The sequence below is a fragment of the Hypanus sabinus genome, chromosome 3 (genome assembly GCF_030144855.1).
Source record: "Hypanus sabinus isolate sHypSab1 chromosome 3, sHypSab1.hap1, whole genome shotgun sequence".
NCBI lineage: Eukaryota > Metazoa > Chordata > Chondrichthyes > Myliobatiformes > Dasyatidae > Hypanus > Hypanus sabinus.
The window spans coordinates 93,205,853-93,350,031 of record NC_082708.1 but is presented as its reverse complement, the minus strand read 5'-3'; positions in this window follow the sequence as shown (position 1 = coordinate 93,350,031).

Genomic DNA, 144,179 nt, shown 5'->3' with positions numbered 1-144,179 from the left:
TCAGAGCGAACTGCAAATGATTAGGCACACAATGAACACTACTCACTCCAATGGAATACATAAAATAAACTTGATTTGAAGAACCTACTGATTTGCACTTACATTATAACTGCCTTTAGCATTGTATTGCATTGCAACACTGAAGTTCTCTGTAATCAGAGATATTCCTTAGAGTAACTTGCTCAACCTCAGTAGTACACACATAAAACTGGTGGCAGACCGATCTGAATCATATCGAAAGTTAATTACAATGGTTGACGTGAAGTTTGCAGGTAGAAATTTTGAGGAAAATTTAATAGTACACACTTTTTAGCTGAACGCATTATTTGCAATTGTGCAAGTTGTGTTATATAGATGTGGATATGTATTCAGAGTGAACTGTAACTGAATAGACACAGAATGAATACAATTCACAGCAATAGAGTACATAAAGAAAAGTTAAATTCAAGAACCTACAACATTGCATTTACAGCAGAACTGTCTATAGGTTGTTACTGCAATGGAACTCTGAAGTACCTTTATGACAACTGGCGACATTGCTTTGAGTAACAAACAACTTCTGTTGGAGATACATGAAAACAGTTGCCCACTACTCTAAATTATATGGAAAGTTAAATACAAAGTTTACCTGAAGACTGCAGATGGAAATTTTGAGGAAAAGTTAATAGTACACTCTCTTTAGCTGGTATAAAATGCGATTTTGTGTATGTTGTGTTATATACATGTGTATCACTATTCAGTGTGAACTGTATCTCAATAGAAACACATTGAATACTACTCACAGCAATGGAATACACAAAGTAAAGTTGAATTCAAGTACCTACTACATAGCATTTACTGCAGAACTGTCTTTAGCGTTGTACTGCTTTGGAACACAGAAGTACCATTAATAGAACTGGTCACATTGCTTTCAGTAACTTCACCAACTTCTGTTGGAGATGCATAAAAACAGTTGCCCACTACTTTAAGTTATATGGAAAGTTAATAACAAAGGTTTACATGAAGTTTGCAGATGGGAATTTTGAGTAATCCTTAATAGAACATTTTATTTAACTGAACGAATTACATACTATTCTCAGTATTTTATTTTATGTAAATGTGCATAACTAGTCACAGCGAACTGTAAATGAATGGGCACACAATGAATTCCACTTACTCCAATAGAATACATAAAGAAAACTTGATTTGAAGAACCAACTGCTTTGCACTTACATTATGACTGCCTTTAGCATATTATTGCTTTGCAACAGTGAAGTTCTGTTCTGCAATCAGAGATAGAGTAACTTGCTCAACTTTAGTAGCACACACATAAAACTGCTTGCCGACCGATCTAAATCATATGGAAAGTTAATTACAAAGGTTTACATGAAGTTTGCAGATAGAAATTTTGAGGAAAAATTAATAGTGCACTCTTTTTATCTGAAGGCATTACTTGCAATTCTGTGTAAGTTGTGTTATATACAACCCCATAACTACTCAGTGTGAAGTGTAACAATAGAAACACAATGAATTCAATGCGCAGCAATGGAATACAAAAAGTAAAGTTGAATTCAAAAACCTGCTACATCGCATATACAGCAGAACTGTCTTAAGCATTGTACTGCTTTGGAACACTGAAGTAACATTAATAGAACTGGTTACATCACTTTGAGTAACAAAGAACTTCTGTTGGAGTTACATAAAAACAGTTGGTGACTTCCCTAAAGCATCTGAAAAGTTTATCACAAAGATTTATATGATGTTTACATTTAGAAATTTTGAGGAAAATTTAATATTACACTTATTAGCTGAACGCTTTACATGCTATTCTGTGTATCTTGTGTTATATACATGTGTATAACTATTCTATGTTAAATGTAACTCAATAGAAACACCATGAATTCAATTCACAGCAATGGAATACGAAAAGTAAAGTAGGATTCAAGAACATACTACATTGCATTTACAGCTGAACTGTCTGTAGCTTGATATGCATTGGAACACTGAAGTACCATTATGACAAATGGTGACATTGCTTTGAATAACTTCCAACTTCTGTCGGAGATACATAAAAACAGTTGCCCACTTCTCTAAATTATAAGGAAAGTTAAATACAAAGGTTTACATGAAGTTTGGAGATAGAAAGTTTGAGTAAACGTTAATAGTACACTATGCAGCTGAACATATTTTATACAGTTCTCAGTATTTTACGTTATCTAAATGTGCATAACTATTCAGAGCGAACTGTAAATGAATAGGCACGCAATGAATACTACTCACTCCAATGGAATACATAAAGTAAACTTGATTTGAGGAACCTACTGCTTTGCACTTACATTATAACTGCCTTTAGCATTGTATTGCATTGCAACGCTGACGTTGTCTGTAATCCGAGATATTCCTTAGAGTAACTTGCTCAACTTCAGTAGTACCCACATAATACTGGTTGCAGACTGATCTGAATCATATGGAAAGTTAATTACAATAGTTTACATGAAGATTGCAGATAGAAAGTTTGAGTAATCCTTAATAGTACACTCTATTTAGCTGAACGCATTACAAGCTATTCTCTGTTGTCTTATATACTTGACTGCTCAGTGTGAAGTGTAACAATAGAAACACAATGAATTCAATGCACAGCAATGGAATTCATAAAGTAAATTTGAATTCAAGAACTTACTACATAGCATATACAGCAGAACTGGCTTTAGCTTCCTCCAGTTTTGGAACTGAAGTACCGTTATGACATTGCTTTGAGTAACATAACCAACTTCTTTAGGAGATACATAAAAATAGTTGCAGACTGCTTTAATTAAATGGAAAGTTAATTAGAAAGGTTTACATGAATTTTGCAGATAGAAATTTTGTACATTTTAATAGTACACTCTATTTATCTGAACGCATTACATGCTATTCTCTGTATGTTGTGTTATATACATGTACATAACTCTTCAGAGTGAACGGTAAATGAATAGACACACAATGAATACAATTCACAGCAATAGAGTACATACAGTAAAGTTGAATTCAAGAAGCTACAACATTGCATTTACAGCAGAACTGTCTGTAGCTTGGTACTGTATTGGAACTCTGAGGTACCAGTACGACAACTGGTGACATTGCTTTGAGTAACAAACAACTTCTGTTGGAGATACGTAAAAACAGTTGCCCACTATAAGTTATATGGAAAGTTAATAGCAAAGGTTTACATGAAGATAGAAATTTTGAGGAAAGGTTAATAGTACACTCTTTTTAGCTGAACGTATAAAATGCGATTTTGTGTATCTTGTGTTATATACATGTGTATCACTATTCAGTGAAATGTATCTCAATAGAAACACAATGAATACTATTCACAGTAATGGAATTCATAATGTAAAGTTGAATTCAAGTACCTACTACAGCATTTATTGCAGAACTGTCTTAAGCATTGTACTGCTTTGGAACACTGAAGTAACATTAATAGAACTGGTTACATCACTTTGAGTACAAAGAACTTCTGTTGGAGTTACATAAAAGCAGTTGGTGACTTCCCTAAAGCATCTGGAAAGTTTAACACAAAGATTTATATGGTTTACATTTAGAAATTCTGAGGAAAATGTAATATTACACTCTTATTAGCTGAACGCATTACATGCTATTCTGTGTATCTTGTGTTATATACATGTCCTACTACATTGCATTTACAACTGAACTGTCTGTAGCTTGGTATGCATTGGAACACTGAAGTACCATTACGACAACTGGTGACATTGCTTTGAGTAACAAATACATAAAAACAGTTGTCCACTACTCTAAATTATATGCAAAGTTAAATACAAAGGTTTACATGAAGATAGAAATTTTGAGGAAAAGTTAATAGTACACTCTTTTTAGCTGAACGTATAAAATGCGATTTTGTGTATGTTGTGTCACATACATGTGTATCACTATTCAGTGAACTGTATCTCAATAGAAACACAATGAATACTATTCACAGCAATGGAATACACAAAGTAAAGTTGAATTCAAGTACCTACTACATAGTATTTACTGCAGAACTGTCTTTAGCGTTGTACTGCTTTGGAACACAGAAGTACCATTAATAGAACTGGTCACATTGCTTTGAGTAACTTCACCAACTTCTGTTGGAGATACATAAAAACAGTTGCCCACTACTTTAAGTTATATGGAAAGTTAATAGCAAAGGTTTACATGAAGATAGAAATTTTGAGGAAAAGTTAATAGTACACTCTTTTTAGCTGAACGTATAAAATGCGATTTTGTGTATCTTGTGTTATATACATGTGTATCACTATTCAGTGAAATGTATCTCAATAGAAACACAATGAATACTATTCACAGCAATGGAATACACAAATTAAAGTTGAATTCAAGTACCTACTACATAGTATTTACTGCAGAACTGTCTTTAGCGTTGTACTGCTTTGGAACACAGAAGTACCATTAATAGAACTGGTCACATTGCTTTGAGTAACTTCACCAACTTCTGTTGGAGATACCACTATGTTATATGGAAAGTTAATAGCAAAGGTTTACATGAAGATAGAAATTTTGAGGAAAAATTAATAGTACACTCTTTTTAGCTGAAGGCATTACTTGCAATTCTGTGTATGTTGTGTTATATACATGAGCATAACTAAGTGTGAAGTGTAACAATTCAATGCGCAGCAATGGAATACGTAAAATAAAGTTGAATTCAAGAACCTACTACATCGCATATACAGAAGAACTGTCTTTATCTTTCTCCAGATTTGGAACTCTGAGGTACCATTGTGACAACTGGTGACATTGCTTTGAGTAACTTAACCAGATTCTTTAGGAGATACATAAAAATAGTTGCAGACTACTTTAATTCAATGGAAAATTATTAGAAAGGTTTACATGAATTATGTAGATAGAAATTATGAGAACATTTAAATAGTACACTCTAGCTGAACGTATTACATACTGTTCTCAGTATTTTATGTTATGTAAATGTTCTTAACTATTCAGAGCGAACTTTAAATGATTAGGCACACAATGAACACTACTCACTCCAATGGAATACATAAAATAAACTTGATTTGAAGAACCTACTGATTTGCACTTGCATTATAACCGCCTTTAGCATTGTATTGCTTTGCAACAGTGAAGTTCTCTGTAATCAGAGATATTCAGAGTAACTTGCTCAACTTCAGTAGTACCCACATAATACTGGTTGCAGACTGATCTGAATCATATGGAAAGTTAATTACAATAGTTTACATGAAGATTGCAGATAGAAAGTTTGAGTAATCCTTAATAGTACACTCTATTTAGATGAACGCATTACATGCTATTCTGTGTATCTTGTGTTATATACATGTCCTACTACATTGCATTTACAACTGAACTGTCTGTAGCTTGGTATGCATTGGAACACTGAAGTACCATTACGACAACTGGTGACATTGCTTTGAGTAACAAATACATAAAAACAGTTGTCCACTACTCTAAATTATATGGAAAGTTAAATACAAAGGTTTACATGAAGATAGAAATTTTGAGGAAAAGTTAATAGTACACTCTTTTTAGCTGAACGTATAAAATGCGATTTTGTGTATGTTGTGTCATATACATGTGTATCACTATTCAGTGAACTGTATCTCAATAGAAACACAATGAATACAATTCACAGCAATGGAATACACAAAGTAAAGTTGAATTCAAGTACCTACTACATAGTATTTACTGCAGAACTGTCTTTAGCGTTGTACTGCTTTGGAACACAGAAGTACCATAAATAGAACTGGTCACATTGCTTTGAGTAACTTCACCAACTTCTGTTGGAGATACATAAAAACAGTTGCCCACTACTTTAAGTTATATGGAAAGTTAATAGCAAAGGTTTACATGAAGATAGAAATTTTGAGGAAAAGTTAATAGTACACTCTTTTTAGCTGAACGTATAAAATGCGATTTTGTGTATCTTGTGTTATATACATGTGTATCACTATTCAGTGAACTGTATCTCAATAGAAACACAATGAATACTATTCACAGTAATGGAATACATAATGTAAAGTTGAATTCAAGTACCTACTACAGCATTTACTGCAGAACTGTCTTAAGCATTGTACTGCTTTGGAACACTGAGGTAACATTAATAGAACTGGTTACATCACTTTGAGTACAAAGAACTTCTGTTGGAGTTACATAAAAGCAGTTGGTGACTTCCCTAAAGCATCTGGAAAGTTTATCACAAAGATTTATATGGTTTACATTTAGAAATTCTGAGGAAAATTTAATATTACACTCTTATTAGCTGAACGCATTACATGCTATTCTGTGTATCTTGTGTTATATACATGTCCTACTACATTGCATTTACAACTGAACTGTCTGTAGCTTGGTATGCATTGGAACACTGAAGTACCATTACGACAACTGGTGACATTGCTTTGAGTAACAAATACATAAAAACAGTTGTCCACTACTCTAAATTATATGGAAAGTTAAATACAAAGGTTTACATGAAGATAGAAATTTTGAGGAAAAGTTAATAGTACACTCTTTTTAGCTGAACGTATAAAATGCGATTTTGTGTATGTTGTGTCATATACATGTGTATCACTATTCAGTGAACTGTATCTCAATAGAAACACAATGAATACTATTCACAGCAATGGAATACACAAAGTAAAGTTGAATTCAAGTACCTACTACATAGTATTTACTGCAGAACTGTCTTTAGCGTTGTACTGCTTTGGAACACAGAAGTACCATTAATAGAACTGGTCACATTGCTTTGAGTAACTTCACCAACTTCTGTTGGAGATACATAAAAACAGTTGCCCACTACTTTAAGTTATATGGAAAGTTAATAGCAAAGGTTTACATGAAGATAGAAATTTTGAGGAAAAGTTAATAGTACACTCTTTTTAGCTGAACGTATAAAATGCGATTTTGTGTATCTTGTGTTATATACATGTGTATCACTATTCAGTGAAATGTATCAATAGAAACACAATGAATACTATTCACAGAAATGGAATACCCAAAGTAAAGTTGAATTCAAGTACCTACTACATAGTATTTACTGCAGAACTGTCTTTAGCGTTGTACTGCTTTGGAACACAGAAGTACCATTAATAGAACTGGTCACATTGCTTTGAGTAACTTCACCAACTTCTGTTGGAGATACCACTATGTTATATGGAAAGTTAATAGCAAAGGTTTACATGAAGATAGAAATTTTGAGGAAAAATTAATAGTACACTCTTTTTAGCTGAAGGCATTACTTGCAATTCTGTGTATGTTGTGGTGTATACATGAGCATAACTAAGTGTGAAGTGTAACAATTCAATGCGCAGCAATGGAATACGTAAAATAAAGTTGAATTCAAGAACCTACTACATCGCATATACAGAAGAACTTTCTTTATCTTTCTCCAGATTTGGAACTCTGAGGTACCATTGTGACAACTGGTGACATTGCTTTGAGTAACAAAGAACTTCTGTTGGAGTTACATAAAAACAGTTGGTGACTTCCCTAAAGCATCTGGAAAGTTTATTACAAAGATTTATATGATGTTTACATTTAGAAATTTTGAGGAAAATTTAATATTACATTGATTAGCTGAACGCTTTACATGCTATTCTGTGTATCTTGTGTTATATACATGTGTATAACTATTCTATGTTAACTGTAACTCAATAGAAACACCATGAATTCAATTCACAGCAATGGAATACGAAAAGTAAAGTAGGATTCAAGAACCTACTACATTGCATTTACAGCTGAACTGTCTGTAGCTTGGTATGCATTGGAATACTGAAGTACCATTATGACAACTGGTGACATTGTTTTGAATAACTTCCAACTTCTGTCGGAGATACATAAAAAGTTGCCCACTTCTCTAAATTATAAGGAAAGTTAAATACAAAGGTTTACATGAAGTTTGGAGATAGAAAGTTTGAGTAAACGTTAATAGTACACTATGCAGCTGAACGTATTACATACAGTTCTCAGTATTTTATGTTATCTAAATGTGCATAACTATTCAGAGCGAACTGTAAATGAATAGGCACGCAATGAATACTACCCACTCCAATGGAATACATAAAGTAAACTTGATTTGAGGAACCTACTGCTTTGCACTTACATTATAACTGCCTTTAGCGTTGTATTGCATTGCAACGCTGACGTTGTCTGTAATCCGAGATATTCCTTAGAGTAACTTGCTCAACTTCAGTAGTACCCACATAATACTGGTTGCAGACTGATCTGAATCATATGGAAAGTTAATTACAATAGTTTACATGAAGATTGCAGATAGAAAGTTTGAGTAATCCTTAATAGTACACTCTATTTAGCTGAACGCATTACAAGCTATTCTCTGTATGTTGTCTTATATACATGACTGCTCAGTGTGAAGTGTAACAATAGAAACACAATGAATTCAATGCACAGCAATGGAATTCATAAAGTAAATTTGAATTCAAGAACTTACTACATAGCATATACAGCAGAACTGGCTTTAGCTTCCTCCAGTTTTGGAACTGAAGTACCGTTATGACATTGCTTTGAGTAACATAACCAACTTCTTTAGGAGATACATAAAAATAGTTGCAGACTACTTTAATTAAATGGAAAGTTAATTAGAAAGGTTTACATGAATTTTGCAGATAGAAATTTTGTACATTTTAATAGTACACTCTATTTATCTGAACGCATTACATGCTATTCTCTGTATGTTGTGTTATATACATGTACATAACTCTTCAGAGTGAACGGTAAATGAATAGACACACAATGAATACAATTCACAACAATAGAGTACATACAGTAAAGTTGAATTCAAGAAGCTACAACATTGCATTTACAGCAGAACTGTCTGTAGCTTGGTACTGTATTGGAACTCTGAGGTACCAGTACGACAACTGGTGACATTGCTTTGAGTAACAAACAACTTCTGTTGGAGATACGTAAAAACAGTTGCCCACTATAAGTTATATGGAAAGTTAATAGCAAAGGTTTACATGAAGATAGAAATTTTGAGGAAAGGTTAATAGTACACTCTTTTTAGCTGAACGTATAAAATGCGATTTTGTGTATCTTGTGTTATATACATGTGTATCACTATTCAGTGAATTGTATCTCAATAGAAACACAATGAATACTATTCACAGCAATGGAATACACAAAGTAAAGTTGAATTCAAGTACCTACTACATAGTATTTACTGCAGAACTGTCTTTAGCGTTGTACTGCTTTGGAACACAGAAGTACCATAAATAGAACTGGTCACATTGCTTTGAGTAACTTCACCAACTTCTGTTGGAGATACATAAAAACAGTTGCCCACTACTTTAAGTTATATGGAAAGTTAATAGCAAAGGTTTACATGAAGATAGAAATTTTGAGGAAAAGTTAATAGTACACTCTTTTTAGCTGAACGTATAAAATGCGATTTTGTGTATCTTGTGTTATATACATGTGTATCACTATTCAGTGAACTGTATCTCAATAGAAACACAATGAATACTATTCACAGTAATGGAATACATAATGTAAAGTTGAATTCAAGTACCTACTACAGCATTTACTGCAGAACTGTCTTAAGCATTGTACTGCTTTGGAACACTGAGGTAACATTAATAGAACTGGTTACATCACTTTGAGTACAAAGAACTTCTGTTGGAGTTACATAAAAGCAGTTGGTGACTTCCCTAAAGCATCTGGAAAGTTTATCACAAAGATTTATATGGTTTACATTTAGAAATTCTGAGGAAAATTTAATATTACACTCTTATTAGCTAAACGCATTACATGCTATTCTGTGTATCTTGTGTTATATACATGTCCTACTACATTGCATTTACAACTGAACTGTCTGTAGCTTGGTATGCATTGGAACACTGAAGTACCATTACGACAACTGGTGACATTGCTTTGAGTAACAAATACATAAAAACAGTTGTCCACTACTCTAAATTATATGGAAAGTTAAATACAAAGGTTTACATGAAGATAGAAATTTTGAGGAAAAGTTAATAGTACACTCTTTTTAGCTGAACGTATAAAATGCGATTTTGTGTATGTTGTGTCATATACATGTGTATCACTATTCAGTGAACTGTATCTCAATAGAAACACAATGAATACTATTCACAGCAATGGAATACACAAAGTAAAGTTGAATTCAAGTACCTACTACATAGTATTTACTGCAGAACTGTCTTTAGCGTTGTACTGCTTTGGAACACAGAAGTACCATTAATAGAACTGGTCACATTGCTTTGAGTAACTTCACCAACTTCTGTTGGAGATACATAAAAACAGTTGCCCACTACTTTAAGTTATATGGAAAGTTAATAGCAAAGGTTTACATGAAGATAGAAATTTTGAGGAAAAGTTAATAGTACACTCTTTTTAGCTGAACGTATAAAATGCGATTTTGTGTATCTTGTGTTATATACATGTGTATCACTATTCAGTGAAATGTATCAATAGAAACACAATGAATACTATTCACAGAAATGGAATACCCAAAGTAAAGTTGAATTCAAGTACCTACTACATAGTATTTACTGCAGAACTGTCTTTAGCGTTGTACTGCTTTGGAACACAGAAGTACCATTAATAGAACTGGTCACATTGCTTTGAGTAACTTCACCAACTTCTGTTGGAGATACCACTATGTTATATGGAAAGTTAATAGCAAAGGTTTACATGAAGATAGAAATTTTGAGGAAAAATTAATAGTACACTCTTTTTAGCTGAAGGCATTACTTGCAATTCTGTGTATGTTGTGGTGTATACATGAGCATAACTAAGTGTGAAGTGTAACAATTCAATGCGCAGCAATGGAATACGTAAAATAAAGTTGAATTCAAGAACCTACTACATCGCATATACAGAAGAACTTTCTTTATCTTTCTCCAGATTTGGAACTCTGAGGTACCATTGTGACAACTGGTGACATTGCTTTGAGTAACAAAGAACTTCTGTTGGAGTTACATAAAAACAGTTGGTGACTTCCCTAAAGCATCTGGAAAGTTTATTACAAAGATTTATATGATGTTTACATTTAGAAATTTTGAGGAAAATTTAATATTACATTGATTAGCTGAACGCTTTACATGCTATTCTGTGTATCTTGTGTTATATACATGTGTATAACTATTCTATGTTAACTGTAACTCAATAGAAACACCATGAATTCAATTCACAGCAATGGAATACGAAAAGTAAAGTAGGATTCAAGAACCTACGACATTGCATTTACAGCTGAACTGTCTGTAGCTTGGTATGCATTGGAATACTGAAGTACCATTATGACAACTGGTGACATTGTTTTGAATAACTTCCAACTTCTGTCGGAGATACATAAAAAGTTGCCCACTTCTCTAAATTATAAGGAAAGTTAAATACAAAGGTTTACATGAAGTTTGGAGATAGAAAGTTTGAGTAAACGTTAATAGTACACTATGCAGCTGAACGTATTACATACAGTTCTCAGTATTTTATGTTATCTAAATGTGCATAACTATTCAGAGCGAACTGTAAATGAATAGGCACGCAATGAATACTACCCACTCCAATGGAATACATAAAGTAAACTTGATTTGAGGAACCTACTGCTTTGCACTTACATTATAACTGCCTTTAGCGTTGTATTGCATTGCAACGCTGACGTTGTCTGTAATCCGAGATATTCCTTAGAGTAACTTGCTCAACTTCAGTAGTACCCACATAATACTGGTTGCAGACTGATCTGAATCATATGGAAAGTTAATTACAATAGTTTACATGAAGATTGCAGATAGAAAGTTTGAGTAATCCTTAAAAGTACACTCTATTTAGCTGAACGCATTACAAGCTATTCTCTGTATGTTGTCTTATATACATGACTGCTCAGTGTGAAGTGTAACAATAGAAACACAATGAATTCAATGCACAGCAATGGAATTCATAAAGTAAATTTGAATTCAAGAACTTACTACATAGCATATACAGCAGAACTGGCTTTAGCTTCCTCCAGTTTTGGAACTGAAGTACCGTTATGACATTGCTTTGAGTAACATAACCAACTTCTTTAGGAGATACATAAAAATAGTTGCAGACTACTTTAATTAAATGGAAAGTTAATTAGAAAGGTTTACATGAATTTTGCAGATAGAAATTTTGTACATTTTAATAGTACACTCTATTTATCTGAACGCATTACATGCTATTCTCTGTATGTTGTGTTATATACATGTACATAACTCTTCAGAGTGAACGGTAAATGAATAGACACACAATGAATACAATTCACAACAATAGAGTACATACAGTAAAGTTGAATTCAAGAAGCTACAACATTGCATTTACAGCAGAACTGTCTGTAGCTTGGTACTGTATTGGAACTCTGAGGTACCAGTACGACAACTGTAGACATTGCTTTGAGTAACAAACAACTTCTGTTGGAGATACGTAAAAACAGTTGCCCACTATAAGTTATATGGAAAGTTAATAGCAAAAGTTTACATGAAGATAGAAATTTTGAGGAAAGGTTAATAGTACACTCTTTTTAGCTGAACGTATAAAATGCGATTTTGTGTATCTTGTGTTATATACATGTGTATCACTATTCAGTGAACTGTATCTCAATAGAAACACAATGAATACTATTCACAGCAATGGAATACACAAAGTAAAGTTGAATTCAAGTACCTACTACATAGTATTTACTGCAGAACTGTCTTTAGCGTTGTACTGCTTTGGAACACAGAAGTACCATAAATAGAACTGGTCACATTGCTTTGAGTAACTTCACCAACTTCTGTTGGAGATACATAAAAACAGTTGCCCACTACTTTAAGTTATATGGAAAGTTAATAGCAAAGGTTTACATGAAGATAGAAATTTTGAGGAAAAGTTAATAGTACACTCTTTTTAGCTGAACGTATAAAATGCGATTTTGTGTATCTTGTGTTATATACATGTGTATCACTATTCAGTGAAATGTATCAATAGAAACACAATGAATACAATTCACAGAAATGGAATACCCAAAGTAAAGTTGAATTCAAGTACCTACTACATAGTATTTACTGCAGAACTGTCTTTAGCGTTGTACTGCTTTGGAACACAGAAGTACCATTAATAGAACTGGTCACATTGCTTTGAGTAACTTCACCAACTTCTGTTGGAGATACCACTATGTTATATGGAAAGTTAATAGCAAAGGTTTACATGAAGATAGAAATTTTGAGGAAAAATTAATAGTACACTCTTTTTAGCTGAAGGCATTACTTGCAATTCTGTGTATGTTGTGGTGTATACATGAGCATAACTAAGTGTGAAGTGTAACAATTCAATGCGCAGCAATGGAATACGTAAAATAAAGTTGAATTCAAGAACCTACTACATCGCATATACAGAAGAACTGTCTTTATCTTTCTCCAGATTTGGAACTCTGAGGTACCATTGTGACAACTGGTGACATTGCTTTGAGTAACAAAGAACTTCTGTTGGAGTTACATAAAAACAGTTGGTGACTTCCCTAAAGCATCTGGAAAGTTTATTACAAAGATTTATATGATGTTTACATTTAGAAATTTTGAGGAAAATTTAATATTACATTGATTAGCTGAACGCTTTACATGCTATTCTGTGTATCTTGTGTTATATACATGTGTATAACTATTCTATGTTAACTGTAACTCAATAGAAACACCATGAATTCAATTCACAGCAATGGAATACGAAACGTAAAGTAGGATTCAAGAACCTACTACATTGCATTTACAGCTGAACTGTCTGTAGCTTGGTATGCATTGGAATACTGAAGTACCATTATGACAACTGGTGACATTGTTTTGAATAACTTCCAACTTCTGTCGGAGATACATAAAAAGTTGCCCACTTCTCTAAATTATAAGGAAAGTTAAATACAAAGGTTTACATGAAGTTTGGAGATAGAAAGTTTGAGTAAACGTTAATAGTACACTATGCAGCTGAACGTATTACATACAGTTCTCAGTATTTTATGTTATCTAAATGTGCATAACTATTCAGAGCGAACTGTAAATGAATAGGCACGCAATGAATACTACTCACTCCAATGGAATACATAAAGTAAACTTGATTTGAGAAACCTACTGCTTTGCACTTACATTATAACTGCCTTTAGCATTGTATTGCATTGCAACGCTGACGTTGTCTGTAATCCGAGATATTCCTTAGAGTAACTTGCTCAACTTCAGTAGTACCCACATAATACTGGTTGCAGACTGATCTGAAACATATGGAAAGTTAATTACAATAGTTTACATGAAGATTGCAGATAGAAAGTTTGAGTAATCCTTAATAGTACACTCTATTTAGCTGAACGCATTACAAGCTATTCTCTGTATGTTGTCTTATATACATGACTGCTCAGTGTGAAGTGTAACAATAGAAACACAATGAATTCAATGCACAGCAATGGAATTCATAATGTAAATTTGAATTCAAGAACTTACTACATAGCATATACAGCAGAACTGGCTTTAGCTTCCTCCAGTTTTGGAACTGAAGTACCGTTATGACATTGCTTTGAGTAACATAACCAACTTCTTTAGGAGATACATAAAAATAGTTGCAGACTACTTTAATTAAATGGAAAGTTAATTAGAAAGGTTTACATGAATTTTGCAGATAGAAATTTTGTACATTTTAATAGTACACTCTATTTATCTGAACGCATTACATGCTATTCTCTGTATGTTGTGTTATATACATGTACATAACTCTTCAGAGTGAACGGTAAATGAATAGACACACAATGAATACAATTCACAACAATAGAGTACATACAGTAAAGTTGAATTCAAGAAGCTACAACATTGCATTTACAGCAGAACTGTCTGTAGCTTGGTACTGTATTGGAACTCTGAGGTACCAGTACGACAACTGGTGACATTGCTTTGAGTAACAAACAACTTCTGTTGGAGATACGTAAAAACAGTTGCCCACTATAAGTTATATGGAAAGTTAATAGCAAAGGTTTACATGAAGATAGAAATTTTGAGGAAAGGTTAATAGTACACTCTTTTTAGCTGAACGTATAAAATGCGATTTTGTGTATCTTGTGTTATATACATGTGTATCACTATTCAGTGAACTGTATCTCAATAGAAACACAATGAATACTATTCACAGTAATGGAATACATAATGTAAAGTTGAATTCAAGTACCTACTACAGCATTTACTGCAGAACTGTCTTAAGCATTGTACTGCTTTGGAACACTGAAGTAACATTAATAGAACCGGTTACATCACTTTGAGTACAAAGAACTTCTGTTGGAGTTACATAAAAGCAGTTGGTGACTTCCCTAAAGCATCTGGAAAGTTTATCACAAAGATTTATATGGTTTACATTTAGAAATTCTGAGGAAAATTTAATATGACACTCTTATTAGCTGAACGCATTACATGCTATTCTGTGTATCTTGTGTTATATACATGTCCTACTACATTGCATTTACAACTGAACTGTCTGTAGCTTGGTATGCATTGGAACACTGAAGTACCATTACGACAACTGGTGACATTGCTTTGAGTAACAAATACATAAAAACAGTTGTCCACTACTCTAAATTATATGGAAAGTTAAATACAAAGGTTTACATGAAGATAGAAATTTTGAGGAAAAGTTAATAGTACACTCTTTTTAGCTGAACGTATAAAATGCGATTTTGTGTATGTTGTGTCATATACATGTGTATCACTATTCAGTGAACTGTATCTCAATAGAAACACAATGAATACTATTCACAGCAATGGAATACACAATGTAAAGTTGAATTCAAGTACCTACTACATAGTATTTACTGCAGAACTGTCTTTAGCGTTGTACTGCTTTGGAACACAGAAGTACCATAAATAGAACTGGTCACATTGCTTTGAGTAACTTCACCAACTTCTGTTGGAGATACATAAAAACAGTTGCCCACTACTTTAAGTTATATGGAAAGTTAATAGCAAAGGTTTACATGAAGATAGAAATTTTGAGGAAAAGTTAATAGTACACTCTTTTTAGCTGAACGTATAAAATGCGATTTTGTGTATCTTGTGTTATATACATGTGTATCACTATTCAGTGAACTGTATCTCAATAGAAACACAATGAATACTATTCACAGTAATGGAATACATAATGTAAAGTTGAATTCAAGTACCTACTACAGCATTTACTGCAGAACTGTCTTAAGCATTGTACTGCTTTGGAACACTGAGGTAACATTAATAGAACTGGTTACATCACTTTGAGTACAAAGAACTTCTGTTGGAGTTACATAAAAGCAGTTGGTGACTTCCCTAAAGCATCTGGAAAGTTTATCACAAAGATTTATATGCTTTACATTTAGAAATTCTGAGGAAAATTTAATATTACACTCTTATTAGCTGAACGCATTACATGCTATTCTGTGTATCTTGTGTTATAAACATGTCCTACTACATTGCATTTACAACTGAACTGTCTGTAGCTTGGTATGCATTGGAACACTGAAGTACCATTACGACAACTGGTGACATTGCTTTGAGTAACAAATACATAAAAACAGTTGTCCACTACTCTAAATTATATGGAAAGTTAAATACAAAGGTTTACATGAAGATAGAAATTTTGAGGAAAAGTTAATAGTACACTCTTTTTAGCTGAACGTATAAAATGCGATTTTGTGTATCTTGTGTTATATACATGTGTATCACTATTCAGTGAAATGTATCTCAATAGAAACACAATGAATACTATTCACAGCAATGGAATACACAAAGTAAAGTTGAATTCAAGTACCTACTACATAGTATTTACTGCAGAACTGTCTTTAGCGTTGTACTGCTTTGGAACACAGAAGTACCATTAATAGAACTGGTCACATTGCTTTGAGTAACTTCACCAACTTCTGTTGGAGATACCACTATGTTATATGGAAAGTTAATAGCAAAGGTTTACATGAAGATAGAAATTTTGAGGAAAAATTAATAGTACACTCTTTTTAGCTGAAGGCATTACTTGCAATTCTGTGTATGTTGTGGTGTATACATGAGCATAACTAAGTGTGAAGTGTAACAATTCAATGCGCAGCAATGGAATACGTAAAATAAAGTTGAATTCAAGAACCTACTACATCGCATATACAGAAGAACTGTCTTTATCTTTCTCCAGATTTGGAACTCTGAGGTACCATTGTGACAACTGGTGACATTGCTTTGAGTAACAAAGAACTTCTGTTGGAGTTACATAAAAACAGTTGGTGACTTCCCTAAAGCATCTGGAAAGTTTATTACAAAGATTTATATGATGTTTACATTTAGAAATTTTGAGGAAAATTTAATATTACATTGATTAGCTGAACGCTTTACATGCTATTCTGTGTATCTTGTGTTATATACATGTGTATAACTATTCTATGTTAACTGTAACTCAATAGAAACACCATGAATTCAATTCACAGCAATGGAATACGAAACGTAAAGTAGGATTCAAGAACCTACTACATTGCATTTACAGCTGAACTGTCTGTAGCTTGGTATGCATTGGAATACTGAAGTACCATTATGACAACTGGTGACATTGCTTTGAATAACTTCCAACTTCTGTCGGAGATACATAAAAAGTTGCCCACTTCTCTAACTTATAAGGAAAGTTAAATACAAAGGTTTACATGAAGTTTGGAGATAGAAAGTTTGAGTAAACGTTAATAGTACACTATGCAGCTGAACGTATTACATACAGTTCTCAGTATTTTATGTTATCTAAATGTGCATAACTATTCAGAGCGAACTGTAAATGAATAGGCACGCAATGAATACTACTCACTCCAATGGAATACATAAAGTAAACTTGATTTGAGGAACCTACTGCTTTGCACTTACATTATAACTGCCTTTAGCATTGTATTGCATTGCAACGCTGACGTTGTCTGTAATCCGAGATATTCCTTAGAGTAACTTGCTCAACTTCAGTAGTACCCACATAATACTGGTTGCAGACTGATCTGAATCATATGGAAAGTTAATTACAATAGTTTACATGAAGATTGCAGATAGAAAGTTTGAGTAATCCTTAATAGTACACTCTATTTAGCTGAACGCATTACAAGCTATTCTCTGTATGTTGTCTTATATACATGACTGCTCAGTGTGAAGTGTAACAATAGAAACACAATGAATTCAATGCACAGCAATGGAATTCATAAAGTAAATTTGAATTCAAGAACTTACTACATAGCATATACAGCAGAACTGGCTTTAGCTTCCTCCAGTTTTGGAACTGAAGTACCGTTATGACATTGCTTTGAGTAACATAACCAACTTCTTTAGGAGATACATAAAAATAGTTGCAGACTACTTTAATTAAATGGAAAGTTAATTAGAAAGGTTTACATGAATTTTGCAGATAGAAATTTTGTACATTTTAATAGTACACTCTATTTATCTGAACGCATTACATGCTATTCTCTGTATGTTGTGTTATATACATGTACATAACTCTTCAGAGTGAACGGTAAATGAATAGACACACAATGAATACAATTCACAACAATAGAGTACATACAGTAAAGTTGAATTCAAGAAGCTACAACATTGCATTTACAGCAGAACTGTCTGTAGCTTGGTACTGTATTGGAACTCTGAGGTACCAGTACGACAACTGGTGACATTGCTTTGAGTAACAAACAACTTCTGTTGCCCACTATAAGTTATATGGAAAGTTAATAGCAAAGGTTTACATGAAGATAGAAATTTTGAGGAAAGGTTAATAGTACACTCTTTTTAGCTGAACGTATAAAATGCGATTTTGTGTATCTTGTGTTATATACATGTGTATCACTATTCAGTGAACTGTATCTCAATAGAAACACAATGAATACTATTCACAGCAATGGAATACACAAAGTAAAGTTGAATTCAAGTACCTACTACATAGTATTTACTGCAGAACTGTCTTTAGCGTTGTACTGCTTTGGAACACAGAAGTACCATAAATAGAACTGGTCACATTGCTTTGAGTAACTTCACCAACTTCTGTTGGAGATACATAAAAACAGTTGCCCACTACTTTAAGTTATATGGAAAGTTAATAGCAAAGGTTTACATGAAGATAGAAATTTTGAGGAAAAGTTAATAGTACACTCTTTTTAGCTGAACGTATAAAATGCGATTTTGTGTATCTTGTGTCATATACATGTGTATCACTATTCAGTGAACTGTATCTCAATAGAAACACAATGAATACTATTCACAGTAATGGAATACATAATGTAAAGTTGAATTCAAGTACCTACTACAGCATTTACTGCAGAACTGTCTTAAGCATTGTACTGCTTTGGAACACTGAAGTAACATTAATAGAACTGGTTACATCACTTTGAGTACAAAGAACTTCTGTTGGAGTTACATCAAAGCAGTTGGTGACTTCCCTAAAGCATCTGGAAAGTTTATCACAAAGATTTATATGGTTTACATTTAGAAATTCTGAGGAAAATTTAATATTACACTCTTATTAGCTGAACGCATTACATGCTATTCTGTGTATCTTGTGTTATATACATGTCCTACTACATTGCATTTACAACTGAACTGTCTGTAGCTTGGTATGCATTGGAACACTGAAGTACCATTACGACAACTGGTGACATTGCTTTGAGTAACAAATACATAAAAACAGTTGTCCACTACTCTAAATTATATGGAAAGTTAAATACAAAGGTTTACATGAAGATAGAAATTTTGAGGAAAAGTTAATAGTACACTCTTTTTAGCTGAACGTATAAAATGCGATTTTGTGTATGTTGTGTCATATACATGTGTATCACTATTCAGTGAACTGTATCTCAATAGAAACACAATGAATACTATTCACAGCAATGGAATACACAAAGTAAAGTTGAATTCAAGTACCTACTACATAGTATTTACTGCAGAACTGTCTTTAGCGTTGTACTGCTTTGGAACACAGAAGTACCATAAATAGAACTGGTCACATTGCTTTGAGTAACTTCACCAACTTCTGTTGGAGATACATAAAAACAGTTGCCCACTACTTTAAGTTATATGGAAAGTTAATAGCAAAGGTTTACATGAAGATAGAAATTTTGAGGAAAAGTTAATAGTACACTCTTTTTAGCTGAACGTATAAAATGCGATTTTGTGTATCTTGTGTTATATACATGTGTATCACTATTCAGTGAAATGTATCTCAATAGAAACACAATGAATACTATTCACAGCAATGGAATACACAAAGTAAAGTTGAATTCAAGTACCTACTACATAGTATTTACTGCAGAACTGTCTTTAGCGTTGTACTGCTTTGGAACACAGAAGTACCATTAATAGAACTGGTCACATTGCTTTGAGTAACTTCACCAACTTCTGTTGGAGATACCACTATGTTATATGGAAAGTTAATAGCAAAGGTTTACATGAAGATAGAAATTTTGAGGAAAAATTAATAGTACACTCTTTTTAGCTGAAGGCATTACTTGCAATTCTGTGTATGTTGTGGTGTATACATGAGCATAACTAAGTGTGAAGTGTAACAATTCAATGCGCAGCAATGGAATACGTAAAATAAAGTTGAATTCAAGAACCTACTACATCGCATATACAGAAGAACTGTCTTTATCTTTCTCCAGATTTGGAACTCTGAGGTACCATTGTGACAACTGGTGACATTGCTTTGAGTAACAAAGAACTTCTGTTGGAGTTACATAAAAACAGTTGGTGACTTCCCTAAAGCATCTGGAAAGTTTATTACAAAGATTTATATGATGTTTACATTTAGAAATTTTGAGGAAAATTTAATATTACATTGATTAGCTGAACGCTTTACATGCTATTCTGTGTATCTTATGTTATATACATGTGTATAACTATTCTATGTTAACTGTAACTCAATAGAAACACCATGAATTCAATTCACAGCAATGGAATACGAAAAGTAAAGTAGGATTCAAGTACCTACTACATAGTATTTACTGCAGAACTGTCTTTAGCGTTGTACTGCTTTGGAACACAGAAGTACCATAAATAGAACTGGTCACATTGCTTTGAGTAACTTCACCAACTTCTGTTGGAGATACATAAAAACAGTTGCCCACTACTTTAAGTTATATGGAAAGTTAATAGCAAAGGTTTACATGAAGATAGAAATTTTGAGGAAAAGTTAATAGTACACTCTTTTTAGCTGAACGTATAAAATGCGATTTTGTGTATCTTGTGTCATATACATGTGTATCACTATTCAGTGAACTGTATCTCAATAGAAACACAATGAATACTATTCACAGTAATGGAATACATAATGTAAAGTTGAATTCAAGTACCTACTACAGCATTTACTGCAGAACTGTCTTAAGCATTGTACTGCTTTGGAACACTGAAGTAACATTAATAGAACTGGTTACATCACTTTGAGTACAAAGAACTTCTGTTGGAGTTACATCAAAGCAGTTGGTGACTTCCCTAAAGCATCTGGAAAGTTTATCACAAAGATTTATATGGTTTACATTTAGAAATTCTGAGGAAAATTTAATATTACACTCTTATTAGCTGAACGCATTACATGCTATTCTGTGTATCTTGTGTTATATACATGTCCTACTACATTGCATTTACAACTGAACTGTCTGTAGCTTGGTATGCATTGGAACACTGAAGTACCATTACGACAACTGGTGACATTGCTTTGAGTAACAAATACATAAAAACAGTTGTCCACTACTCTAAATTATATGGAAAGTTAAATACAAAGGTTTACATGAAGATAGAAATTTTGAGGAAAAGTTAATAGTACACTCTTTTTAGCTGAACGTATAAAATGCGATTTTGTGTATGTTGTGTCATATACATGTGTATCACTATTCAGTGAACTGTATCTCAATAGAAACACAATGAATACTATTCACAGCAATGGAATACACAAAGTAAAGTTGAATTCAAGTACCTACTACATAGTATTTACTGCAGAACTGTCTTTAGCGTTGTACTGCTTTGGAACACAGAAGTACCATAAATAGAACTGGTCACATTGCTTTGAGTAACTTCACCAACTTCTGTTGGAGATACATAAAAACAGTTGCCCACTACTTTAAGTTATATGGAAAGTTAATAGCAAAGGTTTACATGAAGATAGAAATTTTGAGGAAAAGTTAATAGTACACTCTTTTTAGCTGAACGTATAAAATGCGATTTTGTGTATCTTGTGTCATATACATGTGTATCACTATTCAGTGAACTGTATCTCAATAGAAACACAATGAATACTATTCACAGTAATGGAATACATAATGTAAAGTTGAATTCAAGTACCTACTACAGCATTTACTGCAGAACTGTCTTAAGCATTGTACTGCTTTGGAACACTGAAGTAACATTAATAGAACTGGTTACATCACTTTGAGTACAAAGAACTTCTGTTGGAGTTACATCAAAGCAGTTGGTGACTTCCCTAAAGCATCTGGAAAGTTTATCACAAAGATTTATATGGTTTACATTTAGAAATTCTGAGGAAAATTTAATATTACACTCTTATTAGCTGAACGCATTACATGCTATTCTGTGTATCTTGTGTTATATACATGTCCTACTACATTGCATTTACAACTGAACTGTCTGTAGCTTGGTATGCATTGGAACACTGAAGTACCATTACGACAACTGGTGACATTGCTTTGAGTAACAAATACATAAAAACAGTTGTCCACTACTCTAAATTATATGGAAAGTTAAATACAAAGGTTTACATGAAGATAGAAATTTTGAGGAAAAGTTAATAGTACACTCTTTTTAGCTGAACGTATAAAATGCGATTTTGTGTATGTTGTGTCATATACATGTGTATCACTATTCAGTGAACTGTATCTCAATAGAAACACAATGAATACTATTCACAGCAATGGAATACACAAAGTAAAGTTGAATTCAAGTACCTACTACATAGTATTTACTGCAGAACTGTCTTTAGCGTTGTACTGCTTTGGAACACAGAAGTACCATAAATAGAACTGGTCACATTGCTTTGAGTAACTTCACCAACTTCTGTTGGAGATACATAAAAACAGTTGCCCACTACTTTAAGTTATATGGAAAGTTAATAGCAAAGGTTTACATGAAGATAGAAATTTTGAGGAAAAGTTAATAGTACACTCTTTTTAGCTGAACGTATAAAATGCGATTTTGTGTATCTTGTGTTATATACATGTGTATCACTATTCAGTGAAATGTATCTCAATAGAAACACAATGAATACTATTCACAGCAATGGAATACACAAAGTAAAGTTGAATTCAAGTACCTACTACATAGTATTTACTGCAGAACTGTCTTTAGCGTTGTACTGCTTTGGAACACAGAAGTACCATTAATAGAACTGGTCACATTGCTTTGAGTAACTTCACCAACTTCTGTTGGAGATACCACTATGTTATATGGAAAGTTAATAGCAAAGGTTTACATGAAGATAGAAATTTTGAGGAAAAATTAATAGTACACTCTTTTTAGCTGAAGGCATTACTTGCAATTCTGTGTATGTTGTGGTGTATACATGAGCATAACTAAGTGTGAAGTGTAACAATTCAATGCGCAGCAATGGAATACGTAAAATAAAGTTGAATTCAAGAACCTACTACATCGCATATACAGAAGAACTGTCTTTATCTTTCTCCAGATTTGGAACTCTGAGGTACCATTGTGACAACTGGTGACATTGCTTTGAGTAACAAAGAACTTCTGTTGGAGTTACATAAAAACAGTTGGTGACTTCCCTAAAGCATCTGGAAAGTTTATTACAAAGATTTATATGATGTTTACATTTAGAAATTTTGAGGAAAATTTAATATTACATTGATTAGCTGAACGCTTTACATGCTATTCTGTGTATCTTGTGTTATATACATGTGTATAACTATTCTATGTTAACTGTAACTCAATAGAAACACCATGAATTCAATTCACAGCAATGGAATACGAAAAGTAAAGTAGGATTCAAGTACCTACTACATAGTATTTACTGCAGAACTGTCTTTAGCGTTGTACTGCTTTGGAACACAGAAGTACCATAAATAGAACTGGTCACATTGCTTTGAGTAACTTCACCAACTTCTGTTGGAGATACATAAAAACAGTTGCCCACTACTTTAAGTTATATGGAAAGTTAATAGCAAAGGTTTACATGAAGATAGAAATTTTGAGGAAAAGTTAATAGTACACTCTTTTTAGCTGAACGTATAAAATGCGATTTTGTGTATCTTGTGTCATATACATGTGTATCACTATTCAGTGAACTGTATCTCAATAGAAACACAATGAATACTATTCACAGTAATGGAATACATAATGTAAAGTTGAATTCAAGTACCTACTACAGCATTTACTGCAGAACTGTCTTAAGCATTGTACTGCTTTGGAACACTGAAGTAACATTAATAGAACTGGTTACATCACTTTGAGTACAAAGAACTTCTGTTGGAGTTACATCAAAGCAGTTGGTGACTTCCCTAAAGCATCTGGAAAGTTTATCACAAAGATTTATATGGTTTACATTTAGAAATTCTGAGGAAAATTTAATATTACACTCTTATTAGCTGAACGCATTACATGCTATTCTGTGTATCTTGTGTTATATACATGTCCTACTACATTGCATTTACAACTGAACTGTCTGTAGCTTGGTATGCATTGGAACACTGAAGTACCATTACGACAACTGGTGACATTGCTTTGAGTAACAAATACATAAAAACAGTTGTCCACTACTCTAAATTATATGGAAAGTTAAATACAAAGGTTTACATGAAGATAGAAATTTTGAGGAAAAGTTAATAGTACACTCTTTTTAGCTGAACGTATAAAATGCAATTTTGTGTATGTTGTGTCATATACATGTGTATCACTATTCAGTGAACTGTATCTCAATAGAAACACAATGAATACTATTCACAGCAATGGAATACACAAAGTAAAGTTGAATTCAAGTACCTACTACATAGTATTTACTGCAGAACTGTCTTTAGCGTTGTACTGCTTTGGAACACAGAAGTACCATAAATAGAACTGGTCACATTGCTTTGAGTAACTTCACCAACTTCTGTTGGAGATACATAAAAACAGTTGCCCACTACTTTAAGTTATATGGAAAGTTAATAGCAAAGGTTTACATGAAGATAGAAATTTTGAGGAAAAGTTAATAGTACACTCTTTTTAGCTGAACGTATAAAATGCGATTTTGTGTATCTTGTGTTATATACATGTGTATCACTATTCAGTGAAATGTATCTCAATAGAAACACAATGAATACTATTCACAGCAATGGAATACACAAAGTAAAGTTGAATTCAAGTACCTACTACATAGTATTTACTGCAGAACTGTCTTTAGCGTTGTACTGCTTTGGAACACAGAAGTACCATTAATAGAACTGGTCACATTGCTTTGAGTAACTTCACCAACTTCTGTTGGAGATACCACTATGTTATATGGAAAGTTAATAGCAAAGGTTTACATGAAGATAGAAATTTTGAGGAAAAATTAATAGTACACTCTTTTTAGCTGAAGGCATTACTTGCAATTCTGTGTATGTTGTGGTGTATACATGAGCATAACTAAGTGTGAAGTGTAACAATTCAATGCGCAGCAATGGAATACGTAAAATAAAGTTGAATTCAAGAACCTACTACATCGCATATACAGAAGAACTGTCTTTATCTTTCTCCAGATTTGGAACTCTGAGGTACCATTGTGACAACTGGTGACATTGCTTTGAGTAACAAAGAACTTCTGTTGGAGTTACATAAAAACAGTTGGTGACTTCCCTAAAGCATCTGGAAAGTTTATTACAAAGATTTATATGATGTTTACATTTAGAAATTTTGAGGAAAATTTAATATTACATTGATTAGCTGAACGCTTTACATGCTATTCTGTGTATCTTGTGTTATATACATGTGTATAACTATTCTATGTTAACTGTAACTCAATAGAAACACCATGAATTCAATTCACAGCAATGGAATACGAAAAGTAAAGTAGGATTCAAGTACCTACTACATAGTATTTACTGCAGAACTGTCTTTAGCGTTGTACTGCTTTGGAACACAGAAGTACCATAAATAGAACTGGTCACATTGCTTTGAGTAACTTCACCAACTTCTGTTGGAGATACATAAAAACAGTTGCCCACTACTTTAAGTTATATGGAAAGTTAATAGCAAAGGTTTACATGAAGATAGAAATTTTGAGGAAAAGTTAATAGTACACTCTTTTTAGCTGAACGTGTAAAATGCGATTTTGTGTATCTTGTGTCATATACATGTGTATCACTATTCAGTGAACTGTATCTCAATAGAAACACAATGAATACTATTCACAGTAATGGAATACATAATGTAAAGTTGAATTCAAGTACCTACTACAGCATTTACTGCAGAACTGTCTTAAGCATTGTACTGCTTTGGAACACTGAAGTAACATTAATAGAACTGGTTACATCACTTTGAGTACAAAGAACTTCTGTTGGAGTTACATAAAAGCAGTTGGTGACTTCCCTAAAGCATCTGGAAAGTTTATCACAAAGATTTATATGGTTTACATTTAGAAATTCTGAGGAAAATTTAATATTACACTCTTATTAGCTGAACGCATTACATGCTATTCTGTGTATCTTGTGTTATATACATGTCCTACTACATTGCATTTACAACTGAACTGTCTGTAGCTTGGTATGCATTGGAACACTGAAGCACCATTACGACAACTGGTGACATTGCTTTGAGTAACAAATACATAAAAACAGTTGTCCACTACTCTAAATTATATGGAAAGTTAAATACAAAGGTTTACATGAAGATAGAAATTTTGAGGAAAAGTTAATAGTACACTCTTTTTAGCTGAACGTATAAAATGCGATTTTGTGTATGTTGTGTCATATACATGTGTATCACTATTCAGTGAACTGTATCTCAATAGAAACACAATGAATACTATTCACAGCAATGGAATACACAAAGTAAAGTTGAATTCAAGTACCTACTACATAGTATTTACTGCAGAACTGTCTTTAGCGTTGTACTGCTTTGGAACACAGAAGTACCATAAATAGAACTGGTCACATTGCTTTGAGTAACTTCACCAACTTCTGTTGGAGATACATAAAAACAGTTGCCCACTACTTTAAGTTATATGGAAAGTTAATAGCAAAGGTTTACATGAAGATAGAAATTTTGAGGAAAAGTTAATAGTACACTCTTTTTAGCTGAACGTATAAAATGCGATTTTGTGTATCTTGTGTTATATACATGTGTATCACTATTCAGTGAAATGTATCTCAATAGAAACACAATGAATACTATTCACAGAAATGGAATACACAAAGTAAAGTTGAATTCAAGTACCTACTACATAGTATTTACTGCAGAACTGTCTTTAGCGTTGTACTGCTTTGGAACACAGAAGTACCATTAATAGAACTGGTCACATTGCTTTGAGTAACTTCACCAACTTCTGTTGGAGATACCACTATGTTATATGGAAAGTTAATAGCAAAGGTTTACATGAAGATAGAAATTTTGAGGAAAAATTAATAGTACACTCTTTTTAGCTGAAGGCATTACTTGCAATTCTGTGTATGTTGTGGTGTATACATGAGCATAACTAAGTGTGAAGTGTAACAATTCAATGCGCAGCAATGGAATACGTAAAATAAAGTTGAATTCAAGAACCTACTACATCGCATATACAGAAGAACTGTCTTTATCTTTCTCCAGATTTGGAACTCTGAGGTACCATTGTGACAACTGGTGACATTGCTTTGAGTAACAAAGAACTTCTGTTGGAGTTACATAAAAACAGTTGGTGACTTCCCTAAAGCATCTGGAAAGTTTATTACAAAGATTTATATGATGTTTACATTTAGAAATTTTGAGGAAAATTTAATATTACATTGATTAGCTGAACGCTTTACATGCTATTCTGTGTATCTTGTGTTATATACATGTGTATAACTATTCTATGTTAACTGTAACTCAATAGAAACACCATGAATTCAATTCACAGCAATGGAATACGAAAAGTAAAGTAGGATTCAAGTACCTACTACATAGTATTTACTGCAGAACTGTCTTTAGCGTTGTACTGCTTTGGAACACAGAAGTACCATAAATAGAACTGGTCACATTGCTTTGAGTAACTTCACCAACTTCTGTTGGAGATACATAAAAACAGTTGCCCACTACTTTAAGTTATATGGAAAGTTAATAGCAAAGGTTTACATGAAGATAGAAATTTTGAGGAAAAGTTAATAGTACACTCTTTTTAGCTGAACGTGTAAAATGCGATTTTGTGTATCTTGTGTCATATACATGTGTATCACTATTCAGTGAACTGTATCTCAATAGAAACACAATGAATACTATTCACAGTAATGGAATACATAATGTAAAGTTGAATTCAAGTACCTACTACAGCATTTACTGCAGAACTGTCTTAAGCATTGTACTGCTTTGGAACACTGAAGTAACATTAATAGAACTGGTTACATCACTTTGAGTACAAAGAACTTCTGTTGGAGTTACATAAAAGCAGTTGGTGACTTCCCTAAAGCATCTGGAAAGTTTATCACAAAGATTTATATGGTTTACATTTAGAAATTCTGAGGAAAATTTAATATTACACTCTTATTAGCTGAACGCATTACATGCTATTCTGTGTATCTTGTGTTATATACATGTCCTACTACATTGCATTTACAACTGAACTGTCTGTAGCTTGGTATGCATTGGAACACTGAAGCACCATTACGACAACTGGTGACATTGCTTTGAGTAACAAATACATAAAAACAGTTGTCCACTACTCTAAATTATATGGAAAGTTAAATACAAAGGTTTACATGAAGATAGAAATTTTGAGGAAAAGTTAATAGTACACTCTTTTTAGCTGAACGTATAAAATGCGATTTTGTGTATGTTGTGTCATATACATGTGTATCACTATTCAGTGAACTGTATCTCAATAGAAACACAATGAATACTATTCACAGCAATGGAATACACAAAGTAAAGTTGAATTCAAGTACCTACTACATAGTATTTACTGCAGAACTGTCTTTAGCGTTGTACTGCTTTGGAACACAGAAGTACCATAAATAGAACTGGTCACATTGCTTTGAGTAACTTCACCAACTTCTGTTGGAGATACATAAAAACAGTTGCCCACTACTTTAAGTTATATGGAAAGTTAATAGCAAAGGTTTACATGAAGATAGAAATTTTGAGGAAAAGTTAATAGTACACTCTTTTTAGCTGAACGTATAAAATGCGATTTTGTGTATCTTGTGTTATATACATGTGTATCACTATTCAGTGAAATGTATCTCAATAGAAACACAATGAATACTATTCACAGAAATGGAATACACAAAGTAAAGTTGAATTCAAGTACCTACTACATAGTATTTACTGCAGAACTGTCTTTAGCGTTGTACTGCTTTGGAACACAGAAGTACCATTAATAGAACTGGTCACATTGCTTTGAGTAACTTCACCAACTTCTGTTGGAGATACCACTATGTTATATGGAAAGTTAATAGCAAAGGTTTACATGAAGATAGAAATTTTGAGGAAAAATTAATAGTACACTCTTTTTAGCTGAAGGCATTACTTGCAATTCTGTGTATGTTGTGGTGTATACATGAGCATAACTAAGTGTGAAGTGTAACAATTCAATGCGCAGCAATGGAATACGTAAAATAAAGTTGAATTCAAGAACCTACTACATCGCATATACAGAAGAACTGTCTTTATCTTTCTCCAGATTTGGAACTCTGAGGTACCATTGTGACAACTGGTGACATTGCTTTGAGTAACAAAGAACTTCTGTTGGAGTTACATAAAAACAGTTGGTGACTTCCCTAAAGCATCTGGAAAGTTTATTACAAAGATTTATATGATGTTTACATTTAGAAATTTTGAGGAAAATTTAATATTACATTGATTAGCTGAACGCTTTACATGCTATTCTGTGTATCTTGTGTTATATACATGTGTATAACTATTCTATGTTAACTGTAACTCAATAGAAACACCATGAATTCAATTCACAGCAATGGAATACGAAAAGTAAAGTAGGATTCAAGTACCTACTACATAGTATTTACTGCAGAACTGTCTTTAGCGTTGTACTGCTTTGGAACACAGAAGTACCATAAATAGAACTGGTCACATTGCTTTGAGTAACTTCACCAACTTCTGTTGGAGATACATAAAAACAGTTGCCCACTACTTTAAGTTATATGGAAAGTTAATAGCAAAGGTTTACATGAAGATAGAAATTTTGAGGAAAAGTTAATAGTACACTCTTTTTAGCTGAACGTATAAAATGCGATTTTGTGTATCTTGTGTTATATACATGTGTATCACTATTCAGTGAACTGTATCTCAATAGAAACACAATGAATACTATTCACAGTAATGGAATACATAATGTAAAGTTGAATTCAAGTACCTACTACAGCATTTACTGCAGAACTGTCTTAAGCATTGTACTGCTTTGGAACACTGAAGTAACATTAATAGAACTGGTCACATTGCTTTGAGTAACTTCACCAACTTCTGTTGGAGATACCACTATGTTATATGGAAAGTTAATAGCAAAGGTTTACATGAAGATAGAAATTTTGAGGAAAAATTAATAGTACACTCTTTTTAGCTGAAGGCATTACTTGCAATTCTGTGTATGTTGTGGTGTATACATGAGCATAACTAAGTGTGAAGTGTAACAATTCAATGCGCAGCAATGGAATACGTAAAATAAAGTTGAATTCAAGAACCTACTACATCGCATATACAGAAGAACTGTCTTTATCTTTCTCCAGATTTGGAACTCTGAGGTACCATTGTGACAACTGGTGACATTGCTTTGAGTAACAAAGAACTTCTGTTGGAGTTACATAAAAACAGTTGGTGACTTCCCTAAAGCATCTGGAAAGTTTATTACAAAGATTTATATGATGCTTACATTTAGAAATTTTGAGGAAAATTTAATATTACATTGATTAGCTGAACGCTTTACATGCTATTCTGTGTATCTTGTGTTATATACATGTGTATAACTATTCTATGTTAACTGTAACTCAATAGAAACACCATGAATTCAATTCACAGCAATGGAATACGAAAAGTAAAGTAGGATTCAAGTACCTACTACATAGTATTTACTGCAGAACTGTCTTTAGCGTTGTACTGCTTTGGAACACAGAAGTACCATAAATAGAACTGGTCACATTGCTTTGAGTAACTTCACCAACTTCTGTTGGAGATACATAAAAACAGTTGCCCACTACTTTAAGTTATATGGAAAGTTAATAGCAAAGGTTTACATGAAGATAGAAATTTTGAGGAAAAGTTAATAGTACACTCTTTTTAGCTGAACGTATAAAATGCGATTTTGTGTATCTTGTGTCATATACATGTGTATCACTATTCAGTGAACTGTATCTCAATAGAAACACAATGAATACTATTCACAGTAATGGAATACATAATGTAAAGTTGAATTCAAGTACCTACTACAGCATTTACTGCAGAACTGTCTTAAGCATTGTACTGCTTTGGAACACTGAGGTAACATTAATAGAACTGGTTACATCACTTTGAGTACAAAGAACTTCTGTTGGAGTTACATAAAAGCAGTTGGTGACTTCCCTAAAGCATCTGGAAAGTTTATCACAAAGATTTATATGGTTTACATTTAGAAATTCTGAGGAAAATTTAATATTACACTCTTATTAGCTGAACGCATTACATGCTATTCTGTGTATCTTGTGTTATATACATGTCCTACTACATTGCATTTACAACTGAACTGTCTGTAGCTTGGTATGCATTGGAACACTGAAGTACCATTACGACAACTGGTGACATTGCTTTGAGTAACAAATACATAAAAACAGTTGTCCACTACTCTAAATTATATGGAAAGTTAAATACAAAGGTTTACATGAAGATAGAAATTTTGAGGAAAAGTTAATAGTACACTCTTTTTAGCTGAACGTATAAAATGCGATTTTGTGTATGTTGTGTCATATACATGTGTATCACTATTCAGTGAACTGTATCTCAATAGAAACACAATGAATACTATTCTCAGCAATGGAATACACAAAGTAAAGTTGAATTCAAGTACCTACTACATAGTATTTACTGCAGAACTGTCTTTAGCGTTGTACTGCTTTGGAACACAGAAGTACCATAAATAGAACTGGTCACATTGCTTTGAGTAACTTCACCAACTTCTGTTGGAGATACATAAAAACAGTTGCCCACTACTTTAAGTTATATGGAAAGTTAATAGCAAAGGTTTACATGAAGATAGAAATTTTGAGGAAAAGTTAATAGTACACTCTTTTTAGCTGAACGTATAAAATGCGATTTTGTGTATCTTGTGTTATATACATGTGTATCACTATTCAGTGAAATGTATCTCAATAGAAACACAATGAATACTATTCACAGAAATGGAATACACAAAGTAACGTTGAATTCAAGTACCTACTACATAGTATTTACTGCAGAACTGTCTTTAGCGTTGTACTGCTTTGGAACACAGAAGTACCATTAATAGAACTGGTCACATTGCTTTGAGTAACTTCACCAACTTCTGTTGGAGATACCACTATGTTATATGGAAAGTTAATAGCAAAGGTTTACATGAAGATAGAAATTTTGAGGAAAAATTAATAGTACACTCTTTTTAGCTGAAGGCATTACTTGCAATTCTGTGTATGTTGTGGTGTATACATGAGCATAACTAAGTGTGAAGTGTAACAATTCAATGCGCAGCAATGGAATACGTAAAATAAAGTTGAATTCAAGAACCTACTACATCGCATATACAGAAGAACTGTCTTTATCTTTCTCCAGATTTGGAACTCTGAGGTACCATTGTGACAACTGGTGACATTGCTTTGAGTAACAAAGAACTTCTGTTGGAGTTACATAAAAACAGTTGGTGACTTCCCTAAAGCATCTGGAAAGATTATTACAAAGATTTATATGATGTTTACATTTAGAAATTTTGAGGAAAATTTAATATTACATTGATTAGCTGAACGCTTTACATGCTATTCTGTGTATCTTGTGTTATATACATGTGTATAACTATTCTATGTTAACTGTAACTCAATAGAAACACCATGAATTCAATTCACAGCAATGGAATACGAAAAGTAAAGTAGGATTCAAGTACCTACTACATAGTATTTACTGCAGAACTGTCTTTAGCGTTGTACTGCTTTGGAACACAGAAGTACCATAAATAGAACTGGTCACATTGCTTTGAGTAACTTCACCAACTTCTGTTGGAGATACATAAAAACAGTTGCCCACTACTTTAAGTTATATGGAAAGTTAATAGCAAAGGTTTACATGAAGATAGAAATTTTGAGGAAAAGTTAATAGTACACTCTTTTTAGCTGAACGTATAAAATGCGATTTTGTGTATCTTGTGTTATATACATGTGTATCACTATTCAGTGAACTGTATCTCAATAGAAACACAATGAATACTATTCACAGTAATGGAATACATAATGTAAAGTTGAATTCAAGTACCTACTACAGCATTTACTGCAGAACTGTCTTAAGCATTGTACTGCTTTGGAACACTGAAGTAACATTAATAGAACTGGTTACATCACTTTGAGTACAAAGAACTTCTGTTGGAGTTACATAAAAGCAGTTGGTGACTTCCCTAAAGCATCTGGAAAGTTTATCACAAAGATTTATATGGTTTACATTTAGAAATTCTGAGGAAAATTTAATATTACACTCTTATTAGCTGAACGCATTACATGCTATTCTGTGTATCTTGTGTTATATACATGTCCTACTACATTGCATTTACAACTGAACTGTCTGTAGCTTGGTATGCATTGGAACACTGAAGTACCATTACGACAACTGGTGACATTGCTTTGAGTAACAAATACATAAAAACAGTTGTCCACTACTCTAAATTATATGGAAAGTTAAATACAAAGGTTTACATGAAGATAGAAATTTTGAGGAAAAGTTAATAGTACACTCTTTTTAGCTGAACGTATAAAATGCGATTTTGTGTATGTTGTGTCATATACATGTGTATCACTATTCAGTGAACTGTATCTCAATAGAAACACAATGAATACTATTCACAGCAATGGAATACACAAAGTAAAGTTGAATTCAAGTACCTACTACATAGTATTTACTGCAGAACTGTCTTTAGCGTTGTACTGCTTTGGAACACAGAAGTACCATAAATAGAACTGGTCACATTGCTTTGAGTAACTTCACCAACTTCTGTTGGAGATACATAAAAACAGTTGCCCACTACTTTAAGTTATATGGAAAGTTAATAGCAAAGGTTTACATGAAGATAGAAATTTTGAGGAAAAGTTAATAGTACACTCTTTTTAGCTGAACGTATAAAATGCGATTTTGTGTATCTTGTGTTATATACATGTGTATCACTATTCAGTGAAATGTATCTCAATAGAAACATAATGAATACTATTCACAGCAATGGAATACACAAAGTAAAGTTGAATTCAAGTACCTACTACATAGTATTTACTGCAGAACTGTCTTTAGCGTTGTACTGCTTTGGAACACAGAAGTACCATTAATAGAACTGGTCACATTGCTTTGAGTAACTTCACCAACTTCTGTTGGAGATACCACTATGTTATATGGAAAGTTAATAGCAAAGGTTTACATGAAGATAGAAATTTTGAGGAAAAATTAATAGTACACTCTTTTTAGCTGAAGGCATTACTTGCAATTTTGTGTATGTTGTGGTGTATACATGAGCATAACTAAGTGTGAAGTGTAACAATTCAATGCGCAGCAATGGAATACGTAAAATAAAGCTGAATTCAAGAACCTACTACATCGCATATACAGAAGAACTGTCTTTATCTTTCTCCAGATTTGGAACTCTGAGGTACCATTGTGACAACTGGTGACATTGCTTTGAGTAACAAAGAACTTCTGTTGGAGTTACATAAAAACAGTTGGTGACTTCCCTAAAGCATCTGGAAAGTTTATTACAAAGATTTATATGATGTTTACATTTAGAAATTTTGAGGAAAATTTAATATTACATTGATTAGCTGAACGCTTTACATGCTATTCTGTGTATCTTGTGTTATATACATGTGTATAACTATTCTATGTTAACTGTAACTCAATAGAAACACCATGAATTCAATTCACAGCAATGGAATACGAAAAGTAAAGTAGGATTCAAGAACCTACTACATTGCATTTACAGCTGAACTGTCTGTAGCTTGGTATGCATTGGAATACTGAAGTACCATTATGACAACTGGTGACATTGCTTTGAATAACTTCCAACTTCTGTCGGAGATACATAAAAAGTTGCCCACTTCTCTAAATTATAAGGAAAGTTAAATACAAAGGTTTACATGAAGTTTGGAGATAGAAAGTTTGAGTAAACGTTAATAGTACACTATGCAGCTGAACGTATTACATACAGTTCTCAGTATTTTATGTTATCTAAATGTGCATAACTATTCAGAGCGAACTGTAAATGAATAGGCACGCAATGAATACTACTCACTCCAATGGAATACATAAAGTAAACTTGATTTGAGGAACCTACTGCTTTGCACTTACATTATAACTGCCTTTAGCATTGTATTGCATTGCAACGCTGACGTTGTCTGTAATCCGAGATATTCCTTAGAGTAACTTGCTCAACTTCAGTAGTACCCACATAATACTGGTTGCAGACTGATCTGAATCATATGGAAAGTTAATTACAATAGTTTACATGAAGATTGCAGATAGAAAGTTTGAGTAATCCTTAATAGTACACTCTATTTAGCTGAACGCATTACAAGCTATTCTCTGTATGTTGTCTTATATACATGACTGCTCAGTGTGAAGTGTAACAATAGAAACACAATGAATTCAATGCACAGCAATGGAATTCATAAAGTAAATTTGAATTCAAGAACTTACTACATAGCATATACAGCAGAACTGGCTTTAGCTTCCTCCAGTTTTGGAACTGAAGTACCGTTATGACATTGCTTTGAGTAACATAACCAACTTCTTTAGGAGATACATAAAAATAGTTGCAGACTACTTTAATTAAATGGAAAGTTAATTAGAAAGGTTTACATGAATTTTGCAGATAGAAATTTTGTACATTTTAATAGTACACTCTATTTATCTGAACGCATTACATGCTATTCTCTGTATGTTGTGTTATATACATGTACATAACTCTTCAGAGTGAACGGTAAATGAATAGACACACAATGAATACAATTCACAACAATAGAGTACATACAGTAAAGTTGAATTCAAGAAGCTACAACATTGCATTTACAGCAGAACTGTCTGTAGCTTGGTACTGTATTGGAACTCTGAGGTACCAGTACGACAACTGGTGACATTGCTTTGAGTAACAAACAACTTCTGTTGGAGATACGTAAAAACAGTTGCCCACTATAAGTTATATGGAAAGTTAATAGCAAAGGTTTACATGAAGATAGAAACTTTGAGGAAAGGTTAATAGTACACTCTTTTTAGCTGAACGTATAAAATGCGATTTTGTGTATCTTGTGTTATATACATGTGTATCACTATTCAGTGAACTGTATCTCAATAGAAACACAATGAATACTATTCACAGTAATGGAATACATAATGTAAAGTTGAATTCAAGTACCTACTACAGCATTTACTGCAGAACTGTCTTAAGCATTGTACTGCTTTGGAACACTGAAGTAACATTAATAGAACTGGTTACATCACTTTGAGTACAAAGAACTTCTGTTGGAGTTACATAAAAGCAGTTGGTGACTTCCCTAAAGCATCTGGAAAGTTTATCACAAAGATTTATATGGTTTACATTTAGAAATTCTGAGGAAAATTTAATATTACACTCTTATTAGCTGAACGCATTACATGCTATTCTGTGTATCTTGTGTTATATACATGTCCTACTACATTGCATTTACAACTGAACTGTCTGTAGCTTGGTATGCATTGGAACACTGAAGTACCATTACGACAACTGGTGACATTGCTTTGAGTAACAAATACATAAAAACAGTTGTCCACTACTCTAAATTATATGGAAAGTTAAATACAAAGGTTTACATGAAGATAGAAATTTTGAGGAAAAGTTAATAGTACACTCTTTTTAGCTGAACGTATAAAATGCGATTTTGTGTATGTTGTGTCATATACATGTGTATCACTATTCAGTGAACTGTATCTCAATAGAAACACAATGAATACTATTCACAGCAATGGAATACACAAAGTAAAGTTGAATTCAAGTACCTACTACATAGTATTTACTGCAGAACTGTCTTTAGCGTTGTACTGCTTTGGAACACAGAAGTACCATAAATAGAACTGGTCACATTGCTTTGAGTAACTTCACCAACTTCTGTTGGAGATACATAAAAACAGTTGCCCACTACTTTAAGTTATATGGAAAGTTAATAGCAAAGGTTTACATGAAGATAGAAATTTTGAGGAAAAGTTAATAGTACACTCTTTTTAGCTGAACGTATAAAATGCGATTTTGTGTATCTTGTGTTATATACATGTGTATCACTATTCAGTGAACTGTATCTCAATAGAAACACAATGAATACTATTCACAGTAATGGAATACATAATGTAAAGTTGAATTCAAGTACCTACTACAGCATTTACTGCAGAACTGTCTTAAGCATTGTACTGCTTTGGAACACTGAAGTAACATTGATAGAACTGGTTACATCACTTTGAGTACAAAGAACTTCTGTTGGAGTTACATCAAAGCAGTTGGTGACTTCCCTAAAGCATCTGGAAAGTTTATCACAAAGATTTATATGGTTTACATTTAGAAATTCTGAGGAAAATTTAATATTACACTCTTATTAGCTGAACGCATTACATGCTATTCTGTGTATCTTGTGTTATATACATGTCCTACTACATTGCATTTACAACTGAACTGTCTGTAGCTTGGTATGCATTGGAACACTGAAGTACCATTACGACAACTGGTGACATTGCTTTGAGTAACAAATACATAAAAACAGTTGTCCACTACTCTAAATTATATGGAAAGTTAAATACAAAGGTTTACATGAAGATAGAAATTTTGAGGAAAAGTTAATAGTACACTCTTTTTAGCTGAACGTATAAAATGCGATTTTGTGTATGTTGTGTCATATACATGTGTATCACTATTCAGTGAACTGTATCTCAATAGAAACACAATGAATACTATTCACAGCAATGGAGTACACAAAGTAAAGTTGAATTCAAGTACCTACTACATAGTATTTACTGCAGAACTGTCTTTAGCGTTGTACTGCTTTGGAACACAGAAGTACCATAAATAGAACTGGTCACATTGCTTTGAGTAACTTCACCAACTTCTGTTGGAGATACATAAAAACAGTTGCCCACTACTTTAAGTTATATGGAAAGTTAATAGCAAAGGTTTACATGAAGATAGAAATTTTGAGGAAAAGTTAATAGTACACTCTTTTTAGCTGAACGTATAAAATGCGATTTTGTGTATCTTGTGTTATATACATGTGTATCACTATTCAGTGAAATGTATCTCAATAGAAACACAATGAATACTATTCACAGCAATGGAATACACAAAGTAAAGTTGAATTCAAGTACCTACTACATAGTATTTACTGCAGAACTGTCTTTAGCGTTGTACTGCTTTGGAACACAGAAGTACCATTAATAGAACTGGTCACATTGCTTTGAGTAACTTCACCAACTTCTGTTGGAGATACCACTATGTTATATGGAAAGTTAATAGCAAAGGTTTACATGAAGATAGAAATTTTGAGGAAAAATTAATAGTACACTCTTTTTAGCTGAAGGCATTACTTGCAATTCTGTGTATGTTGTGGTGTATACATGAGCATAACTAAGTGTGAAGTGTAACAATTCAATGCGCAGCAATGGAATACGTAAAATAAAGTTGAATTCAAGAACCTACTACATCGCATATACAGAAGAACTGTCTTTATCTTTCTCCAGATTTGGAACTCTGAGGTACCATTGTGACAACTGGTGACATTGCTTTGAGTAACAAAGAACTTCTGTTGGAGTTACATAAAAACAGTTGGTGACTTCCCTAAAGCATCTGGAAAGTTTATTACAAAGATTTATATGATGTTTACATTTAGAAATTTTGAGGAAAATTTAATATTACATTGATTAGCTGAACGCTTTACATGCTATTCTGTGTATCTTGTGTTATATACATGTGTATAACTATTCTATGTTAACTGTAACTCAATAGAAACACCATGAATTCAATTCACAGCAATGGAATACGAAAAGTAAAGTAGGATTCAAGTACCTACTACATAGTATTTACTGCAGAACTGTCTTTAGCGTTGTACTGCTTTGGAACACAGAAGTACCATAAATAGAACTGGTCACATTGCTTTGAGTAACTTCACCAACTTCTGTTGGAGATACATAAAAACAGTTGCCCACTACTTTAAGTTATATGGAAAGTTAATAGCAAAGGTTTACATGAAGATAGAAATTTTGAGGAAAAGTTAATAGTACACTCTTTTTAGCTGAACGTATAAAATGCGATTTTGTGTATGTTGTGTCATATACATGTGTATCACTATTCAGTGAACTGTATCTCAATAGAAACACAATGAATACTATTCACAGCAATGGAATACACAAAGTAAAGTTGAATTCAAGTACCTACTACATAGTATTTACTGCAGAACTGTCTTTAGCGTTGTACTGCTTTGGAACACAGAAGTACCATAAATAGAACTGGTCACATTGCTTTGAGTAACTTCACCAACTTCTGTTGGAGATACATAAAAACAGTTGCCCACTACTTTAAGTTATATGGAAAGTTAATAGCAAAGGTTTACATGAAGATAGAAATTTTGAGGAAAAGTTAATAGTACACTCTTTTTAGCTGAACGTATAAAATGCGATTTTGTGTATCTTGTGTTATATACATGTGTATCACTATTCAGTGAACTGTATCTCAATAGAAACACAATGAATACTATTCACAGTAATGGAATACATAATGTAAAGTTGAATTCAAGTACCTACTACAGCATTTACTGCAGAACTGTCTTAAGCATTGTACTGCTTTGGAACACTGAAGTAACATTAATAGAACTGGTCACATTGCTTTGAGTAACTTCACCAACTTCTGTTGGAGATACCACTATGTTATATGGAAAGTTAATAGCAAAGGTTTACATGAAGATAGAAATTTTGAGGAAAAATTAATAGTACACTCTTTTTAGCTGAAGGCATTACTTGCAATTCTGTGTATGTTGTGGTGTATACATGAGCATAACTAAGTGTGAAGTGTAACAATTCAATTCACAGCAATGGAATACGAAAAGTAAAGTAGGATTCAAGAACCTACTACATTGCATTTACAGCTGAACTGTCTGTAGCTTGGTATGCATTGGAATACTGAAGTACCATTATGACAACTGGTGACATTGCTTTGAATAACTTCCAACTTCTGTCGGAGATACATAAAAAGTTGCCCACTTCTCTAAATTATAAGGAAAGTTAAATACAAAGGTTTACATGAAGTTTGGAGATAGAAAGTTTGAGTAAACGTTAATAGTACACTATGCAGCTGAACGTATTACATACAGTTCTCAGTATTTTATGTTATCTAAATGTGCATAACTATTCAGAGCGAACTGTAAATGAATAGGCACGCAATGAATACTACTCACTCCAATGGAATACATAAAGTAAACTTGATTTGAGGAACCTACTGCTTTGCACTTACATTATAACTGCCTTTAGCATTGTATTGCATTGCAACGCTGACGTTGTCTGTAATCCGAGATATTCCTTAGAGTAACTTGCTCAACTTCAGTAGTACCCACATAATACTGGTTGCAGACTGATCTGAATCATATGGAAAGTTAATTACAATAGTTTACATGAAGATTGCAGATAGAAAGTTTGAGTAATCCTTAATAGTACACTCTATTTAGCTGAACGCATTACAAGCTATTCTCTGTATGTTGTCTTATATACATGACTGCTCAGTGTGAAGTGTAACAATAGAAACACAATGAATTCAATGCACAGCAATGGAATTCATAAAGTAAATTTGAATTCAAGAACTTACTACATAGCATATACAGCAGAACTGGCTTTAGCTTCCTCCAGTTTTGGAACTGAAGTACCGTTATGACATTGCTTTGAGTAACATAACCAACTTCTTTAGGAGATACATAAAAATAGTTGCAGACTACTTTAATTAAATGGAAAGTTAATTAGAAAGGTTTACATGAATTTTGCAGATAGAAATTTTGTACATTTTAATAGTACACTCTATTTATCTGAACGCATTACATGCTATTCTCTGTATGTTGTGTTATATACATGTACATAACTCTTCAGAGTGAACGGTAAATGAATAGACACACAATGAATACAATTCACAACAATAGAGTACATACAGTAAAGTTGAATTCAAGAAGCTACAACATTGCATTTACAGCAGAACTGTCTGTAGCTTGGTACTGTATTGGAACTCTGAGGTACCAGTACGACAACTGGTGACATTGCTTTGAGTAACAAACAACTTCTGTTGGAGATACGTAAAAACAGTTGCCCACTATAAGTTATATGGAAAGTTAATAGCAAAGGTTTACATGAAGATAGAAACTTTGAGGAAAGGTTAATAGTACACTCTTTTTAGCTGAACGTATAAAATGCGATTTTGTGTATCTTGTGTTATATACATGTGTATCACTATTCAGTGAACTGTATCTCAATAGAAACACAATGAATACTATTCACAGTAATGGAATACATAATGTAAAGTTGAATTCAAGTACCTACTACAGCATTTACTGCAGAACTGTCTTAAGCATTGTACTGCTTTGGAACACTGAAGTAACATTAATAGAACTGGTTACATCACTTTGAGTACAAAGAACTTCTGTTGGAGTTACATAAAAGCAGTTGGTGACTTCCCTAAAGCATCTGGAAAGTTTATCACAAAGATTTATATGGTTTACATTTAGAAATTCTGAGGAAAATTTAATATTACACTCTTATTAGCTGAACGCATTACATGCTATTCTGTGTATCTTGTGTTATATACATGTCCTACTACATTGCATTTACAACTGAACTGTCTGTAGCTTGGTATGCATTGGAACACTGAAGTACCATTACGACAACTGGTGACATTGCTTTGAGTAACAAATACATAAAAACAGTTGTCCACTACTCTAAATTATATGGAAAGTTAAATACAAAGGTTTACATGAAGATAGAAATTTTGAGGAAAAGTTAATAGTACACTCTTTTTAGCTGAACGTATAAAATGCGATTTTGTGTATGTTGTGTCATATACATGTGTATCACTATTCAGTGAACTGTATCTCAATAGAAACACAATGAATACTATTCACAGCAATGGAATACACAAAGTAAAGTTGAATTCAAGTACCTACTACATAGTATTTACTGCAGAACTGTCTTTAGCGTTGTACTGCTTTGGAACACAGAAGTACCATAAATAGAACTGGTCACATTGCTTTGAGTAACTTCACCAACTTCTGTTGGAGATACATAAAAACACTTGCCCACTACTTTAAGTTATATGGAAAGTTAATAGCAAAGGTTTACATGAAGATAGAAATTTTGAGGAAAAGTTAATAGTACACTCTTTTTAGCTGAACGTATAAAATGCGATTTTGTGTATCTTGTGTTATATACATGTGTATCACTATTCAGTGAAATGTATCTCAATAGAAACACAATGAATACTATTCACAGCAATGGAATACACAAAGTAAAGTTGAATTCAAGTACCTACTACATAGTATTTACTGCAGAACTGTCTTTAGCGTTGTACTGCTTTGGAACACAGAAGTACCATTAATAGAACTGGTCACATTGCTTTGAGTAACTTCACCAACTTCTGTTGGAGATACCACTATGTTATATGGAAAGTTAATAGCAAAGGTTTACATGAAGATAGAAATTTTGAGGAAAAATTAATAGTACACTCTTTTTAGCTGAAGGCATTACTTGCAATTCTGTGTATGTTGTGGTGTATACATGAGCATAACTAAGTGTGAAGTGTAACAATTCAATGCGCAGCAATGGAATACGTAAAATAAAGTTGAATTCAAGAACCTACTACATCGCATATACAGAAGAACTGTCTTTATCTTTCTCCAGATTTGGAACTCTGAGGTACCATTGTGACAACTGGTGACATTGCTTTGAGTAACAAAGAACTTCTGTTGGAGTTACATAAAAACAGTTGGTGACTTCCCTAAAGCATCTGGAAAGTTTATTACAAAGATTTATATGATGTTTACATTTAGAAATTTTGAGGAAAATTTAATATTACATTGATTAGCTGAACGCTTTACATGCTATTCTGTGTATCTTGTGTTATATACATGTGTATAACTATTCTATGTTAACTGTAACTCAATAGAAACACCATGAATTCAATTCACAGCAATGGAATACGAAAAGTAAAGTAGGATTCAAGTACCTACTACATAGTATTTACTGCAGAACTGTCTTTAGCGTTGTACTGCTTTGGAACACAGAAGTACCATAAATAGAACTGGTCACATTGCTTTGAGTAACTTCACCAACTTCTGTTGGAGATACATAAAAACAGTTGCCCACTACTTTAAGTTATATGGAAAGTTAATAGCAAAGGTTTACATGAAGATAGAAATTTTGAGGAAAAGTTAATAGTACACTCTTTTTAGCTGAACGTATAAAATGCGATTTTGTGTATGTTGTGTCATATACATGTGTATCACTATTCAGTGAACTGTATCTCAATAGAAACACAATGAATACTATTCACAGCAATGGAATACACAAAGTAAAGTTGAATTCAAGTACCTACTACATAGTATTTACTGCAGAACTGTCTTTAGCGTTGTACTGCTTTGGAACACAGAAGTACCATAAATAGAACTGGTCACATTGCTTTGAGTAACTTCACCAACTTCTGTTGGAGATACATAAAAACAGTTGCCCACTACTTTAAGTTATATGGAAAGTTAATAGCAAAGGTTTACATGAAGATAGAAATTTTGAGGAAAAGTTAATAGTACACTCTTTTTAGCTGAACGTATAAAATGCGATTTTGTGTATCTTGTGTTATATACATGTGTATCACTATTCAGTGAACTGTATCTCAATAGAAACACAATGAATACTATTCACAGTAATGGAATACATAATGTAAAGTTGAATTCAAGTACCTACTACAGCATTTACTGCAGAACTGTCTTAAGCATTGTACTGCTTTGGAACACTGAAGTAACATTAATAGAACTGGTCACATTGCTTTGAGTAACTTCACCAACTTCTGTTGGAGATACCACTATGTTATATGGAAAGTTAATAGCAAAGGTTTACATGAAGATAGAAATTTTGAGGAAAAATTAATAGTACACTCTTTTTAGCTGAAGGCATTACTTGCAATTCTGTGTATGTTGTGGTGTATACATGAGCATAACTAAGTGTGAAGTGTAACAATTCAATTCACAGCAATGGAATACGAAAAGTAAAGTAGGATTCAAGAACCTACTACATTGCATTTACAGCTGAACTGTCTGTAGCTTGGTATGCATTGGAATACTGAAGTACCATTATGACAACTGGTGACATTGCTTTGAATAACTTCCAACTTCTGTCGGAGATACATAAAAAGTTGCCCACTTCTCTAAATTATAAGGAAAGTTAAATACAAAGGTTTACATGAAGTTTGGAGATAGAAAGTTTGAGTAAACGTTAATAGTACACTATGCAGCTGAACGTATTACATACAGTTCTCAGTATTTTATGTTATCTAAATGTGCATAACTATTCAGAGCGAACTGTAAATGAATAGGCACGCAATGAATACTACTCACTCCAATGGAATACATAAAGTAAACTTGATTTGAGGAACCTACTGCTTTGCACTTACATTATAACTGCCTTTAGCATTGTATTGCATTGCAACGCTGACGTTGTCTGTAATCCGAGATATTCCTTAGAGTAACTTGCTCAACTTCAGTAGTACCCACATAATACTGGTTGCAGACTGATCTGAATCATATGGAAAGTTAATTACAATAGTTTACATGAAGATTGCAGATAGAAAGTTTGAGTAATCCTTAATAGTACACTCTATTTAGCTGAACGCATTACAAGCTATTCTCTGTATGTTGTCTTATATACATGACTGCTCAGTGTGAAGTGTAACAATAGAAACACAATGAATTCAATGCACAGCAATGGAATTCATAAAGTAAATTTGAATTCAAGAACTTACTACATAGCATATACAGCAGAACTGGCTTTAGCTTCCTCCAGTTTTGGAACTGAAGTACCGTTATGACATTGCTTTGAGTAACATAACCAACTTCTTTAGGAGATACATAAAAATAGTTGCAGACTACTTTAATTAAATGGAAAGTTAATTAGAAAGGTTTACATGAATTTTGCAGATAGAAATTTTGTACATTTTAATAGTACACTCTATTTATCTGAACGCATTACATGCTATTCTCTGTATGTTGTGTTATATACATGTACATAACTCTTCAGAGTGAACGGTAAATGAATAGACACACAATGAATACAATTCACAACAATAGAGTACATACAGTAAAGTTGAATTCAAGAAGCTACAACATTGCATTTACAGCAGAACTGTCTGTAGCTTGGTACTGTATTGGAACTCTGAGGTACCAGTACGACAACTGGTGACATTGCTTTGAGTAACAAACAACTTCTGTTGGAGATACGTAAAAACAGTTGCCCACTATAAGTTATATGGAAAGTTAATAGCAAAGGTTTACATGAAGATAGAAACTTTGAGGAAAGGTTAATAGTACACTCTTTTTAGCTGAACGTATAAAATGCGATTTTGTGTATCTTGTGTTATATACATGTGTATCACTATTCAGTGAACTGTATCTCAATAGAAACACAATGAATACTATTCACAGTAATGGAATACATAATGTAAAGTTGAATTCAAGTACCTACTACAGCATTTACTGCAGAACTGTCTTAAGCATTGTACTGCTTTGGAACACTGAAGTAACATTAATAGAACTGGTTACATCACTTTGAGTACAAAGAACTTCTGTTGGAGTTACATAAAAGCAGTTGGTGACTTCCCTAAAGCATCTGGAAAGTTTATCACAAAGATTTATATGGTTTACATTTAGAAATTCTGAGGAAAATTTAATATTACACTCTTATTAGCTGAACGCATTACATGCTATTCTGTGTATCTTGTGTTATATACATGTCCTACTACATTGCATTTACAACTGAACTGTCTGTAGCTTGGTATGCATTGGAACACTGAAGTACCATTACGACAACTGGTGACATTGCTTTGAGTAACAAATACATAAAAACAGTTGTCCACTACTCTAAATTATATGGAAAGTTAAATACAAAGGTTTACATGAAGATAGAAATTTTGAGGAAAAGTTAATAGTACACTCTTTTTAGCTGAACGTATAAAATGCGATTTTGTGTATGTTGTGTCATATACATGTGTATCACTATTCAGTGAACTGTATCTCAATAGAAACACAATGAATACTATTCACAGCAATGGAATACACAAAGTAAAGTTGAATTCAAGTACCTACTACATAGTATTTACTGCAGAACTGTCTTTAGCGTTGTACTGCTTTGGAACACAGAAGTACCATAAATAGAACTGGTCACATTGCTTTGAGTAACTTCACCAACTTCTGTTGGAGATACATAAAAACACTTGCCCACTACTTTAAGTTATATGGAAAGTTAATAGCAAAGGTTTACATGAAGATAGAAATTTTGAGGAAAAGTTAATAGTACACTCTTTTTAGCTGAACGTATAAAATGCGATTTTGTGTATCTTGTGTTATATACATGTGTATCACTATTCAGTGAAATGTATCTCAATAGAAACACAATGAATACTATTCACAGCAATGGAATACACAAAGTAAAGTTGAATTCAAGTACCTACTACATAGTATTTACTGCAGAACTGTCTTTAGCGTTGTACTGCTTTGGAACACAGAAGTACCATTAATAGAACTGGTCACATTGCTTTGAGTAACTTCACCAACTTCTGTTGGAGATACCACTATGTTATATGGAAAGTTAATAGCAAAGGTTTACATGAAGATAGAAATTTTGAGGAAAAATTAATAGTACACTCTTTTTAGCTGAAGGCATTACTTGCAATTCTGTGTATGTTGTGGTGTATACATGAGCATAACTAAGTGTGAAGTGTAACAATTCAATGCGCAGCAATGGAATACGTAAAATAAAGTTGAATTCAAGAACCTACTACATCGCATATACAGAAGAACTGTCTTTATCTTTCTCCAGATTTGGAACTCTGAGGTACCATTGTGACAACTGGTGACATTGCTTTGAGTAACAAAGAACTTCTGTTGGAGTTACATAAAAACAGTTGGTGACTTCCCTAAAGCATCTGGAAAGTTTATTACAAAGATTTATATGATGTTTACATTTAGAAATTTTGAGGAAAATTTAATATTACATTGATTAGCTGAACGCTTTACATGCTATTCTGTGTATCTTGTGTTATATACATGTGTATAACTATTCTATGTTAACTGTAACTCAATAGAAACACCATGAATTCAATTCACAGCAATGGAATACGAAAAGTAAAGTAGGATTCAAGAACCTACTACATTGCATTTACAGCTGAACTGTCTGTAGCTTGGTATGCATTGGAATACTGAAGTACCATTATGACAACTGGTGACATTGCTTTGAATAACTTCCAACTTCTGTCGGAGATACATAAAAAGTTGCCCACTTCTCTAAATTATAAGGAAAGTTAAATACAAAGGTTTACATGAAGTTTGGAGATAGAAAGTTTGAGTAAACGTTAATAGTACACTATGCAGCTGAACGTATTACATACAGTTCTCAGTATTTTATGTTATCTAAATGTGCATAACTATTCAGAGCGAACTGTAAATGAATAGGCACGCAATGAATACTACTCACTCCAATGGAATACATAAAGTAAACTTGATTTGAGGAACCTACTGCTTTGCACTTACATTATAACTGCCTTTAGCATTGTATTGCATTGCAACGCTGACGTTGTCTGTAATCCGAGATATTCCTTAGAGTAACTTGCTCAACTTCAGTAGTACCCACATAATACTGGTTGCAGACTGATCTGAATCATATGGAAAGTTAATTACAATAGTTTACATGAAGATTGCAGATAGAAAGTTTGAGTAATCCTTAATAGTACACTCTATTTAGCTGAACGCATTACAAGCTATTCTCTGTATGTTGTCTTATATACATGACTGCTCAGTGTGAAGTGTAACAATAGAAACACAATGAATTCAATGCACAGCAATGGAATTCATAAAGTAAATTTGAATTCAAGAACTTACTACATAGCATATACAGCAGAACTGGCTTTAGCTTCCTCCAGTTTTGGAACTGAAGTACCGTTATGACATTGCTTTGAGTAACATAACCAACTTCTTTAGGAGATACATAAAAATAGTTGCAGACTACTTTAATTAAATGGAAAGTTAATTAGAAAGGTTTACATGAATTTTGCAGATAGAAATTTTGTACATTTTAATAGTACACTCTATTTATCTGAACGCATTACATGCTATTCTCTGTATGTTGTGTTATATACATGTACATAACTCTTCAGAGTGAACGGTAAATGAATAGACACACAATGAATACAATTCACAACAATAGAGTACATACAGTAAAGTTGAATTCAAGAAGCTACAACATTGCATTTACAGCAGAACTGTCTGTAGCTTGGTACTGTATTGGAACTCTGAGGTACCAGTACGACAACTGGTGACATTGCTTTGAGTAACAAACAACTTCTGTTGGAGATACGTAAAAACAGTTGCCCACTATAAGTTATATGGAAAGTTAATAGCAAAGGTTTACATGAAGATAGAAACTTTGAGGAAAGGTTAATAGTACACTCTTTTTAGCTGAACGTATAAAATGCGATTTTGTGTATCTTGTGTTATATACATGTGTATCACTATTCAGTGAACTGTATCTCAATAGAAACACAATGAATACTATTCACAGTAATGGAATACATAATGTAAAGTTGAATTCAAGTACCTACTACAGCATTTACTGCAGAACTGTCTTAAGCATTGTACTGCTTTGGAACACTGAAGTAACATTAATAGAACTGGTTACATCACTTTGAGTACAAAGAACTTCTGTTGGAGTTACATAAAAGCAGTTGGTGACTTCCCTAAAGCATCTGGAAAGTTTATCACAAAGATTTATATGGTTTACATTTAGAAATTCTGAGGAAAATTTAATATTACACTCTTATTAGCTGAACGCATTACATGCTATTCTGTGTATCTTGTGTTATATACATGTCCTACTACATTGCATTTACAACTGAACTGTCTGTAGCTTGGTATGCATTGGAACACTGAAGTACCATTACGACAACTGGTGACATTGCTTTGAGTAACAAATACATAAAAACAGTTGTCCACTACTCTAAATTATATGGAAAGTTAAATACAAAGGTTTACATGAAGATAGAAATTTTGAGGAAAAGTTAATAGTACACTCTTTTTAGCTGAACGTATAAAATGCGATTTTGTGTATGTTGTGTCATATACATGTGTATCACTATTCAGTGAACTGTATCTCAATAGAAACACAATGAATACTATTCACAGTAATGGAATACATAATGTAAAGTTGAATTCAAGTACCTACTACAGCATTTACTGCAGAACTGTCTTAAGCATTGTACTGCTTTGGAACACTGAAGTAACATTAATAGAACTGGTTACATCACTTTGAGTACAAAGAACTTCTGTTGGAGTTACATAAAAGCAGTTGGTGACTTCCCTAAAGCATCTGGAAAGTTTATCACAAAGATTTATATGGTTTACATTTAGAAATTCTGAGGAAAATTTAATATTACACTCTTATTAGCTGAACGCATTACATGCTATTCTGTGTATCTTGTGTTATATACATGTCCTACTACATTGCATTTACAACTGAACTGTCTGTAGCTTGGTATGCATTGGAACACTGAAGTACCATTACGACAACTGGTGACATTGCTTTGAGTAACAAATACATAAAAACAGTTGTCCACTACTCTAAATTATATGGAAAGTTAAATACAAAGGTTTACATGAAGATAGAAATTTTGAGGAAAAGTTAATAGTACACTCTTTTTAGCTGAACGTATAAAATGCGATTTTGTGTATGTTGTGTCATATACATGTGTATCACTATTCAGTGAACTGTATCTCAATAGAAACACAATGAATACTATTCACAGCAATGGAATACACAAAGTAAAGTTGAATTCAAGTACCTACTACATAGTATTTACTGCAGAACTGTCTTTAGCGTTGTACTGCTTTGGAACACAGAAGTACCATAAATAGAACTGGTCACATTGCTTTGAGTAACTTCACCAACTTCTGTTGGAGATACATAAAAACAGTTGCCCACTACTTTAAGTTATATGGAAAGTTAATAGCAAAGGTTTACATGAAGATAGAAATTTTGAGGAAAAGTTAATAGTACACTCTTTTTAGCTGAACGTATAAAATGCGATTTTGTGTATCTTGTGTTATATACATGTGTATCACTATTCAGTGAAATGTATCTCAATAGAAACACAATGAATACTATTCACAGCAATGGAATACACAAAGTAAAGTTGAATTCAAGTACCTACTACATAGTATTTACTGCAGAACTGTCTTTAGCGTTGTACTGCTTTGGAACACAGAAGTACCATTAATAGAACTGGTCACATTGCTTTGAGTAACTTCACCAACTTCTGTTGGAGATACCACTATGTTATATGGAAAGTTAATAGCAAAGGTTTACATGAAGATAGAAATTTTGAGGAAAAATTAATAGTACACTCTTTTTAGCTGAAGGCATTACTTGCAATTCTGTGTATGTTGTGGTGTATACATGAGCATAACTAAGTGTGAAGTGTAACAATTCAATGCGCAGCAATGGAATACGTAAAATAAAGTTGAATTCAAGAACCTACTACATCGCATATACAGAAGAACTGTCTTTATCTTTCTCCAGATTTGGAACTCTGAGGTACCATTGTGACAACTGGTGACATTGCTTTGAGTAACAAAGAACTTCTGTTGGAGTTACATAAAAACAGTTGGTGACTTCCCTAAAGCATCTGGAAAGTTTATTACAAAGATTTATATGATGTTTACATTTAGAAATTTTGAGGAAAATTTAATATTACATTGATTAGCTGAACGCTTTACATGCTATTCTGTGTATCTTGTGTTATATACATGTGTATAACTATTCTATGTTAACTGTAACTCAATAGAAACACCATGAATTCAATTCACAGCAATGGAATACGAAAAGTAAAGTAGGATTCAAGAACCTACTACATTGCATTTACAGCTGAACTGTCTGTAGCTTGGTATGCATTGGAATACTGAAGTACCATTATGACAACTGGTGACATTGCTTTGAATAACTTCCAACTTCTGTCGGAGATACATAAAAAGTTGCCCACTTCTCTAAATTATAAGGAAAGTTAAATACAAAGGTTTACATGAAGTTTGGAGATAGAAAGTTTGAGTAAACGTTAATAGTACACTATGCAGCTGAACGTATTACATACAGTTCTCAGTATTTTATGTTATCTAAATGTGCATAACTATTCAGAGCGAACTGTAAATGAATAGGCACGCAATGAATACTACTCACTCCAATGGAATACATAAAGTAAACTTGATTTGAGGAACCTACTGCTTTGCACTTACATTATAACTGCCTTTAGCATTGTATTGCATTGCAACGCTGACGTTGTCTGTAATCCGAGATATTCCTTAGAGTAACTTGCTCAACTTCAGTAGTACCCACATAATACTGGTTGCAGACTGATCTGAATCATATGGAAAGTTAATTACAATAGTTTACATGAAGATTGCAGATAGAAAGTTTGAGTAATCCTTAATAGTACACTCTATTTAGCTGAACGCATTACAAGCTATTCTCTGTATGTTGTCTTATATACATGACTGCTCAGTGTGAAGTGTAACAATAGAAACACAATGAATTCAATGCACAGCAATGGAATTCATAAAGTAAATTTGAATTCAAGAACTTACTACATAGCATATACAGCAGAACTGGCTTTAGCTTCCTCCAGTTTTGGAACTGAAGTACCGTTATGACATTGCTTTGAGTAACATAACCAACTTCTTTAGGAGATACATAAAAATAGTTGCAGACTACTTTAATTAAATGGAAAGTTAATTAGAAAGGTTTACATGAATTTTGCAGATAGAAATTTTGTACATTTTAATAGTACACTCTATTTATCTGAACGCATTACATGCTATTCTCTGTATGTTGTGTTATATACATGTACATAACTCTTCAGAGTGAACGGTAAATGAATAGACACACAATGAATACAATTCACAGCAATAGAGTACATACAGTAAAGTTGAATTCAAGAAGCTACAACATTGCATTTACAGCAGAACTGTCTGTAGCTTGGTACTGTATTGGAACTCTGAGGTACCAGTACGACAACTGGTGACATTGCTTTGAGTAACAAACAACTTCTGTTGGAGATACGTAAAAACAGTTGCCCACTATAAGTTATATGGAAAGTTAATAGCAAAGGTTTACATGAAGATAGAAACTTTGAGGAAAGGTTAATAGTACACTCTTTTTAGCTGAACGTATAAAATGCGATTTTGTGTATCTTGTGTTATATACATGTGTATCACTATTCAGTGAACTGTATCTCAATAGAAACACAATGAATACTATTCACAGTAATGGAATACATAATGTAAAGTTGAATTCAAGTACCTACTACAGCATTTACTGCAGAACTGTCTTAAGCATTGTACTGCTTTGGAACACTGAAGTAACATTAATAGAACTGGTTACATCACTTTGAGTACAAAGAACTTCTGTTGGAGTTACATAAAAGCAGTTGGTGACTTCCCTAAAGCATCTGGAAAGTTTATCACAAAGATTTATATGGTTTACATTTAGAAATTCTGAGGAAAATTTAATATTACACTCTTATTAGCTGAACGCATTACATGCTATTCTGTGTATCTTGTGTTATATACATGTCCTACTACATTGCATTTACAACTGAACTGTCTGTAGCTTGGTATGCATTGGAACACTGAAGTACCATTACGACAACTGGTGACATTGCTTTGAGTAACAAATACATAAAAACAGTTGTCCACTACTCTAAATTATATGGAAAGTTAAATACAAAGGTTTACATGAAGATAGAAATTTTGAGGAAAAGTTAATAGTACACTCTTTTTAGCTGAACGTATAAAATGCGATTTTGTGTATGTTGTGTCATATACATGTGTATCACTATTCAGTGAACTGTATCTCAATAGAAACACAATGAATACTATTCACAGCAATGGAATACACAAAGTAAAGTTGAATTCAAGTACCTACTACATAGTATTTACTGCAGAACTGTCTTTAGCGTTGTACTGCTTTGGAACACAGAAGTACCATAAATAGAACTGGTCACATTGCTTTGAGTAACTTCACCAACTTCTGTTGGAGATACATAAAAACAGTTGCCCACTACTTTAAGTTATATGGAAAGTTAATAGCAAAGGTTTACATGAAGATAGAAATTTTGAGGAAAAGTTAATAGTACACTCTTTTTAGCTGAACGTATAAAATGCGATTTTGTGTATCTTGTGTTATATACATGTGTATCACTATTCAGTGAAATGTATCTCAATAGAAACACAATGAATACTTTTCACAGCAATGGAATACACAAAGTAAAGTTGAATTCAAGTACCTACTACATAGTATTTACTGCAGAACTGTCTTTAGCGTTGTACTGCTTTGGAACACAGAAGTACCATTAATAGAACTGGTCACATTGCTTTGAGTAACTTCACCAACTTCTGTTGGAGATACCACTATGTTATACGGAAAGTTAATAGCAAAGGTTTACATGAAGATAGAAATTTTGAGGAAAAATTAATAGTACACTCTTTTTAGCTGAAGGCATTACTTGCAATTCTGTGTATGTTGTGGTGTATACATGAGCATAACTAAGTGTGAAGTGTAACAATTCAATGCGCAGCAATGGAATACGTAAAATAAAGTTGAATTCAAGAACCTACTACATCGCATATACAGAAGAACTGTCTTTATCTTTCTCCAGATTTGGAACTCTGAGGTACCATTGTGACAACTGGTGACATTGCTTTGAGTAACAAAGAACTTCTGTTGGAGTTACATAAAAACAGTTGGTGACTTCCCTAAAGCATCTGGAAAGTTTATTACAAAGATTTATATGATGTTTACATTTAGAAATTTTGAGGAAAATTTAATATTACATTGATTAGCTGAACGCTTTACATGCTATTCTGTGTATCTTGTGTTATATACATGTGTATCACTATTCAGTGAAATGTATCTCAATAGAAACACAATGAATACTATTCACAGCAATGGAATACACAAAGTAAAGTTGAATTCAAGTACCTACTACATAGTATTTACTGCAGAACTGTCTTTAGCGTTGTACTGCTTTGGAACACAGAAGTACCATTAATAGAACTGGTCACATTGCTTTGAGTAACTTCACCAACTTCTGCTGGAGAAACCACTATGTTATACGGAAAGTTAATAGCAAAGGTTTACATGAAGATAGAAATTTTGAGGAAAAATTAATAGTACACTCTTTTTAGCTGAAGGCATTACTTGCAATTCTGTGTATGTTGTGGTGTATACATGAGCATAACTAAGTGTGAAGTGTAACAATTCAATGCGCAGCAATGGAATACGTAAAATAAAGTTGAATTCAAGAACCTACTACATCGCATATACAGAAGAACTGTCTTTATCTTTCTCCAGATTTGGAACTCTGAGGTACCATTGTGACAACTGGTGACATTGCTTTGAGTAACAAAGAACTTCTGTTGGAGTTACATAAAAACAGTTGGTGACTTCCCTAAAGCATCTGGAAAGTTTATTACAAAGATTTATATGATGTTTACATTTAGAAATTTTGAGGAAAATTTAATATTACATTGATTAGCTGAACGCTTTACATGCTATTCTGTGTATCTTGTGTTATATACATGTGTATCACTATTCAGTGAAATGTATCTCAATAGAAACACAATGAATACTATTCACAGCAATGGAATACACAAAGTAAAGTTGAATTCAAGTACCTACTACATAGTATTTACTGCAGAACTGTCTTTAGCGTTGTACTGCTTTGGAACACAGAAGTACCATTAATAGAACTGGTCACATTGCTTTGAGTAACTTCACCAACTTCTGTTGGAGATACCACTATGTTATACGGAAAGTTAATAGCAAAGGTTTACATGAAGATAGAAATTTTGAGGAAAAATTAATAGTACACTCTTTTTAGCTGAAGGCATTACTTGCAATTCTGTGTATGTTGTGGTGTATACATGAGCATAACTAAGTGTGAAGTGTAACAATTCAATGCGCAGCAATGGAATACGTAAAATAAAGTTGAATTCAAGAACCTACTACATCGCATATACAGAAGAACTGTCTTTATCTTTCTCCAGATTTGGAACTCTGAGGTACCATTGTGACAACTGGTGACATTGCTTTGAGTAACAAAGAACTTCTGTTGGAGTTACATAAAAACAGTTGGTGACTTCCCTAAAGCATCTGGAAAGTTTATTACAAAGATTTATATGATGTTTACATTTAGAAATTTTGAGGAAAATTTAATATTACATTGATTAGCTGAACGCTTTACATGCTATTCTGTGTATCTTGTGTTATATACATGTGTATAACTATTCTATGTTAACTGTAACTCAATAGAAACACCATGAATTCAATTCACAGCAATGGAATACGAAAAGTAAAGTAGGATTCAAGAACCTACTACATTGCATTTACAGCTGAACTGTCTGTAGCTTGGTATGCATTGGAATACTGAAGTACCATTATGACAACTGGTGACATTGCTTTGAATAACTTCCAACTTCTGTCGGAGATACATAAAAAGTTGCCCACTTCTCTAAATTATAAGGAAAGTTAAATACAAAGGTTTACATGAAGTTTGGAGATAGAAAGTTTGAGTAAACGTTAATAGTACACTATGCAGCTGAACGTATTACATACAGTTCTCAGTATTTTATGTTATCTAAATGTGCATAACTATTCAGAGCGAACTGTAAATGAATAGGCACGCAATGAATACTACTCACTCCAATGGAATACATAAAGTAAACTTGATTTGAGGAACCTACTGCTTTGCACTTACATTATAACTGCCTTTAGCATTGTATTGCATTGCAACGCTGACGTTTTCTGTAATCCGAGATATTCCTTAGAGTAACTTGCTCAACTTCAGTAGTACCCACATAATACTGGTTGCAGACTGATCTGAATCATATGGAAAGTTAATTACAATAGTTTACATGAAGATTGCAGATAGAAAGTTTGAGTAATCCTTAATAGTACACTCTATTTAGCTGAACGCATTACAAGCTATTCTCTGTATGTTGTCTTATATACATGACTGCTCAGTGTGAAGTGTAACAATAGAAACACAATGAATTCAATGCACAGCAATGGAATTCATAAAGTAAATTTGAATTCAAGAACTTACTACATAGCATATACAGCAGAACTGGCTTTAGCTTCCTCCAGTTTTGGAACTGAAGTACCGTTATGACATTGCTTTGAGTAACATAACCAACTTCTTTAGGAGATACATAAAAATAGTTGCAGACTACTTTAATTAAATGGAAAGTTAATTAGAAAGGTTTACATGAATTTTGCAGATAGAAATTTTGTACATTTTAATAGTACAATCTATTTATCTGAACGCATTACATGCTATTCTCTGTATGTTGTGTTATATACATGTACATAACTCTTCAGAGTGAACGGTAAATGAATAGACACACAATGAATACAATTCACAACAATAGAGTACATACAGTAAAGTTGAATTCAAGAAGCTACAACATTGCATTTACAGCAGAACTGTCTGTAGCTTGGTACTGTATTGGAACTCTGAGGTACCAGTACGACAACTGGTGACATTGCTTTGAGTAACAAACAACTTCTGTTGGAGATACGTAAAAACAGTTGCCCACTATAAGTTATATGGAAAGTTAATAGCAAAGGTTTACATGAAGATAGAAATTTTGAGGAAAGGTTAATAGTACACTCTTTTTAGCTGAACGTATAAAATGCGATTTTGTGTATCTTGTGTTATATACATGTGTATCACTATTCAGTGAACTGTATCTCAATAGAAACACAATGAATACTATTCACAGCAATGGAATACACAAAGTAAAGTTGAATTCAAGTACCTACTACATAGTATTTACTGCAGAACTGTCTTTAGCGTTGTACTGCTTTGGAACACAGAAGTACCATAAATAGAACTGGTCACATTGCTTTGAGTAACTTCACCAACTTCTGTTGGAGATACATAAAACCAGTTGCCCACTACTTTAAGTTATATGGAAAGTTAATAGCAAAGGTTTACATGAAGATAGAAATTTTGAGGAAAAGTTAATAGTACACTCTTTTTAGCTGAACGTATAAAATGCGATTTTGTGTATGTTGTGTCATATACATGTGTATCACTATTCAGTGAACTGTATCTCAATAGAAACACAATGAATACTATTCACAGTAATGGAATACATAATGTAAAGTTGAATTCAAGTACCTACTACATAGTATTTACTGCAGAACTGTCTTTAGCGTTGTACTGCTTTGTGTTCCAAAGTACCATTACCATTAATAGAACTGGTCACATTGCTTTGAGTAACTTCACCAACTTCTGTTGGAGATACCACTATGTTATATGGAAAGTTAATAGCAAAGGTTTACATGAAGATAGAAATTTTGAGGAAAAATTAATAGTACACTCTTTTTAGCTGAAGGCATTACTTGCAATTCTGTGTATGTTGTGGTGTATACATGAGCATAACTAAGTGTGAAGTGTAACAATTCAATGCGCAGCAATGGAATATGTAAAATAAAGTTGAATTCAAGAACCTACTACATCGCATATACAGAAGAACTGTCTTTATCTTTCTCCAGATTTGGAACTCTGAGGTACCATTGTGACAACTGGTGACATTGCTTTGAGTAACAAAGAACTTCTGTTGGAGTTACATAAAAACAGTTGGTGACTTCCCTAAAGCATCTGGAAAGTTTATTACAAAGATTTATATGATGTTTACATTTAGAAATTTTGAGGAAAATTTAATATTACATTGATTAGCTGAACGCTTTACATGCTATTCTGTGTATCTTGTGTTATATACATGTGTATAACTATTCTATGTTAACTGTAACTCAATAGAAACACCATGAATTCAATTCACAGCAATGGAATACGAAAAGTAAAGTAGGATTCAAGAACCTACTACATTGCATTTACAGTTGAACTGTCTGTAGCTTGGTATGCATTGGAATACTGAAGTACCATTATGACGACTGGTGACATTGCTTTGAATAACTTCCAACTTCTGTCGGAGATACATAAAAAGTTGCCCACTTCTCTAACTTATAAGGAAAGTTAAATACAAAGGTTTACATGAAGTTTGGAGATAGAAAGTTTGAGTAAACGTTAATTGTACACTATGCAGCTGAACGTATTACATACAGTTCTCAGTATTTTATGTTATCTAAATGTGCATAACTATTCAGAGCGAACTGTAAATGAATAGGCACGCAATGAATACTACTCACTCCAATGGAATACATAAAGTAAACTTGATTTGAGGAACCTACTGCTTTGCACTTACATTATAACTGCCTTTAGCATTGTATTGCATTGCAACGCTGACGTTGTCTGTAATCCGAGATATTCCTTAGAGTAACTTGCTCAACTTCAGTAGTACCCACATAATACTGGTTGCAGACTGATCTGAATCATATGGAAAGTTAATTACAATAGTTTACATGAAGATTGCAGATAGAAAGTTTGAGTAATCCTTAATAGTACACTCTATTTAGCTGAACGCATTACAAGCTATTCTCTGTATGTTGTCTTATATACATGACTGCTCAGTGTGAAGTGTAACAATAGAAACACAATGAATTCAATGCACAGCAATGGAATTCATAAAGTAAATTTGAATTCAAGAACTTACTACATAGCATATACAGCAGAACTGGCTTTAGCTTCCTCCAGTTTTGGAACTGAAGTACCGTTATGACATTGCTTTGAGTAACATAACCAACTTCTTTAGGAGATACATAAAAATAGTTGCAGACTACTTTAATTAAATGGAAAGTTAATTAGAAAGGTTTACATGAATTTTGCAGATAGAAATTTTGTACATTTTAATAGTACACTCTATTTATCTGAACGCATTACATGCTATTCTCTGTATGTTGTGTTATATACATGTACATAACTCTTCAGAGTGAACGGTAAATGAATAGACACACAATGAATACAATTCACAACAATAGAGTACATACAGTAAAGTTGAATTCAAGAAGCTACAACATTGCATTTACAGCAGAACTGTCTGTAGCTTGGTACTGTATTGGAACTCTGAGGTACCAGTACGACAACTGGTGACATTGCTTTGAGTAACAAACAACTTCTGTTGGAGATACGTATAAACAGTTGCCCACTATAAGTTATATGGAAAGTTAATAGCAAAGGTTTACATGAAGATAGAAATTTTGAGGAAAGGTTAATAGTACACTCTTTTTAGCTGAACGTATAAAATGCGATTTTGTGTATCTTGTGTTATATACATGTGTATCACTATTCAGTGAACTGTATCTCAATAGAAACACAATGAATACTATTCACAGCAATGGAATACACAAAGTAAAGTTGAATTCAAGTACCTACTACATAGTATTTACTGCAGAACTGTCTTTAGCGTTGTACTGCTTTGGAACACAGAAGTACCATAAATAGAACTGGTCACATTGCTTTGAGTAACTTCACCAACTTCTGTTGGAGATACATAAAAACAGTTGCCCACTACTTTAAGTTATATGGAAAGTTAATAGCAAAGGTTTACATGAAGATAGAAATTTTGAGGAAAAGTTAATAGTACACTCTTTTTAGCTGAACGTATAAAATGCGATTTTGTGTATCTTGTGTTATATACATGTGTATCACTATTCAGTGAACTGTATCTCAATAGAAACACAATGAATACTATTCACAGTAATGGAATACATAATGTAAAGTTGAATTCAAGTACCTACTACAGCATTTACTGCAGAACTGTCTTAAGCATTGTACTGCTTTGGAACACTGAAGTAACATTAATAGAACTGGTTACATCACTTAGAGTAGAAAGAACTTCTGTTGGAGTTACATCAAAGCAGTTGGTGACTTCCCTAAAGCATCTGGAAAGTTTATCACAAAGATTTATATGGTTTACATTTAGAAATTCTGAGGAAAATTTAATATTACACTCTTATTAGCTGAACGCATTACATGCTATTCTATGTATCTTGTGTTATATACATGTCCTACTACATTGCATTTACAACTGAACTGTCTGTAGCTTGGTATGCATTGGAACACTGAAGTACCATTACGACAACTGGTGACATTGCTTTGAGTAACAAATACATAAAAACAGTTGTCCACTACTCTAAATTATATGGAAAGTTAAATACAAAGGTTTACATGAAGATAGAAATTTTGAGGAAAAGTTAATAGTACACTCTTTTTAGCTGAACGTATAAAATGCGATTTTGAGTATGTTGTGTCATATACATGTGTATCACTATTCAGTGAACTGTATCTCAATAGAAACACAATGAATACTATTCACAGCAATGGAATACACAAAGTAAAGTTGAATTCAAGTACCTACTACATAGTATTTACTGCAGAACTGTCTTTAGCGTTGTACTGCTTTGGAACACAGAAGTACCATAAATAGAACTGGTCACATTGCTTTGAGTAACTTCACCAACTTCTGTTGGAGATACATAAAAACAGTTGCCCACTACTTTAAGTTATATGGAAAGTTAAATACAAAGGTTTACATGAAGATAGAAATTTTGAGGAAAAGTTAATAGTACACTCTTTTTAGCTGAACGTATAAAATGCGATTTTGTGTATCTTGTGTTATATACATGTGTATCACTATTCAGTGAACTGTATCTCAATAGAAACACAATGAATACTATTCACAGCAATGGAATACACAAAGTAAAGTTGAATTCAAGTACCTACTACATAGTATTTACTGCAGAACTGTCTTTAGCGTTGTACTGCTTTGGAACACAGAAGTACCATAAATAGAACTGGTCACATTGCTTTGAGTAACTTCACCAACTTCTGTTGGAGATACATAAAAACAGTTGCCCACTACTTTAAGTTATATGGAAAGTTAATAGCAAAGGTTTACATGAAGATAGAAATTTTGAGGAAAAGTTAATAGTACACTCTTTTTAGCTGAACGTATAAAATGCGATTTTGTGTATCTTGTGTTATATACATGTGTATCACTATTCAGTGAACTGTATCTCAATAGAAACACAATGAATACTATTCACAGTAATGGAATTCATAATGTAAAGTTGAATTCAAGTACCTACTACAGCATTTACTGCAGAACTGTCTTAAGCATTGTACTGCTTTGGAACACTGAAGTAACATTAATAGAACTGGTTACATCACTTTGAGTACAACGAACTTCTGTTGGAGTTACATAAAAACAGTTGGTGACTTCCCTAAAGCATCTGGAAAGTTTATTACAAAGATTTATATGATGTTTACATTTAGAAATTTTGAGGAAAATTTAATATTATATTGATTAGCTGAACGCTTTACATGCTATTCTGTGTATCTTGTGTTATATACATGTGTATCACTATTCAGTGAAATGTATCTCAATAGAAACACAATGAATACTATTCACAGCAATGGAATACACAAAGTAAAGTTGAATTCAAGTACCTACTACATAGTATTTACTGCAGAACTGTCTTTAGCGTTGTACTGCTTTGGAACACAGAAGTACCATTAATAGAACTGGTCACATTGCTTTGAGTAACTTCACCAACTTCTGCTGGAGATACCACTATGTTATACGGAAAGTTAATAGCAAAGGTTTACATGAAGATAGAAATTTTGAGGAAAAATTAATAGTACACTCTTTTTAGCTGAAGGCATTACTTGCAATTCTGTGTATGTTGTGGTGTATACATGAGCATAACTAAGTGTGAAGTGTAACAATTCAATGCGCAGCAATGGAATACGTAAAATAAAGTTGAATTCAAGAACCTACTACATCGCATATACAGAAGAACTGTCTTTATCTTTCTCCAGATTTGGAACTCTGAGGTACCATTGTGACAACTGGTGACATTGCTTTGAGTAACAAAGAACTTCTGTTGGAGTTACATAAAAACAGTTGGTGACTTCCCTAAAGCATCTGGAAAGTTTATTACAAAGATTTATATGATGTTTACATTTAGAAATTTTGAGGAAAATTTAATATTACATTGATTAGCTGAACGCTTTACATGCTATTCTGTGTATCTTGTGTTATATACATGTGTATAACTATTCTATGTTAACTGTAACTCAATAGAAACACCATGAATTCAATTCACAGCAATGGAATACGAAAAGTAAAGTAGGATTCAAGAACCTATTACATTGCATTTACAGCTGAACTGTCTGTAGCTTGGTATGCATTGGAATACTGAAGTACCATTATGACAACTGGTGACATTGCTTTGAATAACTTCCAACTTCTGTCGGAGATACATAAAAAGTTGCCCACTTCTCTAAATTATAAGGAAAGTTAAATACAAAGGTTTACATGAAGTTTGGAGATAGAAAGTTTGAGTAAACGTTAATAGTACACTATGCAGCTGAACGTATTACATACAGTTCTCAGTATTTTATGTTATCTAAATGTGCATAACTATTCAGAGCGAACTGTAAATGAATAGGCACGCAATGAATACTACTCACTCCAATGGAATACATAAAGTAAACTTGATTTGAGGAACCTACTGCTTTGCACTTACATTATAACTGCCTTTAGCATTGTATTGCATTGCAACGCTGACGTTGTCTGTAATCCGAGATATTCCTTAGAGTAACTTGCTCAACTTCAGTAGTACCCACATAATACTGGTTGCAGACTGATCTGAATCATATGGAAAGTTAATTACAATAGTTTACATGAAGATTGCAGATAGAAAGTTTGAGTAATCCTTAATAGTACACTCTATTTAGCTGAACGCATTACAAGCTATTCTCTGTATGTTGTCTTATATACATGACTGCTCAGTGTGAAGTGTAACAATAGAAACACAATGAATTCAATGCACAGCAATGGAATTCATAAAGTAAATTTGAATTCAAGAACTTACTACATAGCATATACAGCAGAACTGGCTTTAGCTTCCTCCAGTTTTGGAACTGAAGTACCGTTATGACATTGCTTTGAGTAACATAACCAACTTCTTTAGGAGATACATAAAAATAGTTGCAGACTACTTTAATTAAATGGAAAGTTAATTAGAAAGGTTTACATGAATTTTGCAGATAGAAATTTTGTACATTTTAATAGTACACTCTATTTATCTGAACGCATTACATGCTATTCTCTGTATGTTGTGTTATATACATGTACATAACTCTTCAGAGTGAACGGTAAATGAATAGACACACAATGAATACAATTCACAACAATAGAGTACATACAGTAAAGTTGAATTCAAGAAGCTACAACATTGCATTTACAGCAGAACTGTCTGTAGCTTGGTACTGTATTGGAACTCTGAGGTACCAGTACGACAACTGGTGACATTGCTTTGAGTAACAAACAACTTCTGTTGGAGATACGTAAAAACAGTTGCCCACTATAAGTTATATGGAAAGTTAATAGCAAAGGTTTACATGAAGATAGAAACTTTGAGGAAAGGTTAATAGTACACTCTTTTTAGCTGAACGTATAAAATGCGATTTTGTGTATCTTGTGTTATATACATGTGTATCACTATTCAGTGAACTGTATCTCAATAGAAACACAATGAATACTATTCACAGTAATGGAATACATAATGTAAAGTTGAATTCAAGTACCTACTACAGCATTTACTGCAGAACTGTCTTAAGCATTGTACTGCTTTGGAACACTGAAGTAACATTAATAGAACTGGTTACATCACTTAGAGTAGAAAGAACTTCTGTTGGAGTTACATCAAAGCAGTTGGTGACTTCCCTAAAGCATCTGGAAAGTTTATCACAAAGATTTATATGGTTTACATTTAGAAATTCTGAGGAAAATTTAATATTACACTCTTATTAGCTGAACGCATTACATGCTATTCTATGTATCTTGTGTTATATACATGTCCTACTACATTGCATTTACAACTGAACTGTCTGTAGCTTGGTATGCATTGGAACACTGAAGTACCATTACGACAACTGGTGACATTGCTTTGAGTAACAAATACATAAAAACAGTTGTCCACTACTCTAAATTATATGGAAAGTTAAATACAAAGGTTTACATGAAGATAGAAATTTTGAGGAAAAGTTAATAGTACACTCTTTTTAGCTGAACGTATAAAATGCGATTTTGAGTATGTTGTGTCATATACATGTGTATCACTATTCAGTGAACTGTATCTCAATAGAAACACAATGAATACTATTCACAGCAATGGAATACACAAAGTAAAGTTGAATTCAAGTACCTACTACATAGTATTTACTGCAGAACTGTCTTTAGCGTTGTACTGCTTTGGAACACAGAAGTACCATAAATAGAACTGGTCACATTGCTTTGAGTAACTTCACCAACTTCTGTTGGAGATACATAAAAACAGTTGCCCACTACTTTAAGTTATATGGAAAGTTAATAGCAAAGGTTTACATGAAGATAGAAATTTTGAGGAAAAGTTAATAGTACACTCTTTTTAGCTGAACGTATAAAATGCGATTTTGTGTATCTTGTGTTATATACATGTGTATCACTATTCAGTGAAATGTATCTCAATAGAAACACAATGAATACTATTCACAGCAATGGAATACACAAAGTAAAGTTGAATTCAAGTACCTACTACATAGTATTTACTGCAGAACTGTCTTTAGCGTTGTACTGCTTTGGAACACAGAAGTACCATTAATAGAACTGGTCACATTGCTTTGAGTAACTTCACCAACTTCTGTTGGAGATACCACTATGTTATATGGAAAGTTAATAGCAAAGGTTTACATGAAGATAGAAATTTTGAGGAAAAATTAATAGTACACTCTTTTTAGCTGAAGGCATTACTTGCAATTCTGTGTATGTTGTGGTGTATACATGAGCATAACTAAGTGTGAAGTGTAACAATTCAATGCGCAGCAATGGAATACGTAAAATAAAGTTGAATTCAAGAACCTACTACATCGCATATACAGAAGAACTGTCTTTATCTTTCTCCAGATTTGGAACTCTGAGGTACCATTGTGACAACTGGTGACATTGCTTTGAGTAACAAAGAACTTCTGTTGGAGTTACATAAAAACAGTTGGTGACTTCCCTAAAGCATCTGGAAAGTTTATTACAAAGATTTATATGATGTTTACATTTAGAAATTTTGAGGAAAATTTAATATCACATTGATTAGCTGAACGCTTTACATGCTATTCTGTGTATCTTGTGTTATATACATGTGTATAACTATTCTATGTTAACTGTAACTCAATAGAAACACCATGAATTCAATTCACAGCAATGGAATACGAAAAGTAAAGTAGGATTCAAGTACCTACTACATAGTATTTACTGCAGAACTGTCTTTAGCGTTGTACTGCTTTGGAACACAGAAGTACCATAAATAGAACTGGTCACATTGCTTTGAGTAACTTCACCAACTTCTGTTGGAGATACATAAAAACAGTTGCCCACTACTTTAAGTTATATGGAAAGTTAATAGCAAAGGTTTACATGAAGATAGAAATTTTGAGGAAAAGTTAATAGTACACTCTTTTTAGCTGAACGTATAAAATGCGATTTTGTGTATCTTGTGTCATATACATGTGTATCACTATTCAGTGAACTGTATCTCAATAGAAACACAATGAATACTATTCACAGTAATGGAATACATAATGTAAAGTTGAATTCAAGTACCTACTACAGCATTTACTGCAGAACTGTCTTAAGCATTGTACTGCTTTGGAACACTGAAGTAACATTAATAGAACTGGTTACATCACTTTGAGTACAAAGAACTTCTGTTGGAGTTACATAAAAGCAGTTGGTGACTTCCCTAAAGCATCTGGAAAGTTTATCACAAAGATTTATATGGTTTACATTTAGAAATTCTGAGGAAAATTTAATATTACACTCTTATTAGCTGAACGCATTACATGCTATTCTGTGTATCTTGTGTTATATACATGTCCTACTACATTGCATTTACAACTGAACTGTCTGTAGATTGGTATGCATTGGAACACTGAAGTACCATTACGACAACTGGTGACATTGCTTTGAGTAACAAATACATAAAAACAGTTGTCCACTACTCTAAATTATATGGAAAGTTAAATACAAAGGTTTACATGAAGATAGAAATTTTGAGGAAAAGTTAATAGTACACTCTTTTTAGCTGAACGTATAAAATGCGATTTTGTGTATGTTGTGTCATATACATGTGTATCACTATTCAGTGAACTGTATCTCAATAGAAACACAATGAATACTATTCACAGCAATGGAATACACAAAGTAAAGTTGAATTCAAGTACCTACTACATAGTATTTACTGCAGAACTGTCTTTAGCGTTGTACTGCTTTGGAACACAGAAGTACCATAAATAGAACTGGTCACATTGCTTTGAGTAACTTCACCAACTTCTGTTGGAGATACATAAAAACAGTTGCCCACTACTTTAAGTTATATGGAAAGTTAATAGCAAAGGTTTACATGAAGATAGAAATTTTGAGGAAAAGTTAATAGTACACTCTTTTTAGCTGAACGTATAAAATGCGATTTTGTGTATCTTGTGTTATATACATGTGTATCACTATTCAGTGAACTGTATCTCAATAGAAACACAATGAATACTATTCACAGTAATGGAATTCATAATGTAAAGTTGAATTCAAGTACCTACTACAGCATTTACTGCAGAACTGTCTTAAGCATTGTACTGCTTTGGAACACTGAAGTAACATTAATAGAACTGGTTACATCACTTTGAGTACAACGAACTTCTGTTGGAGTTACATAAAAACAGTTGGTGACTTCCCTAAAGCATCTGGAAAGTTTATTACAAAGATTTATATGATGTTTACATTTAGAAATTTTGAGGAAAATTTAATATTATATTGATTAGCTGAACGCTTTACATGCTATTCTGTGTATCTTGTGTTATATACATGTGTATCACTATTCAGTGAAATGTATCTCAATAGAAACACAATGAATACTATTCACAGCAATGGAATACACAAAGTAAAGTTGAATTCAAGTACCTACTACATAGTATTTACTGCAGAACTGTCTTTAGCGTTGTACTGCTTTGGAACACAGAAGTACCATTAATAGAACTGGTCACATTGCTTTGAGTAACTTCACCAACTTCTGCTGGAGATACCACTATGTTATACGGAAAGTTAATAGCAAAGGTTTACATGAAGATAGAAATTTTGAGGAAAAATTAATAGTACACTCTTTTTAGCTGAAGGCATTACTTGCAATTCTGTGTATGTTGTGGTGTATACATGAGCATAACTAAGTGTGAAGTGTAACAATTCAATGCGCAGCAATGGAATACGTAAAATAAAGTTGAATTCAAGAACCTACTACATCGCATATACAGAAGAACTGTCTTTATCTTTCTCCAGATTTGGAACTCTGAGGTACCATTGTGACAACTGGTGACATTGCTTTGAGTAACAAAGAACTTCTGTTGGAGTTACATAAAAACAGTTGGTGACTTCCCTAAAGCATCTGGAAAGTTTATTACAAAGATTTATATGATGTTTACATTTAGAAATTTTGAGGAAAATTTAATATTACATTGATTAGCTGAACGCTTTACATGCTATTCTGTGTATCTTGTGTTATATACATGTGTATAACTATTCTATGTTAACTGTAACTCAATAGAAACACCATGAATTCAATTCACAGCAATGGAATACGAAAAGTAAAGTAGGATTCAAGAACCTATTACATTGCATTTACAGCTGAACTGTCTGTAGCTTGGTATGCATTGGAATACTGAAGTACCATTATGACAACTGGTGACATTGCTTTGAATAACTTCCAACTTCTGTCGGAGATACATAAAAAGTTGCCCACTTCTCTAAATTATAAGGAAAGTTAAATACAAAGGTTTACATGAAGTTTGGAGATAGAAAGTTTGAGTAAACGTTAATAGTACACTATGCAGCTGAACGTATTACATACAGTTCTCAGTATTTTATGTTATCTAAATGTGCATAACTATTCAGAGCGAACTGTAAATGAATAGGCACGCAATGAATACTACTCACTCCAATGGAATACATAAAGTAAACTTGATTTGAGGAACCTACTGCTTTGCACTTACATTATAACTGCCTTTAGCATTGTATTGCATTGCAACGCTGACGTTGTCTGTAATCCGAGATATTCCTTAGAGTAACTTGCTCAACTTCAGTAGTACCCACATAATACTGGTTGCAGACTGATCTGAATCATATGGAAAGTTAATTACAATAGTTTACATGAAGATTGCAGATAGAAAGTTTGAGTAATCCTTAATAGTACACTCTATTTAGCTGAACGCATTACAAGCTATTCTCTGTATGTTGTCTTATATACATGACTGCTCAGTGTGAAGTGTAACAATAGAAACACAATGAATTCAATGCACAGCAATGGAATTCATAAAGTAAATTTGAATTCAAGAACTTACTACATAGCATATACAGCAGAACTGGCTTTAGCTTCCTCCAGTTTTGGAACTGAAGTACCGTTATGACATTGCTTTGAGTAACATAACCAACTTCTTTAGGAGATACATAAAAATAGTTGCAGACTACTTTAATTAAATGGAAAGTTAATTAGAAAGGTTTACATGAATTTTGCAGATAGAAATTTTGTACATTTTAATAGTACACTCTATTTATCTGAACGCATTACATGCTATTCTCTGTATGTTGTGTTATATACATGTACATAACTCTTCAGAGTGAACGGTAAATGAATAGACACACAATGAATACAATTCACAACAATAGAGTACATACAGTAAAGTTGAATTCAAGAAGCTACAACATTGCATTTACAGCAGAACTGTCTGTAGCTTGGTACTGTATTGGAACTCTGAGGTACCAGTACGACAACTGGTGACATTGCTTTGAGTAACAAACAACTTCTGTTGGAGATACGTAAAAACAGTTGCCCACTATAAGTTATATGGAAAGTTAATAGCAAAGGTTTACATGAAGATAGAAACTTTGAGGAAAGGTTAATAGTACACTCTTTTTAGCTGAACGTATAAAATGCGATTTTGTGTATCTTGTGTTATATACATGTGTATCACTATTCAGTGAACTGTATCTCAATAGAAACACAATGAATACTATTCACAGTAATGGAATACATAATGTAAAGTTGAATTCAAGTACCTACTACAGCATTTACTGCAGAACTGTCTTAAGCATTGTACTGCTTTGGAACACTGAAGTAACATTAATAGAACTGGTTACATCACTTTGAGTACAAAGAACTTCTGTTGGAGTTACATAAAAGCAGTTGGTGACTTCCCTAAAGCATCTGGAAAGTTTATCACAAAGATTTATATGGTTTACATTTAGAAATTCTGAGGAAAATTTAACATTACACTCTTATTAGCTGAACGCATTACATGCTATTCTGTGTATCTTGTGTTATATACATGTCCTACTACATTGCATTTACAACTGAACTGTCTGTAGCTTGGTATGCATTGGAACACTGAAGTACCATTACGACAACTGGTGACATTGCTTTGAGTAACAAATACATAAAAACAGTTGTCCACTACTCTAAATTATATGGAAAGTTAAATACAAAGGTTTACATGAAGATAGAAATTTTGAGGAAAAGTTAATAGTACACTCTTTTTAGCTGAACGTATAAAATGCGATTTTGTGTATGTTGTGTCATATACATGTGTATCACTATTCAGTGAACTGTATCTCAATAGAAACACAATGAATACTATTCACAGCAATGGAATACACAAAGTAAAGTTGAATTCAAGTACCTACTACATAGTATTTACTGCAGAACTGTCTTTAGCGTTGTACTGCTTTGGAACACAGAAGTACCATAAATAGAACTGGTCACATTGCTTTGAGTAACTTCACCAACTTCTGTTGGAGATACATAAAAACAGTTGCCCACTACTTTAAGTTATATGGAAAGTTAATAGCAAAGGTTTACATGAAGATAGAAATTTTGAGGAAAAGTTAATAGTACACTCTTTTTAGCTGAACGTATAAAATGCGATTTTGTGTATCTTGTGTTATATACATGTGTATCACTATTCAGTGAAATGTATCTCAATAGAAACACAATGAATACTATTCACAGCAATGGAATACACAAAGTAAAGTTGAATTCAAGTACCTACTACATAGTATTTACTGCAGAACTGTCTTTAGCGTTGTACTGCTTTGGAACACAGAAGTACCATTAATAGAACTGGTCACATTGCTTTGAGTAACTTCACCAACTTCTGTTGGAGATACCACTATGTTATATGGAAAGTTAATAGCAAAGGTTTACATGAAGATAGAAATTTTGAGGAAAAATTAATAGTACACTCTTTTTAGCTGAAGGCATTACTTGCAATTCTGTGTATGTTGTGGTGTATACATGAGCATAACTAAGTGTGAAGTGTAACAATTCAATGCGCAGCAATGGAATACGTAAAATAAAGTTGAATTCAAGAACCTACTACATCGCATATACAGAAGAACTGTCTTTATCTTTCTCCAGATTTGGAACTCTGAGGTACCATTGTGACAACTGGTGACATTGCTTTGAGTAACAAAGAACTTCTGTTGGAGTTACATAAAAACAGTTGGTGACTTCCCTAAAGCATCTGGAAAGTTTATTACAAAGATTTATATGATGTTTACATTTAGAAATTTTGAGGAAAATTTAATATCACATTGATTAGCTGAACGCTTTACATGCTATTCTGTGTATCTTGTGTTATATACATGTGTATAACTATTCTATGTTAACTGTAACTCAATAGAAACACCATGAATTCAATTCACAGCAATGGAATTCGAAAAGTAAAGTAGGATTCAAGTACCTACTACATAGTATTTACTGCAGAACTGTCTTTAGCGTTGTACTGCTTTGGAACACAGAAGTACCATAAATAGAACTGGTCACATTGCTTTGAGTAACTTCACCAACTTCTGTTGGAGATACATAAAAACAGTTGCCCACTACTTTAAGTTATATGGAAAGTTAATAGCAAAGGTTTACATGAAGATAGAAATTTTGAGGAAAAGTTAATAGTACACTCTTTTTAGCTGAACGTATAAAATGCGATTTTGTGTATCTTGTGTTATATACATGTGTATCACTATTCAGTGAACTGTATCTCAATAGAAACACAATGAATACTATTCACAGTAATGGAATACATAATGTAAAGTTGAATTCAAGTACCTACTACAGCATTTACTGCAGAACTGTCTTAAGCATTGTACTGCTTTGGAACACTGAAGTAACATTAATAGAACTGGTTACATCACTTTGAGTACAAAGAACTTCTGTTGGAGTTACATAAAAGCAGTTGGTGACTTCCCTAAAGCATCTGGAAAGTTTATCACAAAGATTTATATGGTTTACATTTAGAAATTCTGAGGAAAATTTAATATTACACTCTTATTAGCTGAACGCATTACATGCTATTCTGTGTATCTTGTGTTATATACATGTCCTACTACATTGCATTTACAACTGAACTGTCTGTAGCTTGGTATGCATTGGAACACTGAAGTACCATTACGACAACTGGTGACATTGCTTTGAGTAACAAATACATAAAAACAGTTGTCCACTACTCTAAATTATATGGAAAGTTAAATACAAAGGTTTACATGAAGATAGAAATTTTGAGGAAAAGTTAATAGTACACTCTTTTTAGCTGAACGTATAAAATGCGATTTTGTGTATGTTGTGTCATATACATGTGTATCACTATTCAGTGAACTGTATCTCAATAGAAACACAATGAATACTATTCACAGCAATGGAATACACAAAGTAAAGTTGAATTCAAGTACCTACTACATAGTATTTACTGCAGAACTGTCTTTAGCGTTGTACTGCTTTGGAACACAGAAGTACCATAAATAGAACTGGTCACATTGCTTTGAGTAACTTCACCAACTTCTGTTGGAGATACCACTATGTTATATGGAAAGTTAATAGCAAAGGTTTACATGAAGATAGAAATTTTGAGGAAAAATTAATAGTACACTCTTTTTAGCTGAAGGCATTACTTGCAATTCTGTGTATGTTGTGGTGTATACATGAGCATAACTAAGTGTGAAGTGTAACAATTCAATGCGCAGCAATGGAATACGTAAAATAAAGTTGAATTCAAGAACCTACTACATCGCATATACAGAAGAACTGTCTTTATCTTTCTCCAGATTTGGAACTCTGAGGTACCATTGTGACAACTGGTGACATTGCTTTGAGTAACAAAGAACTTCTGTTGGAGTTACATAAAAACAGTTGGTGACTTCCCTAAAGCATCTGGAAAGTTTATTACAAAGATTTATATGATGTTTACATTTAGAAATTTTGAGGAAAATTTAATATTACATTGATTAGCTGAACGCTTTACATGCTATTCTGTGTATCTTGTGTTATATACATGTGTATAACTATTCTATGTTAACTGTAACTCAATAGAAACACCATGAATTCAATTCACAGCAATGGAATACGAAAAGTAAAGTAGGATTCAAGAACCTACTACATTGCATTTACAGCTGAACTGTCTGTAGCTTGGTATGCATTGGAATACTGAAGTACCATTATGACAACTGGTGACATTGCTTTGAATAACTTCCAACTTCTGTCGGAGATACATAAAAAGTTGCCCACTTCTCTAAATTATAAGGAAAGTTAAATACAAAGGTTTACATGAAGTTTGGAGATAGAAAGTTTGAGTAAACGTTAATAGTACACTATGCAGCTGAACGTATTACATACAGTTCTCAGTATTTTATGTTATCTAAATGTGCATAACTATTCAGAGCGAACTGTAAATGAATAGGCACGCAATGAATACTACTCACTCCAATGGAATACATAAAGTAAACTTGATTTGAGGAACCTACTGCTTTGCACTTACATTATAACTGCCTTTAGCATTGTATTGCATTGCAACGCTGACGTTGTCTGTAATCCGAGATATTCCTTAGAGTAACTTGCTCAACTTCAGTAGTACCCACATAATACTGGTTGCAGACTGATCTGAATCATATGGAAAGTTAATTACAATAGTTTACATGAAGATTGCAGATAGAAAGTTTGAGTAATCCTTAATAGTACACTCTATTTAGCTGAACGCATTACAAGCTATTCTCTGTATGTTGTCTTATATACATGACTGCTCAGTGTGAAGTGTAACAATAGAAACACAATGAATTCAATGCACAGCAATGGAATTCATAAAGTAAATTTGAATTCAAGAACTTACTACATAGCATATACAGCAGAACTGGCTTTAGCTTCCTCCAGTTTTGGAACTGAAGTACCGTTATGACATTGCTTTGAGTAACATAACCAACTTCTTTAGGAGATACATAAAAATAGTTGCAGACTACTTTAATTAAATGGAAAGTTAATTAGAAAGGTTTACATGAATTTTGCAGATAGAAATTTTGTACATTTTAATAGTACACTCTATTTATCTGAACGCATTACATGCTATTCTCTGTATGTTGTGTTATATACATGTACATAACTCTTCAGAGTGAACGGTAAATGAATAGACACACAATGAATACAATTCACAACAATAGAGTACATACAGTAAAGTTGAATTCAAGAAGCTACAACATTGCATTTACAGCAGAACTGTCTGTAGCTTGGTACTGTATTGGAACTCTGAGGTACCAGTACGACAACTGGTGACATTGCTTTGAGTAACAAACAACTTCTGTTGGAGATACGTAAAAACAGTTGCCCACTATAAGTTATATGGAAAGTTAATAGCAAAGGTTTACATGAAGATAGAAACTTTGAGGAAAGGTTAATAGTACACTCTTTTTAGCTGAACGTATAAAATGCGATTTTGTGTATCTTGTGTCATATACATGTGTATCACTATTCAGTGAACTGTATCTCAATAGAAACACAATGAATACTATTCACAGTAATGGAATACATAATGTAAAGTTGAATTCAAGTACCTACTACAGCATTTACTGCAGAACTGTCTTAAGCATTGTACTGCTTTGGAACACTGAAGTAACATTAATAGAACTGGTTACATCACTTTGAGTACAAAGAACTTCTGTTGGAGTTACATAAAAGCAGTTGGTGACTTCCCTAAAGCATCTGGAAAGTTTATCACAAAGATTTATATGGTTTACATTTAGAAATTCTGAGGAAAATTTAATATTACACTCTTATTAGCTGAACGCATTACATGCTATTCTGTGTATCTTGTGTTATATACATGTCCTACTACATTGCATTTACAACTGAACTGTCTGTAGCTTGGTATGCATTGGAACACTGAAGTACCATTACGACAACTGGTGACATTGCTTTGAGTAACAAATACATAAAAACAGTTGTCCACTACTCTAAATTATATGGAAAGTTAAATACAAAGGTTTACATGAAGATAGAAATTTTGAGGAAAAGTTAATAGTACACTCTTTTTAGCTGAACGTATAAAATGCGATTTATTGTATGTTGTGTCATATACATGTGTATCACTATTCAGTGAACTGTATCTCAATAGAAACACAATGAATACTATTCACAGCAATGGAATACACAAAGTAAAGTTGAATTCAAGTACCTACTACATAGTATTTACTGCAGAACTGTCTTTAGCGTTGTACTGCTTTGGAACACAGAAGTACCATAAATAGAACTGGTCACATTGCTTTGAGTAACTTCACCAACTTCTGTTGGAGATACATAAAAACAGTTGCCCACTACTTTAAGTTATATGGAAAGTTAATAGCAAAGGTTTACATGAAGATAGAAATTTTGAGGAAAAGTTAATAGTACACTCTTTTTAGCTGAACGTATAAAATGCGATTTTGTGTATCTTGTGTTATATACATGTGTATCACTATTCAGTGAAATGTATCTCAATAGAAACACAATGAATACTATTCACAGCAATGGAATACACAAAGTAAAGTTGAATTCAAGTACCTACTACATAGTATTTACTGCAGAACTGTCTTTAGCGTTGTACTGCTTTGGAACACAGAAGTACCATTAATAGAACTGGTCACATTGCTTTGAGTAACTTCACCAACTTCTGTTGGAGATACCACTATGTTATATGGAAAGTTAATAGCAAAGGTTTACATGAAGATAGAAATTTTGAGGAAAAATTAATAGTACACTCTTTTTAGCTGAAGGCATTACTTGCAATTCTGTGTATGTTGTGGTGTATACATGAGCATAACTAAGTGTGAAGTGTAACAATTCAATGCGCAGCAATGGAATACGTAAAATAAAGTTGAATTCAAGAACCTACTACATCGCATATACAGAAGAACTGTCTTTATCTTTCTCCAGATTTGGAACTCTGAGGTACCATTGTGACAACTGGTGACATTGCTTTGAGTAACAAAGAACTTCTGTTGGAGTTACATAAAAACAGTTGGTGACTTCCCTAAAGCATCTGGAAAGTTTATTACAAAGATTTATATGATGTTTACATTTAGAAATTTTGAGGAAAATTTAATATTACATTGATTAGCTGAACGCTTTACATGCTATTCTGTGTATCTTGTGTTATATACATGTGTATAACTATTCTATGTTAACTGTAACTCAATAGAAGCACCATGAATTCAATTCACAGCAATGGAATACGAAAAGTAAAGTAGGATTCAAGAACCTACTACATTGCATTTACAGCTGAACTGTCTGTAGCTTGGTATGCATTGGAATACTGAAGTACCATTATGACAACTGGTGACATTGCTTTGAATAACTTCCAACTTCTGTCGGAGATACATAAAAAGTTGCCCACTTCTCTAAATTATAAGGAAAGTTAAATACAAAGGTTTACATGAAGTTTGGAGATAGAAAGTTTGAGTAAACGTTAATAGTACACTATGCAGCTGAACGTATTACATACAGTTCTCAGTATTTTATGTTATCTAAATGTGCATAACTATTCAGAGCGAACTGTAAATGAATAGGCACGCAATGAATACTACTCACTCCAATGGAATACATAAAGTAAACTTGATTTGAGGAACCTACTGCTTTGCACTTACATTATAACTGCCTTTAGCATTGTATTGCATTGCAACGCTGACGTTGTCTGTAATCCGAGATATTCCTTAGAGTAACTTGCTCAACTTCAGTAGTACCCACATAATACTGGTTGCAGACTGATCTGAATCATATGGAAAGTTAATTACAATAGTTTACATGAAGATTGCAGATAGAAAGTTTGAGTAATCCTTAATAGTACACTCTATTTAGCTGAACGCATTACAAGCTATTCTCTGTATGTTGTCTTATATACATGACTGCTCAGTGTGAAGTGTAACAATAGAAACACAATGAATTCAATGCACAGCAATGGAATTCATAAAGTAAATTTGAATTCAAGAACTTACTACATAGCATATACAGCAGAACTGGCTTTAGCTTCCTCCAGTTTTGGAACTGAAGTACCGTTATGACATTGCTTTGAGTAACATAACCAACTTCTTTAGGAGATACATAAAAATAGTTGCAGACTACTTTAATTAAATGGAAAGTTAATTAGAAAGGTTTACATGAATTTTGCAGATAGAAATTTTGTACATTTTAATAGTACACTCTATTTATCTGAACGCATTACATGCTATTCTCTGTATGTTGTGTTATATACATGTACATAACTCTTCAGAGTGAACGGTAAATGAATAGACACACAATGAATACAATTCACAGCAATAGAGTACATACAGTAAAGTTGAATTCAAGAAGCTACAACATTGCATTTACAGCAGAACTGTCTGTAGCTTGGTACTGTATTGGAACTCTGAGGTACCAGTACGACAACTGGTGACATTGCTTTGAGTAACAAACAACTTCTGTTGGAGATACGTAAAAACAGTTGCCCACTATAAGTTATATGGAAAGTTAATAGCAAAGGTTTACATGAAGATAGAAACTTTGAGGAAAGGTTAATAGTACACTCTTTTTAGCTGAACGTATAAAATGCGATTTTGTGTATCTTGTGTTATATACATGTGTATCACTATTCAGTGAACTGTATCTCAATAGAAACACAATGAATACTATTCACAGTAATGGAATACATAATGTAAAGTTGAATTCAAGTACCTACTACAGCATTTACTGCAGAACTGTCTTAAGCATTGTACTGCTTTGGAACACTGAAGTAACATTAATAGAACTGGTTACATCACTTTGAGTACAAAGAACTTCTGTTGGAGTTACATAAAAGCAGTTGGTGACTTCCCTAAAGCATCTGGAAAGTTTATCACAAAGATTTATATGGTTTACATTTAGAAATTCTGAGGAAAATTTAACATTACACTCTTATTAGCTGAACGCATTACATGCTATTCTGTGTATCTTGTGTTATATACATGTCCTACTACATTGCATTTACAACTGAACTGTCTGTAGCTTGGTATGCATTGGAACACTGAAGTACCATTACGACAACTGGTGACATTGCTTTGAGTAACAAATACATAAAAACAGTTGTCCACTACTCTAAATTATATGGAAAGTTAAATACAAAGGTTTACATGAAGATAGAAATTTTGAGGAAAAGTTAATAGTACACTCTTTTTAGCTGAACGTATAAAATGCGATTTTGTGTATGTTGTGTCATATACATGTGTATCACTATTCAGTGAACTGTATCTCAATAGAAACACAATGAATACTATTCACAGCAATGGAATACACAAAGTAAAGTTGAATTCAAGTACCTACTACGTAGTATTTGCTGCAGAACTGTCTTTAGCGTTGTACTGCTTTGGAACACAGAAGTACCATAAATAGAACTGGTCACATTGCTTTGAGTAACTTCACCAACTTCTGTTGGAGATACATAAAAACAGTTGCCCACTACTTTACGTTATATGCAAAGTTAATAGCAAAGGTTTACATGAAGATAGAAATTTTGAGGAAAAGTTAATAGTACACTCTTTTTAGCTGAACGTATAAAATGCGATTTTGTGTATCTTGTGTTATATACATGTGTATCACTATTCAGTGAAATGTATCTCAATAGAAACACAATGAATACTATTCACAGCAATGGAATACACAAAGTAAAGTTGAATTCAAGTACCTACTACATAGTATTTACTGCAGAACTGTCTTTAGCGTTGTACTGCTTTGGAACACAGAAGTACCATTAATAGAACTGGTCACATTGCTTTGAGTAACTTCACCAACTGTTGGAGATACCACTATGTTATATGGAAAGTTAATAGCAAAGGTTTACATGAAGATAGAAATTTTGAGGAAAAATTAATAGTACACTCTTTTTAGCTGAAGGCATTACTTGCAATTCTGTGTATGTTGTGGTGTATACATGAGCATAACTAAGTGTGAAGTGTAACAATTCAATGCGCAGCAATGGAATACGTAAAATAAAGTTGAATTCAAGAACCTACTACATCGCATATACAGAAGAACTGTCTTTATCTTTCTCCAGATTTGGAACTCTGAGGTACCATTGTGACAACTGGTGACATTGCTTTGAGTAACAAAGAACTTCTGTTGGAGTTACATAAAAACAGTTGGTGACTTCCCTAAAGCATCTGGAAAGTTTATTACAAAGATTTATATGATGTTTACATTTAGAAATTTTGAGGAAAATTTAATATTACATTGATTAGCTGAACGCTTTACATGCTATTCTGTGTATCTTGTGTTATATACATGTGTATAACTATTCTATGTTAACTGTAACTCAATAGAAACACCATGAATTCAATTCACAGCAATGGAATACGAAAAGTAAAGTAGGATTCAAGAACCTACTACATTGCATTTACAGCTGAACTGTCTGTAGCTTGGTATGCATTGGAATACTGAAGTACCATTATGACAACTGGTGACATTGCTTTGAATAACTTCCAACTTCTGTCGGAGATACATAAAAAGTTGCCCACTTCTCTAAATTATAAGGAAAGTTAAATACAAAGGTTTACATGAAGTTTGGAGATAGAAAGTTTGAGTAAACGTTAATAGTACACTATGCAGCTGAACGTATTACATACAGTTCTCAGTATTTTATGTTATCTAAATGTGCATAACTATTCAGAGCGAACTGTAAATGAATAGGCACGCAATGAATACTACTCACTCCAATGGAATACATAAAGTAAACTTGATTTGAGGAACCTACTGCTTTGCACTTACATTATAACTGCCTTTAGCATTGTATTGCATTGCAACGCTGACGTTGTCTGTAATCCGAGATATTCCTTAGAGTAACTTGCTCAACTTCAGTAGTACCCACATAATACTGGTTGCAGACTGATCTGAATCATATGGAAAGTTAATTACAATAGTTTACATGAAGATTGCAGATAGAAAGTTTGAGTAATCCTTAATAGTACACTCTATTTAGCTGAACGCATTACAAGCTATTCTCTGTATGTTGTCTTATATACATGACTGCTCAGTGTGAAGTGTAACAATAGAAACACAATGAATTCAATGCACAGCAATGGAATTCATAAAGTAAATTTGAATTCAAGAACTTACTACATAGCATATACAGCAGAACTGGCTTTAGCTTCCTCCAGTTTTGGAACTGAAGTACCGTTATGACATTGCTTTGAGTAACATAACCAACTTCTTTAGGAGATACATAAAAATAGTTGCAGACTACTTTAATTAAATGGAAAGTTAATTAGAAAGGTTTACATGAATTTTGCAGATAGAAATTTTGTACATTTTAATAGTACACTCTATTTATCTGAACGCATTACATGCTATTCTCTGTATGTTGTGTTATATACATGTACATAACTCTTCAGAGTGAACGGTAAATGAATAGACACACAATGAATACAATTCACAGCAATAGAGTACATACAGTAAAGTTGAATTCAAGAAGCTACAACATTGCATTTACAGCAGAACTGTCTGTAGCTTGGTACTGTATTGGAACTCTGAGGTACCAGTACGACAACTGGTGACATTGCTTTGAGTAACAAACAACTTCTGTTGGAGATACGTAAAAACAGTTGCCCACTATAAGTTATATGGAAAGTTAATAGCAAAGGTTTACATGAAGATAGAAACTTTGAGGAAAGGTTAATAGTACACTCTTTTTAGCTGAACGTATAAAATGCGATTTTGTGTATCTTGTGTTATATACATGTGTATCACTATTCAGTGAACTGTATCTCAATAGAAACACAATGAATACTATTCACAGTAATGGAATACATAATGTAAAGTTGAATTCAAGTACCTACTACAGCATTTACTGCAGAACTGTCTTAAGCATTGTACTGCTTTGGAACACTGAAGTAACATTAATAGAACTGGTTACATCACTTTGAGTACAAAGAACTTCTGTTGGAGTTACATAAAAGCAGTTGGTGACTTCCCTAAAGCATCTGGAAAGTTTATCACAAAGATTTATATGGTTTACATTTAGAAATTCTGAGGAAAATTTAACATTACACTCTTATTAGCTGAACGCATTACATGCTATTCTGTGTATCTTGTGTTATATACATGTCCTACTACATTGCATTTACAACTGAACTGTCTGTAGCTTGGTATGCATTGGAACACTGAAGTACCATTACGACAACTGGTGACATTGCTTTGAGTAACAAATACATAAAAACAGTTGTCCACTACTCTAAATTATATGGAAAGTTAAATACAAAGGTTTACATGAAGATAGAAATTTTGAGGAAAAGTTAATAGTACACTCTTTTTAGCTGAACGTATAAAATGCGATTTTGTGTATGTTGTGTCATATACATGTGTATCACTATTCAGTGAACTGTATCTCAATAGAAACACAATGAATACTATTCACAGCAATGGAATACACAAAGTAAAGTTGAATTCAAGTACCTACTACGTAGTATTTGCTGCAGAACTGTCTTTAGCGTTGTACTGCTTTGGAACACAGAAGTACCATAAATAGAACTGGTCACATTGCTTTGAGTAACTTCACCAACTTCTGTTGGAGATACATAAAAACAGTTGCCCACTACTTTAAGTTATATGGAAAGTTAATAGCAAAGGTTTACATGAAGATAGAAATTTTGAGGAAAAGTTAATAGTACACTCTTTTTAGCTGAACGTATAAAATGCGATTTTGTGTATCTTGTGTTATATACATGTGTATCACTATTCAGTGAAATGTATCTCAATAGAAACACAATGAATACTATTCACAGCAATGGAATACACAAAGTAAAGTTGAATTCAAGTACCTACTACATAGTATTTACTGCAGAACTGTCTTTAGCGTTGTACTGCTTTGGAACACAGAAGTACCATTAATAGAACTGGTCACATTGCTTTGAGTAACTTCACCAACTGTTGGAGATACCACTATGTTATATGGAAAGTTAATAGCAAAGGTTTACATGAAGATAGAAATTTTGAGGAAAAATTAATAGTACACTCTTTTTAGCTGAAGGCATTACTTGCAATTCTGTGTATGTTGTGGTGTATACATGAGCATAACTAAGTGTGAAGTGTAACAATTCAATGCGCAGCAATGGAATACGTAAAATAAAGTTGAATTCAAGAACCTACTACATCGCATATACAGAAGAACTGTCTTTATCTTTCTCCAGATTTGGAACTCTGAGGTACCATTGTGACAACTGGTGACATTGCTTTGAGTAACAAAGAACTTCTGTTGGAGTTACATAAAAACAGTTGGTGACTTCCCTAAAGCATCTGGAAAGTTTATTACAAAGATTTATATGATGTTTACATTTAGAAATTTTGAGGAAAATTTAATATTACATTGATTAGCTGAACGCTTTACATGCTATTCTGTGTATCTTGTGTTATATACATGTGTATAACTATTCTATGTTAACTGTAACTCAATAGAAACACCATGAATTCAATTCACAGCAATGGAATACGAAAAGTAAAGTAGGATTCAAGAACCTACTACATTGCATTTACAGCTGAACTGTCTGTAGCTTGGTATGCATTGGAATACTGAAGTACCATTATGACAACTGGTGACATTGCTTTGAATAACTTCCAACTTCTGTCGGAGATACATAAAAAGTTGCCCACTTCTCTAAATTATAAGGAAAGTTAAATACAAAGGTTTACATGAAGTTTGGAGTAGAAAGTTTGAGTAAACGTTAATAGTACACTATGCAGCTGAACGTATTACATACAGTTCTCAGTATTTTATGTTATCTAAATGTGCATAACTATTCAGAGCGAACTGTAAATGAATAGGCACGCAATGAATACTACTCACTCCAATGGAATACATAAAGTAAACTTGATTTGAGGAACCTACTGCTTTGCACTTACATTATAACTGCCTTTAGCATTGTATTGCATTGCAACGCTGACGTTGTCTGTAATCCGAGATATTCCTTAGAGTAACTTGCTCAACTTCAGTAGTACCCACATAATACTGGTTGCAGACTGATCTGAATCATATGGAAAGTTAATTACAATAGTTTACATGAAGATTGCAGATAGAAAGTTTGAGTAATCCTTAATAGTACACTCTATTTAGCTGAACGCATTACAAGCTATTCTCTGTATGTTGTCTTATATACATGACTGCTCAGTGTGAAGTGTAACAATAGAAACACAATGAATTCAATGCACAGCAATGGAATTCATAAAGTAAATTTGAATTCAAGAACTTACTACATAGCATATACAGCAGAACTGGCTTTAGCTTCCTCCAGTTTTGGAACTGAAGTACCGTTATGACATTGCTTTGAGTAACATAACCAACTTCTTTAGGAGATACATAAAAATAGTTGCAGACTACTTTAATTAAATGGAAAGTTAATTAGAAAGGTTTACATGAATTTTGCAGATAGAAATTTTGTACATTTTAATAGTACACTCTATTTATCTGAACGCATTACATGCTATTCTCTGTATGTTGTGTTATATACATGTACATAACTCTTCAGAGTGAACGGTAAATGAATAGACACACAATGAATACAATTCACAGCAATAGAGTACATACAGTAAAGTTGAATTCAAGAAGCTACAACATTGCATTTACAGCAGAACTGTCTGTAGCTTGGTACTGTATTGGAACTCTGAGGTACCAGTACGACAACTGGTGACATTGCTTTGAGTAACAAACAACTTCTGTTGGAGATACGTAAAAACAGTTGCCCACTATAAGTTATATGGAAAGTTAATAGCAAAGGTTTACATGAAGATAGAAACTTTGAGGAAAGGTTAATAGTACACTCTTTTTAGCTGAACGTATAAAATGCGATTTTGTGTATCTTGTGTTATATACATGTGTATCACTATTCAGTGAACTGTATCTCAATAGAAACACAATGAATACTATTCACAGTAATGGAATACATAATGTAAAGTTGAATTCAAGTACCTACTACAGCATTTACTGCAGAACTGTCTTAAGCATTGTACTGCTTTGGAACACTGAAGTAACATTAATAGAACTGGTTACATCACTTTGAGTACAAAGAACTTCTGTTGGAGTTACATAAAAGCAGTTGGTGACTTCCCTAAAGCATCTGGAAAGTTTATCACAAAGATTTATATGGTTTACATTTAGAAATTCTGAGGAAAATTTAATATTACACTCTTATTAGCTGAACGCATTATATGCTATTCTGTGTATCTTGTGTTATATACATGTCCTACTACATTGCATTTACAACTGAACTGTCTGTAGCTTGGTATGCATTGGAACACTGAAGTACCATTACGACAACTGGTGACATTGCTTTGAGTAACAAATACATAAAAACAGTTGTCCACTACTCTAAATTATATGGAAAGTTAAATACAAAGGTTTACATGAAGATAGAAATTTTGAGGAAAAGTTAATAGTACACTCTTTTTAGCTGAACGTATAAAATGCGATTTTGTGTATGTTGTGTCATATACATGTGTATCACTATTCAGTGAACTGTATCTCAATAGAAACACAATGAATACTATTCACAGCAATGGAATACACAAAGTAAAGTTGAATTCAAGTACCTACTACGTAGTATTTGCTGCAGAACTGTCTTTAGCGTTGTACTGCTTTGGAACACAGAAGTACCATAAATAGAACTGGTCACATTGCTTTGAGTAACTTCACCAACTTCTGTTGGAGATACATAAAAACAGTTGCCCACTACTTTAAGTTATATGGAAAGTTAATAGCAAAGGTTTACATGAAGATAGAAATTTTGAGGAAAAGTTAATAGTACACTCTTTTTAGCTGAACGTATAAAATGCGATTTTGTGTATCTTGTGTTATATACATGTGTATCACTATTCAGTGAAATGTATCTCAATAGAAACACAATGAATACTATTCACAGCAATGGAATACACAAAGTAAAGTTGAATTCAAGTACCTACTACATAGTATTTACTGCAGAACTGTCTTTAGCGTTGTACTGCTTTGGAACACAGAAGTACCATTAATAGAACTGGTCACATTGCTTTGAGTAACTTCACCAACTGTTGGAGATACCACTATGTTATATGGAAAGTTAATAGCAAAGGTTTACATGAAGATAGAAATTTTGAGGAAAAATTAATAGTACACTCTTTTTAGCTGAAGGCATTACTTGCAATTCTGTGTATGTTGTGGTGTATACATGAGCATAACTAAGTGTGAAGTGTAACAATTCAATGCGCAGCAATGGAATACGTAAAATAAAGTTGAATTCAAGAACCTACTACATCGCATATACAGAAGAACTGTCTTTATCTTTCTCCAGATTTGGAACTCTGAGGTACCATTGTGACAACTGGTGACATTGCTTTGAGTAACAAAGAACTTCTGTTGGAGTTACATAAAAACAGTTGGTGACTTCCCTAAAGCATCTGGAAAGTTTATTACAAAGATTTATATGATGTTTACATTTAGAAATTTTGAGGAAAATTTAATATTACATTGATTAGCTGAACGCTTTACATGCTATTCTGTGTATCTTGTGTTATATACATGTGTATAACTATTCTATGTTAACTGTAACTCAATAGAAACACCATGAATTCAATTCACAGCAATGGAATACGAAAAGTAAAGTAGGATTCAAGAACCTACTACATTGCATTTACAGCTGAACTGTCTGTAGCTTGGTATGCATTGGAATACTGAAGTACCATTATGACAACTGGTGACATTGCTTTGAATAACTTCCAACTTCTGTCGGAGATACATAAAAAGTTGCCCACTTCTCTAAATTATAAGGAAAGTTAAATACAAAGGTTTACATGAAGTTTGGAGATAGAAAGTTTGAGTAAACGTTAATAGTACACTATGCAGCTGAACGTATTACATACAGTTCTCAGTATTTTATGTTATCTAAATGTGCATAACTATTCAGAGCGAACTGTAAATGAATAGGCACGCAATGAATACTACTCACTCCAATGGAATACATAAAGTAAACTTGATTTGAGGAACCTACTGCTTTGCACTTACATTATAACTGCCTTTAGCATTGTATTGCATTGCAACGCTGACGTTGTCTGTAATCCGAGATATTCCTTAGAGTAACTTGCTCAACTTCAGTAGTACCCACATAATACTGGTTGCAGACTGATCTGAATCATATGGAAAGTTAATTACAATAGTTTACATGAAGATTGCAGATAGAAAGTTTGAGTAATCCTTAATAGTACACTCTATTTAGCTGAACGCATTACAAGCTATTCTCTGTATGTTGTCTTATATACATGACTGCTCAGTGTGAAGTGTAACAATAGAAACACAATGAATTCAATGCACAGCAATGGAATTCATAAAGTAAATTTGAATTCAAGAACTTACTACATAGCATATACAGCAGAACTGGCTTTAGCTTCCTCCAGTTTTGGAACTGAAGTACCGTTATGACATTGCTTTGAGTAACATAACCAACTTCTTTAGGAGATACATAAAAATAGTTGCAGACTACTTTAATTAAATGGAAAGTTAATTAGAAAGGTTTACATGAATTTTGCAGATAGAAATTTTGTACATTTTAATAGTACACTCTGTTTATCTGAACGCATTACATGCTATTCTCTGTATGTTGTGTTATATACATGTACATAACTCTTCAGAGTGAACGGTAAATGAATAGACACACAATGAATACAATTCACAGCAATAGAGTACATACAGTAAAGTTGAATTCAAGAAGCTACAACATTGCATTTACAGCAGAACTGTCTGTAGCTTGGTACTGTATTGGAACTCTGAGGTACCAGTACGACAACTGGTGACATTGCTTTGAGTAACAAACAACTTCTGTTGGAGATACGTAAAAACAGTTGCCCACTATAAGTTATATGGAAAGTTAATAGCAAAGGTTTACATGAAGATAGAAACTTTGAGGAAAGGTTAATAGTACACTCTTTTTAGCTGAACGTATAAAATGCGATTTTGTGTATCTTGTGTTATATACATGTGTATCACTATTCAGTGAACTGTATCTCAATAGAAACACAATGAATACTATTCACAGCAATGGAATACACAAAGTAAAGTTGAAATCAAGTACCTACTACATAGTATTTACTGCAGAACTGTCTTTAGCGTTGTACTGCTTTGGAACACAGAAGTACCATAAAAAGAACTGGTCACATTGCTTTGAGTAACTTCACCAACTTCTGTTGGAGATACATAAAAACAGTTGCCCACTACTTTAAGTTATATGGAAAGTTAATAGCAAAGGTTTACATGAAGATAGAAATTTTGAGGAAAAGTTAATAGTACACTCTTTTTAGCTGAACGTATAAAATGCGATTTTGTGTAACTTGTGTTATATACATGTGTATCACTATTCAGTGAACTGTATCTCAATAGAAACACAATGAATACTATTCACAGTAATGGAATACATAATGTAAAGTTGAATTCAAGTACCTACTACAGCATTTACTGCAGAACTGTCTTAAGCATTGTACTGCTTTGGAACACTGAGGTAACATTAATAGAACTGGTTACATCACTTTGAGTACAAAGAACTTCTGTTGGAGTTACATAAAAGCAGTTGGTGACTTCCCTAAAGCATCTGGAAAGTTTATCACAAAGATTTATATGGTTTACATTTAGAAATTCTGAGGAAAATTTAATATTACACTCTTATTAGCTGAACGCATTACATGCTATTCTGTGTATCTTGTGTTATATACATGTCCTACTACATTGCGTTTACAACTGAACTGTCTGTAGCTTGGTATGCATTGGAACACTGAAGTACCATTACGACAACTGGTGACATTGCTTTGAGTAACAAATGCATAAAAACAGTTGTCCACTAAATTATATGGAAAGTTAAATACAAAGGTTTACATGAAGATAGAAATTTTGAGGAAAAGTTAATAGTACACTCTTTTTAGCTGAACGTATAAAATGCGATTTTGTGTATGTTGTGTCATATACATGTGTATCACTATTCAGTGAACTGTATCTCAGTAGAAACACAATGAATACTATTCACAGCAATGGAATACACAAAGTAAAGTTGAATTCAAGTACCTACCACATAGTATTTACTGCAGAACTGTCTTTAGCGTTGTACTGCTTTGGAACACAGAAGTACCATTAATAGAACTGGTCACATTGCTTTGAGTAACTTCACCAACTTCTGTTGGAGATACCACTATGTTATATGGAAAGTTAATAGCAAAGGTTTACATGAAGATAGAAATTTTGAGGAAAAATTAATAGTACACTCTTTTTAGCTGAAGGCATTACTTGCAATTCTGTGTATGTTGTGGTGTATACATGAGCATAACTAAGTGTGAAGTGTAACAATTCAATGCGCAGCAATGGAATACGTAAAATAAAGTTGAATTCAAGAACCTACTACATCGCATATACAGAAGAACTGTCTTTATCTTTCTCCAGATTTGGAACTCTGAGGTACCATTGTGACAACTGGTGACATTGCTTTGAGTAACAAAGAACTTCTGTTGGAGTTACATAAAAACAGTTGGTGACTTCCCTAAAGCATCTGGAAAGTTTATTACAAAGATTTATATGATGTTTACATTTAGAAATTTTGAGGAAAATTTAATATTACATTGATTAGCTGAACGCTTTACATGCTATTCTGTGTATCTTGTGTTATATACATGTGTATAACTATTCTATGTTAACTGTAACTCAATAGAAACACCATGAATTCAATTCACAGCAATGGAATACGAAAAGTAAAGTAGGATTCAAGAACCTACTACATTGCATTTACAGCTGAACTGTCTGTAGCTTGGTATGCATTGGAATACTGAAGTACCATTATGACAACTGGTGACATTGCTTTGAATAACTTCCAACTTCTGTCGGAGATACATAAAAAGTTGCCCACTTCTCTAAATTATAAGGAAAGTTAAATACAAAGGTTTACATGAAGTTTGGAGATAGAAAGTTTGAGTAAACGTTAATAGTACACTATGCAGCTGAACGTATTACATACAGTTCTCAGTATTTTATGTTATCTAAATGTGCATAACTATTCAGAGCGAACTGTAAATGAATAGGCACGCAATGAATACTACTCACTCCAATGGAATACATAAAGTAAACTTGATTTGAGGAACCTACTGCTTTGCACTTACATTATAACTGCCTTTAGCATTGTATTGCATTGCAACGCTGACGTTGTCTGTAATCCGAGATATTCCTTAGAGTAACTTGCTCAACTTCAGTAGTACCCACATAATACTGGTTGCAGACTGATCTGAATCATATGGAAAGTTAATTACAATAGTTTACATGAAGATTGCAGATAGAAAGTTTGAGTAATCCTTAATAGTACACTCTATTTAGCTGAACGCATTACAAGCTATTCTCTGTATGTTGTCTTATATACATGACTGCTCAGTGTGAAGTGTAACAATAGAAACACAATGAATTCAATGCACAGCAATGGAATTCATAAAGTAAATTTGAATTCAAGAACTTACTACATAGCATATACAGCAGAACTGGCTTTAGCTTCCTCCAGTTTTGGAACTGAAGTACCGTTATGACATTGCTTTGAGTAACATAACCAACTTCTTTAGGAGATACATAAAAATAGTTGCAGACTACTTTAATTAAATGGAAAGTTAATTAGAAAGGTTTACATGAATTTTGCAGATAGAAATTTTGTACATTTTCATAGTACACTCTATTTATCTGAACGCATTACATGCTATTCTCTGTATGTTGTGTTATATACATGTACATAACTCTTCAGAGTGAACGGTAAATGAATAGACACACAATGAATACAATTCACAACAATAGAGTACATACAGTAAAGTTGAATTCAAGAAGCTACAACATTGCATTTACAGCAGAACTGTCTGTAGCTTGGTACTGTATTGGAACTCTGAGGTACCAGTACGACAACTGGTGACATTGCTTTGAGTAACAAACAACTTCTGTTGGAGATACGTAAAAACAGTTGCCCACTATAAGTTATATGGAAAGTTAATAGCAAAGGTTTACATGAAGATAGAAACTTTGAGGAAAGGTTAATAGTACACTCTTTTTAGCTGAACGTATAAAATGCGATTTTGTGTATCTTGTGTTATATACATGTGTATCACTATTCAGTGAACTGTATCTCAATAGAAACACAATGAATACTATTCACAGCAATGGAATACACAAAGTAAAGTTGAATTCAAGTACCTACTACGTAGTATTTGCTGCAGAACTGTCTTAAGCATTGTACTGCTTTGGAACACTGAAGTAACATTAATAGAACTGGTTACATCACTTTGAGTACAAAGAACTTCTGTTGGAGTTACATAAAAGAAGTTGGTGACTTCCCTAAAGCATCTGGAAAGTTTATCACAAAGATTTATATGGTTTACATTTAGAAATTCTGAGGAAAATTTAATATTACACTCTTATTAGCTGAACGCATTACATGCTATTCTGTGTATCTTGTGTTATATACATGTCCTACTACATTGCTTTTACAACTGAACTGTCTGTAGCTTGGTATGCATTGGAACACTGAAGTACCATTACGACAACTGGTGACATTGCTTTGAGTAACAAATACATAAAAACAGTTGCCCACTACTCTAAATTATATGGAAAGTTAAATACAAAGGTTTACATGAAGATAGAAATTTTGAGGAAAAGTTAATAGTACACTCTTTTTAGCTGAACGTATAAAATGCGATTTTGTGTATGTTGTGTCATATACATGTGTATCACTATTCAGTGAACTGTATCTCAATAGAAACACAATGAATACTATTCACAGCAATGGAATACACAAAGTAAAGTTGAATTCAAGTACCTACTACATAGTATTTACTGCAGAACTGTTTTTAGCGTTGTACTGCTTTGGAACACAGAAGTACCATAAATAGAACTGGTCACATTGCTTTGAGTAACTTCACCAACTTCTGTTGGAGATACATAAAAACAGTTGCCCACTACTTTAAGTTATATGGAAAGTTAATAGCAAAGGTTTACATGAAGATAGAAATTTTGAGGAAAAGTTAATAGTACACTCTTTTTAGCTGAACGTATAAAATGCGATTTTGTGTATCTTGTGTTATATACATGTGTATCACTATTCAGTGAAATGTATCTCAATAGAAACACAATGAATACTATTCACAGCAATGGAATACACAAAGTAAAGTTGAATTCAAGTACCTACTACATAGTATTTACTGCAGAACTGTCTTTAGCGTTGTACTGCTTTGGAACACAGAAGTACCATTAATAGAACTGGTCACATTGCTTTGAGTAACTTCACCAACTTCTGTTGGAGATACCACTATGTTATATGGAAAGTTAATAGCAAAGGTTTACATGAAGATAGAAATTTTGAGGAAAAATTAATAGTACACTCTTTTTAGCTGAAGGCATTACTTGCAATTCTGTGTATGTTGTGGTGTATACATGAGCATAACTAAGTGTGAAGTGTAACAATTCAATGCGCAGCAATGGAATACGTAAAATAAAGTTGAATTCAAGAACCTACTACATCGCATATACAGAAGAACTGTCTTTATCTTTCTCCAGATTTGGAACTCTGAGGTACCATTGTGACAACTGGTGACATTGCTTTGAGTAACAAAGAACTTCTGTTGGAGTTACATAAAAACAGTTGGTGACTTCCCTAAAGCATCTGGAAAGTTTATTACAAAGATTTATATGATGTTTACATTTAGAAATTTTGAGGAAAATTTAATATTACATTGATTAGCTGAACGCTTTACATGCTATTCTGTGTATCTTGTGTTATATACATGTGTATAACTATTCTATGTTAACTGTAACTCAATAGAAACACCATGAATTCAATTCACAGCAATGGAATACGAAAAGTAAAGTAGGATTCAAGAACCTACTACATTGCATTTACAGCTGAACTGTCTGTAGCTTGGTATGCATTGGAATACTGAAGTACCATTATGACAACTGGTGACATTGCTTTGAATAACTTCCAACTTCTGTCGGAGATACATAAAAAGTTGCCCACTTCTCTAAATTATAAGGAAAGTTAAATACAAAGGTTTACATGAAGTTTGGAGATAGAAAGTTTGAGTAAACGTTAATAGCACACTATGCAGCTGAACGTATTACATACAGTTCTCAGTATTTTATGATATCTAAATGTGCATAACTATTCAGAGCGAACTGTAAATGAATAGGCACGCAATGAATACTACTCACTCCAATGGAATACATAAAGTAAACTTGATTTGAGGAACCTACTGCTTTGCACTTACATTATAACTGCCTTTAGCATTGTATTGCATTGCAACGCTGACGTTGTCTGTAATCCGAGATATTCCTTAGAGTAACTTGCTCAACTTCAGTAGTACCCACATAATACTGGTTGCAGACTGATCTGAATCATATGGAAAGTTAATTACAATAGTTTACATGAAGATTGCAGATAGAAAGTTTGAGTAATCCTTAATAGTACACTCTATTTAGCTGAACGCATTACAAGCTATTCTCTGTATGTTGTCTTATATACATGACTGCTCAGTGTGAAGTGTAACAATAGAAACACAATGAATTCAATGCACAGCAATGGAATTCATAAAGTAAATTTGAATTCAAGAACTTACTACATAGCATATACAGCAGAACTGGCTTTAGCTTCCTCCAGTTTTGGAACTGAAGTACCGTTATGACATTGCTTTGAGTAACATAACCAACTTCTTTAGGAGATACATAAAAATAGTTGCAGACTACTTTAATTAAATGGAAAGTTAATTAGAAAGGTTTACATGAATTTTGCAGATAGAAATTTTGTACATTTTAATAGTACACTCTATTTATCTGAACGCATTACATGCTATTCTCTGTATGTTGTGTTATATACATGTACATAACTCTTCAGAGTGAACGGTAAATGAATAGACACACAATGAATACAATTCACAGCAATAGAGTACATACAGTAAAGTTGAATTCAAGAAGCTACAACATTGCATTTACAGCAGAACTGTCTGTAGCTTGGTACTGTATTGGAACTCTGAGGTACCAGTACGACAACTGGTGACATTGCTTTGAGTAACAAACAACTTCTGTTGGAGATACGTAAAAACAGTTGCCCACTATAAGTTATATGGAAAGTTAATAGCAAAGGTTTACATGAAGATAGAAACTTTGAGGAAAGGTTAATAGTACACTCTTTTTAGCTGAACGTATAAAATGCGATTTTGTGTATCTTGTGTTATATACATGTGTATCACTATTCAGTGAACTGTATCTCAATAGAAACACAATGAATACTATTCACAGTAATGGAATACATAATGTAAAGTTGAATTCAAGTACCTACTACAGCATTTACTGCAGAACTGTCTTAAGCATTGTACTGCTTTGGAACACTGAAGTAACATTAATAGAACTGGTTACATCACTTTGAGTACAAAGAACTTCTGTTGGAGTTACATAAAAGCAGTTGGTGACTTCCCTAAAGCATCTGGAAAGTTTATCACAAAGATTTATATGGTTTACATTTAGAAATTCTGAGGAAAATTTAATATTACACTCTTATTAGCTGAACGCATTACATGCTATTCTGTGTATCTTGTGTTATATACATGTCCTACTACATTGCATTTACAACTGAACTGTCTGTAGCTTGGTATGCATTGGAACACTGAAGTACCATTACGACAACTGGTGACATTGCTTTGAGTAACAAATACATAAAAACAGTTGTCCACTACTCTAAATTATATGGAAAGTTAAATACAAAGGTTTACATGAAGATAGAAATTTTGAGGAAAAGTTAATAGTACACTCTTTTTAGCTGAACGTATAAAATGCGATTTTGTGTATGTTGTGTCATATACATGTGTATCACTATTCAGTGAACTGTATCTCAATAGAAACACAATGAATACTATTCACAGCAATGGAATACACAAAGTAAAGTTGAATTCAAGTACCTACTACATAGTATTTACTGCAGAACTGTCTTTAGCGTTGTACTGCTTTGGAACACAGAAGTACCATAAATAGAACTGGTCACATTGCTTTGAGTAACTTCACCAACTTCTGTTGGAGATACATAAAAACAGTTGCCCACTACTTTAAGTTATATGGAAAGTTAATAGCAAAGGTTTACATGAAGATAGAAATTTTGAGGAAAAGTTAATAGTACACTCTTTTTAGCTGAACGTATAAAATGCGATTTTGTGTATCTTGTGTTATATACATGTGTATCACTATTCAGTGAAATGTATCTCAATAGAAACACAATGAATACTATTCACAGCAATGGAATACACAAAGTAAAGTTGAATTCAAGTACCTACTACATAGTATTTACTGCAGAACTGTCTTTAGCGTTGTACTGCTTTGGAACACAGAAGTACCATTAATAGAACTGGTCACATTGCTTTGAGTAACTTCACCAACTTCTGTTGGAGATACCACTATGTTATATGGAAAGTTAATAGCAAAGGTCTACATGAAGATAGAAATTTTGAGGAAAAATTAATAGTACACTCTTTTTAGCTGAAGGCATTACTTGCAATTCTGTGTATGTTGTGGTGTATACATGAGCATAACTAAGTGTGAAGTGTAACAATTCAATGCGCAGCAATGGAATACGTAAAATAAAGTTGAATTCAAGAACCTACTACATCGCATATACAGAAGAACTGTCTTTATCTTTCTCCAGATTTGGAACTCTGAGGTACCATTGTGACAACTGGTGACTGCTTTGAGTAACAAAGAACTTCTGTTGGAGTTACATAAAAACAGTTGGTGACTTCCCTAAAGCATCTGGAAAGTTTATTACAAAGATTTATATGATGTTTACATTTAGAAATTTTGAGGAAAATTTAATATTACATTGATTAGCTTAACGCTTTACATGCTATTCTGTGTATCTTGTGTTATATACATGTGTATAACTATTCTATGTTAACTGTAACTCAATAGAAACACCATGAATTCAATTCACAGCAATGGAATACGAAAAGTAAAGTAGGATTCAAGAACCTACTACATTGCATTTACAGCTGAACTGTCTGTAGCTTGGTATGCATTGGAATACTGAAGTACCATTATGACAACTGGTGACATTGTTTTGAATAACTTCCAACTTCTGTCGGAGATACATAAAAAGTTGCCCACTTCTCTAAGTTATAAGGAAAGTTAAATACAAAGGTTTACATGAAGTTTGGAGATAGAAAGTTTGAGTAAACGTTAATAGTACACTATGCAGCTGAACGTATTACATACAGTTCTCAGTATTTTATGTTATCTAAATGTGCATAACTATTCAGAGCGAACTGTAAATGAATAGGCACGCAATGAATACTACTCACTCCAATGGAATACATAAAGTAAACTTGATTTGAGGAACCTACTGCTTTGCACTTACATTATAACTGCCTTTAGCATTGTATTGCATTGCAACGCTGACGTTGTCTGTAATCCGAGATATTCCTTAGAGTAACTTGCTCAACTTCAGTAGTACCCACATAATACTGGTTGCAGACTGATCTGAATCATATGGAAAGTTAACTACAATAGTTTACATGAAGATTGCAGATAGAAAGTTTGAGTGATCCTTAATAGTACACTCTATTTAGCTGAACGCATTACAAGCTATTCTCTGTATGTTGTCTTATATACATGACTGCTCAGTGTGAAGTGTAACAATAGAAACACAATGAATTCAATGCACAGCAATGGAATTCATAAAGTAAATTTGAATTCAAGAACTTACTACATAGCATATACAGCAGAACTGGCTTTAGCTTCCTCCAGTTTTGGAACTGAAGTACCGTTATGACATTGCTTTGAGTAACATAACCAACTTCTTTAGGAGATACATAAAAATAGTTGCAGACAACTTTAATTAAATGGAAAGTTAATTAGAAAGGTTTACATGAATTTTGCAGATAGAAATTTTGTACATTTTAATAGTACACTCTATTTATCTGAACGCATTACATGCTATTCTCTGTATGTTGTGTTATATACATGTACATAACTCTTCAGAGTGAACGGTAAATGAATAGACACACAATGAATACAATTCACAACAATAGAGTACATACAGTAAAGTTGAATTCATGAAGCTACAACATTGCAGAACAGAACTGTCTGTAGCTTGGTACTGTATTGGAACTCTGAGGTACCAGTACGACAACTGGTGACATTGCTTTGAGTAACAAACAACTTCTGTTGGAGATACGTAAAAACAGTTGCCCACTATAAGTTATATGGAAAGTTAATAGCAAAGGTTTACATGAAGATAGAAATTTTGAGGAAAGGTTAATAGTACACTCTTTTTAGCTGAACGTATAAAATGCGATTTTGTGTATCTTGTGTTATATACATGTGTATCACTATTCAGTGAACTGTATCTCAATAGAAACACAATGAATACTATTCACAGTAATGGAATACATAATGTAAAGTTGAATTCAAGTACCTACTACAGCATTTACTGCAGAACTGTCTTAAGCATTGTACTGCTTTGGAACACTGAAGTAACATTAATAGAACCGGTTACATCACTTTGAGTACAAAGAACTTCTGTTGGAGTTACATAAAAGCAGTTGGTGACTTCCCTAAAGCATCTGGAAAGTTTATCAGAAATATTTATATGGTTTACATTTAGAAATTCTGAGGAAAATTTAATATTACACTCTTATTAGCTGAACGCATTACATGCTATTCTGTGTATCTTGTGTTATATACATGTCCTACTACATTGCATTTACAACTGAACTGTCTGTAGCTTGGTATGCATTGGAACACTGAAGTACCATTACGACAACTGGTGACATTGCTTTGAGTAACAAATACATAAAAACAGTTGTCCACTACTCTAAATTATATGGAAAGTTAAATACAAAGGTTTACATGAAGATAGAAATTTTGAGGAAAAGTTAATAGTACACTCTTTTTAGCTGAACGTATAAAATGCGATTTTGTGTATGTTGTGTCATATACATGTGTATCACTATTCAGTGAACTGTATCTCAATAGAAACACAATGAATACTATTCACAGCAATGGAATACACAAAGTAAAGTTGAATTCAAGTACCTACTACATAGTATTTACTGCAGAACTGTCTTTAGCGTTGTACTGCTTTGGAACACAGAAGTACCATAAATAGAACTGGTCACATTGCTTTGAGTAACTTCACCAACTTCTGTTGGAGATACATAAAAACAGTTGCCCACTACTTTAAGTTATATGGAAAGTTAATAGCAAAGGTTTACATGAAGATAGAAATTTTGAGGAAAAGTTAATAGTACACTCTTTTTAGCTGAACGTATAAAATGCGATTTTGTGTATCTTGTGTTATATACATGTGTATCACTATTCAGTGAAATGTATCTCAATAGAAACACAATGAATACTATTCACAGCAATGGAATACACAAAGTAAAGTTGAATTCAAGTACCTACTACATAGTATTTACTGCAGAACTGTCTTTAGCGTTGTACTGCTTTGGAACACAGAAGTACCATTAATAGAACTGGTCACATTGCTTTGAGTAACTTCACCAACTTCTGTTGGAGATACCATTATGTTATATGGAAAGTTAATAGCAAAGGGTTACATGAAGATAGAAATTTTGAGGAAAAATTAATAGTACACTCTTTTTAGCTGAAGGCATTACTTGCAATTCTGTGTATGTTGTGGTGTATACATGAGCATAACTAAGTGTGAAGTGTAACAATTCAATGCGCAGCAATGGAATACGTAAAATAAAGTTGAATTCAAGAACCTACTACATCGCATATACAGAAGAACTGTCTTTATCTTTCTCCAGATTTGGAACTCTGAGGTACCATTGTGACAACTGGTGACATTGCTTTGAGTAACAAAGAACTTCTGTTGGAGTTACATAAAAACAGTTGTTGAATTCCCTAAAGCATCTGGAAAGTTTATTACAAAGATTTATATGATGTTTACATTTAGAAATTTTGAGGAAAATTTAATATTACATTGATTAGCTGAACGCTTTACATGCTATTCTGTGTATTTTGTGTTATATACATGTGTATAACTATTCTGTGTTAACTGTAACTCAATAGAAACACCATGAATTCAATTCACAGCAATGGAATACGAAAAGTAAAGTAGAATTCAAGAACCTACTACATTGCATTTACAGCTGAACTGTCTGTAGCTTGGTATGCATTGGAATACTGAAGTACCATTATGACAACTGGTGACATTGCTTTGAATAACTTCCAACTTCTGTCGGAGATACATAAAAAGTTGCCCACTTCTCTAAATTATAAGGAAAGTTAAATACAAAGGTTTACATGAAGTTTGGAGATAGAAAGTTTGAGTAAACGTTAATAGTACACTCTATTTAGCTGAACGCATTACAAGCTATTCTCTGTATGTTGTCTTATATACATGACTGCTCAGTGTGAAGTGTAACAATAGAAACACAATGAATTCAATGCACAGCAATGGAATTCATAAAGTAAATTTGAATTCAAGAACTTACTACATAGCATATACAGCAGAACTGGCTTTAGCTTCCTCCAGTTTTGGAACTGAAGTACCGTTATGACATTGCTTTGAGTAACATAACCAACTTCTTTAGGAGATACATAAAAATAGTTGCAGACTACTTTAATTAAATGGAAAGTTAATTAGAAAGGTTTACATGAATTTTGCAGATAGAAATTTTGTACATTTTAATAGTACACTCTATTTATCTGAACGCATTACATGCTATTCTCTGTATGTTGTGTTATATACATGTACATAACTCTTCAGAGTGAACGGTAAATGAATAGACACACAATGAATACAATTCACAGCAATAGAGTACATACAGTAAAGTTGAATTCAAGAAGCTACAACATTGCATTTACAGCAGAACTGTCTGTAGCTTGGTACTGTATTGGAACTCTGAGGTACCAGTACGACAACTGGTGACATTGCTTTGAGTAACAAACAACTTCTGTTGGAGATACGTAAAAACAGTTGCCCACTATAAGTTATATGGAAAGTTAATAGCAAAGGTTTACATGAAGATAGAAACTTTGAGGAAAGGTTAATAGTACACTCTTTTTAGCTGAACGTATAAAATGCGATTTTGTGTATCTTGTGTTATATACATGTGTATCACTATTCAGTGAACTGTATCTCAATAGAAACACAATGAATACTATTCACAGTAATGGAATACATAATGTAAAGTTGAATTCAAGTACCTACTACAGCATTTACTGCAGAACTGTCTTAAGCATTGTACTGCTTTGGAACACTGAAGTAACATTAATAGAACCGGTTACATCACTTTGAGTACAAAGAACTTCTGTTGGAGTTACATAAAAGCAGTTGGTGACTTCCCTAAAGCATCTGGAAAGTTTATCACAAAGATTTATATGGTTTACATTTAGAAATTCTGAGGAAAATTTAATATTACACTCTTATTAGCTGAACGCATTACATGCTATTCTATGTATCTTGTGTTATATACATGTCCTACTACATTGCATTTACAACTGAACTGTCTGTAGCTTGGTATGCATTGGAACACTGAAGTACCATTACGACAACTGGTGACATTGCTTTGAGTAACAAATACATAAAAACAGTTGTCCACTACTCTAAATTATATGGAAAGTTAAATACAAAGGTTTACATGAAGATAGAAATTTTGAGGAAAAGTTAATAGTACACTCTTTTTAGCTGAACGTATAAAATGCGATTTTGTGTATGTTGTGTCATATACATGTGTATCACTATTCAGTGAACTGTATCTCAATAGAAACACAATGAATACTATTCACAGCAATGGAATACACAAAGTAAAGTTGAATTCAAGTACCTACTACATAGTATTTACTGCAGAACTGTCTTTAGCGTTGTACTGCTTTGGAACACAGAAGTACCATAAATAGAACTGGTCACATTGCTTTGAGTAACTTCACCAACTTCTGTTGGAGATACATAAAAACAGTTGCCCACTACTTTAAGTTATATGGAAAGTTAATAGCAAAGGTTTACATGAAGATAGAAATTTTGAGGAAAAGTTAATAGTACACTCTTTTTAGCTGAACGTATAAAATGCGATTTTGTGTATCTTGTGTTATATACATGTGTATCACTATTCAGTGAAATGTATCTCAATAGAAACACAATGAATACTATTCACAGCAATGGAATACACAAAGTAAAGTTGAATTCAAGTACCTACTACATAGTATTTACTGCAGAACTGTCTTTAGCGTTGTACTGCTTTGGAACACAGAAGTACCATTAATAGAACTGGTCACATTGCTTTGAGTAACTTCACCAACTTCTGTTGGAGATACCATTATGTTATATGGAAAGTTAATAGCAAAGGTTTACATGAAGATAGAAATTTTGAGGAAAAATTAATAGTACACTCTTTTTAGATGAAGGCATTACTTGCAATTCTGTGTATGTTGTGGTGTATACATGAGCATAACTAAGTGTGAAGTGTAACAATTCAATGCGCAGCAATGGAATACGTAAAATAAAGTTGAATTCAAGAACCTACTACATCGCATATACAGAAGAACTGTCTTTATCTTTCTCCAGATTTGGAACTCTGAGGTACCATTGTGACAACTGGTGACATTGCTTTGAGTAACAAAGAACTTCTGTTGGAGTTACATAAAAACAGTTGTTGACTTCCCTAAAGCATCTGGAAAGTTTATTACAAAGATTTATATGATGTTTACATTTAGAAATTTTGAGGAAAATTTAATATGACATTGATTAGCTGAACGCTTTACATGCTATTCTGTGTATTTTGTGTTATATACATGTGTATAACTATTCTGTGTTAACTGTAACTCAATAGAAACACCATGAATTCAATTCACAGCAATGGAATACGAAAAGTAAAGTAGGATTCAAGAACCTACTACATTGCATTTACAGCTGAACTGTCTGTAGCTTGGTATGCATTGGAATACTGAAGTACCATTATGACAACTGGTGACATTGCTTTGAATAACTTCCAACTTCTGTCGGAGATACATAAAAAGTTGCCCACTTCTCTAAATTATAAGGAAAGTTAAATACAAAGGTTTACATGAAGTTTGGAGATAGAAAGTTTGAGTAAACGTTAATAGTACACTATGCAGCTGAACGTATTACATACAGTTCTCAGTATTTTATGTTATCTAAATGTGCATAACTATTCAGAGCGAACTGTAAATGAATAGGCACGCAATGAATACTACTCACTCCAATGGAATACATAAAGTAAACTTGATTGAGGAACCTACTGCTTTGCACTTACATTATAACTGCCTTTAGCATTGTATTGCATTGCAACGCTGACGTTGTCTGTAATCCGAGATATTCCTTAGAGTAACTTGCTCAACTTCAGTAGTACCCACATAATACTGGTTGCAGACTGATCTGAATCATATGGAAAGTTAATTACAATAGTTTACATGAAGATTGCAGATAGAAAGTTTGAGTAATCCTTAATAGTACACTCTATTTATCTGAACGCATTACAAGCTATTCTCTGTATGTTGTCTTATATACATGACTGCTCAGTTTGAAGTGTAACAATAGAAACACAATGAATTCAATGCACAGCAATGGAATTCATAAAGTAAATTTGAATTCAAGAACTTACTACATAGCATATACAGCAGAACTGGCTTTAGCTTCCTCCAGTTTTGGAACTGAAGTACCGTTATGACATTGCTTTGAGTAACATAACCAACTTCTTTAGGAGATACATAAAAATAGTTGCAGACTACTTTAATTAAATGGAAAGTTAATTAGAAAGGTTTACATGAATTTTGCAGATAGAAATTTTGTACATTTTAATAGTACACTCTATTTATCTGAACGCATTACATGCTATTCTCTTTATGTTGTGTTATATACATGTACATAACTCTTCAGAGTGAACGGTAAATGAATAGACACACAATGAATACAATTCACAGCAATAGAGTACATACAGTAAAGTTGAATTCAAGAAGCTACAACATTGCATTTACAGCAGAACTGTCTGTAGCTTGGTACTGTATTGGAACTCTGAGGTACCAGTACGACAACTGGTGACATTGCTTTGAGTAACAAACAACTTCTGTTGGAGATACGTAAAAACAGTTGCCCACTATAAGTTATATGGAAAGTTAATAGCAAAGGTTTACATGAAGATAGAAACTTTGAGGAAAGGTTAATAGTACACTCTTTTTAGCTGAACGTATAAAATGCGATTTTGTGTATCTTGTGTTATATACATGTGTATCACTATTCAGTGAACTGTATCTCAATAGAAACACAATGAATACTATTCACAGTAATGGAATACATAATGTAAAGTTGAATTCAAGTACCTACTACAGCATTTACTGCAGAACTGTCTTAAGCATTGTACTGCTTTGGAACACTGAAGTAACATTAATAGAACCGGTTACATCACTTTGAGTACAAAGAACTTCTGTTGGAGTTACATAAAAGCAGTTGGTGACTTCCCTAAAGCATCTGGAAAGTTTATCACAAAGATTTATATGGTTTACATTTAGAAATTCTGAGGAAAATTTAATATTACACTCTTATTAGCTGAACGCATTACATGCTATTCTATGTATCTTGTGTTATATACATGTCCTACTACATTGCATTTACAACTGAACTGTCTGTAGCTTGGTATGCATTGGAACACTGAAGTACCATTACGACAACTGGTGACATTGCTTTGAGTAACAAATACATAAAAACAGTTGTCCACTACTCTAAATTATATGGAAAGTTAAATACAAAGGTTTACATGAAGATAGAAATTTTGAGGAAAAGTTAATAGTACACTCTTTTTAGCTGAACGTATAAAATGCGATTTTGTGTATGTTGTGTCATATACATGTGTATCACTATTCAGTGAACTGTATCTCAATAGAAACACAATGAATACTATTCACAGCAATGGAATACACAAAGTAAAGTTGAATTCAAGTACCTACTACATAGTATTTACTGCAGAACTGTCTTTAGCGCTGTACTGCTTTGGAACACAGAAGTACCATAAATAGAACTGGTCACATTGCTTTGAGTAACTTCACCAACTTCTGTTGGAGATACATAAAAACAGTTGCCCACTACTTTAAGTTATATGGAAAGTTAATAGCAAAGGTTTACATGAAGATAGAAATTTTGAGGAAAAGTTAATAGTACACTCTTTTTAGCTGAACGTATAAAATGCGATTTTGTGTATCTTGTGTTATATACATGTGTATCACTATTCAGTGAAATGTATCTCAATAGAAACACAATGAATACTATTCACAGCAATGGAATACACAAAGTAAAGTTGAATTCAAGTACCTACTACATAGTATTTACTGCAGAACTGTCTTTAGCGTTGTACTGCTTTGGAACACAGAAGTACCATTAATAGAACTGGTCACATTGCTTTGAGTAACTTCACCAACTTCTGTTGGAGATACCACTATGTTATATGGAAAGTTAATAGCAAAGGTTTACATGAAGATAGAAATTTTGAGGAAAAATTAATAGTACACTCTTTTTAGCTGAAGGCATTACTTGCAATTCTGTGTATGTTGTGGTGTATACATGAGCATAACTAAGTGTGAAGTGTAACAATTCAATGCGCAGCAATGGAATACGTAAAATAAAGTTGAATTCAAGAACCTACTACATCGCATATACAGAAGAACTCTTTATCTTTCTCCAGATTTGGAACTCTGATGTACCATTGTGACAACTGGTGACATTGCTTTGAGTAACAAAGAACTTCTGTTGGAGTTACATAAAAACAGTTGGTGACTTCCCTAAAGCATCTGGAAAGTTTATTACAAAGATTTATATGATGTTTACATTTAGAAATTTTGAGGAAAATTTAATATTACATTGATTAGCTGAACGCTTTACATGCTATTCTGTGTATCTTGTGTTATATACATGTGTATAACTATTCTATGTTAACTGTGACTCAATAGAAGCACCATGAATTCAATTCACAGCAATGGAATACGAAAAGTAAAGTAGGATTCAAGAACCTACTACATTGCATTTACAGCTGAACTGTCTGTAGCTTGGTATGCATTGGAATACTGAAGTACCATTATGACAACTGGTGACATTGCTTTGAATAACTTCCAACTTCTGTCGGAGATACATAAAAAGTTGCCCACTTCTCTAAATTATAAGGAAAGTTAAATACAAAGGTTTACATGAAGTTTGGAGATAGAAAGTTTGAGTAAACGTTAATAGTACACTATGCAGCTGAACGTATTACATACAGTTCTCAGTATTTTATGTTATCTAAATGTGCATAACTATTCAGAGCGAACTGTAAATGAATAGGCACGCAATGAATACTACCCACTCCAATGGAATACATAAAGTAAACTTGATTTGAGGAACCTACTGCTTTGCACTTACATTATAACTGCCTTTAGCGTTGTATTGCATTGCAACGCTGACGTTGTCTGTAATCCGAGATATTCCTTAGAGTAACTTGCTCAACTTCAGTAGTACCCACATAATACTGGTTGCAGACTGATCTGAATCATATGGAAAGTTAATTACAATAGTTTACATGAAGATTGCAGATAGAAAGTTTGAGTAATCCTTAATAGTACACTCTATTTAGCTGAACGCATTACAAGCTATTCTCTGTATGTTGTCTTATATACATGACTGCTCAGTGTGAAGTGTAACAATAGAAACACAATGAATTCAATGCACAGCAATGGAATTCATAAAGTAAATTTGAATTCAAGAACTTACTACATAGCATATACAGCAGAACTGGCTTTAGCTTCCTCCAGTTTTGGAACTGAAGTACCGTTATGACATTGCTTTGAGTAACATAACCAACTTCTTTAGGAGATACATAAAAATAGTTGCAGACTACTTTAATTAAATGGAAAGTTAATTAGAAAGGTTTACATGAATTTTGCAGATAGAAATTTTGTACATTTTAATAGTACACTCTATTTATCTGAACGCATTACATGCTATTCTCTGTATGTTGTGTTATATACATGTACATAACTCTTCAGAGTGAACGGTAAATGAATAGACACACAATGAATACAATTCACAACAATAGAGTACATATAGTAAAGTTGAATTCAAGAAGCTACAACATTGCATTTACAGCAGAACTGTCTGTAGCTTGGTACTGTATTGGAACTCTGAGGTACGTACGACAACTGGTGACATTGCTTTGAGTAACAAACAACTTCTGTTGGAGATACGTAAAAACAGTTGCCCACTATAAGTTATATGGAAAGTTAATAGCAAAGGTTTACATGAAGATAGAAACTTTGAGGAAAGGTTAATAGTACACTCTTTTTAGCTGAACGTATAAAATGCGATTTTGTGTATCTTGTGTTATATACATGTGTATCACTATTCAGTGAACTGTATCTCAATAGAAACACAATGAATACTATTCACAGTAATGGAATACATAATGTAAAGTTGAATTCAAGTACCTACTACAGCATTTACTGCAGAACTGTCTTAAGCATTGTACTGCTTTGGAACACTGAAGTAACATTAATAGAACTGGTTACATCACTTTGAGTACAAAGAACTTCTGTTGGAGTTACATAAAAGCAGTTGGTGACTTCCCTAAAGCATCTGGAAAGTTTATCACAAAGATTTATATGGTTTACATTTAGAAATTCTGAGGAAAATTTAATATTACACTCTTATTAGCTGAACGCATTACATGCTATTCTGTGTATCTTGTGTTATATACATGTCCTACTACATTGCTTTTACAACTGAACTGTCTGTAGCTTGGTATGCATTGGAACACAGAAGTACCATTAATAGAACTGGTCACATTGCTTTGAGTAACTTCACCAACTGTTGGAGATACCACTATGTTATATGGAAAGTTAATAGCAAAGGTTTACATGAAGATAGAAATTTTGAGGAAAAATTAATAGTACACTCTTTTTAGCTGAAGGCATTACTTGCAATTCTGTGTATGTTGTGGTGTATACATGAGCATAACTAAGTGTGAAGTGTAACAATTCAATGCGCAGCAATGGAATACGTAAAATAAAGTTGAATTCAAGAACCTACTACATCGCATATACAGAAGAACTGTCTTTATCTTTCTCCAGATTTGGAACTCTGAGGTACCATTGTGACAACTGGTGACATTGCTTTGAGTAACAAAGAACTTCTGTTGGAGTTACATAAAAACAGTTGGTGACTTCCCTAAAGCATCTGGAAAGTTTATTACAAAGATTTATATGATGTTTACATTTAGAAATTTTGAGGAAAATTTAATATTACATTGATTAGCTGAACGCTTTACATGCTATTCTGTGTATCTTGTGTTATATACATGTGTATAACTATTCTATGTTAACTGTAACTCAATAGAAACACCATGAATTCAATTCACAGCAATGGAATACGAAAAGTAAAGTAGGATTCAAGAACCTACTACATTGCATTTACAGCTGAACTGTCTGTAGCTTGGTATGCATTGGAATACTGAAGTACCATTATGACAACTGGTGACATTGCTTTGAATAACTTCCAACTTCTGTCGGAGATACATAAAAAGTTGCCCACTTCTCTAAATTATAAGGAAAGTTAAATACAAAGGTTTACATGAAGTTTGGAGATAGAAAGTTTGAGTAAACGTTAATAGTACACTCTATTTAGCTGAACGCATTACAAGCTATTCTCTGTATGTTGTCTTATATACATGACTGCTCAGTGTGAAGTGTAACAATAGAAACACAATGAATTCAATGCACAGCAATGGAATTCATAAAGTAAATTTGAATTCAAGAACTTACTACATAGCATATACAGCAGAACTGGCTTTAGCTTCCTCCAGTTTTGGAACTGAAGTACCGTTATGACATTGCTTTGAGTAACATAACCAACTTCTTTAGGAGATACATAAAAATAGTTGCAGACTACTTTAATTAAATGGAAAGTTAATTAGAAAGGTTTACATGAATTTTGCAGATAGAAATTTTGTACATTTTAATAGTACACTCTATTTATCTGAACGCATTACATGCTATTCTCTGTATGTTGTGTTATATACATGTACATAACTCTTCAGAGTGAACGGTAAATGAATAGACACACAATGAATACAATTCACAGCAATAGAGTACATACAGTAAAGTTGAATTCAAGAAGCTACAACATTGCATTTACAGCAGAACTGTCTGTAGCTTGGTACTGTATTGGAACTCTGAGGTACCAGTACGACAACTGGTGACATTGCTTTGAGTAACAAACAACTTCTGTTGGAGATACGTAAAAACAGTTGCCCACTATAAGTTATATGGAAAGTTAATAGCAAAGGTTTACATGAAGATAGAAACTTTGAGGAAAGGTTAATAGTACACTCTTTTTAGCTGAACGTATAAAATGCGATTTTGTGTATCTTGTGTTATATACATGTGTATCACTATTCAGTGAACTGTATCTCAATAGAAACACAATGAATACTATTCACAGTAATGGAATACATAATGTAAAGTTGAATTCAAGTACCTACTACAGCATTTACTGCAGAACTGTCTTAAGCATTGTACTGCTTTGGAACACTGAAGTAACATTAATAGAACTGGTTACATCACTTTGAGTACAAAGAACTTCTGTTGGAGTTACATAAAAGCAGTTGGTGACTTCCCTAAAGCATCTGGAAAGTTTATCACAAAGATTTATATGGTTTACATTTAGAAATTCTGAGGAAAATTTAATATTACACTCTTATTAGCTGAACGCATTACATGCTATTCTGTGTATCTTGTGTTATATACATGTCCTACTACATTGCTTTTACAACTGAACTGTCTGTAGCTTGGTATGCATTGGAACACAGAAGTACCATTAATAGAACTGGTCACATTGCTTTGAGTAACTTCACCAACTGTTGGAGATACCACTATGTTATATGGAAAGTTAATAGCAAAGGTTTACATGAAGATAGAAATTTTGAGGAAAAATTAATAGTACACTCTTTTTAGCTGAAGGCATTACTTGCAATTCTGTGTATGTTGTGGTGTATACATGAGCATAACTAAGTGTGAAGTGTAACAATTCAATGCGCAGCAATGGAATACGTAAAATAAAGTTGAATTCAAGAACCTACTACATCGCATATACAGAAGAACTGTCTTTATCTTTCTCCAGATTTGGAACTCTGAGGTACCATTGTGACAACTGGTGACATTGCTTTGAGTAACAAAGAACTTCTGTTGGAGTTACATAAAAACAGTTGGTGACTTCCCTAAAGCATCTGGAAAGTTTATTACAAAGATTTATATGATGTTTACATTTAGAAATTTTGAGGAAAATTTAATATTACATTGATTAGCTGAACGCTTTACATGCTATTCTGTGTATCTTGTGTTATATACATGTGTATAACTATTCTATGTTAACTGTAACTCAATAGAAACACCATGAATTCAATTCACAGCAATGGAATACGAAAAGTAAAGTAGGATTCAAGAACCTACTACATTGCATTTACAGCTGAACTGTCTGTAGCTTGGTATGCATTGGAATACTGAAGTACCATTATGACAACTGGTGACATTGCTTTGAATAACTTCCAACTTCTGTCGGAGATACATAAAAAGTTGCCCACTTCTCTAAATTATAAGGAAAGTTAAATACAAAGGTTTACATGAAGTTTGGAGATAGAAAGTTTGAGTAAACGTTAATAGTACACTCTATTTAGCTGAACGCATTACAAGCTATTCTCTGTATGTTGTCTTATATACATGACTGCTCAGTGTGAAGTGTAACAATAGAAACACAATGAATTCAATGCACAGCAATGGAATTCATAAAGTAAATTTGAATTCAAGAACTTACTACATAGCATATACAGCAGAACTGGCTTTAGCTTCCTCCAGTTTTGGAACTGAAGTACCGTTATGACATTGCTTTGAGTAACATAACCAACTTCTTTAGGAGATACATAAAAATAGTTGCAGACTACTTTAATTAAATGGAAAGTTAATTAGAAAGGTTTACATGAATTTTGCAGATAGAAATTTTGTACATTTTAATAGTACACTCTATTTATCTGAACGCATTACATGCTATTCTCTGTATGTTGTGTTATATACATGTACATAACTCTTCAGAGTGAACGGTAAATGAATAGACACACAATGAATACAATTCACAGCAATAGAGTACATACAGTAAAGTTGAATTCAAGAAGCTACAACATTGCATTTACAGCAGAACTGTCTGTAGCTTGGTACTGTATTGGAACTCTGAGGTACCAGTACGACAACTGGTGACATTGCTTTGAGTAACAAACAACTTCTGTTGGAGATACGTAAAAACAGTTGCCCACTATAAGTTATATGGAAAGTTAATAGCAAAGGTTTACATGAAGATAGAAACTTTGAGGAAAGGTTAATAGTACACTCTTTTTAGCTGAACGTATAAAATGCGATTTTGTGTATCTTGTGTTATATACATGTGTATCACTATTCAGTGAACTGTATCTCAATAGAAACACAATGAATACTATTCACAGTAATGGAATACATAATGTAAAGTTGAATTCAAGTACCTACTACAGCATTTACTGCAGAACTGTCTTAAGCATTGTACTGCTTTGGAACACTGAAGTAACATTAATAGAACTGGTTACATCACTTTGAGTACAAAGAACTTCTGTTGGAGTTACATAAAAGCAGTTGGTGACTTCCCTAAAGCATCTGGAAAGTTTATCACAAAGATTTATATGGTTTACATTTAGAAATTCTGAGGAAAATTTAATATTACACTCTTATTAGCTGAACGCATTACATGCTATTCTGTGTATCTTGTGTTATATACATGTCCTACTACATTGCTTTTACAACTGAACTGTCTGTAGCTTGGTATGCATTGGAACACAGAAGTACCATTAATAGAACTGGTCACATTGCTTTGAGTAACTTCACCAACTGTTGGAGATACCACTATGTTATATGGAAAGTTAATAGCAAAGGTTTACATGAAGATAGAAATTTTGAGGAAAAATTAATAGTACACTCTTTTTAGCTGAAGGCATTACTTGCAATTCTGTGTATGTTGTGGTGTATACATGAGCATAACTAAGTGTGAAGTGTAACAATTCAATGCGCAGCAATGGAATACGTAAAATAAAGTTGAATTCAAGAACCTACTACATCGCATATACAGAAGAACTGTCTTTATCTTTCTCCAGATTTGGAACTCTGAGGTACCATTGTGACAACTGGTGACATTGCTTTGAGTAACAAAGAACTTCTGTTGGAGTTACATAAAAACAGTTGGTGACTTCCCTAAAGCATCTGGAAAGTTTATTACAAAGATTTATATGATGTTTACATTTAGAAATTTTGAGGAAAATTTAATATTACATTGATTAGCTGAACGCTTTACATGCTATTCTGTGTATCTTGTGTTATATACATGTGTATAACTATTCTATGTTAACTGTAACTCAATAGAAACACCATGAATTCAATTCACAGCAATGGAATACGAAAAGTAAAGTAGGATTCAAGAACCTACTACATTGCATTTACAGCTGAACTGTCTGTAGCTTGGTATGCATTGGAATACTGAAGTACCATTATGACAACTGGTGACATTGCTTTGAATAACTTCCAACTTCTGTCGGAGATACATAAAAAGTTGCCCACTTCTCTAAATTATAAGGAAAGTTAAATACAAAGGTTTACATGAAGTTTGGAGATAGAAAGTTTGAGTAAACGTTAATAGTACACTCTATTTAGCTGAACGCATTACAAGCTATTCTCTGTATGTTGTCTTATATACATGACTGCTCAGTGTGAAGTGTAACAATAGAAACACAATGAATTCAATGCACAGCAATGGAATTCATAAAGTAAATTTGAATTCAAGAACTTACTACATAGCATATACAGCAGAACTGGCTTTAGCTTCCTCCAGTTTTGGAACTGAAGTACCGTTATGACATTGCTTTGAGTAACATAACCAACTTCTTTAGGAGATACATAAAAATAGTTGCAGACTACTTTAATTAAATGGAAAGTTAATTAGAAAGGTTTACATGAATTTTGCAGATAGAAATTTTGTACATTTTAATAGTACACTCTATTTATCTGAACGCATTACATGCTATTCTCTGTATGTTGTGTTATATACATGTGCATAACTCTTCAGAGTGAACGGTAAATGAATAGACACACAATGAATACAATTCACAGCAATAGAGTACATACAGTAAAGTTGAATTCAAGAAGCTACAACATTGCATTTACAGCAGAACTGTCTGTAGCTTGGTACTGTATTGGAACTCTGAGGTACCAGTACGACAACTGGTGACATTGCTTTGAGTAACAAACAACTTCTGTTGGAGATACGTAAAAACAGTTGCCCACTATAAGTTATATGGAAAGTTAATAGCAAAGGTTTACATGAAGATAGAAACTTTGAGGAAAGGTTAATAGTACACTCTTTTTAGCTGAACGTATAAAATGCGATTTTGTGTATCTTGTGTTATATACATGTGTATCACTATTCAGTGAACTGTATCTCAATAGAAACACAATGAATACTATTCACAGTAATGGAATACATAATGTAAAGTTGAATTCAAGTACCTACTACAGCATTTACTGCAGAACTGTCTTAAGCATTGTACTGCTTTGGAACACTGAAGTAACATTAATAGAACTGGTTACATCACTTTGAGTACAAAGAACTTCTGTTGGAGTTACATAAAAGCGGTTGGTGACTTCCCTAAAGCATCTGGAAAGTTTATCACAAAGATTTATATGGTTTACATTTAGAAATTCTGAGGAAAATTTAATATTACACTCTTATTAGCTGAACGCATTACATGCTATTCTGTGTATCTTGTGTTATATACATGTCCTACTACATTGCTTTTACAACTGAACTGTCTGTAGCTTGGTATGCATTGGAACACTGAAGTACCATTACGACAACTGGTGACATTGCTTTGAGTAACAAATACATAAAAACAGTTGTCCACTACTCTAAATTATATGGAAAGTTAAATACAAAGGTTTACATGAAGATAGAAATTTTGAGGAAAAGTTAATAGTACACTCTTTTTAGCTGAACGTATAAAATGCGATTTTGTGTATGTTGTGTCATATACATGTGTATCACTATTCAGTGAACTGTATCTCAATAGAAACACAATGAATACTATTCACAGCAATGGAATACACAAAGTAAAGTTGAATTCAAGTACCTACTACATAGTATTTACTGCAGAACTGTCTTTAGCGTTGTACTGCTTTGGAACACAGAAGTACCATAAATAGAACTGGTCACATTGCTTTGAGTAACTTCACCAACTTCTGTTGGAGATACAGAAAAACAGTTGCCCACTACTTTAAGTTATATGGAAAGTTAATAGCAAAGGTTTACATGAAGATAGAAATTTTGAGGAAAAGTTAATAGTACACTCTTTTTAGCTGAACGTATAAAATGCGATTTTGTGTATCTTGTGTTATATACATGTGTATCACTATTCAGTGAAATGTATCTCAATAGAAACACAATGAATACTATTCACAGCAATGGAATACACAAAGTAAAGTTGAATTCAAGTACCTACTACATAGTATTTACTGCAGAACTGTCTTTAGCGTTGTACTGCTTTGGAACACAGAAGTACCATTAATAGAACTGGTCACATTGCTTTGAGTAACTTCACCAACTTCTGCTGGAGATACCACTATGTTATACGGAAAGTTAATAGCAAAGGTTTACATGAAGATAGAGATTTTGAGGAAAAATTAATAGTACACTCTTTTTAGCTGAAGGCATTACTTGCAATTCTGTGTATGTTGTGGTGTATACATGAGCATAACTATGTGTGAAGTGTAACAGTTCAATGCGCAGCAATGGAATACGTAAAATAAAGTTGAATTCAAGAACCTACTACATCGCATATACAGAAGAACTGTCTTTATCTTTCTCCAGATTTGGAACTCTGAGGTACCATTGTGACAACTGGTGACATTGCTTTGAGTAACAAAGAACTTCTGTTGGAGTTACATAAAAACAGTTGGTGACTTCCCTAAAGCATCTGGAAAGTTTATTACAAAGATTTATATGATGTTTACATTTAGAAATTTTGAGGAAAATTTAATATTACATTGATTAGCTGAACGCTTTACATGCTATTCTGTGTATCTTGTGTTATATACATGTGTATAACTATTCTATGTTAACTGTAACTCAATAGAAACACCATGAATTCAATTCACAGCAATGGAATACGAAAAGTAAAGTAGGATTCAAGAACCTACTACATTGCATTTACAGCTGAACTGTCTGTAGCTTGGTATGCATTGGAATACTGAAGTACCATTATGACAACTGGTGACATTGCTTTGAATAACTTCCAACTTCTGTCGGAGATACATAAAAAGTTGCCCACTTCTCTAAATTATAAGGAAAGTTAAATACAAAGGTTTACATGAAGTTTGGAGATAGAAAGTTTGAGTAAACGTTAATAGTACACTATGCAGCTGAACGTATTACATACAGTTCTCAGTATTTTATGTTATCTAAATGTGCATAACTATTCAGAGCGAACTGTAAATGAATAGGCACGCAATGAATACTACCCACTCCAATGGAATACATAAAGTAAACTTGATTTGAGGAACCTACTGCTTTGCACTTACATTATAACTGCCTTTAGCGTTGTATTGCATTGCAACGCTGACGTTGTCTGTAATCCGAGATATTCCTTAGAGTAACTTGCTCAACTTCAGTAGTACCCACATAATACTGGTTGCAGACTGATCTGAATCATATGGAAAGTTAATTACAATAGTTTACATGAAGATTGCAGATAGAAAGTTTGAGTAATCCTTAATAGTACACTCTATTTAGCTGAACGCATTACAAGCTATTCTCTGTATGTTGTCTTATATACATGACTGCTCAGTGTGAAGTGTAACAATAGAAACACAATGAATTCAATGCACAGCAATGGAATTCATAAAGTAAATTTGAATTCAAGAACTTACTACATAGCATATACAGCAGAACTGGCTTTAGCTTCCTCCAGTTTTGGAACTGAAGTACCGTTATGACATTGCTTTGAGTAACATAACCAACTTCTTTAGGAGATACATAAAAATAGTTGCAGACTACTTTAATTAAATGGAAAGTTAATTAGAAAGGTTTACATGAATTTTGCAGATAGAAATTTTGTACATTTTAATAGTACACTCTATTTATCTGAACGCATTACATGCTATTCTCTGTATGTTGTGTTATATACATGTACATAACTCTTCAGAGTGAACGGTAAATGAATAGACACACAATGAATACAATTCACAACAATAGAGTACATACAGTAAAGTTGAATTCAAGAAGCTACAACATTGCATTTACAGCAGAACTGTCTGTAGCTTGGTACTGTATAGGAACTCTGAGGTACCAGTACGACAACTGGTGACATTGCTTTGAGTAACAAACAACTTCTGTTGGAGATACGTAAAAACAGTTGCCCACTATAAGTTATATGGAAAGTTAATAGCAAAGGTTTACATGAAGATAGAAACTTTGAGGAAAGGTTAATAGTACACTCTTTTTAGCTGAACGTATAAAATGCGATTTTGTGTATCTTGTGTTATATACATGTGTATCACTATTCAGTGAACTGTATCTCAATAGAAACACAATGAATACTATTCACAGTAATGGAATACATAATGTAAAGTTGAATTCAAGTACCTACTACAGCATTTACTGCAGAACTGTCTTAAGCATTGTACTGCTTTGGAACACTGAAGTAACATTAATAGAACCGGTTACATCACTTTGAGTACAAAGAACTTCTGTTGGAGTTACATAAAAGCAGTTGGTGACTTCCCTAAAGCATCTGGAAAGTTTATCACAAAGATTTATATGGTTTACATTTAGAAATTCTGAGGAAAATTTAATATTACACTCTTATTAGCTGAACGCATTACATGCTATTCTGTGTATCTTGTGTTATATACATGTCCTACTACATTGCTTTTACAACTGAACTGTCTGTAGCTTGGTATGCATTGGAACACTGAAGTACCATTACGACAACTGGTGACATTGCTTTGAGTAACAAATACATAAAAACAGTTGTCCACTACTCTAAATTATATGGAAAGTTAAATACAAAGGTTTACATGAAGATAGAAATTTTGAGGAAAAGTTAATAGTACACTCTTTTTAGCTGAAGGCATTACTTGCAATTCTGTGTATGTTGTGGTGTATACATGAGCATAACTAAGTGTGAAGTGTAACAATTCAATGCGCAGCAATGGAATACGTAAAATAAAGTTGAATTCAAGAACCTACTACATCGCATATACAGAAGAACTGTCTTTATCTTTCTCCAGATTTGGAACTCTGAGGTACCATTGTGACAACTGGTGACATTGCTTTGAGTAACAAAGAACTTCTGTTGGAGTTTCATAAAAACAGTTGGTGACTTCCCTAAAGCATCTGGAAAGATTTATATGATGTTTACATTTAGAAATTTTGAGGAAAATTTAATATTACATTGATTAGCTGAACGCTTTACATGCTATTCTGTGTATCTTGTGTTATATACATGTGTATAACTATTCTATGTTAACTGTAACTCAATAGAAACACCATGAATTCAATTCACAGCAATGGAATACGAAAAGTAAAGTAGGATTCAAGAACCTACTACATTGCATTTACAGCTGAACTGTCTGTAGCTTGGTATGCATTGGAATACTGAAGTACCATTATGACAACTGGTGACATTGCTTTGAATAACTTCCAACTTCTGTCGGAGATACATAAAAAGTTGCCCACTTCTCTAAATTATAAGGAAAGTTAAATACAAAGGTTTACATGAAGTTTGGAGATAGAAAGTTTGAGTAAACGTTAATAGTACACTATGCAGCTGAACGTATTACATACAGTTCTCAGTATTTTATGTTATCTAAATGTGCATAACTATTCAGAGCGAACTGTAAATGAATAGGCACGCAATGAATACTACCCACTCCAATGGAATACATAAAGTAAACTTGATTTGAGGAACCTACTGCTTTGCACTTACATTATAACTGCCTTTAGCGTTGTATTGCATTGCAACGCTGACGTTGTCTGTAATCCGAGATATTCCTTAGAGTAACTTGCTCAACTTCAGTAGTACCCACATAATACTGGTTGCAGACTGATCTGAATCATATGGAAAGTTAATTACAATAGTTTACATGAAGATTGCAGATAGAAAGTTTGAGTAATCCTTAATAGTACACTCTATTTAGCTGAACGCATTACAAGCTATTCTCTGTATGTTGTCTTATATACATGACTGCTCAGTGTGAAGTGTAACAATAGAAACACAATGAATTCAATGCACAGCAATGGAATTCATAAAGTAAATTTGAATTCAAGAACTTACTACATAGCATATACAGCAGAACTGGCTTTAGCTTCCTCCAGTTTTGGAACTGAAGTACCGTTATGACATTGCTTTGAGTAACATAACCAACTTCTTTAGGAGATACATAAAAATAGTTGCAGACTACTTTAATTAAATGGAAAGTTAATTAGAAAGGTTTACATGAATTTTGCAGATAGAAATTTTGTACATTTTAATAGTACACTCTATTTATCTGAACGCATTACATGCTATTCTCTGTATGTTGTGTTATATACATGTACATAACTCTTCAGAGTGAACGGTAAATGAATAGACACACAATGAATACAATTCACAGCAATAGAGTACATACAGTAAAGTTGAATTCAAGAAGCTACAACATTGCATTTACAGCAGAACTGTCTGTAGCTTGGTACTGTATTGGAACTCTGAGGTACCAGTACGACAACTGGTGACATTGCTTTGAGTAACAAACAACTTCTGTTGGAGATACGTAAAAACAGTTGCCCACTATAAGTTATATGGAAAGTTAATAGCAAAGGTTTACATGAAGATAGAAACTTTGAGGAAAGGTTAATAGTACACTCTTTTTAGCTGAACGTATAAAATGCGATTTTGTGTATCTTGTGTTATATACATGTGTATCACTATTCAGTGAACTGTATCTCAATAGAAACACAATGAATACTATTCACAGTAATGGAATACATAATGTAAAGTTGAATTCAAGTACCTACTACAGCATTTACTGCAGAACTGTCTTAAGCATTGTACTGCTTTGGAACACTGAAGTAACATTAATAGAACCGGTTACATCACTTTGAGTACAAAGAACTTCTGTTGGAGTTACATAAAAGCAGTTGGTGACTTCCCTAAAGCATCTGGAAAGTTTATCACAAAGATTTATATGGTTTACATTTAGAAATTCTGAGGAAAATTTAATATTACACTCTTATTAGCTGAACGCATTACATGCTATTCTATGTATCTTGTGTTATATACATGTCCTACTACATTGCATTTACAACTGAACTGTCTGTAGCTTGGTATGCATTGGAACACTGAAGTACCATTACGACAACTGGTGACATTGCTTTGAGTAACAAATACATAAAAACAGTTGTCCACTACTCTAAATTATATGGAAAGTTAAATACAAAGGTTTACATGAAGATAGAAATTTTGAGGAAAAGTTAATAGTACACTCTTTTTAGCTGAACGTATAAAATGCGATTTTGTGTATGTTGTGTCATATACATGTGTATCACTATTCAGTGAACTGTATCTCAATAGAAACACAATGAATACTATTCACAGCAATGGAATACACAAAGTAAAGTTGAATTCAAGTACCTACTACATAGTATTTACTGCAGAACTGTCTTTAGCGTTGTACTGCTTTGGAACACAGAAGTACCATAAATAGAACTGGTCACATTGCTTTGAGTAACTTCACCAACTTCTGTTGGAGATACATAAAAACAGTTGCCCACTACTTTGTTATATGGAAAGTTAATAGCAAAGGTTTACATGAAGATAGAAATTTTGAGGAAAAGTTAATAGTACACTCTTTTTAGCTGAACGTATAAAATGCGATTTTGTGTATCTTGTGTTATATACATGTGTATCACTATTCAGTGAACTGTATCTCAATAGAAACACAATGAATACTATTCACAGTAATGGAATACATAATGTAAAGTTGAATTCAAGTACCTACTACAGCATTTACTGCAGAACTGTCTTAAGCATTGTACTGCTTTGGAACACTGAGGTAACATTAATAGAACTGGTTACATCACTTTGAGTACAAAGAACTTCTGTTGGAGTTACATAAAAGCAGTTGGTGACTTCCCTAAAGCATTTGGAAAGTTTATCACAAAGATTTATATGGTTTACATTTAGAAATTCTGAGGAAAATTTAATATTACACTCTTATTAGCTGAACGCATTACATGCTATTCTGTGTATCTTGTGTTATAAACATGTCCTACTACATTGCATTTACAACTGAACTGTCTGTAGCTTGGTATGCATTGGAACACTGAAGTACCATTACGACAACTGGTGACATTGCTTTGAGTAACAAATACATAAAAACAGTTGTCCACTACTCTAAATTATATGGAAAGTTAAATACAAAGGTTTACATGAAGATAGAAATTTTGAGGAAAAGTTAATAGTACACTCTTTTTAGCTGAACGTATAAAATGCGATTTTGTGTATCTTGTGTCATATACATGTGTATCACTATTCAGTGAACTGTATCTCAGTAGAAACACAATGAATACTATTCACAGCAATGGAATACACAAAGTAAAGTTGAATTCAAGTACCTACTACATAGTATTTACTGCAGAACTGTCTTTAGCGCTGTACTGCTTTGGAACACAGAAGTACCATAAATAGAACTGGTCACATTGCTTTGAGTAACATCACCAACTTCTGTTGGAGATACATAAAAACAGTTGCCCACTACTTTAAGTTATATGGAAAGTTAATAGCAAAGGTTTACATGAAGATAGAAATTTTGAGGAAAAGTTAATAGTACACTCTTTTTAGCTGAACGTATAAAATGCGATTTTGTGTATCTTGTGTTATATACATGTGTATCACTATTCAGTGAAATGTATCTCAATAGAAACACAATGAATACTATTCACAGCAATGGAATACACAAAGTAAAGTTGAATTCAAGTACCTACTACATAGTATTTACTGCAGAACTGTCTTTAGCGTTGTACTGCTTTGGAACACAGAAGTACCATTAATAGAACTGGTCACATTGCTTTGAGTAACTTCACCAACTTCTGTTGGAGATACCACTATGTTATATGGAAAGTTAATAGCAAAGGTTTACATGAAGATAGAAATTTTGAGGAAAAATTAATAGTACACTCTTTTTAGCTGAAGGCATTACTTGCAATTCTGTGTATGTTGTGGTGTATACATAAGTGTGAAGTGTAACAATTCAATGCGCAGCAATGGAATACGTAAAATAAAGTTGAATTCAAGAACCTACTACATCGCATATACAGAAGAACTGTCTTTATCTTTCTCCAGATTTGGAACTCTGATGTACCATTGTGACAACTGGTGACATTGCTTTGAGTAACAAAGAACTTCTGTTGGAGTTACATAAAAACAGTTGGTGACTTCCCTAAAGCATCTGGAAAGTTTATTACAAAGATTTATATGATGTTTACATTTAGAAATTTTGAGGAAAATTTAATATTACATTGATTAGCTGAACGCTTTACATGCTATTCTGTGTATCTTGTGTTATATACATGTGTATAACTATTCTATGTTAACTGTAACTCAATAGAAACACCATGAATTCAATTCACAGCAATGGAATACGAAAAGTAAAGTAGGATTCAAGAACCTACTACATTGCATTTACAGCTGAACTGTCTGTAGCTTGGTATGCATTGGAATACTGAAGTACCATTATGACAACTGGTGACATTGCTTTGAATAACTTCCAACTTCTGTCGGAGATACATAAAAAGTTGCCCACTTCTCTAAATTATAAGGAAAGTTAAATACAAAGGTTTACATGAAGTTTGGAGATAGAAAGTTTGAGTAAACGTTAATAGTACACTATGCAGCTGAACGTATTACATACAGTTCTCAGTATTTTATGTTATCTAAATGTGCATAACTATTCAGCGCGAACTGTAAATGAATAGGCACGCAATGAATACTACTCACTCCAATGGAATACATAAAGTAAACTTGATTGAGGAACCTACTGCTTTGCACTTACATTATAACTGCCTTTAGCATTGTATTGCATTGCAACGCTGACGTTGTCTGTAATCCGAGATATTCCTTAGAGTAACTTGCTCAACTTCAGTAGTACCCACATAATACTGGTTGCAGACTAATCTGAATCATATGGAAAGTTAATTACAATAGTTTACATGAAGATTGCAGATAGAAAGTTTGAGTAATCCTTAATAGTACACTCTATTTAGCTGAACGCATTACAATCTATTCTCTGTATGTTGTCTTATATACATGACTGCTCAGTGTGAAGTGTAACAATAGAAACACAATGAATTCAATGCACAGCAATGGAATTCATAAAGTAAATTTGAATTCAAGAACTTACTACATAGCATATACAGCAGAACTGGCTTTAGCTTCCTCCAGTTTTGGAACTGAAGTACCGTTATGACATTGCTTTGAGTAACATAACCAACTTCTTTAGGAGATACATAAAAATAGTTGCAGACTACTTTAATTAAATGGAAAGTTAATTAGAAAGGTTTACATGAATTTTGCAGATAGAAATTTTGTACATTTTAATAGTACACTCTATTTATCTGAACGCATTACATGCTATTCTCTGTATGTTGTGTTATATACATGTACATAACTCTTCAGAGTGAACGGTAAATGAATAGACACACAATGAATACAATTCACAGCAATAGAGTACATACAGTAAAGTTGAATTCAAGAAGCTACAACATTGCATTTACAGCAGAACTGTCTGTAGCTTGGTACTGTATTGGAACTCTGAGGTACCAGTACGACAACTGGTGACATTGCTTTGAGTAACAAACAACTTCTGTTGGAGATACGTAAAAACAGTTGCCCACTATAGGTTATATGGAAAGTTAATAGCAAAGGTTTACATGAAGATAGAAACTTTGAGGAAAGGTTAATAGTACACTCTTTTTAGCTGAACGTATAAAATGCGATTTTGTGTATCTTGTGTTATATACATGTGTATCACTATTCAGTGAAATGTATCTCAATAGAAACACAATGAATACTATTCACAGCAATGGAATACACAAAGTAAAGTTGAATTCAAGTACCTACTACATAGTATTTACTGCAGAACTGTCTTTAGCGTTGTACTGCTTTGGAACACAGAAGTACCATTAATAGAACTGGTCACATTGCTTTGAGTAACTTCACCAACTTCTGTTGGAGATACCACTATGTTATATGGAAAGTTAATAGCAAAGGTTTAAATGAAGATAGAAATTTTGAGGAAAAATTTATAGTACACTCTTTTTAGCTGAAGGCATTACTTGCAATTCTGTGTATGTTGTGGTGTATACATGAGCATAACTAAGTGTGAAGTGTAACAATTCAATGCGCAGCAATGGAATACGTAAAATAAAGTTGAATTCAAGAACCTACTACATCGCATATACAGAAGAACTGTCTTTATCTTTCTCCAGATTTGTGACAACTGGTGACATTGCTTTGAGTAACAAAGAACTTCTGTTGGAGTTACATAAAAACAGTTGGTGACTTCCCTAAAGCATCTGGAAAGTTTATTACAAAGATTTATATGATGTTTACATTTAGAGATTTTGAGGAAAATTTAATATTACATTGATTAGCTGAACGCTTTACATGCTATTCTGTGTATCTTGTGTTATATACATGTGTATAACTATTCTATGTTAACTGTAACTCAATAGAAACACCATGAATTCAATTCACAGCAATGGAATACGAAAAGTAAAGTAGGATTCAAGAACCTACTACATTGCATTTACAGCTGAACTGTCTGTAGCTTGGTATGCATTGGAATACTGAAGTACCATTATGACAACTGGTGACATTGCTTTGAATAACTTCCAACTTCTGTCGGAGATACATAAAAAGTTGCCCACTTCTCTAAATTATAAGGAAAGTTAAATACAAAGGTTTACATGAAGTTTGGAGATAGAAAGTTTGAGTAAACGTTAATAGTACACTATGCAGCTGAACGTATTACATACAGTTCTCAGTATTTTATGTTATCTAAATGTGCATAACTATTCAGAGCGAACTGTAAATGAATAGGCACGCAATGAATACTACTCACTCCAATGGAATATATAAAGTAAACTTGATTTGAGGAACCTACTGCTTTGCACTTACATTATAACTGCCTTTAGCATTGTATTGCATTGCAACGCTGACGTTGTCTGTAATCCGAGATATTCCTTAGAGTAACTTGCTCAACTTCAGTAGTACCCACATAATACTGGTTGCAGACTGATCTGAATCATATGGAAAGTTAATTACAATAGTTTACATGAAGATTGCAGATAGAAAGTTTGAGTAATCCTTAATAGTACACTCTATTTAGCTGAACGCATTACAAGCTATTCTCTGTATGTTGTCTTATATACATGACTGCTCAGTGTGAAGTGTAACAATAGAAACACAATGAATTCAATGCACAGCAATGGAATTCATAAAGTAAATTTGAATTCAAGAACTTACTACATAGCATATACAGCAGAACTGGCTTTAGCTTCCTCCAGTTTTGGAACTGAAGTACCGTTATGACATTGCTTTGAGTAACATAACCAACTTCTTTAGGAGATACATAAAAATAGTTGCAGACTACTTTAATTAAATGGAAAGTTAATTAGAAAGGTTTACATGAATTTTGCAGATAGAAATTTTGTACATTTTAATAGTACACTCTATTTATCTGAACGCATTACATGCTATTCTCTGTATGTTGTGTTATATACATGTACATAACTCTTCAGAGTGAACGGTAAATGAATAGACACACAATGAATACAATTCACAGCAATAGAGTACATACAGTAAAGTTGAATTCAAGAAGCTACAACATTGCATTTACAGCAGAACTGTCTGTAGCTTGGTACTGTATTGGAACTCTGAGGTACCAGTACGACAACTGGTGACATTGCTTTGAGTAACAAACAACTTCTGTTGGAGATACGTAAAAACAGTTGCCCACTATAAGTTATATGGAAAGTTAATAGCAAAGGTTTACATGAAGATAGAAACTTTGAGGAAAGGTTAATAGTACACTCTTTTTAGCTGAACGTATAAAATGCGATTTTGTGTATCTTGTGTTATATACATGTGTATCACTATTCAGTGAACTGTATCTCAATAGAAACACAATGAATACTATTCACAGTAATGGAATACATAATGTAAAGTTGAATTCAAGTACCTACTACAGCATTTACTGCAGAACTGTCTTAAGCATTGTACTGCTTTGGAACACTGAAGTAACATTAATAGAACTGGTTACATCACTTTGAGTACAAAGAACTTCTGTTGGAGTTACATAAAAGCGGTTGGTGACTTCCCTAAAGCATCTGGAAAGTTTATCACAAAGATTTATATGGTTTACATTTAGAAATTCTGAGGAAAATTTAATATTACACTCTTATTAGCTGAACGCATTACATGCTATTCTGTGTATCTTGTGTTATATACATGTCCTACTACATTGCTTTTACAACTGAACTGTCTGTAGCTTGGTATGCATTGGAACACTGAAGTACCATTACGACAACTGGTGACATTGCTTTGAGTAACAAATACATAAAAACAGTTGTCCACTACTCTAAATTATATGGAAAGTTAAATACAAAGGTTTACATGAAGATAGAAATTTTGAGGAAAAGTTAATAGTACACTCTTTTTAGCTGAACGTATAAAATGCGATTTTGTGTATGTTGTGTCATATACATGTGTATCACTATTCAGTGAACTGTATCTCAATAGAAACACAATGAATACTATTCACAGCAATGGAATACACAAAGTAAAGTTGAATTCAAGTACCTACTACATAGTATTTACTGCAGAACTGTCTTTAGCGTTGTACTGCTTTGGAACACAGAAGTACCATAAATAGAACTGGTCACATTGCTTTGAGTAACTTCACCAACTTCTGTTGGAGATACAGAAAAACAGTTGCCCACTACTTTAAGTTATATGGAAAGTTAATAGCAAAGGTTTACATGAAGATAGAAATTTTGAGGAAAAGTTAATAGTACACTCTTTTTAGCTGAACGTATAAAATGCGATTTTGTGTATCTTGTGTTATATACATGTGTATCACTATTCAGTGAAATGTATCTCAATAGAAACACAATGAATACTATTCACAGCAATGGAATACACAAAGTAAAGTTGAATTCAAGTACCTACTACATAGTATTTACTGCAGAACTGTCTTTAGCGTTGTACTGCTTTGGAACACAGAAGTACCATTAATAGAACTGGTCACATTGCTTTGAGTAACTTCACCAACTTCTGCTGGAGATACCACTATGTTATACGGAAAGTTAATAGCAAAGGTTTACATGAAGATAGAGATTTTGAGGAAAAATTAATAGTACACTCTTTTTAGCTGAAGGCATTACTTGCAATTCTGTGTATGTTGTGGTGTATACATGAGCATAACTATGTGTGAAGTGTAACAGTTCAATGCGCAGCAATGGAATACGTAAAATAAAGTTGAATTCAAGAACCTACTACATCGCATATACAGAAGAACTGTCTTTATCTTTCTCCAGATTTGGAACTCTGAGGTACCATTGTGACAACTGGTGACATTGCTTTGAGTAACAAAGAACTTCTGTTGGAGTTACATAAAAACAGTTGGTGACTTCCCTAAAGCATCTGGAAAGTTTATTACAAAGATTTATATGATGTTTACATTTAGAAATTTTGAGGAAAATTTAATATTACATTGATTAGCTGAACGCTTTACATGCTATTCTGTGTATCTTGTGTTATATACATGTGTATAACTATTCTATGTTAACTGTAACTCAATAGAAACACCATGAATTCAATTCACAGCAATGGAATACGAAAAGTAAAGTAGGATTCAAGAACCTACTACATTGCATTTACAGCTGAACTGTCTGTAGCTTGGTATGCATTGGAATACTGAAGTACCATTATGACAACTGGTGACATTGCTTTGAATAACTTCCAACTTCTGTCGGAGATACATAAAAAGTTGCCCACTTCTCTAAATTATAAGGAAAGTTAAATACAAAGGTTTACATGAAGTTTGGAGATAGAAAGTTTGAGTAAACGTTAATAGTACACTATGCAGCTGAACGTATTACATACAGTTCTCAGTATTTTATGTTATCTAAATGTGCATAACTATTCAGAGCGAACTGTAAATGAATAGGCACGCAATGAATACTACCCACTCCAATGGAATACATAAAGTAAACTTGATTTGAGGAACCTACTGCTTTGCACTTACATTATAACTGCCTTTAGCGTTGTATTGCATTGCAACGCTGACGTTGTCTGTAATCCGAGATATTCCTTAGAGTAACTTGCTCAACTTCAGTAGTACCCACATAATACTGGTTGCAGACTGATCTGAATCATATGGAAAGTTAATTACAATAGTTTACATGAAGATTGCAGATAGAAAGTTTGAGTAATCCTTAATAGTACACTCTATTTAGCTGAACGCATTACAAGCTATTCTCTGTATGTTGTCTTATATACATGACTGCTCAGTGTGAAGTGTAACAATAGAAACACAATGAATTCAATGCACAGCAATGGAATTCATAAAGTAAATTTGAATTCAAGAACTTACTACATAGCATATACAGCAGAACTGGCTTTAGCTTCCTCCAGTTTTGGAACTGAAGTACCGTTATGACATTGCTTTGAGTAACATAACCAACTTCTTTAGGAGATACATAAAAATAGTTGCAGACTACTTTAATTAAATGGAAAGTTAATTAGAAAGGTTTACATGAATTTTGCAGATAGAAATTTTGTACATTTTAATAGTACACTCTATTTATCTGAACGCATTACATGCTATTCTCTGTATGTTGTGTTATATACATGTACATAACTCTTCAGAGTGAACGGTAAATGAATAGACACACAATGAATACAATTCACAACAATAGAGTACATACAGTAAAGTTGAATTCAAGAAGCTACAACATTGCATTTACAGCAGAACTGTCTGTAGCTTGGTACTGTATAGGAACTCTGAGGTACCAGTACGACAACTGGTGACATTGCTTTGAGTAACAAACAACTTCTGTTGGAGATACGTAAAAACAGTTGCCCACTATAAGTTATATGGAAAGTTAATAGCAAAGGTTTACATGAAGATAGAAACTTTGAGGAAAGGTTAATAGTACACTCTTTTTAGCTGAACGTATAAAATGCGATTTTGTGTATCTTGTGTTATATACATGTGTATCACTATTCAGTGAACTGTATCTCAATAGAAACACAATGAATACTATTCACAGTAATGGAATACATAATGTAAAGTTGAATTCAAGTACCTACTACAGCATTTACTGCAGAACTGTCTTAAGCATTGTACTGCTTTGGAACACTGAAGTAACATTAATAGAACCGGTTACATCACTTTGAGTACAAAGAACTTCTGTTGGAGTTACATAAAAGCAGTTGGTGACTTCCCTAAAGCATCTGGAAAGTTTATCACAAAGATTTATATGGTTTACATTTAGAAATTCTGAGGAAAATTTAATATTACACTCTTATTAGCTGAACGCATTACATGCTATTCTGTGTATCTTGTGTTATATACATGTCCTACTACATTGCTTTTACAACTGAACTGTCTGTAGCTTGGTATGCATTGGAACACTGAAGTACCATTACGACAACTGGTGACATTGCTTTGAGTAACAAATACATAAAAACAGTTGTCCACTACTCTAAATTATATGGAAAGTTAAATACAAAGGTTTACATGAAGATAGAAATTTTGAGGAAAAGTTAATAGTACACTCTTTTTAGCTGAAGGCATTACTTGCAATTCTGTGTATGTTGTGGTGTATACATGAGCATAACTAAGTGTGAAGTGTAACAATTCAATGCGCAGCAATGGAATACGTAAAATAAAGTTGAATTCAAGAACCTACTACATCGCATATACAGAAGAACTGTCTTTATCTTTCTCCAGATTTGGAACTCTGAGGTACCATTGTGACAACTGGTGACATTGCTTTGAGTAACAAAGAACTTCTGTTGGAGTTTCATAAAAACAGTTGGTGACTTCCCTAAAGCATCTGGAAAGATTTATATGATGTTTACATTTAGAAATTTTGAGGAAAATTTAATATTACATTGATTAGCTGAACGCTTTACATGCTATTCTGTGTATCTTGTGTTATATACATGTGTATAACTATTCTATGTTAACTGTAACTCAATAGAAACACCATGAATTCAATTCACAGCAATGGAATACGAAAAGTAAAGTAGGATTCAAGAACCTACTACATTGCATTTACAGCTGAACTGTCTGTAGCTTGGTATGCATTGGAATACTGAAGTACCATTATGACAACTGGTGACATTGCTTTGAATAACTTCCAACTTCTGTCGGAGATACATAAAAAGTTGCCCACTTCTCTAAATTATAAGGAAAGTTAAATACAAAGGTTTACATGAAGTTTGGAGATAGAAAGTTTGAGTAAACGTTAATAGTACACTATGCAGCTGAACGTATTACATACAGTTCTCAGTATTTTATGTTATCTAAATGTGCATAACTATTCAGAGCGAACTGTAAATGAATAGGCACGCAATGAATACTACCCACTCCAATGGAATACATAAAGTAAACTTGATTTGAGGAACCTACTGCTTTGCACTTACATTATAACTGCCTTTAGCGTTGTATTGCATTGCAACGCTGACGTTGTCTGTAATCCGAGATATTCCTTAGAGTAACTTGCTCAACTTCAGTAGTACCCACATAATACTGGTTGCAGACTGATCTGAATCATATGGAAAGTTAATTACAATAGTTTACATGAAGATTGCAGATAGAAAGTTTGAGTAATCCTTAATAGTACACTCTATTTAGCTGAACGCATTACAAGCTATTCTCTGTATGTTGTCTTATATACATGACTGCTCAGTGTGAAGTGTAACAATAGAAACACAATGAATTCAATGCACAGCAATGGAATTCATAAAGTAAATTTGAATTCAAGAACTTACTACATAGCATATACAGCAGAACTGGCTTTAGCTTCCTCCAGTTTTGGAACTGAAGTACCGTTATGACATTGCTTTGAGTAACATAACCAACTTCTTTAGGAGATACATAAAAATAGTTGCAGACTACTTTAATTAAATGGAAAGTTAATTAGAAAGGTTTACATGAATTTTGCAGATAGAAATTTTGTACATTTTAATAGTACACTCTATTTATCTGAACGCATTACATGCTATTCTCTGTATGTTGTGTTATATACATGTACATAACTCTTCAGAGTGAACGGTAAATGAATAGACACACAATGAATACAATTCACAGCAATAGAGTACATACAGTAAAGTTGAATTCAAGAAGCTACAACATTGCATTTACAGCAGAACTGTCTGTAGCTTGGTACTGTATTGGAACTCTGAGGTACCAGTACGACAACTGGTGACATTGCTTTGAGTAACAAACAACTTCTGTTGGAGATACGTAAAACAGTTGCCCACTATAAGTTATATGGAAAGTTAATAGCAAAGGTTTACATTGAAGATAGAAACTTGAGGAAAGGTTAATAGTACACTCTTTTTAGCTGAACGTATAAAATGCGATTTTGTGTATCTTGTGTTATATACATGTGTATCACTATTCAGTGAACTGTATCTCAATAGAAACACAATGAATACTATTCACAGTAATGGAATACATAATGTAAAGTTGAATTCAAGTACCTACTACAGCATTTACTGCAGAACTGTCTTAAGCATTGTACTGCTTTGGAACACTGAAGTAACATTAATAGAACCGGTTACATCACTTTGAGTACAAAGAACTTCTGTTGGAGTTACATAAAAGCAGTTGGTGACTTCCCTAAAGCATCTGGAAAGTTTATCACAAAGATTTATATGGTTTACATTTAGAAATTCTGAGGAAAATTTAATATTACACTCTTATTAGCTGAACGCATTACATGCTATTCTATGTATCTTGTGTTATATACATGTCCTACTACATTGCATTTACAACTGAACTGTCTGTAGCTTGGTATGCATTGGAACACTGAAGTACCATTACGACAACTGGTGACATGCTTTGAGTAACAAATACATAAAAACAGTTGTCCACTACTCTAAATTATATGGAAAGTTAAATACAAAGGTTTACATGAAGATAGAAATTTTGAGGAAAGTTAATAGTACACTCTTTTTAGCTGAACGTATAAAATGCGATTTTGTGTATGTTGTGTCATATACATGTGTATCACTATTCAGTGAACTGTATCTCAATAGAAACACAATGAATACTATTCACAGCAATGGAATACACAAAGTAAAGTTGAATTCAAGTACCTACTACATAGTATTTACTGCAGAACTGTCTTTAGCGTTGTACTGCTTTGGAACACAGAAGTACCATAAATAGAACTGGTCACATTGCTTTGAGTAACTTCACCAACTTCTGTTGGAGATACATAAAAACAGTTGCCCACTACTTTGTTATATGGAAAGTTAATAGCAAAGGTTTACATGAAGATAGAAATTTTGAGGAAAAGTTAATAGTACACTCTTTTTAGCTCTGAACGTATAAAATGCGATTTTGTGTATCTTGTGTTATATACATGTGTATCACTATTCAGTGAACTGTATCTCAATAGAAACACAATGAATACTATTCACAGTAATGGAATACATAATGTAAAGTTGAATTCAAGTACCTACTACAGCATTTACTGCAGAACTGTCTTAAGCATTGTACTGCTTTGGAACACTGAGGTAACATTAATAGAACTGGTTACATCACTTTGAGTACAAAGAACTTCTGTTGGAGTTACATAAAAGCAGTTGGTGACTTCCCTAAAGCATTTGGAAAGTTTATCACAAAGATTTATATGGTTTACATTTAGAAATTCTGAGGAAAATTTAATATTACACTCTTATTAGCTGAACGCATTACATGCTATTCTGTGTATCTTGTGTTATAAACATGTCCTACTACATTGCATTTACAACTGAACTGTCTGTAGCTTGGTATGCATTGGAACACTGAAGTACCATTACGACAACTGGTGACATTGCTTTGAGTAACAAATACATAAAAACAGTTGTCCACTACTCTAAATTATATGGAAAGTTAAATACAAAGGTTTACATGAAGATAGAAATTTTGAGGAAAAGTTAATAGTACACTCTTTTTAGCTGAACGTATAAAATGCGATTTTGTGTATCTTGTGTCATATACATGTGTATCACTATTCAGTGAACTGTATCTCAGTAGAAACACAATGAATACTATTCACAGCAATGGAATACACAAAGTAAAGTTGAATTCAAGTACCTACTACATAGTATTTACTGCAGAACTGTCTTTAGCGCTGTACTGCTTTGGAACACAGAAGTACCATAAATAGAACTGGTCACATTGCTTTGAGTAACATCACCAACTTCTGTTGGAGATACATAAAAACAGTTGCCCACTACTTTAAGTTATATGGAAAGTTAATAGCAAAGGTTTACATGAAGATAGAAATTTTGAGGAAAAGTTAATAGTACACTCTTTTTAGCTGAACGTATAAAATGCGATTTTGTGTATCTTGTGTTATATACATGTGTATCACTATTCAGTGAAATGTATCTCAATAGAAACACAATGAATACTATTCACAGCAATGGAATACACAAAGTAAAGTTGAATTCAAGTACCTACTACATAGTATTTACTGCAGAACTGTCTTTAGCGTTGTACTGCTTTGGAACACAGAAGTACCATTAATAGAACTGGTCACATTGCTTTGAGTAACTTCACCAACTTCTGTTGGAGATACCACTATGTTATATGGAAAGTTAATAGCAAAGGTTTACATGAAGATAGAAATTTTGAGGAAAAATTAATAGTACACTCTTTTTAGCTGAAGGCATTACTTGCAATTCTGTGTATGTTGTGGTGTATACATAAGTGTGAAGTGTAACAATTCAATGCGCAGCAATGGAATACGTAAAATAAAGTTGAATTCAAGAACCTACTACATCGCATATACAGAAGAACTGTCTTTATCTTTCTCCAGATTTGGAACTCTGATGTACCATTGTGACAACTGGTGACATTGCTTTGAGTAACAAAGAACTTCTGTTGGAGTTACATAAAAACAGTTGGTGACTTCCCTAAAGCATCTGGAAAGTTTATTACAAAGATTTATATGATGTTTACATTTAGAAATTTTGAGGAAAATTTAATATTACATTGATTAGCTGAACGCTTTACATGCTATTCTGTGTATCTTGTGTTATATACATGTGTATAACTATTCTATGTTAACTGTAACTCAATAGAAACACCATGAATTCAATTCACAGCAATGGAATACGAAAAGTAAAGTAGGATTCAAGAACCTACTACATTGCATTTACAGCTGAACTGTCTGTAGCTTGGTATGCATTGGAATACTGAAGTACCATTATGACAACTGGTGACATTGCTTTGAATAACTTCCAACTTCTGTCGGAGATACATAAAAAGTTGCCCACTTCTCTAAATTATAAGGAAAGTTAAATACAAAGGTTTACATGAAGTTTGGAGATAGAAAGTTTGAGTAAACGTTAATAGTACACTATGCAGCTGAACGTATTACATACAGTTCTCAGTATTTTATGTTATCTAAATGTGCATAACTATTCAGCGCGAACTGTAAATGAATAGGCACGCAATGAATACTACTCACTCCAATGGAATACATAAAGTAAACTTGATTGAGGAACCTACTGCTTTGCACTTACATTATAACTGCCTTTAGCATTGTATTGCATTGCAACGCTGACGTTGTCTGTAATCCGAGATATTCCTTAGAGTAACTTGCTCAACTTCAGTAGTACCCACATAATACTGGTTGCAGACTAATCTGAATCATATGGAAAGTTAATTACAATAGTTTACATGAAGATTGCAGATAGAAAGTTTGAGTAATCCTTAATAGTACACTCTATTTAGCTGAACGCATTACAATCTATTCTCTGTATGTTGTCTTATATACATGACTGCTCAGTGTGAAGTGTAACAATAGAAACACAATGAATTCAATGCACAGCAATGGAATTCATAAAGTAAATTTGAATTCAAGAACTTACTACATAGCATATACAGCAGAACTGGCTTTAGCTTCCTCCAGTTTTGGAACTGAAGTACCGTTATGACATTGCTTTGAGTAACATAACCAACTTCTTTAGGAGATACATAAAAATAGTTGCAGACTACTTTAATTAAATGGAAAGTTAATTAGAAAGGTTTACATGAATTTTGCAGATAGAAATTTTGTACATTTTAATAGTACACTCTATTTATCTGAACGCATTACATGCTATTCTCTGTATGTTGTGTTATATACATGTACATAACTCTTCAGAGTGAACGGTAAATGAATAGACACACAATGAATACAATTCACAGCAATAGAGTACATACAGTAAAGTTGAATTCAAGAAGCTACAACATTGCATTTACAGCAGAACTGTCTGTAGCTTGGTACTGTATTGGAACTCTGAGGTACCAGTACGACAACTGGTGACATTGCTTTGAGTAACAAACAACTTCTGTTGGAGATACGTAAAAACAGTTGCCCACTATAGGTTATATGGAAAGTTAATAGCAAAGGTTTACATGAAGATAGAAACTTTGAGGAAAGGTTAATAGTACACTCTTTTTAGCTGAACGTATAAAATGCGATTTTGTGTATCTTGTGTTATATACATGTGTATCACTATTCAGTGAAATGTATCTCAATAGAAACACAATGAATACTATTCACAGCAATGGAATACACAAAGTAAAGTTGAATTCAAGTACCTACTACATAGTATTTACTGCAGAACTGTCTTTAGCGTTGTACTGCTTTGGAACACAGAAGTACCATTAATAGAACTGGTCACATTGCTTTGAGTAACTTCACCAACTTCTGTTGGAGATACCACTATGTTATATGGAAAGTTAATAGCAAAGGTTTAAATGAAGATAGAAATTTTGAGGAAAAATTTATAGTACACTCTTTTTAGCTGAAGGCATTACTTGCAATTCTGTGTATGTTGTGGTGTATACATGAGCATAACTAAGTGTGAAGTGTAACAATTCAATGCGCAGCAATGGAATACGTAAAATAAAGTTGAATTCAAGAACCTACTACATCGCATATACAGAAGAACTGTCTTTATCTTTCTCCAGATTTGTGACAACTGGTGACATTGCTTTGAGTAACAAAGAACTTCTGTTGGAGTTACATAAAAACAGTTGGTGACTTCCCTAAAGCATCTGGAAAGTTTATTACAAAGATTTATATGATGTTTACATTTAGAGATTTTGAGGAAAATTTAATATTACATTGATTAGCTGAACGCTTTACATGCTATTCTGTGTATCTTGTGTTATATACATGTGTATAACTATTCTATGTTAACTGTAACTCAATAGAAACACCATGAATTCAATTCACAGCAATGGAATACGAAAAGTAAAGTAGGATTCAAGAACCTACTACATTGCATTTACAGCTGAACTGTCTGTAGCTTGGTATGCATTGGAATACTGAAGTACCATTATGACAACTGGTGACATTGCTTTGAATAACTTCCAACTTCTGTCGGAGATACATAAAAAGTTGCCCACTTCTCTAAATTATAAGGAAAGTTAAATACAAAGGTTTACATGAAGTTTGGAGATAGAAAGTTTGAGTAAACGTTAATAGTACACTATGCAGCTGAACGTATTACATACAGTTCTCAGTATTTTATGTTATCTAAATGTGCATAACTATTCAGAGCGAACTGTAAATGAATAGGCACGCAATGAATACTACTCACTCCAATGGAATATATAAAGTAAACTTGATTTGAGGAACCTACTGCTTTGCACTTACATTATAACTGCCTTTAGCATTGTATTGCATTGCAACGCTGACGTTGTCTGTAATCCGAGATATTCCTTAGAGTAACTTGCTCAACTTCAGTAGTACCCACATAATACTGGTTGCAGACTGATCTGAATCATATGGAAAGTTAATTACAATAGTTTACATGAAGATTGCAGATAGAAAGTTTGAGTAATCCTTAATAGTACACTCTATTTAGCTGAACGCATTACAAGCTATTCTCTGTATGTTGTCTTATATACATGACTGCTCAGTGTGAAGTGTAACAATAGAAACACAATGAATTCAATGCACAGCAATGGAATTCATAAAGTAAATTTGAATTCAAGAACTTACTACATAGCATATACAGCAGAACTGGCTTTAGCTTCCTCCAGTTTTGGAACTGAAGTACCGTTATGACATTGCTTTGAGTAACATAACCAACTTCTTTAGGAGATACATAAAAATAGTTGCAGACTACTTTAATTAAATGGAAAGTTAATTAGAAAGGTTTACATGAATTTTGCAGATAGAAATTTTGTACATTTTAATAGTACACTCTATTTATCTGAACGCATTACATGCTATTCTCTGTATGTTGTGTTATATACATGTACATAACTCTTCAGAGTGAACGGTAAATGAATAGACACACAATGAATACAATTCACAGCAATAGAGTACATACAGTAAAGTTGAATTCAAGAAGCTACAACATTGCATTTACAGCAGAACTGTCTGTAGCTTGGTACTGTATTGGAACTCTGAGGTACCAGTACGACAACTGGTGACATTGCTTTGAGTAACAAACAACTTCTGTTGGAGATACGTAAAAACAGTTGCCCACTATAAGTTATATGGAAAGTTAATAGCAAAGGTTTACATGAAGATAGAAACTTTGAGGAAAGGTTAATAGTACACTCTTTTTAGCTGAACGTATAAAATGCGATTTTGTGTATCTTGTGTTATATACATGTGTATCACTATTCAGTGAACTGTATCTCAATAGAAACACAATGAATACTATTCACAGTAATGGAATTCATAATGTAAAGTTGAATTCAAGTACCTACTACAGCATTTACTGCAGAACTGTCTTAAGCATTGTACTGCTTTGGAACACTGAAGTAACATTAATAGAACTGGTTACATCACTTTGAGTACAAAGAACTTCTGTTGGAGTTACATAAAAGCAGTTGGTGACTTCCCTAAAGCATCTGGAAAGTTTATCACAAAGATTTATATGGTTTACATTTAGAAATTCTGAGGAAAATTTAATATTACACTCTTATTAGCTGAACGCATTACATGCTATTCTGTGTATCTTGTGTTATATACATGTCCTACTACATTGCATTTACAACTGAACTGTCTGTAGCTTGGTATGCATTGGAACACTGAAGTACCATTACGACAACTGGTGACATTGCTTTGAGTAACAAATACATAAAAACAGTTGTCCACTACTCTAAATTATATGGAAAGTTAAATACAAAGGTTTACATGAAGATAGAAATTTTGAGGAAAAGTTAATAGTACACTCTTTTTAGCTGAACGTATAAAATGCGATTTTGTGTATGTTGTGTCATATACATGTGTATCACTATTCAGTGAACTGTATCTCAATAGAAACACAATGAATACTATTCACAGCAATGGAATACACAAAGTAAAGTTGAATTCAAGTACCTACTACATAGTATTTACTGCAGAACTGTCTTTAGCGTTGTACTGCTTTGGAACACTGAAGTACCATAAATAGAACTGGTCACATTGCTTTGAGTAACTTCACCAACTTCTGTTGGAGATACATAAAAACACTTGCCCACTACTTTAAGTTATATGGAAAGTTAATAGCAAAGGTTTACATGAAGATAGAAATTTTGAGGAAAAGTTAATAGTACACTCTTTTTAGCTGAACGTATAAAATGCGATTTTGTGTATCTTGTGTTATATACATGTGTATCACTATTCAGTGAAATGTATCTCAATAGAAACACAATGAATACTATTCACAGCAATGGAATACACAAAGTAAAGTTGAATTCAAGTACCTACTACATAGTATTTACTGCAGAACTGTCTTTAGCGTTGTACTGCTTTGGAACACAGAAGTACCATAAATAGAACTGGTCACATTGCTTTGAGTAACTTCACCAACTTCTGTTGGAGATACATAAAAACAGTTGCCCACTACTTTAAGTTATATGGAAAGTTAATAGCAAAGGTTTACATGAAGATAGAAATTTTGAGGAAAAATTAATAGTACACTCTTTTTAGCTGAAGGCATTACTTGCAATTCTGTGTATGTTGTGGTGTATACATGAGTGTGAAGTGTAACAATTCAATGCGCAGCAATGGAATACGTAAAATAAAGTTGAATTCAAGAACCTACTACATCGCATATACAGAAGAACTGTCTTTATCTTTCTCCAGATTTGGAACTCTGAGGTACCATTGTGACAACTGGTGACATTGCTTTGAGTAACAAAGAACTTCTGTTGGAGTTACATAAAAACAGGTGGTGACTTCCCTAAAGCATCTGGAAAGTTTATTACAAAGATTTATATGATGTTTACATTTAGAAATTTTGAGGAAAATTTAATATTACATTGATTAGCTGAACGCTTTACATGCTATTCTGTGTATCTTGTGTTATATACATGTGTATAACTATTCTATGTTAACTGTAACTCAATAGAAACACCATGAATTCAATTCACAGCAATGGAATACGAAAAGTAAAGTAGGATTCAAGAACCTACTACATTGCATTTACAGCTGAACTGTCTGTAGCTTGGTATGCATTGGAATACTGAAGTACCATTATGACAACTGGTGACATTGCTTTGAATAACTTCCAACTTCTGTCGGAGATACATAAAAAGTTGCCCACTTCTCTAAATTATAAGGAAAGTTAAATACAAAGGTTTACATGAAGTTTGGAGATAGAAAGTTTGAGTAAACGTTAATAGTACACTATGCAGCTGAACGTATTACATTCAGTTCTCAGTATTTTATGTTGTCTAAATGTGCATAACTATTCAGAGCGAACTGTAAATGAATAGGCACGCAATGAATACTACTCACTCCAATGGAATACATAAAGTAAACTTGATTTGAGGAACCTACTGCTTTGCACTTACATTATAACTGCCTTTAGCATTGTATTGCATTGCAACGCTGACGTTGTCTGTAATCCGAGATATTCCTTAGATTAACTTGCTCAACTTCAGTAGTACCCACATAATACTGGTTGCAGACTGATCTGAATCATATGGAAAGTTAATTACAATAGTTTACATGAAGATTGCAGATAGAAAGTTTGAGTAATCCTTAATAGTACACTCTATTTAGCTGAACGCATTACAAGCTATTCTCTGTATGTTGTCTTATATACATGACTGCTCAGTGTGAAGTGTAACAATAGAAACACAATGAATTCAATGCACAGCAATGGAATTCATAAAGTAAATTTGAATTCAAGAACTTACTACATAGCATATACAGCAGAACTGGCTTTAGCTTCCTCCAGTTTTGGAACTGAAGTACCGTTATGACATTGCTTTGAGTAACATAACCAACTTCTTTAGGAGATACATAAAAATAGTTGCAGACTACTTTAATTAAATGGAAAGATAATTAGAAAGGTTTACATGAATTTTGCAGATAGAAATTTTGTACATTTTAATAGTACACTCTATTTATCTGAACGCATTACATGCTATTCTCTGTATGTTGTGTTATATACATGTACATAACTCTTCAGAGTGAACGGTAAATGAATAGACACACAATGAATACAATTCACAGCAATAGAGTACATACAGTAAAGTTGAATTCAAGAAGCTACAACATTGCATTTACAGCAGAACTGTCTGTAGCTTGGTACTGTATTGGAACTCTGAGGTACCAGTACGACAACTGGTGACATTGCTTTGAGTAACAAACAACTTCTGTTGGAGATACGTAAAAACAGTTGCCCACTATAAGTTATATGGAAAGTTAATAGCAAAGGTTTACATGAAGATAGAAACTTTGAGGAAAGGTTAATAGTACACTCTTTTTAGCTGAACGTATAAAATGCGATTTTGTGTATCTTGTGTTATATACATGTGTATTACTATTCAGTGAACTGTATCTCAATAGAAACACAATGAATACTATTCACAGTAATGGAATACATAATGTAAAGTTGAATTCAAGTACCTACTACAGCATTTACTGCAGAACTGTCTTAAGCATTGTACTGCTTTGGAACACTGAAGTAACATTAATAGAACTGGTTACATCACTTTGAGTACAAAGAACTTCTGTTGGAGTTACATAAAAGCAGTTGGTGACTTCCCTAAAGCATCTGGAAAGTTTATCACAAAGATTTATATGGTTTACATTTAGAAATTCTGAGGAAAATTTAATATTACACTCTTATTAGCTGAACGCATTACATGCTATTCTGTGTATCTTGTGTTATATACATGTCCTACTACATTGCATTTACAACTGAACTGTCTGTAGCTTGGTATGCATTGGAACACTGAAGTACCATTACGACAACTGGTGACATTGCTTTGAGTAACAAATACATAAAAACAGTTGTCCACTACTCTAAATTATATGGAAAGTTAAATACAAAGGTTTACATGAAGATAGAAATTTTGAGGAAAAGTTAATAGTACACTCTTTTTAGCTGAACGTATAAAATGCGATTTTGTGTATGTTGTGTCACATACATGTGTATCACTATTCAGTGAACTGTATCTCAATAGAAACACAATGAATACTATTCACAGCAATGGAATACACAAAGTAAAGTTGAATTCAAGTACCTACTACATAGTATTTACTGCAGAACTGTCTTTAGCGTTGTACTGCTTTGGAACACAGAAGTACCATTAATAGAACTGGTCACATTGCTTTGAGTAACTTCACCAACTTCTGTTGGAGATACATAAAAACAGTTGCCCACTACTTTAAGTTATATGGATAGTTAATAGCAAAGGTTTACATAAAGATAGAAATTTTGAGGAAAAGTTAATAGTACACTCTTTTTAGCTGAACGTATAAAATGCGATTTTGTGCATCTTGTGTTATATACATGTGTATCACTATTCAGTGAAATGTATCTCAATAGAAACACAATGAATACTATTCACAGCAATGGAATACACAAAGTAAAGTTGAATTCAAGTACCTACTACATAGTATTTACTGCAGAACTGTCTTTAGCGTTGTACTGCTTTGGAACACAGAAGTACCATTAATAGAACTGGTCACATTGCTTTGAGTAACTTCACCAACTTCTGTTGGAGATACCACTATGTTATATGGAAAGTTAATAGCAAAGGTTTACATGAAGATAGAAATTTTGAGGAAAAATTAATAGTACACTCTTTTTAGCTGAAGGCATTACTTGCAATTCTGTGTATGTTGTGGTGTATACATGAGTGTGAAGTGTAACAATTCAATGCGCAGCAATGGAATACGTAAAATAAAGTTGAATTCAAGAACCTACTACATCGCATATACAGAAGAACTGTCTTTATCTTTCTCCAGATTTGGAACTCTGAGGTACCATTGTGACAACTGGTGACATTGCTTTGAGTAACAAAGAACTTCTGTTGGAGTTACATAAAAACAGTTGGTGACTTCCCTAAAGCATCTGGAAAGTTTATTACAAAGATTTATATGATGTTTACATTTAGAAATTTTGAGGAAAATTTAATATTACATTGATTAGCTGAACGCTTTACATGCTATTCTGTGTATCTTGTGTTATATACATGTGTATAACTATTCTATGTTAACTGTAACTCAATAGAAACACCATGAATTCAATTCACAGCAATGGAATACGAAAAGTAAAGTAGGATTCAAGTACCTACTACATAGTATTTACTGCAGAACTGTCTTTAGCGTTGTACTGCTTTGGAACACAGAAGTACCATAAATAGAACTGGTCACATTGCTTTGAGTAACTTCACCAACTTCTGTTGGAGATACATAAAAACAGTTGCCCACTACTTTAAGTTATATGGAAAGTTAATAGCAAAGGTTTACATGAAGATAGAAATTTTGAGGAAAAGTTAATAGTACACTCTTTTTAGCTGAACGTATAAAATGCGATTTTGTGTATCTTGTGTTATATACATGTGTATCACTATTCAGTGAAATGTATCTCAATAGAAACACAATGAATACTATTCACAGCAATGGAATACACAAAGTAAAGTTGGATTCAAGTACCTACTACATAGTATTTACTGCAGAACTGTCTTTAGCGTTGTACTGCTTTGGAACACAGAAGTACCATTAATAGAACTGGTCACATTGCTTTGAGTAACTTCACCAACTTCTGTTGGAGATACATAAAAACAGTTGCCCACTACTTTAAGTTATATGGATAGTTAATAGCAAAGGTTTACATGAAGATAGAAATTTTGAGGAAAAGTTAATAGTACACTCTTTTTAGCTGAACGTATAAAATGCGATTTTGTGTATCTTGTGTTATATACATGTGTATCACTATTCAGTGAAATGTATCTCAATAGAAACACAATGAATACTATTCACAGCAATGGAATACACAAAGTAAAGTTGAATTCAAGTACCTACTACATAGTATTTACTGCAGAACTGTCTTTAGCGTTGTACTGCTTTGGAACACAGAAGTACCATTAATAGAACTGGTCACATTGCTTTGAGTAACTTCACCAACTTCTGTTGGAGATACCACTATGTTATATGGAAAGTTAATAGCAAAGGTTTACATGAAGATAGAAATTTTGAGGAAAAATTAATAGTACACTCTTTTTAGCTGAAGGCATTACTTGCAATTCTGTGTATGTTGTGGTGTATACATGAGTGTGAAGTGTAACAATTCAATGCGCAGCAATGGAATACGTAAAATAAAGTTGAATTCAAGAACCTACTACATCGCATATACAGAAGAACTGTCTTTATCTTTCTCCAGATTTGTGACAACTGGTGACATTGCTTTGAGTAACAAAGAACTTCTGTTGGAGTTACATAAAAACAGTTGGTGACTTCCCTAAAGCATCTGGAAAGTTTATTACAAAGATTTATATGATGTTTACATTTAGAGATTTTGAGGAAAATTTAATATTACATTGATTAGCTGAACGCTTTACATGCTATTCTGTGTATCTTGTGTTATATACATGTGTATAACTATTCTATGTTAACTGTAACTCAATAGAAACACCATGAATTCAATTCACAGCAATGGAATACGAAAAGTAAAGTAGGATTCAAGAACCTACTACATTGCATTTACAGCTGAACTGTCTGTAGCTTGGTATGCATTGGAATACTGAAGTACCATTATGACAACTGGTGACATTGCTTTGAATAACTTCCAACTTCTGTCGGAGATACATAAAAAGTTGCCCACTTCTCTAAATTATAAGGAAAGTTAAATACAAAGGTTTACATGAAGTTTGGAGATAGAAAGTTTGAGTAAACGTTAATAGTACACTATGCAGCTGAACGTATTACATACAGTTCTCAGTATTTTATGTTATCTAAATGTGCATAACTATTCAGAGCGAACTGTAAATGAATAGGCACGCAATGAATACTACTCACTCCAATGGAATACATAAAGTAAACTTGATTTGAGGAACCTACTGCTTTGCACTTACATTATAACTGCCTTTAGCATTGTATTGCATTGCAACGCTGACGTTGTCTGTAATCCGAGATATTCCTTAGAGTAACTTGCTCAACTTCAGTAGTACCCACATAATACTGGTTGCAGACTGATCTGAATCATATGGAAAGTTAATTACAATAGTTTACATGAAGATTGCAGATAGAAAGTTTGAGTAATCCTTAATAGTACACTCTATTTAGCTGAACGCATTACAAGCTATTCTCTGTATGTTGTCTTATATACATGACTGCTCAGTGTGAAGTGTAACAATAGAAACACAATGAATTCAATGCACAGCAATGGAATTCATAAAGTAAATTTGAATTCAAGAACTTACTACATAGCATATACAGCAGAACTGGCTTTAGCTTCCTCCAGTTTTGGAACTGAAGTACCGTTATGACATTGCTTTGAGTAACTTCTTTAGGAGATACATAAAAATAGTTGCAGACTACTTTAATTAAATGGAAAGTTAATTAGAAAGGTTTACATGAATTTTGCAGATAGAAATTTTGTACATTTTAATAGTACACTCTATTTATCTGAACGCATTACATGCTATTCTCTGTATGTTGTGTTATATACATGTACATAACTCTTCAGAGTGAACGGTAAATGAATAGACACACAATGAATACAATTCACAGCAATAGAGTACATACAGTAAAGTTGAATTCAAGAAGCTACAACATTGCATTTACAGCAGAACTGTCTGTAGCTTGGTACTGTATTGGAACTCTGAGGTACCAGTACGACAACTGGTGACATTGCTTTGAGTAACAAACAACTTCTGTTGGAGATACGTAAAAACAGTTGCCCACTATAAGTTATATGGAAAGTTAATAGCAAAGGTTTACATGAAGATAGAAACTTTGAGGAAAGGTTAATAGTACACTCTTTTTAGCTGAACGTATAAAATGCGATTTTGTGTATCTTGTGTTATATACATGTGTATCACTATTCAGTGAACTGTATCTCAATAGAAACACAATCAATGCTATTCACAGTAATGGAATACATAATGTAAAGTTGAATTCAAGTACCTACTACAGCATTTACTGCAGAACTGTCTTAAGCATTGTACTGCTTTGGAACACTGAAGTAACATTAATAGAACTGGTTACATCACTTTGAGTACAAAGAACTTCTGTTGGAGTTACATAAAAGCAGTTGGCGACTTCCCTAAAGCATCTGGAAAGTTTATCACAAAGATTTATATGGTTTACATTTAGAAATTCTGAGGAAAATTTAATATTACACTCTTATTAGCTGAACGCATTACATGCTATTCTGTGTATCTTGTGTTATATACATGTCCTACTACATTGCATTTACAACTGAACTGTCTGTAGCTTGGTATGCATTGGAACACTGATGTACCATTACGACAACTGGTGACATTGCTTTGAGTAACAAATACATAAAAACAGTTGTCCACTACTCTAAATTATATGGAAAGTTAAATACAAAGGTTTACATGAAGATAGAAATTTTGAGGAAAAGTTAATAGTACACTCTTTTTAGCTGAACGTATAAAATGCGATTTTGTGTCATATACATGTGTATCACTATTCAGTGAACTGTATCTCAATAGAAACACAATGAATACTATTCACAGCAATGGAATACACAAAGTAAAGTTGAATTCAAGTACCTACTACATAGTATTTACTGCAGAACTGTCTTTAGCGTTGTACTGCTTTGGAACACAGAAGTACCATAAATAGAACTGGTCACATTGCTTTGAGTAACTTCACCAACTTCTGTTGGAGATACATAAAAACAGTTGCCCACTACTTTAAGTTATATGGAAAGTTAATAGCAAAGGTTTACATGAAGATAGAAACTTTGAGGAAAGGTTAATAGTACACTCTTTTTAGCTGAACGTATAAAATGCGATTTTGTGTATGTTGTGTCACATACATGTGTATCACTATTCAGTGAACTGTATCTCAATAGAAACACAATGAATACTATTCACAGCAATGGAATACACAAAGTAAAGTTGAATTCAAGTACCTACTACATAGTATTTACTGCAGAACTGTCTTTAGCGTTGTACTGCTTTGGAACACAGAAGTACCATAAATAGAACTGGTCACATTGCTTTGAGTAACTTCACCAACTTCTGTTGGAGATACATAAAAACAGTTGCCCACTACTTTAAGTTATATGGATAGTTAATAGCAAAGGTTTACATGAAGATAGAAATTTTGAGGAAAAGTTAATAGTACACTCTTTTTAGCTGAACGTATAAAATGCGATTTTGTGTATCTTGTGTTATATACATGTGTATCACTATTCAGTGAAATGTATCTCAATAGAAACACAATGAATACTATTCACAGCAATGGAATACACAAAGTAAAGTTGAATTCAAGTACCTACTACATAGTATTTACTGCAGAACTGTCTTTAGCGTTG